The 144,179-nt window shown below is 46.3% G+C and overlaps 3 protein-coding genes and 1 non-coding gene across 4 annotated transcripts in view; 1 reads left to right on the top strand and 3 right to left on the bottom strand.

Annotated features, from left to right (window-relative positions):
* The window catches only part of OC90 (otoconin 90), a 36,125-nt gene extending 30,460 nt beyond the window's left edge, over positions 1-5,665 (bottom strand). The window contains exons 1-4 of the mRNA XM_060243111.1: positions 5,605-5,665; positions 3,355-3,414; positions 2,199-2,373; positions 607-719 (exon numbers count right to left, since the gene is read on the bottom strand). Of these exons, the coding sequence (XP_060099094.1) occupies positions 607-719; positions 2,199-2,373; positions 3,355-3,414; positions 5,605-5,638 (382 nt within the window). The 5' untranslated portion in view covers positions 5,639-5,665. The remainder of the gene's footprint in view (positions 1-606; positions 720-2,198; positions 2,374-3,354; positions 3,415-5,604) is intronic.
* A 10,190-nt stretch (positions 5,666-15,855) lies between these two features.
* TRNAA-GGC (transfer RNA alanine (anticodon GGC)) lies at positions 15,856-15,922 on the top strand. The gene has a single exon. It is a non-coding gene; the product is annotated as a tRNA-Ala (tRNA).
* A 12,084-nt stretch (positions 15,923-28,006) lies between these two features.
* HHLA1 (HHLA1 neighbor of OC90) lies at positions 28,007-85,534 on the bottom strand. Its single transcript, XM_060243110.1, has 15 exons — positions 85,462-85,534; positions 82,623-82,703; positions 80,522-80,605; positions 77,338-77,421; positions 75,187-75,270; positions 73,966-74,022; positions 68,935-69,021; positions 64,405-64,497; positions 62,845-63,093; positions 60,760-61,002; positions 58,001-58,066; positions 52,948-53,070; positions 35,715-35,871; positions 31,133-31,215; positions 28,007-28,227 (listed from the first exon to the last, which is right to left on the bottom strand). The coding sequence occupies exons 1-15, from the start codon at positions 85,532-85,534 to the stop codon at positions 28,184-28,186; spliced, it is 1,608 nt and encodes a 535-aa protein (XP_060099093.1). The 3' UTR covers positions 28,007-28,183.
* A 37,723-nt stretch (positions 85,535-123,257) lies between these two features.
* KCNQ3 (potassium voltage-gated channel subfamily Q member 3) overlaps positions 123,258-144,179 on the bottom strand; it is a 239,692-nt gene continuing 218,770 nt past the window's right edge. Inside the window, exons 10-15 of the mRNA XM_060243217.1 lie at positions 133,692-133,879; positions 131,256-131,358; positions 128,681-128,812; positions 127,578-127,679; positions 124,854-124,938; positions 123,258-124,528 (exon numbers count right to left, since the gene is read on the bottom strand). Of these exons, the coding sequence (XP_060099200.1) occupies positions 123,800-124,528; positions 124,854-124,938; positions 127,578-127,679; positions 128,681-128,812; positions 131,256-131,358; positions 133,692-133,879 (1,339 nt within the window). The 3' untranslated portion in view covers positions 123,258-123,799. The remainder of the gene's footprint in view (positions 124,529-124,853; positions 124,939-127,577; positions 127,680-128,680; positions 128,813-131,255; positions 131,359-133,691; positions 133,880-144,179) is intronic.

The raw sequence follows: 144,179 nt of genomic DNA, 5'->3' as shown, positions 1-144,179 counted from the left end.
AGCAGAAAACACCAGCAGCACGATAAAACGAAACGCCATGAAAAGCAGAAAACACCAGCAGCACAATAAAACGAAACACCATGAAAAGCAGAAAACACCAGCAGCACAATAAAACTAAACACCATTAAAAGCAGAAAACACCAGTAGCACATAAAACTAAATACCATTAGCACAATAAAACTAAACACCATTAAAAGCAGAAAACACCATCAGCACAATAAAACTAAACACCATTAAAAGCAGAAAACACCATCAGCACAATAAAACGAAACACCATTAAAAGCAGAAAACACCGTCCGCACAATAAAACTAAACACCATTAAAAGCAGAAAACACCACCACCACAATAAAACTAAACACTATTAACGGCAGAAAACACCAGTAGCACAATAAAACTAAATACCATTATCACAATAAAACTAAACACCATTAAAAGCAGAAAACACCATTAAAAAGCAATAAAATCAGCAAGAATCAAATGAGAGTTTTTAAAAAGGCATCAAATCCCAATAAAATCATACAAATAAGCCATTCTTCAGTCCTCTCCGGTTGTTCTACCATCAAAGAGTGGTAGAGTCCAGCACCCTTCTTTTTTCTCTATCTTACCACAAGTAAGGTTTTTGGTGAGACAGCTAACATCCACAGTGATCTTGGAAGGATCCCACACACAATCTTCATCCGTTGCCTCTTCATAACACTTGCGGTGTTGGAAGCAGCAGCTTATTTAGAGGGAAAAAGTCAACCAAACAATCAATGAATGAACATAGGAAGAATTTCAGAGCTTTGCATGAGCCTGGAATTAATTTCATAATCTATTTCCAGTGCCCAAAATGCAACCTCAGGGAAAACTGCTCAGAGTATATTCTCTTTCTCTCATAGGACCTGTTCCTGTATTTCAGTTTTGTGGTGAAAGAGTTCTTTCAGGTGGAATAAGGATGAAATATTTCCTGGTGGGGGGACTTCATGTGAATCTTTTCAGTCCCGTTCACATTCATGCGATGAATTATGTTCTTCTTTCTAGCTTCATCCCAGCCAATCAGCAATCATGAAATTTGTACGATGACATCATTGTGCTTTTTACAGCATCATATTTGTCTATGTGCTGCTGTCTCTGCAGGCAAACAAGTGGGCTTCTAGCAACTTTCCAAGGGCTTTTCCCTTGAGTTCTTCTAGCCAATCAGGAATCACACAAGAAACCTGAAGATGTACCATAGGCGTGTGAAGCTTATTCAGGGGAGTGCTTCCTGATTAGGCAAACACTTTGATCTTCCTTGGGAAGAATTCCTGAAAAACCACCTCAATTGGGGTGGGGGGGGACAGGGAAGGGATCTTTCAACTCAGTTCATCTAAAAATGACCCCCCCATCCCCGGTTTGACTCAAGCATATTTTTGTATCAGCGAATGATCGCAAGAAAACGAGAACGAGTGGTAAGGCCTTAAGAAATGAAGGCTGAAATTATCAAAGGCTTTAAATACAACATACAACATAATTCTAAACATCCAGTGCAGGAACTAGGTGGATTTCAATGCACAGGTGGATGTCAACGTATATATGGGAAGCATAACGGTTGCATATAACCATTAACAAGCCACCTGTTGTACATCCTGGTCGTGCAATAAGATCAGGTGCATAGGTGTATGAATCACTCACGTACTCCCAGTGGAATGTGCGAAAGGTAGGCTCTCCGCCTGAGATTAGCGCCAAGGCCGGATTAACATTTAGGCAAAGTAGACACTGGCCTAGGGGCCCCCATGCCTTTAGGGGCCCCGGGCCAGCTTTCCCCCCTGCTGCCCTGAGCCTGCTTCGGCGGGGAGGGCGGGATACAAATAAATTATTATTATTATTATTATTATTATTATTACAGCCCTCCCAGCCTGCACGTGCAGCCAGCAACTGAGCTGCTCTTTGCCCAACTCGCCCGGTGCAGCGGCTGCTGGCAGCATCGGCAAGTTTGCCTCTCTCTGCTTCTCCCCCACAGCTTTGTGAAAGGGGCTTTGGAGAAGGTGCAGCGGGGGCCGTGGGAGGCGGGGCAGGTTCTCCAACTCTGAGATAATTGTGAGGGGCCTCCAAGATTTTGACTGCCTAGGGGCCTCCACAGGGTTTAATCCAGCACTAATTTAGTGCTTCTGAACTGTGCTTCTTGAAAGGTTTCCCCATCGATAAAAGGGAAAGCACGTCAACGCCGCCTCCGACTCACCCATCCGCTTCATCCACAGGGAGGCCTTCCATCTCATATCGGCAGGTGCAGCCGTAATCTTCAAAATCTCTCGGACAGAGGCCGGTCACACATTTCAGTTTGCTCACGAAGGTGAGGAGGGCCGGGAAGTTGGTGAAGATGGACTGGAGCCAAGTGAAGTGGGAACCCAAACAGTCTACAGGGGCAAGAACACAGAACCGATGTCAAGCTTAATGAGATTTCGGGAGCTTCAAGGCCAGAGCTCCTAACCAGTCGGTTTGGTATAGTGGTTAAGAAAACGGGCTGATATCTGGGAAGTACTGGCTGCTGTCAGGCCCCATTGCAACTGGCTGTCATCAGCTTCCTTGTCCCTCTCTCTTGGTTTCTTCTGCATCACAGATTGCTTTGCAAGGCTTGCCCTATTGCACAAACACTACAGAGCAAAGCCTAAATTTTTTTCCATTGGCTGAGGCTCCTCCCTTGGGGAGGAAGGGGGAGAGGGAGAGCTTGCTTTGCTAGCTCTCAATTGCACAGCAGAGCTACTGAGCCAAGCTTCTCTTCCTTCTATTGGCTGAGGTTCCTCCCCCCATCCCCTGGGGAAGGAAGGAAAGAGCCAGAGCTTCCTTTGCCCAGTTCCCAGGATCCCATGGGAGAAATACAAAGAACGCACCTTTAAGTCCAATGAGTGCTAATGTTTTCAGCATGTTTTATTTTAAGGGTTTTGAAAAATCTTTAATGGTTTTTGTCTGTATCCTTTATAAAGTTTATATCTCTGTTACCTAATCTTAAATAGGAACATACGTGGCCTGGCCCGACATGACCCTGCCCGACAAGGTCATAAATGTCAGATCCAGCCCTCATAACAAATTACGACATCCCAGATCTAACCTACGAGAGGGTAGAACCAATTGTCAAGTGTACTCAGGTAAGAGAGAATTCTCTTAACCTTTCCCCTCCCCGATCTTCTTGCATGCAGAGTTACAATATCCAACAACCCAGGGCAGGAGGATGATGGGTCCCAGTGAGTGAAAGGCAGGGTGCAAATGAAGTATATAACTAAATAATGTCCACATTTTATAACAAGATCCGCACTCGCGCACACATACGAATCTCAAGATTTCACCCCTTCAAACAAAATAATGCGGGGGGGGGGGGGGGGGGGAATAAGTTCACTTACCAAAAAAGAATGCAACACCTTCCACATTCGCGAAGACCCCGTTGAAGAATGTCATATTATCTGAACGGATATATTTTAAAGGTTAAAATACATTTTATTTCATGAACCGATCGATCGCTAGGCTCTGTGGAGCGGGGCAGAGGAGAGACAGAAGCATGGCTCAGTGGCAGAGCGTGTGGCTCTCATGGAGAAGGTCCCTGAGAAAATCCTCTAGTTCAGGGGTGTCAAACATGCAGCCCAGGGGCCGAACCAAGCCCCCGAACAACTGGCTGTTGTCTGCTTCCTTCTCCCTCTCTCTTGCTTCCTTCTGCATCACAGCTTGCTTTGCCAGGCTTGCTCAATCGCACAGGAGCTACAGAGCGAAACCTTTGTTTTCTCCACTGGCAGAAACACTGGCAGAACCTTTGTTTTCTCCACTGTTTTCTCCACTCCTTGGAGAGGGGGAGGGAGAGCTTGCTTTGCCAGGCTCTCTCAATCACACAGCAGAGCTACTGAGCCAAGCCTCTCTTCCTTCTATCGGCTAAGGCTCCTCCCCCTCCTGGTCCCCTGGGGAAGGAAGGAAAGAGCCAGAGCTTCCTTTGCCCAGTTCCCTGGATCCCATGGGAGAAATACAAAGAAAGCACCTTTAAGACCAACGAGTGCTAATGTTTTAAGCATGTCTTATTTTAAGAGTCTGTGTCCTTTATAAAGTCTATATCTCTGCTACCTAATCTTAAATAGGTATACACATGGCCCAGCCCAACATGGCCCAGCACAACAAAGTCTCGATTATGTCAGATCCAGCCCGCATAACAAATGAGTTTGACACCCCTGCTCTAGTTAAATACTTCCAAGGTCACCTCTAGAAAGTCATCTATAGTTAAATAATTCCAAGAAGCCAGTGTTTGGAAAGACCCTTGTCTAACGAAGAGCTAGGGCGCAATTGCCAATCTAAATGGATGATACTGCGCTATGTGAACTACGGTTGCCAGGTTCCTCCCGGCAACCGTTGTGGAAGGGGCAAGGGGAAGGCCAGGCAGTGTCACCAGCAATGAGGCTACATCACTTCTGGCATGCACAGGAAGTGATGTCATCATGCGGTGACGTCATTGTGACGCTCTGCTATTTGGCTTCTACCAGAGGGTTTCCCCCAAATACGAGAGCGTCGCTGCAAAGGCACCAATATGCCTCCACTCACACAGGTAAGATTTTAATTAAATTTTGAGATGTATATCCCACCTATCTTGCCAAGGCAGGGTCAGGACGGGTAGCAACATGAAAACACATCAATCAGCTTCATTAAAACCATAATGAGCCTCCCTGAGTCTGCTTTGGCAGGGAGGGTGGGGGTATTAAATAAATAAATACATAAAATTCACCAATAAGGCAGCTTACAACTTACAATATAACAACAGCAAAACCAGATGGCTAAGTTCCTTATTAAACAACAGTAAAACCATAACAACAATAAAACCAGATTAAGCCTATTAATAATAATTAAAGTTATATTTTATTAAATCCTTGTTTTGTGGTGGCAGCTGCTGCTGAAGCCATGTCTTTTTTAAAAAAATAAATAAGCACCCTCAACCAGATCTGCATGGGCCAATCAGGAGCTACAATGGGCAAAAGCCCAGCTCCCATTCTAAAACTGTTTGGTGGGCACCCAGAAAGGTATTGGTGGGTGTCGTAGTTCCCATGCTGGAGATACCTGATTTAGATGGACCAGGGGTGGCTGAACTGTGGCTCAGGAGCCACGCATGGCTCTTCCACACATATCGTGCGGCTCTCAAAGCCTCTACTGCCCTGAAGGCCAGCTTGGAGGAGGTATTTCTCTCTTTAAATTGCTTCTTCCAGCCAAGCCAGCCAGTGGCTTAGCAGGGGTGGCCAACGGTAGCTCTCTAGATGTTTTTTGCCTACAACTCCCATCAGCCCCAGTCATTGGCTTAGAGAATGCATTTCCCTATCTCCTCCCTACCTTCTCCTTCCCCCCCCCCCTAATTTCTTTCTTTCTTTCTTTCCTTCCTTCCTTCCTTGCTTCCTTCCTTCCTTCCTTCCTTCCTTCCTTCCTTCCTTCCTTCCTTCCCTCCTTCGTTGTGGCTTTCAAACATCTGACACTCATGACTTACAGCTCTCAAACATCTGATGTTTATTCTATGAGGCTCTTCCGTTAAGCAAGTTTGGCCACCCCTGAGATAGACCAATGAGATGGCAGCTTCTTCTAGCTGTACATTTCACAAAGCTTGTCATGCTGGACAGATGTGAGAGTCTTACTTAGGTGTCCTTCCGGTGCATTGGGGAGATCCATCAGGATAGCCGGCAGCTCTGGTCCTTGCCCACCTTTCTCACCGGAAGAAAAACAAATTCAAAGAAACAAACAAGGAAATCAGGAGATTGCTTGAAGTCATCATAGAATGCAGCGAGCTGAGCAGTTCACGTAGGACAGAGGCCAAATCCAGGTTGGCCACCAAGTAAGTGTCAACGTCACAAAAAAGCTATACCCAAGGCCAGATTCCTGATATGTTCCATTCCGTTCCTGTATGGCTCATATCTTGGCAAACAAACACTTGTGGGCCACTCTGCGGAAGTATTCTTAGAAGTATCCGGGGGTGGAATTCTAGCAGGAGCTCCTTTGCATATTAGGCCACACACCCCTGATGTAGCCAATCCTCCAAGAGCTTACAAAAAAGAGCCTTGTAAGCTCCAGGAGGATTGGCTACTTCGGGGTGTGTGGCCTAATTTGCAAAGGAGCTCCTGCTAGAATTCCACCCCTGGAAGTATCTAATCATGAAACATGCAAAGACACCTTTGTGTATTTCGAGACTGCATTTGTAAGAGTTCTGCTCATTTTCTTCGAAGGTAACCATTTATTTATTATTTATTTATTATTCAAATTTATATTCTGCCCTCCCCGTGAGCGGGCTCAGGGCTGATCAGAACATAAAATAAGCATATAACATCAATTTAAATAACAATTCACTTCGTTAAAACAGTATACAGTCATTTAAGACAGAATATCATATGATAAGACCAAGGACCTGTTTACATAATCAGCCAAAGCTTTCTTGGGATTCCACCATCACAGATTTCTGGAGGTCACGAGGTCAGTTTCATTTTGCAGTTCTGCCCCCCCCCCACACACACACACACATGAGGAAAAAAATCATTGCTTTACATGGAAAATCACTATTAGCATGTTATAGAGCAAGGGTGGCCAATGGTAGATTTCCAGATGTTTTTTTGCCTACAACTTTCATCAGCCCCAGCCAGCATGGCCAATGGCTGGGGCTGATGGGAGTTGTAGGCAAAAAACATCTGGAGAGCTACCATTGGCCACCCCTGTTATAGAGAAACAGGGATGGTTTTCCAGTCAAGCCTCCCTCCCATAAGAACATAAGAGAAGCCATGTTGGATCAAGCCACTGGCCCATCCAGTCCAACACTCTGTGTCACACAGTGGCCAAAAAACCCAAGTGCCATCGGGAGGTCCATCAGTGGGGTCAGGACACGAGAAGTCCTCACACTGTTGTCCCTCCTAAGAAATTCTTTTTTTTTTTCACCAATTGCAGCCCGTCCCCCCCCCCCTCGGCTCCCTCCAAATGACCCTCCCACTCTCACCTCTGCAGCCTAATTGCTGGGGGGGGGGGCACAATGCACCCTATGGACTCAGCTTCGGGGGAGGGAAACACAATGCACTGCATTGGCTCAGCTTGCTTCCAGTCATTGTCAGCAAAGTAGGGGGCAAGAGTTGCCCCAACCATAGGCTGACAAAATGTCTTACACCACTCCTGCTGGCAAAGCAAAGCAAGACCTTTCTACCTGGTATGACACCTACTGTCTCTATGATTGTAACAGTTAGCATTCTCCCAAGTTCCCTCCAGAATTCTCTCTACCTTCCTAATTCATTTTACCGTCAAGTCACAGCTTGCTTATGTCGACCCCTAGTGGGGACTTCAGGGCAAGAGACGTTTCATAGGTGATTTTGCCATTGCCTGGCTCTGTGTCATGACCCTGGTAGTCCTTGGTGGTCTCCCCTACAAATACTTAATAAAGCCAATCCAGCTTAGCTTCCACCAGGGGTGGAATTCTAGCAGGAGCTCCTTTGCATATTAGACCACACACACCCCGATGTAGCCAATCCTCCAAGAGCTTACAAGGCTCTTTTTTTGTAAGCTCTTGGAGGATTGGCTACATCAGGGGTGCTTGGCCTAATATGCAAAGGAGCTCCTGCTAGAATTCCATGCCTGGTCTGTCTATTTTGTATCAAAACTAAGAATATGCCCCACACTAGGAGCCAGCACAATCCAGCTCTCATGGCCTGGTGAATGCAGAGCAATTATAATCCATATGTTTTTACTTTTCTGTGGTCGTTTTCGCACTCACCTTAATCAGCAGCGACGACCCTCTTCACCGCGCAGGATCTGCGCGGATTTCACACTAATTGCCGCGGAGCACCCAGAAGAGCCGGAAAGTCCTGGCACTTTTGCGGCGCAAACGGAAACTGGTTTTTGGCGGTTTCTGTTTGTGCCGCAAAAGCGCCGGGACTTTCCGGCTCTTCTGGGTGCTCCGCGGCAATTAGTGTGAAATCTGCGCAGATCCTGCGCGGTGAAGAGGGTCGTCGCTGCTGATTAAGGTGAGTGCAAAAACGACCTGTGAGAACCAACTGTCTTTGCAAAGGAGCGCTTTTAGTAGCTTAAATTCTGGCAGGACCCTGCAACAGTCCCAGATAAGGTATATAACCTGTGACACCTATAGCCAGAGGTGGAATTCTAGCAGGCGCTCCTTTGCATATTAGGCCCCACACCCCTGATAATAGCCAATCCTCCAAGAGCTTACAAAAAAGAGCCTTGTAAACTCTTGGAGGATTGGCTCCATCAGGGGTTCGTGGCCTAATATAAAAAGGAGCTCCTGCTAGAATTCCACCCCTGGCTTCCAAGATGATTGGTCTGACCTGGGCTATCCAGGTCATGGATCATCCAGAAATGGGTTCGACTGCAATCAAAAGCTTAGATTTGATTGAGGTTCAAGCATCTGTTTGGTGTGCAGAAAGTCCCAGATTCAGTTCTGGGCATCTACAATTAAAAACATTGGTTAGGAGGCAATGTTCCCTCTAAGCTGCAGAGTCTTGCGAGCAAAAAATCTGCTTTGTGAGCTACTAGGATTAAAGTTGTGAGCTACTGACATTAAAGTTGTGAGCTACTGCATAAATTAGTTTGCTCTGGGGCCATTTTTCCTGAGCTAAGACAAAAATGTGTGAGCTGGAGGCTAAAAATCTGTGAGCTAGCGCACACTAGCTCAGCTTAGAGGGAACACTGGTAGGAGGTGATGGGAAAGACCTCTAGCTGAGTGTGACCACTGTTGGCGAGAGTAGGCTGGCCTTGATGAATCAAGGGCTTGATTCCGTATAAGGCAGCTTCATGTGAGATCCAGCTGATCCTTTTGGCTAACAGAATAGGGATGCAATTTGTGGGGTGTAGTGAGAGAGTAACGGAGAGCCAATTTGTGGGGTGTAGCAGAGAGCCAGTTTGATGTAGTGATTAAGTGAGCAGACTCTTATCTGGGAGAACCGGCTTTGATTCCCCACTCCTCCACTTGCACCTGCTGGAATGGCCTTGGGTCAGCCATATCTGTCATTGGAATTGTCCTTGAAAGGGCAGCTGCTGCAAGAGCTTTCTCAGCCCCACCTACCTCACAGGGTGTCTGTTGCGGGGAAAGAAGATAAAAGAGATTGTGAGCTGCTCTGAGACTGATTCAGAGAGAGGGTGGGGTAAATATCTGCGGTCTTCTTCATTGCACTAATTCCCTCTCTTTGCTAGGCTTGCCATCTCCAAGTTGGGAAATTCCTGGAGGTTTGGGAGTGGAGCCTGTGGAGGGAGGGATCTGGGGAGGGGATTGTCCTCAGCAGGGTATAACACTTTCCAAAGCAGCCATTTTCCCCAGGGCAACTGGCATATATAGTCTGGACACCAGTTGTAATGCTGGAAGATTTCCAAGCCCCATATAGAAGTTGGCTACTCTATGATCTCCCCAGAACTCTGATTCACAGCTCATTCTGTCCAGGGGGAAGGATCACCTTTGGTAGCTGAACAACATTTCAATCAGTTCCAGCTATAGGGAGGGTTGTCAGGAAAGTGCCTTACATTAACAAGTATAATCCGCAAGATAAGAACATAAGAAAAGCCATGTTGGATCAGGCCAATGGCCCATCCAGTCCAACACTCTTTGTCATGTAAGAACGTAAGAGAAGCCATGTTGGATCAGGCCAATGGCCCATCCAGTCCAACACTCTGTGTCACACAAGAGAAGCCATGTTGGGTCAGGCCAATGGCCCATCCAGTCCGACACTCTGTGTCACATAAGAATTTAAGAGAAGCCATGTTGGATTAGGCCAATGGCCCCTCCAGTCCAACACTCTGTGTCACATAAGAGCATAAGAGAAGCCATGTTGAATCAGGCCAGTGGCCCATCCAGTCCAACACTCTGTGTCACATAAGAACATAAGAGAAGCCATGTTGGATCAGGCCAATGGCCCATCCAGCCCAACACTCTGTGTCACACACTGGCCAGAAAACCCAGGTGCGATCAGGGGGTCCATCAGTAGGGCCAGGACACTAGAAGATCCAACCCAAAGCCTTCTGCCATCCACACTAAGATCTAGGTCCGGATCCAGTGCAACCTCATATCATAGGGTTGCCAGCAGGGATTTGCGGGGGGCGGGGGGGGGGGGACTCACCAGGAGAAAGAAGACGACTCGGGCCACATTGCCAGCATTGCACAGGAAGTGATGTCATCATGCTGTGAGGTCTCTGTGACATTCTGCTATTTGGGCAAAAACTCAAAGCCTCGCTGGAGTGATGACATCACTTCCTGTGTGATATTGGCAATGTGGCCTGGGCCTTTCTCTTTTTCCTAGTAAGTTCCCCTTGCGAACCAGCTGATTGGCAGCTGGAGGGCACGGCCTGGTACCAGGAGACCCCCGTCTCCTACAGGGAGTCTGGCAACCCTACCATGTCACTGTGCTGGTACTTTCTGAGCAGGGCTTTTTTTGTAGCAGGAACTCCTTTGCATATTAGGCCACACACCCCTAATGTAGCCAATCCTCCAGGAGCTTACAGGGCTCTTAGTACAGGGCCTACTGTAAGCTCCAGGAGGACTGACTACATCAGGGGGGTGTAGCCTAACATGCAAAGGAGTTCCTGCTACACAAAAAGCCTTGATTCTGAAGCAGCATCAAGTTAGAAAGCTGAAAACCTACTTCCAATATCCCATTGAAATCAATACCCTTAGTAAATGTTTTCAGCCACTCTTTCTATGCATTTATTAATCCATGCTTTGGCCAACCTATCAGCTGTTTCATATTAGTGCTGTTATCACAGATATTCTACTCTTATTATATTTGATTAGAGATTAAAAAAAACATTCTAGGAACTTATTTCAATATCCTAGGAAGATAGGCATCCGCCAGTGAATATTAACACCCTAGAATCCTTCTCCCCCCCCCCCCCCCCATTCACTTCCAGGCGGGTTCCTTCTCTCTGAAATCAGTGGACTTTTGTCTCCATGCAAATGTGTTAAGGACCAGTCTGGCAGCCTCGAATTAAAAGCGACCCCCTTCTCTGAAACGCAAAGAGCAGAGAAAGCGCAAAGGCAGCCCAATGCTTTGTGCATGAATAGATATGAATATATCATATTTTTGTTCTGAATTCAGATGGGGATAAAATCCAGACTCGCCAAGCTTTGTGCGCGGTAAGATCTGAAGAGGAACGCTGAACAAAAGTCGAAGGAGAGAGAACTATCACGTGGCCAACTTTTAATAACATCCTTCCGATAAGCTTCATTGAACAGACGGAATTCGCTCAGTGGAAGAAAATATTAGGAGTGATTACAGGCAGCATGCCTAAACGTATACCTGAACAGCTCGGGGTTCAGTTCATGCATACCAAAATAGAAAAAAAAAAAAAAAGCCACACACATTGTTCAGTTCATATAAAATGGTTACTGTGTGTATCAAGAGCATCACAATCAGCACAGGCTCCTGTTCGCTGTCGTTGGGTGGCTAAAATTAAATATCTGAAAAGGGCAAAGGGGGATTTATTTTTAGATACGCTTACTAACGTTTATATATAACACAGTATATGTGCAGTCCACTCATAGTCTGCTTCATTTTTTTTTTTTTTGTACAGATCCTCTGGCTAGATGCCCACATCAAGTTGCAAAGGTTTTGTGGTTCCATCCCAAAAAGATCTATGTCTGCAGAACCAACACATGGGCACTTCGGTCGGTGCAAATGGGCTGAACGGGATTCTACGTTTCCCATCCATCTTAGTCCAGAGGAGAAAATGCACAGACCAGCTTCTCTTAAGGGCTATTTCACAGGGTTGTTGCCAAGAGATTGCTAGTCATACACAATATCCAGTTGCATGCAACTCACTGGATTGTGGCCAAGGCAAGTGAGGATCAACACACACGTATGTTAGAATCACCTTCTCCAGTACTGTTTCTTTACATTTCCACTGGAAACGTTATTCTGACATTTTAACATATAAACAGTGCAATCCTATGAGGATCAGCTGGATTCCAGTCCCGTAGCACCAGGGTAGGGGTTTCTGAAAGTCAAAGCCCTCTTCATCAGATACAGTAACTTGGACTCTCAAAAGCTCATATCCCAGACTTGTTGGCCTCTATGGTGCTACTGGACCATCATTGACTACCGACCAATATGACCAGGGCTTTTTTTGTAGAAAAAGCCCAGCAGGGACTCATTTGCATATTAGGCCACCCCCCCCCCGACATCACCATTGTTCCACACAGGGCTTTATTGTAGAAAAAGCACAGCAGGAACTCATTTGCACATTAGGCCACCCCCCCTGACATCACCATTGTTCCACATGGGGGTTTTTGTAGAAAAAGCACAGCAGGAACTCATTTGCATATTAGGCCACCCCCCTGACATCACCGTTGTTCCATGCGGGGCTTTTTTGTAGACAAAGTACAGCAGGAACTCATTTGCATATTAGGCCACACCCCCTGGCGCCGAGCCAGTCAGAACTACATTCTTGTGTGTTCCTGCTCGAAAAAAGCCCAGAACGTATCCTATGAAGAGTTAGTTCAATCTACGCTTATTGAGTCAAACAACTTATCCATGGGAAATTGCTGGTTAAGGAAACTGGAAGAGGTGTAAAATGTATTTCCACTTACCACCGTGCAATACCATCAACATATTCACCAGCAGAATTATCAGCATTGTTTTGAAGAAATTGTTGCCTAGTAAATCAAGTAAAATGTTAGGTAGAGTGTATGTTTCCTTTAAGAGAATCAAACAATGCTGACCCTTGAAGAAACTATTTATCTCTTCTGAATGAAGACTGAGTCCAGTGGCACATTTAAGATGGACAGTTTAATTCCGGGTAGAAGCTTTGGTGCGCATGCCCGCTTCTTCAGATACTTGGGAATAGACTTTGCCAACCATGACTGGACTCAAGCTTTATTCTTCTGGATGAAGTTCATTATAATACAATATGGGTGATGGGACAGATAGCATGACTCTGCAAACTTGGGTTTTAACACCCGAGTCTTTCAAATGCTGCCACAGCCAACTTGTCAAGAGAAATAAGGGCCGATTTTGCACTAGGGCTTGTTCCGGGTGGGGAGCCCCTTTTGCCTCCGGTGCTTCTCTTCATTTTCACACAAGCTGCCTTGGAGCTACGAGTTGGTTGCTTGAAGTGGAAAAGCGATGCAATGAAATGCAGCTCCGCGGCACCTTGTGCAAAAACCGAGAGAAGCACCGGGAGCAAAAGCGCTGTCCACCCGGAACAAGCCTAGTGTGAAATCAGTCAAGGTCTCACACTCAAGACATACTTTTTCATTGTAGCAGGATAGACAGCTAGAGGGGACAGGATGCTATAGCAGTTCGTAAAGTTGTAGAGCAGTTGTAAGAGCCCCATGGCGCAGAGTGGTAAAGCTGCAGTACTGTGATCTGAACTCTCTGCTCATGACCTGAGTTTGATCCCAGTGGAAGCTGGTTCAGGTAGCTGGCTCGAGGTTGACTCAGCCTTCCATCCTTCTGACGTCAGTAAAATGGGTACCCAGCTTGCTGGCGGGAAAGTGCAGATGACTGGGGAAGGCAATGGCAAACAACCCCGTAAAAAGTCTGCCGTGAAAACGTTGTGAAAGCAACGTCACCCCAGAGTCAGAAACGGCTGGTGCTTGCACAGGGGGACTACCTTTACCTTTAAAATTACAGACAGAGTTGGAGAGAAGATGTTCTTCCTCTCAGAGCTCTACTGGTTGTGCATGACCCAGTGAAACAGATTGGTAGCCAGTTTCAGACAGAAAAAAGGGACTGTTTCACAGAACAGATAAGCAGCTTGGTGAACTCACTACCACAGGATAAAAAAAAAAAAAGGATTTGGCAGGTTCACAGAGGAGATGTCTCAGAGGCTATCAGCCAGGACAAGCCGAATAAAGGCTGCTTATTCTCTGGGTTCTTTAGTACAGCTGAAATCTTAGCGAATGCAGCTCATGACAGGCACCTTTTATCCCAAAGAGGGCCTTTTATCCACAGAAATTATCATTGCCTGCTTCTTGACAATAATAGGATGTCCCTTTTATATAGCATTTGCAACAGAACTTCATGAATACTCATCCTTTCCAGATACTACAATTGCATGAACCAGCAGCCCGCCAAGCGAGCAGAATGGGAGCATGTTGTACCCTCAATCCTCTCAATATGGGCAGTCTTCATGTTGTGTGAACAGGGACAGAGTGTGCGTTTATCATGCATATATGAGCCAGTTTGGTGTAGTGGTTAAGTGCATGGACTCTTATCTGGGAGAACCGGGTTTGATTCCCCACTCATAGAATCATAGAGTTGGAAGGGACCTTTAGGGCAGGAGTAGGGAACAGTGGCTCTCCAGGGGCGTTTTCGCACTCACCTTCAGCCGGCGCGAGCCCCCTCTTCACCGCGCAGGATCTGCGCGGATTTCGCACTAAATGCCGCGGAGCAGCCAATAGAGCCGGAAACTCCCGGCGCAAAAGCCACTCAAACGGAAACCGCCAAAAAGCAGTTTCCGTTTGAGCGGCTTTTGCGCCGGGCGTTTCCGGCTCTTCTGGCTGCTCTGCGGCATTTAGTGCGAAATCCGCGCAGATCCTGTGCGGTGAAGTGGGGGCTCGCGCCGGCTGAAGGTGAGTGCGAAAACGCCCCAGATGTTTTTTGCCTACAACTCCCATTAGCCCCAGCCAGCATGGTCAATGGCTGGGGCTGATGGGAGTTGTAGGGTCATCTAGTCCAACCCCCTGTACAATGCAAGAAACTCACAAACACCTCCCCCTCTAAATTCACAGGATCTTCATTGCTGTCAGATGGCCATCTAGCCTCTGTTTAAAAACCTCCAAGGAAGGAGAAAACTCCTCCACTTGCAGCTGCTGGCATGGCCTTGGGTCAGCCATAGCTCTGGCAGAGGTTGTCCTTGAAAGGGCAGCTGCTGTGAGAGCCCTCTCAGCCCCACCTACCTCACAGGGTGTCTGTTGTGGGGGGAGAAGATATAGGAGATTGTAAGCCGCTCTGAGTCTCCGATTCAGAGAGAAGGGCGGGGTATAAATCTGCATTGCTTCTTCTTCTATTTTTTATTTATTTCAAATAGCTATTAGAACCAGAGGTTTGGGTTTTTTTGAGCCGGAGAGCACCAGAGCTCTGTTCCAGGTGGCTTGGCCAGAGCTCCAGCTCAAAAAAAAAAGGTCTCAGGCAGAGGAAGCCACATGCTCCCAGACTGGAAACGCCTGCCAGCCGGGCTCACGGGACCAAGTTGTGCTGCAGCAACGGCCTCCCGGGGCCCAGCTTGCTGGCTGGGCTTGGCAGCTGAGCTGTGATGCAGCGGCAACCTCCTCTATCTCTGTGTGTATTTGTGCCCCAATGCCTGGAAGTCATGGCAGCCTCTGGCAACTCATATTGGGGCACGGAGGACATTCCGAGAGGTGGCTGCAGAAAACTTGCTCCCACATCTCAACTGCTGGTATTCCAAGGAGGTCTCCCATCCGAGTACTTGCCCCAGTTGGCCCTGCTTCACTTCCAAGATTTGATGAGATCAGGCTCGCCTGGGCTAACCAGGTCAGGGCAAGGAGCATTGCCTCTTGACGAGTCAGTTGCTGTCTTGGATGAAGCAACCCATTAGAAGGGTATTGGAGAAGCAAATGGACTCTGCCCTGATTTCCAAAGCAAGTGTTTACTGCGAGTTGGCCCTCTGAAGGTCCCTTTGGGTAATATGAGAGTAGAGCAGGGATTTTTTGGACTTCCTTCCAATTGGCCAAGAAGGGAACCTTTGTTCCAACTTTTTAAACTGTTCTCGGGAGCAGTGGCTGGTCCCCAAAGGTCTCTATGGTTAATGTGAAGGTAGCTGATTATCTCTGAAGAGGCGGAGCAGAATTTTTTTGGACATCTTTCCAATTGGCCAGGAAGAGGACCTTTTTTCCACCACTTTTAAACTGTCCTTGGAAGCGATGATTTCCTCTAATTGCTTCAGGGAGGGACGGTGGCTCAGTGGTAGAGCATCTGCTTGGCAAGCAGAAGGTCCCAGGTTCAATCCCTGGCATCTCCAAAAAAGGGTCCAGGCAAATAGGTGTGAAAAACCTCAGCTTGTGACCCTGAAGAGCCGCTGCCAGTCTGAGAAGACAATACTGATGGACCAAGGGTCTGATTGAGTATAAGGCAGCTTCATATGTTCATATGTTCATGTTCAATGGTTAGGATCAATTTTCCCTCTAAGCTGCATTTTTCCTGAGCTAAGACAAAAAGGTGTGAGCTGGAGGCTAAAAATCTCTGAGCTAGCTCATGCTAATTCATCTTAGAGGGAACACTGGTTAGGACATGCCTCATATTGGCAGGAAGAAGAAGATATTGGATTTATATCCCGCCCTTCACTTTGAGTCTCAGAGCGGCTCACAATATCCTTTACCTTTCTCCCTACAACAACCACCCTGTGAGGTAGGTGGGGCTGAGAGAGCTCTTCCAGAAGCTGCCTTTTCAAAGACAACTCTGCAAGAGCTATGGCTGACCCAAGGCCATTCCAGCAGGTGCAAGTGGAGGAGTGGGGAATCAAACCCAGTTCTCCCAGATAAGAGTCCGCACACTTAACCACTACACCAAACTGGCTCTCTACACTACACCAAACTGGAACAGTGCAACTTGCTATAGAATAGGTGGGAAGAATTGGCGAGCCATCTAAGGATGCAGGAGGGTTGTTTTAAAATGAGCCCATCATTCACTCAAGAACACAGGCGGACTGTGGAAGAAAGGTCCTTGGTGGTTAACCAGCATCAACTGAACTCATAGTTTAGGGCTGCCATCTCTGTCCCAAGAAATTCCTGGAGATTTGCGGGTGGTGCCTGTGGAGGGGAGAACTTGTGGAGGGATTTTACCTAGAATCTACAATATACCATACAGCAGGGGTGGCCAACGGTAGCTCTCCAGATTTTTTTTTGCCTACAACTCCCATCAGCCCCAGCCATTGGCCATGCTGGCTGAGGCTGATGGGAGTTGTAGGCAAAAAAACATCTGGAGAGCTACCGTTGGCCACCCCTGCCATACAGTTTGCCCTCTGAAGTTGTCGTTTCCTCCAGGAGAATGAATCTCTATTGTCTGGAGCTCAGTTGTGCTTCCAGGAGAACTTCAGTTGGAGGTTGGTAACCCTACTTTAATTTCTGGAGTGGCACTTGGGATGAGTGAGATGAGACTTGATCAGAGCCGGATTAACAATTAGGCCAATTAGCCCATGCCTTTAGGGGCCTAGGCCGGCTTTCCCCCCTCGGTTTTCCTCCTGCTTGCAGCTCTCCCAGTCTGCCAGCAACTGCGCTATTCTTTGCTCAACTTGCCTGGTCATAGAATCATAGAGTTGGAAGGGACCTCCAGGGTCATCTAGTCCAACCCCCTGCACAATGCAGGAAACTCACAAACACCTCTCCCCAAATTCACAGGATCTTCATCGCTGTCAGATGGCCAGCTAGCCTCTGTTTTAAAACCTCCAAGGCAGGAGAGCCCACCACCTCCCGAGAAAGCCTGTTCCACTGAGGAATCGCTCTAACGGTCAGGAAGTTCTTCCTAATGTTCAGCCGGAAACTCTTTTGATTTAATTTCAACCCATTGGTTCTGATCCTACCTTCCGGGGCCACAGAAAACAATTCCACCCCATCCTCTATATGACAGCCCTTCAAGTACTTGAAGATGGTGATCATATCACCTCTCAGCCGCCTCCTCTCCAGGCTAAACGTGCCCAGCTCCTTCAACCTTTCCTCATAGGACTTGGTGAGGCTGCTGCTGACGTTGTTGCCAAGTTTGCCTCTCTCCTGAAGCTTAGTAAAAAGAGCTTTTAAGAAGGTGCCAGCAGGCTGCAGCAGGGGCTACAGGCAGCAAGGCAGACGCTCAGACCCTGAGATAATTTGCAAAGGGCCCCCCAAGATTTTGATTGCCTAGGAGCCTCCACAGGGTTTAATCCAGCACTGGACTTGACACTTCTTGGTCCTGTGGATTTTCCACAAATCTGGTAGTAACGCTGGCTAAATTTGGAGTCATGGTGGTTTTCCCCAGAACATTGGTTAGCCACGGTAGGCTTTCTGATAGCACCAACGTACACAAATTCAGGGATATTACCTGCTGTAGATCAGCCGTTAATAAACTAAGTAACACCCACACAGGCATTCTTTAGTACTGGTATAATGGACTTTTCAAGATTTCTATGTACCAAGGCAGTATATGTATGGTAAACATGTCGTCTGCACATATCAAGAGTATTGTCAGTGTTGCATGCTCCTGTTCCATGTAGATGGGCAGCCTCTGATATATGAACATATGAAGCTGCCTTATACTGAATCAGACCCTCGGTCCATCAAAGTCAGTATTGTCTACTCAGACTGGCAGCTGCTCTCCCGGGTCTCAAGCTGAGGTTTTTCACACCTATTTCCCTGGACCCTTTTTTGGAGATTGAACCTGGGACCTTCTGCTTCCCAAGCAGATGCTGTACCACTGAGCCACCATCCCTCCCCATATACACCTGCGGTCTCTGAACAAGTCTACCATCTTGTAATATTCAATTATTATAACATTCTATACCGCTTGTTTACCACAGGTAGCTCACATGTATGTAGATCAATATTACTATCCTTGTATTGTATACCAAGTCCGTTACAAGGTGCTGGTTATTACCTTTAAAGCCCTATATGGCTGAGGACCTGCCTACCTTAGGGACCGTCTCTCTCCATATGTTCCCCAGAGAGCACTGAGATCTAGTTCACAAAATCTACTGAAAATCCCCAGGCCAAAGGAGGCCAAACTGAAAGTAACAAGGGAGCGGGGCCTTCTCGCTAACAGCACCCCAATGGTGGAACCAGCTGCCAGAGGAGGTGCGGGCCCTGCGGGACCTTAATCAGTTCCAGAGGGCTTGCAAAACCGTCCTTTTCCAGCTGGCATATTAAGATGGAACCATCGCATCAATAAGCTATGTTTACATGTATACTAAGACTGTAGCACCACTAATTTATACCGTAATTTAAATTTTAAATTAATCTAATCGCTGTTTTTAGGAAACGTATTTTAATGGTTATGTTGTATTTATTGTTAGATCATGGTGTGACCCACCATGTCCTGTAAGACGCCCTGAGCCTGCTTCGGCGGGGAGGGCGGGGTATAAATAAAATTTATTATTATTATTATTGTATTGCAAGTGAACCCTAAGATTACCTAGCGGAGTTTGTGGCAGACATGAGATTTCTCCTTGAGAGCTCCTGATGTCTCATAGATGAGGGGAGGTGGAGGAAGAAGAAGAAGAGGAGGAGGAGGAAGAGGAAGAGGAGGAAGAAGAGTTGATTTTGTACCCTGCCTTCACTACCTGAAGACTGTAGATGGGCTGTATGTGGAGGAGTGGCTCCTGATGTCTCATAGATGAGGGGAGGTGGAGGAAGAGGAAGAAGAAGGAGGAGGTGGAGGAAGAAGAAGAAGAGGAGGAAGAAGAGTTGATTTTGTACCCTGCCTTCACTACCTGAAGACTGAAGACTGGCTGTATGTGGAGGAGTGGGGAATCAAACCCCGTTCTCCAGATTAGACTCCACTGCTCTTAACCAAACTGGCCAATCTCATAGCCCCACCAAGACCACATCATTCAATCTCTTTCAAATTCTGCATCCTACTCCCCATTCATGCACTTGCACCTTGGAAGCAAGCCCCATTCATACTAAACACATTTCCTTCCGAGTATTCAGCTTCCCACGCCTTCCCCCCCCCCCTTGAGAAAGGACTTAAACGGGTACACAGGGAGAGCCCCAGAAAAGCCAGGAACCATGTCATATCAGACACTGCTGCACCCTGCCACCCCCATTGCCTTTGAAAAGTGATGGGGGGAATGCTACATACCAAAGGGCATAGTGCCTGCAGCTGGAACAGATGGCAAGTGCTGAAAGGGCACATCCAATAGCTGTCATGAGCCTTCTTTGCATACCTTAAGACTTCAGTTCTACCAAAGACCTGCTCTACTACTCAGTGGGGCTTAGAAAGGTAAAGATAGTCCCCTATGCAAGCACCAGTCGTTTCCGACTCTGGGGTGACGTCGCATCACGACATTTTCACGGCAGACTTTTTACAGGGTGAACATACATATATGAACATATGAAGCTGCCTTATACTGAATCAGACCTTTGGTCCATCAAAGTCAGTATTGTCTTCTCAGACTGGCAGTGGCTCTCCAGGGTCTCAAGCGGAGGTTTTTCACACCTATTTGCCTGGACCCTTTTTTGGAGATGCCAGGGATTGAACCTGGGACCTTCTCCTTCCCAAGCAGATGCTCTACCACTGCCACCGTCCCTCCCCCAAACCATGGTGGTTTGCCATTGCCTTCCCCAGTCATCTACACTTTCCCCCCAGCAAGCTGGGTACTCATTTGACCGACCTCGGAAGGATGGAAGGCTGACTCAACCTTGAGCCGGCTACCTGAACCCAGCTTCCGCCAGGATCGAATTCAGGTCGTGAGCAGAGAGCTCGGACTGCAGTACTGCAGCTTTTGCACTCTGCGCCACGGTGCTGCTTAGCAGTGGGGCTTACTTCTGAATAAATACGCACCCAAGCCCCCTGCACACTTAGCGCCTTAGCCCAACAGAGCAAACCCACACATAAGTGCAAAACGATCCAATGGTGTTGCTTACGCAGGAGAAGGTCTCACTGCATTTGACGGGACTTACTCCTGAGTAAGCAGGCTTAGGACTGAAGCCTCACCCATTGCTTTCCCTGGCAATTGTTTCCACAATACTGAAGATGAAGGAGTCGGCCAGATGTTTCTCCTTCTTGCCACATGTTCCCCTTCTTTCCAGTCTAAAGCACAGGGAAGAGAACTTACCTTCAGGCCTATGCTTTGAAAGCAGAAGAAGAGGATGACAAAACGGGCATTAACAAGGTTCAGACTTTGTGATTTATACTCACTTCGCTGTCCTACCTCCCCCCCCCCCCCCAGCCCATGTGATTTCTTTCGTCCTCAACCCCTATTTCAACTTTTTCTCAATCCGCCCTTTCATAAAGTTTCGGCAGGGCACGATGCCCCCTCCGCGGGGGGTTGAACAATATAGATCATTTCTATACCTGGAGCTATATTAAATAGGCCTTTTTCTCCCGGGGACTGCGAGCAAACATAATAACACGGGCTCCGTTGTAATTAAGCAAACAATTGTCCCTCTGTTACCCATCTCCTGCGCAGTCATGTGACGCGTGCATTAAGAACTTAATAAGAGGCAACATTCCATGTTGAGAGACGGCTGGAAATCTAGACTGCAGAATGGCGGGGCGTTGAAAAGCTACCCAGTGCTGGGAAAGATTCAAAGAGTTGGGCAGCAAGATTTAGATTTAGACGTCTTTGTGTCATTGGGGCATGAGTCATACAGCGACCTGGCTTATAACTGTGGAGGGGCCAGAACTGTATGCATTTTGGATGTCCTCAGGGCTTTTTATGTAGCAGGAACTCCTTTGCATATTAGGCCATACACCCTTGAAGCAGCCAATCCTCCTGGAGCTTACGGTAGGCCCCATACTAAGAGCCTTGTAAGCTCTTGGAGGATTGGCTTCATCAGGGGTGTGTGGCCTAATATGCAAAGGAGTTCCTGCTACAAAAAAGCCCTGAATGTTCTGTTAGGGCTGCCAAACTCCCCGGCAGGGCAGGGGTTCTCCTGCCCTGGAGGTCCCCAACCTGCCAGTCTGCAGTGGGCCAGCGGGGGGCATCATTGTGCCGGTGATGCCACACACCAGCCGGTCTAGGAGCTTCCGGGGAAACTCTATGGTTTCCCCAGATGCTCTAGCAATTTGGGAGGCCACAGGGGACTTGGCAACCCTATGTTCTGCAAATCACATGACACAACGGCAGAAACATATGGAACTGCCTCTTCCTCCTTCATCAGTCTTATATTTATCAAGGAAACGAAGGCAGCTTGCACTATTCTCACCTCTTCCAGTTTCCCTTTGCAACAGCCCCGCGTCACAGGCTATGCAAAGAGAAAGGGACTAGCACAGACTTGGTGGAACAAGCTCCCATTGGAGATTAGGGCCCTGCAGGGACTACTGCAGTTCCACAGGGCCTATAAAACAGAGCTATTCCACCAGGCATTCAACGGAGGCAGTGGACGTTTTGTTATTCTGTGGCTTCCCTGCTGCAGGGACCCTGATGATCTAACTCTGCTGACCTATTTTTCTTATACCTGCTGCGGGATGTATGGAAGGAGTGGAGGTAACCAATAACACCAACTGCAGAATTGGAGTTGGTTTTTATACTGTTATACTGCTTTTAGATTGTATATTGTTTTATTGTATGTATCTAGGGTTGCCAAGATCAATTCCCCATTATACCCTATGAGAATCGATCTCCACATAGGGAATAATGAAGTGCTCAGCAGACGTTTCCCTCCCCCCACCCCCACCCCGTTTCTGGCGACTCAGAAGCGAGAGATTGGCCTCTCTACTCACGAGTTGCTGCCAAGTTCTCCAAAGTAACACAGACACACTAACCCAAGAGGAAGCCTTTCAATCGGAGACTGAAGCCTTTGGAGGGGGAAAGGCATATGATCCTCTGGAGGCGGGGCTTCCCCCTGCCGGCCAGCTGACTGGGGGCGGGAAGGATCCTGGGAAAGCAGAAGAACCCCTGCTGGGACCCGGGGATTGGCAAGCCTATGTGGGAGGATGAGGGCATCGTCTCATGGAAGGCCATGTGAAACGAGTGAGTGGACAAGACAGAGAGGAGAGGTCAGAGGGCAGCTCCCAGGTTAAGACAAAGAGAAACATCTCACTTGAGGAAACAACACCTATACACACTTAGAGTGATGTAGTGCCCTCTAACGAGTTGCTCATTCCAACAAATAAACCCAAGTTCTTGGCTTGCTGGTCTGACATGCTTTCCACTCTACCCCACCTAGAAGAAGGAGAAGACTGAAGAAATTTAAGACCTGTTTTGTCCCTAAGCCATACTATGATCCTTTTCAGACTAGGATTGATCTTTATAAAATGTTCAGACATCTGAAATTGAAAGACTTTTTTCGTTCAGAGGGGTCATCTGGTACTCAGGAGGCTCCCTTTAAAACTAAGTCTGCTTTTATACCACCTCCCTTTGACAATTTGATATCAGTCTTTGAGGAAGTTGTATTGAAAGGAATAGAACAGCCTTGTGGTCTAAATAGTGATTGGGATTTAGCATGTTTTTTATAAAATATATTGTTTATTAGATATACTGGCATGTGCCTTGGATATTGTTATAATAGGTTTTTAGCATTACTATAGCTGGGTACTCTGTAGCTTTAAGGAACATTTGGAATTGTTGCACCTGCTGCATATAAGCCATTTAGCATGACTCACTGAAGCACCTTTTAGGTGTTCCTTCAAATATGCTGGCTGTTTGGCCTAACATTTAAGAGAAATTGTTTTAAATATGCTGGCTGTTTGGCCTAACATTTAAGAGAAATTGCCAAGAGGTTTGCTGATTTTTTACTCTGGGTTCAAAATGTTTTTATGGCTTATGTGCATATGGTTTTGTTGTATTATTGTAAATTATTTATGTTATTTAGGGTTTTTTGCAGCTTGAAGAGGCTCTCTGCAGCTTGAAGAAGCTCACGCGAGACAAGGGTCCAGTACGACCTTGTCCTTGGAAATTTGGATTATTGGCTGCATCTGTGGACAGATATTAAACATCTGGAGGACTACACCAGGATTTCATGGAATGAATTGGGAAGTTTCACCATAGGATAAAGAAAGACTCTTGGTGCTAATGGTTCCTTTTCTATTAAGGACTAAAAGTTATGGTTGTTTTGTAATTTATGATGATGGAATTTGTACAGGAGTGTGTTTATTTTTGTTGACCTTGTATAATTTAATAATAGAAGCTGGTTTTCACGGTGGGTTATGTACCTTTGATTTTTTTTGTCCTTTTGCCGTGTTACTCTCTGTGTGTTGTATAATCCCCAGGTGGGAGCAGGCCCTCCCCCACTTCAGAGTCGGCAGAAACGGGGAGGGGGGGGGAGGGAAATGTCTCCTGGGCACTTCATTATTCCCTACGGCAGGGGTGGGGAACCTTTTTTCTGCCAAGGGCCATATGGATATTTATAACATCATTTGTGGGCCATAAAAAATTATCAACTTAAAAAACAGTGCTCCGCCGAGGGAGAATGATTCAGGCCAGCAAAATTAATGCAAATAATTGTTTTTCTATTTGAAGTCATGTGGGGAGAGCCTAATCTGGCACAGACACACACACCCAGCCTGCCACCATAGGCAAATGAATAGATCCAGGGCTTTTTTTTTGTAGAAAAAGTCCAGTGGGAACTCAGTAGCATATTAGACTACATCCTTTAATATTAGCATATTGGGTCACACACTCATTAGCATATTAGGCCACACCTTCTGGGATAATCAAGTGCAAAATGAACTGTGACATGAACTTTTCCAGGCCCTGTAGCAATTCTGGCCGGTCAGCCAGGTCCCAGGGAGGCTGCCACACAGTACACAATTCTATGGGCCCCAAAAGAAGGTGCCCCATCCTTATTTCTAATGCAGGGAAGGCATTCAAAAAGTGTGCGGTTCCTTTCAATGTGATGGCCAGATCTTCCTTTGGCGTTCAGTTGTGCTTGTCACAACTTTGCTTATGGCTCCACCCCCAATGTCTCCTGGCTCCATCTCCAAAGTCCCCAGATATTTCTTGAATTGGATTTGGCAACCCTAGTGTGACCTAATTTGCAAATGAGCTCCTGCTACAAAAAAAAGCTCTGGTTTTATTCCATACTCGGTCTGAAGATACCTGTGTGATCTTGTATGTATGTATTTTCCATTTTTAGCCTGCACTTTCCTGAATGGGCTCTGAGCGAGTAACAACAATCAATAATACAAGGTTAAAATCAGATACATATAGGCTTGCCAATCCCAGGTCCCAACGGGGGTTCTTCCCCAGTCTCCTTCCCGCCCCCAGTCAGCTGGCCGGCGGGGGAAAGCCCCGCTCCCAAAGCCACCCTGTGATTTATTTCCCCTCCGGAGGCTCCAATCTCTGATTGGAAAGGCTTCCTCTTGGGATGGGGTGTCTGTGTTACTTGGAAGAAGTTGGCCGCAACTCATGAGTAGAGAGGCCAATCCTCCCTTCAGAGTCGCCAGAAAAGGGGGGGGGGAACGTCTGCTGAGCACTTAATTATTCCCTATGTGGAGATCGATTCTCATAGGGTATAATGGAGAATTGATCTAAAGGTTTCGGGGGCTCTGGGGGAGCTGTTTTTTGAGGTAGAGGCACTGGATTTTCAGTATAGTATCTAGTGCCTCTCCCAAAAGTACGCCCCAAGTTTCAAAGCGATTGGACCAGGGGGTCCAATTCTATGAGACTCAAAAGAAGGTGCCCCTATCCTTCATTATTTCCTATGGGAGGAAGACATTTAAAAAGGTGTGCTGTCCCTTTAAACATGATGGCCAGAACTCCCTTGGAGTTCAATTATGCTTGTCACACCCTTGTTCCTGGCTCCGCCCCCAATGTCTCCTGGCTCCACCTCCAAAGTCCCCAGATATTTCTTGAATTGGACTTAGCAACCCTGATGCTAGACAAGCTGGCAATGTGTGCTAAGGAAAGTACTCTTTAGATTAAGCTTCTCTTTCTCTTCTTTTGACTGCAAGCTGAATTGTATTTGTTTGTTTCTATTTCTACCCCACCCTCCCATAAGGCTTAGGGCAGGTTACAACCATTTAAAACAGTTAAAACAAAATTAGAATACCCATGCAACCCGTGTTCCCTCTAGGCTGAGTTAGCATGAGCTCACAGATTTTTAGCCTCCAGCTCACACCTTTTTGTTTTAGCACAGGAAAAATGGCACCACAACACAATAATCTGTGCAGTAGCTCACAACCTTAATGCCGGCAGCTCACCACTTTCATGCCAGTAGTTCACAAAGTAGAATTTTCGCTCGCAAGACTCTGCAGCTTAGAGGGAACATTGCATGCAACCATTTCAGTACATGGCATAAACAACATGCTCCCGGTTTAAGACTCTGCCGAAGTAGCTAATTCAGTCCCCAGACTGAGGAAGCGGGAGTGGGGAGGCGAAACGAAGACAGCTGCCACCGCCTCCTCAACTAAAGGCCAGTTGGAACAGCTCTGTTTTGCAGGCCCTGCAGAACTGTAATAGATCACACAGGGCCCTGATCTCCAAGGGGAGCTCATTCCACCAGGTGGGGGCCAGGACCAAAAAAGCTGGATGTGTGCAGACTCTTATTTGGGAGAACTGAGTTTGATTCCCCGCTCCTCCATTTGCAACTGCTGGGATGGCCTTGGGTCAGCCATAGTTCTCACAGAGTTGTCCTTGAAAGGGCAGCTGCTGTGAGAGCCCTCTCGGTCCCACCACCTCACAGAGTGGCTGTTGTGGGGAGGGGAGGGGAAAGGAGATTGTAAGCTGCTCTGAAACTCTGGTGGGGTATAAATCTGTGGTCTTCTTCTGCTTCCTCTTCTTGTTCTTCTCCTCCAGGGCTGGGGGACCACCGGAAGATGTGTTGCAGATCGTAGAGACCGACGGGAGTCTCTGGATCTCTTTCAATAAATATACATTTACCTTTTTTTGCAATTTACTTCTTGGGAGATTTGTTTACTGCACTTAGTATCACGCATCTATAACTGGGCAAATTTATGCTATATTATTTGTCTTTTTTTAAAAAAAATATTATTTTTATTAACTTATGAGATTGACCATTCCAACATTTGTTTGTTTCATTTACAAAAAGCCTTCCACACACCCCCATCCCTCCCCATCTACTCTTAGTCTTTCCCCCTCAGCCACGGGCACAAAGTCTTGATCTTCCACTGGATGTCCTTCCTTCTTTGTTCCGACATCCATTCTAAATAGAGCTTCCCTCTAGACTCGATTTCCTTGGCTTTATCTTGCCACGTTGAATCCTTGTTGATTGACGCCACGATGTCAGACTGTATGAAATCAAACAAATAATTGTGCCAGATTTCTATTGACCATTTACTTTTTATCTTTCCAACCCATAGCAATGACCACCTTCCCTGCTAATATCATCGCCTTGGCAAGGTTTTGAGTGGGTCTATTTAGTACCGGACTTCCTATTGTACTTAACAACATCGGGTTAAAGCCGATGGTTAATGTTGCATTACAAACTTTTCTGATAATTTCAATAATTTCCCCCCAGAAGGGCTTAACCTCTTCGCATTCCCACCACATATGTGCGAACCAACCCTTAGTTTGTTTGCAATGCCAGCACTTGGGCTATATTATTTGTCTTTAAGATGCTTCTGGACTCTTGCTCTTTTCCACAACTTGTCTGTAGCTCATTCACATCCGCGAGTCAGCACTTAATTGCAGCACCATCAAGTAATTAAACATATGCGTGAACAATGTGGGACAGGAGATCAATGGGAATATATTTCAGATCAATCCAGCTACAGATCTCTCTGTGTGTAAAGTCCTGTTAAGTCACAGCTGACTTGCAGTGGCCCTAACAAAGGGCTTTCAAGACAAGTGAGAAACAGAGGTGGTTGGCCATCGCTTTCCTCTGCACAGCCTTCCTTGGTGGTCTCCCATCCAAGACTTACGGTGATCCCAGCATGGGGCTTTCAAGACAAGGGAGAAGCAGAGTCCGTTTGCCATCACCTTTCCTCTGCAGAGTCTTCCTTGGTGGTCTCCCATCCCAAGACTTATGGTGATCCCAGCAAGGGGCTTTCAAGGCAAGTGAGAAGCAGAGGGGGCTGGTCACTGCCTTCCTCTGCAGAGGCTTTCTTGGTGGCTGCCTATCCAAGTACTGACCACGCTTAGCTTCAGAGATCTGATGAGATCAGGCTATATCTGCCTGCCCTCCAAGTTACAAATATGTCACACTTAAAAAAAAACCTAAGGCACTATTGTCATATTCATTGAGATACTTCTTTTTATTCATCACTGTTTTGAACACAGTTGACAGTCCACAGTTTGCATTCATTAACAATGCTAACAAATACATCTCTGAAAGTACAACATACATATATTTATATAAACTGAAATTATTTCATTACTTTTAATTTCTTGTTGGATGTTCTAGTATTATACTGTTTAATCAGGCCTTGGGAAGGGAATATGTTCTACCCTACTCAGAAAGACTTCTTCTTTTCTTCTAAGAAAGAGGCAACCAGGATTTCTTGCAACAGCCAAGGGGTCTTTCTTTCTCTTTCTTTCTTTCTTTCTTTCTTTCTTTCTTTCTTTCTTTCTTTCTTTCTTTCTTTCTTTCTTTCTTTCTTTCTTTCTTTCTTTCTTTCTTTCTTTCTTTCTTTCTTTCTTTCTTTCTTTCTTTCTTTCTTTCTCCTCTTGTGAAGAACAATTCCATTTGGAGACTTAAATGGATTTGCAAATGCTTGTGAGACACTTTTGCTTTAACGCTGGAAAAACAAAGGGAGAAATGGTCTTAAGAAATTAGCACATGAATAGTTATTAGCACAGAGAGCCAGTTTGGTGTAGTGGTTAAGTGTGCAGACTCTTATCTGGGAGAACCGGGTTTGATTCCCCACTCCTCCACTTGCACCTGCTAGCATGGCCTTGGGTCAGCCATAGCTCTGGCAGAGGTTGTCCCTGAAAGGGCAGCTGCTGTGAGAGCCCTCTCCAGCCCCACCCACCTCACAGGGTGTCTGCTGTGGGGGAGGAAGGTAAAGGAGATTGTGAGCCGCTCTGAGACTCTTCGGAGTGGAGGGCAGGATATAAATCCAATATCATTATCATCATCATCAACAACAGTTAAGAAAAGTAAGTGATGTCTCACATGCCCCCCCAAAATGTTTGCTAGCTCCCTCCAACCCACCGTACCCTGCAGATATATACACTTTTCCAGGGCTTTTTTTTTTGTAGCTGGAGCTTCTTTGCATTTTAGGCCACACACCCCTGATGTAGCCAATCCTCCTGGAGCTTACAGTAGGCCCTGTACGAAGAGCCCTGGAAGCTCTTGGAGGATTGGCTACATCAAGGGGGGGAGGTGGCCTAATATGAAAAGGAGTTACTGCTACAAAAAAAGCCCTGGACTTTTCTACCTTTATCCATCCCTCTCCTCAGGCTCCACCCTATTTACCTCTGAGGGCCTTTGAGCATTTGCTGAATACAACATTTCTGGAACTGGGTCAGCTGGCCCAGAGCCAATCATCTGGATAGTTGAGGAGGGCCTAAGTGGCCCATTTACTCACATCTTGGGGCCAATAAGGTTGGAAGCTAGGGTTGCCAATCCCCAGTTGGGGGCAGGGGATCTCCTCCCCCCCACTTCAGGGTCAACAGAAAGCAGGGCAGGGAGGGAAATGTCTGCTGGGCACGCCATTATTCCCTATGGAGACCAATTCCTGTAGGGTATAATAAAGAATTGATCCACAGGTATCTGAGGCTCTGTGGGGGGGGGGGCTGTTTTTGAGGTAGAGGCACCAAATTTGCAGCATAGCATCCAGTGCCTCTCCTCAAAACACCCTCCAAGTTTCAAAATGATCAGAGCAGGGGGTCCAATCCTATGAGCCCCCAAAGAAGGTGCCCCTGTCCTTCATTATTTCCAATGGAGGGAAGGCATTTTAAAGGTGTGCGGTCCCTTTAAATGTGATGTGTTCAAATATGCTTGTCATAACTTTGCTCCTGGCTCCATCCCCAAAGTCTCCTGGCTCCATCCCCAAAGTCTGCAAACATTTCTTGAACTGGCAACCCTAAGCAGGAGATGGAGCATGGGAGCGGGCCAACTCTCCATGGCAACTCTGGGTTGGGCAATGCCTGAAGAGTTTGGGGAGAGCGAGATTTGGAGAGGAACTTCAGCAGGGTACAATCCCATAGAGTCCATCCATTTTTCTCCCCGGGCACTATGGTATGGAGATCTGTTGTAATACTAGGAGATATCCAGGTTGGCAACTCTGGAGCTGGAGGATGGGAAGATGATTCCTTCAGCCAGGTGGCAACGGTCTCCTCCAGGGGTAGAATTCTAGCAAGAGTTCCTTTGCATATTAGGCCACACTCCCCTGACGTAGCCAATCCTCCAAGAGCTTACAAGGCTCTTCTTTGTAAGCTCTCGGAGGATTGGCTCCATCAGGGGTATGTGGCCTAATTTGCAAAGGAGCTCCTGCTAGAATTCCACCCCTGGTCTCCTCTGCTCCTTGGGAAGGAAGTGTCATGGGAAATGAAATGGATCGTGGGCAGGGGTGGAATTCCACCAGGAGCTCCTTTACATATTAGGCCGCACTCCCCTGATGTAACCAATCCTCCAAGAGCTGACAAGGCTCTTTTTTGTAAGCTCCTGGAGGATTGGCTACATCAGGGGGTGTGGCCTAATATGCAAAGAGCTCCTGCTAGAATTCCACTCCTGAACATGGTGGGGAGGGGGGAGGCGGAATAATGTAGGTAGATATTGTGGATGTGAGGTCTGCAGCAATGATAGGGATGAAGGTGGGAAATTCAGGGACGGGCAGCCACCAGGTATTTGTAAAACACTATGCCTAGACCTGGTGTTCTCAGAAGTTAAACCAGTACACTTGTGGGGAAGGTAATGAGGAAGATCTTTCTGGCCTGCTGGTGTGAACAACCAGTAGATAAGTTCTATATGGGCTACAAGGGTGGAATTCTAGCAGGAGTTCCTTTGCATATTAGGCCACACACCCCTGATGTAGCCAATCCTCCAAGAGCTTACAAGGCTCTTTTTTGTAAGCTCTTGGAGGATTGGCTACATCAAGGGGGTGTGGCCTAATATGCAACGGAGTTCCTGCTAGAATTCAACCCCTGCTGGGCCGTCTTCCTCTTCTTGCAGGTCCCTAAAAGTGGGCCGAGCCAGGGCTCAAGCCCTTGGCTTACAGCATAGGTCCTGTGATAGGCAGCCTAATTCAACAGGACTAGCCTTGGATCTGTCTGCTTATTTTGTTTCCCAGTATTCAGCGGTTTGCAGTTTGGCATCTTTCTGTGGTTCGCTTCGGGTAGCAAAACTCTGCAGAGATTCAATCCGTCTATGGTTTGTCTCAGGCACTACCTCCTCAACTCTTTCTGGCCTGGTTTGCTCACGTGCAGGGCTTTTTTTGAATGAGAACGCACAGGAACGCACTTCCGGCTGGCTTGGTGCCAGGGGTGTGGCCTAGTAATGAGCTCCTGCTGGGCTTTTTCTCCAAAAAAAGCCCTTTGTGAGACAATGTTGATGTCAGGGGGTGTGGTCTAATATGCAAATGAGTTCCTGCTGGGCTTTTCCTACGAAAAGAAAGCCCTGCTCGTGCATGTCGATGAGATGAGAACGTGCCCTATTGTGTTAGCAGAGAAAAGACTGAAAAAGTACCAGCATCGACTTACTGTTGGAATAGGCCATCCGTTTGACTCGGCCACAGACATATGCTGCATTTTTCAAGAACCAGGAATAGTTTTCCATACAGTACCTAGAGATTTAATCAGAACCAGCAGGTCAATAGATTTTTTTGCTCATCCGTCTGTACCATAAGCCTTAATCTAATATATGCACAAGCCTACAGAAGATCCCAGTGCAAACGTCGCATCAGAAAGTGCAAAGCTGAGCAGTCATTTCAGTCTTAGCAAACGGGGGTACAACCATGTTTTGCGGAATTCTAGGGGAATAGCTCAGAGAAAACCAGGCTTGCTCAAATTCCACTGGTAATTAGGGTTGCCAGCAGGGCTTTTTTGGTAGAAAAAGCCCAGCGGGAACTCATTTGCATATTAGGCCACACACCCTGACACTGAGCCAACCAGAACTGCATTCCTGTGTGTTCCTGTTTTAAAAAAGCCCTAGTTGCCATCAGGACTGGCGCGTGGGGTTCTGCCACCTGAGGCAGAACCCCAACGCGTGCTCACCTCCTCTTCTACCGGGGGAAAGTTGCGTGCACGCGCAACATGATGACGTCACTCAGAGGTGACATCATCATGTCAGTCACTGAAGCGCCATTGTTTCTGGGTGCTGAGGGGCCGGGGGAGTTCCTTTGACCCCTCAGAGTCAGTTTGGGGTAGTGGTTAAGTGTGCGGACTCTTATCTGGGAGAACCGGGATTGATTCCCCACTCCTCCACTTGCAGCTGCTGGAATGGCCTTGGGTCAGCCATAGCTCTTGCAGAGGTTGTCCTTGAAAGGGCAGCTGTTGTGAGAGCCCTCTCCAGCCCCACCCACCTCACAGGGTGTCTGTTGTGGGGAGAAAAGCAAAGAAGATTGTGAGCCACCCTGAGACTCTTCGGAGTGGAGGGCGGGATATAAATCCAATATCATCTTCTTCTTCTGCCCAGAAAGAACATGCGGAGCTTTCAGTCCTCGGCGCTCTCCGAGGACTGGAAGCGCTGTTGTTTTCAGTATGATTTGTAAGCTGTCTTAAATCATAGGAAAAAGTGGGATATAAATATTTGAATAAATCAGTAGTTTGGGCAGGTTGATAAGATTTAAGCAATTTAAGGATTCTGGCAGCAATTGTTCCTCCTCTGTTATGCTAACTCTGTCCATCATCTTTCCTATCAAGTACATCCATTCCTAATAAACCTTTATCGACTCTGTAATCAGGTTATGCACTGTTGCTATGTTAATTACCAACACATACCAACATGGCTACCCTCTGAAACGACAACTTCAGATTTGCACCACCACAGACTGGCCACTGTTTCAGTCAAAGAAATCAAGGAGGTCTTGGCAGAAGAGATGGATATTCCCAGAACAGGCTTTTGCTCTTAAAGTTAAAATTATACAGTCTGGAAGTTAAAATTATACACTCTTCAAGTTTAAATTATACACCGGGACAAACTCATTGAGCAACGTCTATAGCTCCTCAGTCTTTCCTTGGATTCCCTTTATTCAGTTACCAGACAGGAAGCCATGAGAACGATCAAGAAACATCTGTTTAAGTACAATTATAACAGTACAATGTGCTTGTTCTACTCAATTGGCTGGTATTCTTCCACCTAGAGAGCTTTCCAGTTACTGCTCATATTTGACTGTTCCTTGTGATAAAGGTAAAGGTAGACCCCCTGCCCAAGCACTGGGTCGTTACCAACCCATGGGGTGATGTCACATCATGATGTTTTCATGGCAGACATTTTACACGGTAGTTGGCCATTGCGTTCCCCAGTCATCTACACTTGACCCCCAGCAAGCTGGGTACTCATTTGACTGACCTTGGAAGGCTGAGTCAACCTTGAGTCGGCTACCTGAACCTATTTTCTACCAGGATCGAACTCAGGTTGTGAGCAGAGCTTGGACTGCAGTACTGCAGCTTACCATTCTGTACCACGGGGCTCCTGTTCCTTGCCAGTTTGGTGTCGTGGTTAAGTGCGTGTTTGATTCCCCGCTCCTCCACTTGCACCTGCTGGAATGGCCTTGGGTCAGCCATAGCTCTCATAGACCTTCTTCCCCTGTAGTGGTTAAGTGCATGGACTCTTATCTGGGAGAACCGGGCTTGATTCCCCACTCCTCCACTTGCACCTGCTGGAATGGCCTTGGGTCAACCATAGCTCTCATAGACCTTCTTCCCCTGTAGTGGTTAAGTGCGTGGACTCTTATTTGGAAGAACCGGGTTCGATTTCCCACTCCTCCACTTGCACCTGCTGGAATGGCCTTGGGTCAGCCATTAACTCTGGCAGAGGTTGCCCTTGAAAGGGCAGCTGCTGTGAGAGCCCTCTCCAGCCCCACCCACCTCACAGGGTGTCTGTTGTGGGGGGAGAAGATATAGGAGATTGTAAGCTGCTCTGAGTCTCTGATTCAGAGAGATGAGCATGGTATAAAACTCCAATTCTTCTTCTTCTTCTTCTTCTATAGCTGTGCATTTACATTGTTGTGCCTTAACGCCCTACCATCTAGAGCAGGGGTGTCAAACATGCAACCCGGGGGCCAAATCAGGCCCTCAGAGGACTCCTATCAGGCCCCTGAGCAACTGGCCATTGTCTGCTTCTTTCTCCCTCTCTCTTGCTTCCTTCTTCATCTCAGCTTGCTTTACAAGGCTTGCTCAATCGCACAGGAGCTACAGAGCAAGTCCTCAATTTTCTCCATTGATTGAGGCTCCTCCCCCTCCTGGGCCCTTGAGGAAGGAAGGAAAGACCCAGAGCTTCCTTTGCTCAGTTCCCTGGATCACATGGGAGAAATACAAAGAACGAACCTTTAAGACCAACAAGTACTAATGTTTTAAGCATGTTTTATTTTAAGGAGGGGGGTTTTTTAGTCGTGTTTTGTCTGTGTCCTTTAAAAACTTTATATCTCTGCTACCTAATCTTAGCCGGTCAGGGGAGGGTGGGATATAAATCTGATAAAATAAATAAATAGGTACACATATGGCCTGACCCAACAAGGTCTCATTTATATCAGGATCCGGCCCTCATAACAAATGAGTTTGACACCCCTGATTAGAGTTTTGCAGGATGGCGGAGGGGGGAGTCTGTAAATTTTTTTTTGGGGGGGGTGCATGTGCATGCTTGGATGTTGACTTCTAGCGACCTCTACTGGGGCACGGAGGATGTTCAGAAAAGTGGTTTGATACAACCTGCCTCTGCCTCCCTGTCCTGGTATTCCGAGGAGATCTGCCATCCAAGTACTTGCCAAGACCAGCCCTGATTACCTTCTGAGATATGACAAAATCAGGCTTGGCTGGGCTATCCAGGTCAGGCCACAAGGGAGGTATCTTAAGATATCATAGTCTGATAGAGTATGCGACTGTAGCACAAGTAGTATAGAATCATAGAGTTGGAAGGGACCTCGAGGGTCATCTAGTCCAACCCCTTGCACAATGCAGGAAACTCATAAACACCCCCCCTAAATTCACAGAATCTTCATTGCTGTCAGATGGCCATCTAAAAAAGGTAAAGGTAGTCCCCTGTCAAGCACCAGTCATTTCCGACTGTTTAAAAGCCTCCAAGGAAGGAGAGCCTACCACCTCCCGAGGAAGCCTGTTCCACTGAGGAATCGCTCTAACGGTTAGGAAGTTCTTCCTAATGTTGAGCCGGAAACTCTTCTGATTTAATTTCAGCCCATTGGTTCTGGTCCTACCTTCCGGTGCCACAGAAAACAATTCCACCCCATCCTCTATAGGACAGCCCTTCAAGTACTTGAAGATGGTGATCCTATCACCTCTCAGCCACCTCCTGTCATGACTAAACATCCCCAGCTATAGATAACCCTGTATTGCCTGATATTTGAATGCAAAATTTTTTCTGAGCCCAGAATTCTTCCTTTGCTCCAAAATATAGATCACATGAAGACATTACCTCTCTTTTTAGATAATAGCAGACCTAATGCTTTTTAGCTGTAAAGATTTATGCATCTGTAAAGGACATTATTGTTGTTGTTGTTGTTATTATTACAGCAGAAACTCCTTTGCATATTAGGTTATACTCCCCTGATGTAGCCAATCCTCCAAGAGCTTACAGGGCTCTTCTTGCAGGGCTTACTGTAAGCTCTTGGAGGATTGATGCTTGAGGGGGGCACAGTGGGAGGACTTCTAGTGTCCTGACCCCACTGATGGACCTCCTGATGGTGCCTGATTTTTTTGGCCACTGTGTGACACAGAGTGTTGGACTGGATGGGCCATTGGCTTGATCCAACATGGCTTCTCTTATGTTCTTATGTGACACAGAGTGTTGGACTGGATGGGCCATTGGCCTGATCCAACATGGCGTCTCTTATGTTCTCATTGGCTACATCAGGAGGGTGTGGCCTAATATGCAAAGGAGTTCCTGCTACCAAAAAAAGCCCTGCATCTGTGATAGATTTTGGCAGCCATTCAAATGGGGTCTAGCTTTTTCTCTGTTTTAGTAATACTGAGAAGTTAAGAAGTAGTATGAGGTGGTAAGTGTGCCAAGCGAACCCCAGAGAACGTGTTCTAGAACCTACCCTGCCTCCCCGCCACCACCACTATATTCAGGTCCCTGAATGAAAACTAAGATGGTTCTACCTGTTACCTCATTGATTCTTCTCTCGAGTATCTTCTTTGCCTCATGCAGAGACACTGCTGAAAAAATTTACACAGCTCCATGACGCAAGGGTTTATCTTCGGAGACACGGCGGTAGCTGCCGGCAAGGTCACAGCGGTCTCTCTCTTGGGGGCCTTCGGACACCCTAGGGGGAAAAAATACAATCCCAAACTAGTGTTTGGAAACAGCCCATATGTTTGGCATACCCAACCCACAAGAAGGAGACACCTGCAGAGACATAATAGTTTATTGATGAAGATGAAACAGGTTCCGTCACAGAGAAGAAGGGCCTTCAAAGTTGATAGCAGAACAGTCCCAGAGGATTCTGAGAACTCATTTCTTCAGCCTATTGGTGTTGCTTCTATGAAAAACTGTGCAGATTTTGGTTGAAAGCACTGTATTATAAATCTCTTTGCGCCGAATGAGACCTGCTGTAGGGTTTTTGCTTTTTTAAAATGATTCCAAATGCCAGGGGTGGAATTCTAGCAGGAGCTCCTTTGCATATTAGGCCACACACCCCATGATGTAGCCAATCCTCCAAGAGCTTACAAGCCGCTTTTTTTGAAAGCTCTTGGAGGATTGGCTGCAACAGGGGGTGTGGCCTAATATGCAAAGGAGCTCCTGCTAGAATTCCACCCCTGTTGAATACTGTAATCTATTGGCAAGAAAACAGATGGCTATTTAGAGACAAAGGAAAGAGGTCTTCGTTCCAGGCTGTTCTGGAAGCGCCATTGCCACATTCCTTCCATGTGTGTGTTCTTGTCCACCATCAGGGTCTGAGAGGGGAAAAGAAACTGGCGCGTTTGAAACACAAACTGGTTATGCAAAATGCTGATTGGCTAGCACTTACACTGTCACCAACCCAGTCCTGGAGATACCGTACCTTCAAAGCACCACTTTTTTTCATTGATAAGATGACAAATGGATACACATAGGAATTTTCATACGGCATTTTTAAAACAAACACGATAGCTGAACTAAAGCACGGGATGCAGTGTCTGGTAGCTGGGCCAGCAACTGAGCGATATACACAGTTGTCATTAAGTTGCAGATCTTTCAAGAAGTCCGGCCAGCCCTGAAAATGAAGGGCATGCTAGTGAGACCTCTATTCAGGGGTGGAATTCTAGCAGGAGCTCCTTTGCATATTAGGCCACATGCCCCTGATGTAGCCAATCCTCCAAGAGCTTACAAAAAAGAGCTTTGTAAGCTCTTAGAGGATTGGCTACATCAGGGGTTGTGGCCTTATATGCAAAGGAGCTCCTGCTAGAATTCCACCCCTGACTGTATTCACTTATTTCATTTATACCCTGCCTTTCTCCTCAGAGGGGATCTAGTGAGGCTTACACTGCTTTGCTCTCTTCCATGTTATCCTCATCACCCAGCAAGTTTGCATGGTGGACTGGAGCCTCTCATATACCAGTACGACATTCAAACTCTACACTAAGAGTTTCTTAAAAAAATAAATTAGCAGCAGAATGTGTTTACCACCATCTTCCTGGACAGGTAAGAAGGCAGAGAGATGGGACTGGTTCTCAGGAATGATAGAGTTGGAAGGGACCTCTAGCGTCATCTAGTCCAACCCCCTGCATAATGCAGGGAATTCACAAACACTTCCCCCTAAATTCACAGGATCTTCATTGTTGTCAAATGGCCATCTAGTCTCTGTTTAAAAACCTCCAAGGAAGGAGAGCCCCCACCTCCCGAGGAAGCCTGTTCCACTGAGGAATCGTTCTAACAGTCAGGAAGTTCTTCCTAATGTTGAGCCAGAAATTCTTTTGGTTTAATTTCAACCCATTGGTTCTGATCCTACCTTCGGGGGCCACAGAAAACAATTCCACCCCATCCTCTATATGACAGCCCTTCAAGTACTTGAAGATGGTGATCATATCACCTCTCAGCTGCCTCCTCTCCAGGCTAACTCTTATCTGGGAGAGGAACACATCTCTGACAATACAAGGGAATGAAGTTATGTGGGTGGACTACGTCCTGGTTTAACTTACAATCACTTTCCTACTTAGGGTCATTTTGAGAGCCAATCTGGTGTAGTGGTTAAGAGCAGTGGACTCAAATCTGGAGAGCTGGGTTTGATTCTCCCCTCCTCCACATGCAGCCAGCTGGGAGACCTTGGGCCAGTTCCAGCTCTTGAAAGAGCTGCTCTCTCAAGAGCAGTCTTCCAAAGAGTTCTCCCAGCCCCACCTATCTCCCAGGGTGTCTGTTGTGGGGAGAGGACGGGAAGGTGATTGTAAGCTGCTCTGAGACTCTTTAAGGTAGAGAAAAAGCAGGGTGTAAAAACCAACTCTTCTTCATTTTCAGATGACACCAGGACTTTTTTGGTAGCAAAAGCCCAGCCAGAACTCATTTGCATTAGGCCACGCCCCTTGACATCACCATAGTTTCACACAGAGCTTTTTAGTAGAAAAAGCTTAGCAAGGGCTCATTTGCATATTAGGCCACACCCCTGACATCACCATAGTTTCACACAGAGCTTTTTAGTAGAAGCAGCTTAGCAAGGGCTCATTTGCATATTAGGCCACACCCCCTGACATCACCATAGTTTCACACAGAGCTTTTTAGTAGAAGCAGCTTAGCAATGGCTCATTTGCATATTAGGCCACACCCCCAGACACCTAGCCAGCCTGAACTGCGTCCCTGTGCATTCCTGCTCCAAAAAAGCCCTGGATGACACAAACAAGGCCTGCGGGCTGAACAACCATCCCACCTCTACATCTCTGTCACAATTGGATGCTCTTTCAGAGGATGGGCCCATGCAGTCGTTAGAGCTGCATCGGCTATGCATTTGAAACCAAAGCTCGACTGTACGATTTGCAAGATCTCTCTCCACTCTAATCTCTTTGGGAGAAGGTAATTGGTCTGAGGGGAGGCTCATGTTTCACATTCTTTATGGATTTGGTTATCTGACACGATAGGAGAGGTTAGGGAGGTGGCACTTAAGTAATGAAGCGCTGTTGAAATACACTCAAGCTGTCGGAGGCTGACGTGATTTTAATATAAAATGGCATCCGCCGATGGCAGAGGAATCAAGATGCTGTCATCTTCAAAGGGATGGGGATGAAGCTACTTCAAGAGACGGGAAGGTCTCTTACTGCCTTCCAACCCACACATCTTGCTGGCCAAATCAAAAAGCAGCGTAGTGGCTGCTAGGCTCGAACCTAGCCACTTCCAGGGCTATTTTTAAAGCAGGAATTCAAGAAATATCTGGGGACTTTGGGGGTGGAGCCAGGAGACATTGGGGGTGGAGCCAGGAACAAGGGTGTGACAAGCATAATTGAACTCCAAGGGAGTTCTGGCCATCACATTTAAAGGGACAGCACACCTTTTAAAATGTCTTCCTTCCATAGGAAATAATGAAGGATAGGGGCACCTTCTTTCGGGGCTCATAGAATTGGACCCCCTGGTTCAATCGTTTTGAAACTTGGGGGGTACTTTGGTGAGAGGAACTTTGGTGAGAGGAACTAGAGCCCCTGAAACCTCCAGATCAATTCCCCCTTATACCCTATGAGAATCGATCTCCACATTGGGAATAATGAACTGCTCAGCTGACGTTTCCCTCCCCCCCCGCCCCGTTTCTGGTGACTCTGAAGGAGGGATTGGCCTCTCTACTCACAAGTTGCTGCCAACTTCTTCAAAGTAACACAGACACACCATCCCAAGAGGAAGCCTTTCCAATCGGGGACTGAAGCCTCCGGAGGTGGAAAGGCACATTGTCCTCTGGGGGCGGGGCTTCCCCCCGCCGGCCAGCTGACTGGGGGCGGGAAGGAGCCTGGGAAAGCGGAAGAACCCCCGCTGGGACCTGGGGATTGGCAAGCCTAAATCTGGAAACAGGATAACCTGGAATATAGGCTGGTGCAGGGGTGGCCAAACTGTGGCTGGTGCAGGGGTGGCCAAACTGTAGCTGGTGCAGGGGTGGCCAAACTGTGGCTCGGGAGCCACATGTGGCTCTTTCATACATATTGTGCAGCTCTCAAAGTCCAATTCGCCACCTTGAAGAAGGCATGTCTCGTTAAATCACTTCTTCAAGCCAAGCCAGCTGGTGGCTTGAAGAGTTCATTTAAAGTTAAAGTTGCTTTCTTTTCACCTCTCTCTTCCTCTCCCCGTCTATTTTCCTTTGATGTAGCCAATCCTCCAAGAGCCTAGAGTGCTCTTCTTACAGGGTCTACTGTAAGCTTCAGGAGGATTGGCTGCATCAGGAGTGTGTGACCTAATATGCAAAGGAGTCCCTGCTTCAAAAAAAGCCCTGAGTATATTCAATCCAGATTTCCAGTAGTTTTTATGGTCCAATTATTTCAATTATGAATCAAAATACCCCCCCCAAAACCTGAACAAATGCCAATGGGATACCATTGCCAGCTCTTCACCTGTTTCAATATGAATCTTCTTCATCGTCCTGAGATATTCCACATGCCTCATCTCTTAATATGATGTCAAACCTCAGTTACATGAAATAACATTGTCTGTTTTGGTTTACCTGCCTGCATATATCGGTTTTTGAATTTTAGCTCAGAAGCTAATCCGCATCATCTACAACGAACACAAAAGCTGGTACCTCTCCAAGCTCTTACCGCGACCGCTGCCTTAATCAAAGGAAGAATCATTTGAAATAATGACGGGGAGGTTGATTTCATTTTGTTTTAATATTAAAGGCACTAAATGCTATAAATACAGTCTCATTACCTTCCCTTGGAAAATGAAAAAATCTCTCCCGGAATGATGTTTGAAGATGGGGTCATGTTCAGTCATAGCATCCAATTGACTTGGAGAGTCTTGTCTTGGAACCTATTTATGAGAACACTTAGGAGCTTCACCCAGCATCACTCAGGAAACTAAATGCCTGGTGACTTCCCTGCCCACCCCCCAATGCATCCCTTTAGAGCTGGGAATAAATAGACCATTTCAAAAGATGGAAGGAGGGAAAAGATGTTCCTGGAGGATGAGAAATGTCACGTACGCTTGTTTCTTCTTCCAAGGACAACAGCTTCACTCTTCTCAAATCCTCTGCTTCTTGTTCCCTGAAATACATATTTGTGAGCAAGGCAGGTCAACCAAGCCAACTGGAAAAAGAGAGAAGTTGGGATAGGGAAAGAATGCTTACCTGCTATCATTTTGAAGCACAAAGCTGTCTTAAATCCACAACTTTGTCTCTGGCAGTCCATTGCAGTGCCTTCAGATATGTGAGGCGGGAGTTCGCTCTGAGTGCCTAATATGGCATTCATCATTTTCTCTGTTGTCAGCCATTTTGTTTGGTATGAACTAAGGCTGGTTAAGGCCAGTACTATAGGTGTGAAAGATGGACAACGATGAACGCTGACAGGAAGAATGTTGATTTCATATGGTGTTTGAGGAGAGGGAGGGAGAGCTCTCCCTAGGAACTAAAACATTTAAACTGTGGCTATCGTAGTTTAGTTACATTCTGAGAAGACATGGCAATAATGCTAGGAAAAGCGAAAGGCAGCAGGAAAAGAAGACCCAACACAAGATGGATTGACTCAATCAAGGAAGCTACAATCCTCCATCTGCAAAACCTGAGAAAGACTATTAATGATTGGACATTTTGGAGGTCATTAATTCATAGGGTTACCATAAGTCAAAAGCAACTTGATAGTACATCACGCATACACACAAAAGACTGGTTTCATTACTTTTTTTTCCCCATTGGAATTAAGATACTTTCATTTTGAAGCCCAAGCCATACATTATCAAATGAATAGCCTTTGTTAACAATCTTTTTTGGCAAGTATACCACAAGAAACTCCTCACTCTATATTGACCTGCGTGCCAACTGGACACCTCATAACAATTTCTCCCCTCAGTGTCCATTCCTTGTGTGGACCACCTCTCCTCTGTCCATTCCTAAGCTCCTCCACCCCCCAAAAAAATCACTGTCTCTGTGTTGAAGAATGAATTACCAGAAACTATTTGGAAAGCTTCAACCTTGGTGGCCTTTTGTGAGGCCCGTAAAGACTGCTCCTTTTCAGCAGGCTCACTTAAGCTGAAGTAAATGAATTCTTTCTGGCACACACTCAACCTGGTGTTGTTTCTCTGGGTGAGCTTTGTAGAACTTGTTTGTACTGTAATTTTATACTGTGTCAACTACATTGCTTGGCCTGTGCTCATGTTGGTAAGCGGTAAGGTTGCCAACTTCAGGTTGGGAAATACCTGGAGAGTTTGGGGGTGGAGTCTGAGGAGGATGGGGTTTCAGGAGGGGAGGGACTTCAATGACATGGAGTCCACCTTCCAAAGCGACCATTTTTTCCTGGTGAACTGATCTCTGTTACCTGGAGATCAGTTATAACAGCGGGAGATCTCCAGCCATCACCTGGAGGATGGCAACCCTATTCAGCAAGAAGGGAGACTGAAACATCCTGTTCCCGAATTCCATTCTGGGAGCTCATCAGATACAAGCCAATATCATCTCTTTATTGATTATTCTGTAAATCAGTGTTACTAACCAGAGAAGGAGATGAGGAGGAGGAGGAGGAAGAGGAGATTGGATTTTTACCCTGTCCTGCACTCAGAGAGACTTACAATCACCTTTCCCTTCCCCTCTCCACAACATACACCCTGTGAGGTCGGTGCGGTGGAGCTAAGAGAGCTCTGAGAGAAACTGCTCTTGAGAGGAACAGCTCTGTAAGAACTTGTGACTGACGTAAGGTCACATCAGCAGGTGTATGTGGAGAAGTGGGGAATCAAACTGGCTCTTAGTACACAACATACCATACATTTGAATGGGTAGTCAGTGGGCATCACAACATACCATATAAATGAGCATTCATTCAGAGCAGCGGTCATTTTTGTAGAAAAACAGGTGGTGGAGCTCATCCAGGGGTTGTTATGCAGCTGCACATACTATTCAATGGACAAGGAGGTGGAACTCTCAGAAGGAGGAGGTGGAACTCTCAGAAAGGTTCAGGAGCTGCGCTCCTGTGAGCTCCCACTGAATCCGAGGCCTGATTCAGAGGCTTATTCTTTGGTTTATTTCGTGCTTAACTTTGGCTGGATAAATACTTTCCAGGCACCTGCCCTAATCTACCAGTTATAGTGATCCTTTAACAGGATCATTATTTTCATAAATGGAGTATCTGGCAGTCTTCCAGTATACAGGTTTAAGCATGCACCTCAAGACTTCATCTTTGAGGATTTAAAAACTGAAGGTTAAAACTCAACTTTTGATACTGAAGTTATTTTGACAAATCTGAAATACCAAAGTTTCCACAAGTATACCACAGGTCCTCACCAGACATAAGTCCTCTACATGCTCTACAAGTCCTGGCCCCACTGATGGACCTCCTGAGGGCACCTGGTTTTTTTGGCCACTGTGTGACCCAGAGTGTTGGACTTGATGGGCCATTGGCCTGATCCAACATGGCTTCTCTTATGTTCTTATGCACATTTTTTCAATGATTTATGTGCAGTAATTTCAATGATTTATGTTGCAAAAGAAAAGACCAGTTCTCAGAGGGTATGAGTTGAGATAATATGGAAGCCCTACAGGCACTGGAGAATAGCAAGAAGGGCAAAAACATGTTACTTCCCCCTCCTTCCCTCTCAAGCTAGAGTGGTGTAGTGGGTTCGAGTTCTGGACTCAGATCTGGGTGACCCAGGTTCAACTCCCACTCTGTTCTGGATGTTGGTCTAGTGATCTCTGGCCCATCACACATTCTCAGCCTAGTCTACCTCACAGGGTTGTTATTTGGAGGATAAAACAGAGAAGAGGAGCATATTGTGAACCCCTTTTACATCTCCAATGGGGAGGAAAGTAGGGTCACAAAATGGCTGCCAAGTGCCAAAAATGACTGCTGAGAAGGTGGAACCAGCCACAAAATGGCTGCTGCAGCTTCCCTTCAACCACACAATGAATGTCCTGTGTTGTGCTGGAAGTGACATCATTGTATTGGGGAGATCGCACAGCGATGTCCTTGTTTGACGGAGGAGGTTTTTCCCACTGGCCAAGCAGATAGCAACAGATCAAAGCTCCCCAAAGTGGGGGGACCCCGCTGGGGCCTGGCAACCCTAGCGAGACCAGGTGGGGCTTTTGCCCAGCAAGTCTTCCAATTGGACTTTAAAGATTTGATTGGCTGTGCAGATTTTTAAAAAGGTTGCCTTGGGAAAAACTGCCACCACAGCACAAGGACGTTCAATGTGTGCTTGAGGGTAACATGCGGCAGCTATTTTGTGGTTGGCGGCTCCACCTCCTCAGCAACCATTTTTGGGCAGCCATTTTGTGGCTGCACTCACCACCCTGTGTCAGAATCCCAAAGGGCCCACAGGCTGGAAATGTTTGGGGACCCCTTTCATATGCCCTAGGCACCTTGTTTGTCTTTAAAGAGCTACTGGATTCAGATCTTCCTTTTCTACAAACTGTCACAGAAATACATATTTTGGGGATAACTAGGTGCAACTACCTTTGTTTGGTTCAATCTTATTTAGAGTCAGCTTCTTAGATGCTTTGTCCTCTCTGAATTAGGGTTGCCAATCCCCAGGTGGGGCCAGGGGATCCCCCGGTTTGGAGACCCTCCCCCCGCTTCAGGGTCGTCAGAAAGCGGGGGGAGGGGAGGGAAATGTCTGCAGGGAACTCTATTATTCCCTATAGAGATTTATTCCCATAGAAAATAATGGAGAATTGATACGCGGGTATCTGAGGCTCTGGGGGGGCTGTTTTTTGAGGTAGAGGCACCAAATTTTCAGTACAGCATCTAGTGCCTCTCCCTAAAATATCCCCCAAGTTTCAAAAAGATTGGACCAGGTGGTCCAATTCTATGAGCCCCAAAAGAAGGTGCCCCTATCCTTCATTATTTCCTATGGAAGGAAGGCATTGAAAAGGTGTGCCGTCCCTTTAAATGTGATGGCCAGAACTCCCTTTGGAGTTCAATTATGCTTGTCACAGCCTTGATCTTGGCTCCACCCCAATGGCTCCTGGCTCCACCCCCAAAGTCCCCAGATATTTCTTAAATTGGACTTGGCAACCCTACTCTGAATGGATCCTAAAGTCCAACTCATCTGCTCATGAGGCCTGTGTAATGGATACCTGTTAGAAGATTTGGATTTGGACACAGTAAATACTGTCTGAAGGGCTTTATCTGTCGGAGGAGTCCCTCTGCCAACTGCTTAGTAAACTTTTCTTGCATAAGGTTAATCTTTCTGAGTCCTGAAACCCACACCTCCCTCTTTTGAGGAGAGCTTCAAAGCGGCCTTTCTGTCCGCCCTTCTGTGAGACCTGGAGAGCCTGCTCAGCCGCTCCTCAGAAGCAGTGTCTCCTTGCTGGGAGGGAAAGAGGCTGGCAATATTTTAACTAAGAACAGTTTGGTTGATTGAAATGGCCTTCAAATCAGTCAAGGCAGCAGGGGTTTTTTTTTCAGTTAAAAATGCAAGGACATCCACATTAAGAAGCAGGGCTGCCAAACTCCTGGTCTGCAAACACTGCAAACCGCTGCGTTGTTATGTTGCAAATAAATGCTTAAGCGATTTCTTTCATAACGATGCAATTATATCATCATCATCATCATCACAAAACCAAAATTCATTAAATGTCCATAGAAAAATCAAAAAAGTTATTTCACACCACTCTTGTAAGGTAGTACTTTCAAAATCAGAATGTGATGAGATACGGCGTACAGTGGTGTATGCTTATGAACATATGAAGCTGCCTTCTACTGAATCAGACCTCGGTCCATCAAAGTCAGTATTGTCTATTCAGACTGGCAGCGGCTCTCCAGGGTCTCAAGCTGAGGTTTTTTCACACCTATTTGCCTGGACCCTTTTTTGGAGATGCCAGGGATTGAACCTGGGACCTTCTGCTTCCCAAGCAGATGCTCTACCACTGAGCCACAGTCCCTCCCCTTAACATATGGTGCTGCTGTATACTAATCAGACCCTCGGTCCATCAAAGTCAGTATTGTCTTCTCAGACTGGCAGCGGCTCTCCAGGGTCTCAAGCGGAGGTTTTTCACACCTATTTGCCTGGACCCTTTTTTGGAGATGCCGGGGATTGAACCTGGGACCTTCTGCTTCCCAAGCAGATGCTCTACCACTGAGCCACTGTCCCTTCCCATATAAGGGGTTTATAAAGGGCATCGATATAATATAGACGCAGGGGTGGCCAACGGTAGCTCTCCAGATGTTTTTTGTCTACAAATCCCATCAGCCCCAGCCAGCATGGCCAATGGTTGGGGCTGATGGGAGTTGTAGGGGAAAAAAATCTGGAGAGCTACCGTTGGCCACCCCTGATATAAAGAATATTTCTAAAATCCTACTGCAAAAGGAAGCCTTCTTTATTCATAAATTCCAGACCATGTCCCCCCGGGGTCTGAATGCCTCACTGGATTTGTCTGGATTTGTTTAAAAATGGCATAAAAATATATGTGTGTATATCAGTTTAAGTGTAAATTGGATACAGCTGTATGGAACTATTTATGCTGCTTGAGAATCAGTTGTGTTTGAGAACCATTCCTGCAAGCTGCAAAGTAACATTGTATTGCAACGTGTGAGCAATTGCCTTTAGCACAGGGAAAGCATTGATTGGTTTGTATCAGAGAAATATTAGTTATGCTTTGTTATGATTTGTATGGTAACTGATTATTTTATTTATGTTAACGTTCCAAAACTAAAAGAAAAGCAGCCAGTGGAAGGTAAACAAAACACAGAAGTGAACCCAGGACCTGTGTAGCCGCCGCACCGGTCAGACTTTGGTCTGCTACCCGTAGGAGGAATCATACACAAGCGTGGTTCTGTCTACGTCTTTCAAGAAATGGAGAACTGAGACAATGGACTGTAAAGGACTACCTTACAAGAGTGGTGTGAAATAACTTTTTGATTTTTCTACGGACATTTAATGAATTTTGGTTTGTGATGATGGTAATATAATTGCATCATTATGAAAGAAATTACTTAAGCATTTATTTGCAACATAAAAACGCAGCGGTTTATTTATAGTGTTTGCTAATCAGTACACTGCAGTTTCCGGTTTGACCAAGCCCCTGGTCTGGGCAGGGATTCTCCTACCCGGGAGGTTCCCAACCCGCTGGCCCACATTGGGCTGGTGGGGGGAACCTCCCCTGACGTCGCCAGCATGATGACATCACCCGGAAGTGACGTCATTTTGCCGTCATGCAGCAGACACTCTAGGCGTTTCCAGGAAAACTCTTTGGTTTTCCCAGATGCTCTAGCCATTTGGGAGCGAAAACTCTATGGTACAATAGGGAGAACGCAGAGGACTTGGCAACCCTATTAAGAAGGCAGTGCTGCAGGTTAGAGAAGTGGAGAACAGCCTGAAGTGGTATAACCCTGAAAAGAAAGAACGTTCTTGCTCAATTTTGCTGATTGTTCTGTGGACCCTCAATGCACTATACATCCCCTGCTGCTTGAACCGGAAGAGTTAAGTTGTGAAAAACCACATACCCCTATTCCTTGCTGGTGTGTGAGTATTCCTAAAGAGCCAACCTATGCTGTACGGGTCTGCATAAATTATGTATACAAACTATGAACACAGACAACATCAAGGAGAACAATGACATGGAAGTGGGGCAGGATCATACCTCTTGGTTTCATCCTCAGCCTCTGTACTTCCACCCTCTGAGGATGACAGAAACAAATAGTTCAGATATTGCTTGCTAACCCCGATCTGTGAGGCGGCCAATACTGTTTCAAGTGGTCCAGTGAACTTTAACTGGGACCGATTTCGCACGAGGCTTGTTCCGGGTGGAGAGCCCTTTTGTTCCTGGGGCTTCTCTCTGTTTCCACACAAGTTGCCCTGGAGCTGCGAGGTGGCGCAGCACTCTTCCGCAGCAAGGGAGATCCTCTTCCAAGTGGTTTCTGCTTGCTGTGGGAGAACAGCGCACCAGCTCGCAGCTCCGGGCAACTTGTGCAAAAAATGGAGAGAAGTGCCGGGATCAAAAGGGCTCTCCACTAGGAACAAGCCCTAGTGCGAAATCAGCCTGGATCTTCTAACTAGTGTTGTCTTCTTGTTCTTTACATACATAACACTCCCCGCCCCCACAAAAAAAAGGCTTTCTGGAGGATCCAAGGCAAAATATAGAATGTGCAAAGAAGTAATACAAAGGCGGACTTCTTTGCCACTTGGTCTTAAGGCTCGACTCCTCTTGAGTCCCTGTAGCGATTGCAGTATCAGCTACTGCCTGAAATCAAGGAGTATAGTGCTGACTTGGAATGCTGCACAGCTGATGGAAATCTGACAATGTGACATGAAGGGTCTGCCAGAAATCACTGCTGGAAAAACCAGCAAGGTCTAAGACATCCAGCCTTCACTGCAGAGACTAGGCGTGTACAAGCTCTATGAACACTGTATCCCTGGATCCCTCTTTACTTGGGATAGTCCCTGATTTCTGCTAGTCCCTGGTCAGTAATGTTCCCTACTTTGTTAAAAGATGCAATGTCAATTAGTAGAATAATAGTATTATAACTGGATTACCAACCTCCAGGTGTAGCCTGGAGATCTCCCAGAATTACAATTGATCTCCAGGCTAAAGATCAGTTCCCCCCTGGGGGAAATGGCTGCTTTGGAGAGTGGACAGTATGAAAGAAGAAGAAGGAGGAGGAGATTGGATTTCTACCCTGCCCTTCACTATCCAAAGGAATCTCAGAGCAGCTTACAATCTCCTTTCCCTTTCTCTCCCGACAAAAGAGGTAGGTGGGGCTAAGAGAGCTCTCCGAGAACTGCTCTTGAGCAGAACAGCTTTGAGAGAACTTGTGGCTGACCCAAGGTCACGTCAGCAAGTGTATGTGAAGGAGTGGGGGAATCACACCTGGTTCTCCCAGATAAGAGTCTGGGCACTTAACCACTATAGCAGGGGTGGCCAACGGCAGCTCTCCAGATGTTTTTTGCCTACAACTCCCATCAGCCCCAGCCATTGGCCATGCTGGCTGGGGCTGATGGGAGTTGTAGGCAAAAAACATCTGGAGAGCTGCCGTTGGCCACCCCTGCACTGTAGCAAACTAACTCTCAGTTTGACTTTACACCAAACTGCCCCACTGAGGTCCCTCCCCCTCAAATCCTGCCCTCCCCAGTCTCCAGCCTCTAAATCCCCAGGTATTTCCCAACCCAGAACTGCCAACCCTACTTCTGAGTAAGGCTGTCAAACTCCAGGTTGAAAAACTCCTAGATATTTGGGGGCAGAGCGTGGGAAGGGCAGGGTTTGGGAAGAGGATGGACCTCCGTGCAGTATAATGCCAAAGACTTCACCCTCCATTCAAGCCATTTTCTCCAGGGGAACTGATCTCTGTAATCTGAAGATCGGTTGTAATTCTGGGAAATCTCCAGGGGTGGAATTCTAGCAGGAGCTCCTTTGCATATTAGCCCACACACCCCTGATGTAGCCAATCCTCCAAGAGCTTACAAAAAAAGAATCTTGTGAGCTCTTGGAGGATTGGCTGCATTAGGGGTGAGTGGCCTAATATGCAAAGGAGCTCCTGCTAGAATTCCACCCCTGGGGATCTTCAAGCCTGACCTGGAGAGTGGCAGCCCTGTTTATGAGATCCTTTTTTTAAAAAAAAACTGGCTTGCCATAGTTTGTCGTGGTTTTTCAGAGCTGGGTGACGGTCAGGCAGAAATCCAGCAGGGACAGATTCCTCCTGCCAGAAATGCTGACACCTGATGGATTCCTTTTAAAGGTGAAGGAACCTTGCCAGGTAAGAACAAGAAGACAATAGTAGTTAGAAGATCCAGTTAAAGTTCACCTGACCACTTGAAACAGTATCGGCCACCTTACAGATTGGGGTTAGCAAGCAATACTGGGTCTCCTTGTGCCTGAAAGAAGGCAAGTAAGGGAAGAAGTAAAACCACTTTAAAGAAAACACCTCGTAGATCCATTTCTAGGCAAAAGAAAGAACTGGCAATGCAAGAATGCAGCTGGTGAAGAATCTATGCAACTTTCTCGCCCACCAATTTAATTGGCCTTAGATTCTATAGTCTTGAAGCCCTAGATAGTCATGTTTTCACCTCTTCTCCCATTCTTCCTGGAAATACCTTGCTAGATTGATGATGATGATAATGATATTGGATTTATATCCCACCCTATACTCCGAATCTCAGAGCAGCTTACAATCTCCTTTATCTTCATCCCCCTCAACAGACACCCTGTGAGGTGGGAGGGGCTGAGAGAGCTCTCCCAGAAGCTGCCCTTTCAAGGACAACTCCTGCGAGAGCTATGACTGACCCAAGGCTATTCCAGCAGCTGCAAGTGGAGGAGTGGGGAAATCAAACCCGGTTCTCCCAGATAAGAGTCCACGCACTTAACCACTACACCAAAGTCCTTTGATCTACACCATGACTCTTTAAGCCATGTTGGATCAGGCCAGTGGCCCATCCAGTCGAACATTCTGTGTCACACAGCAGCCAAAACCCTGGTGCCAGGCAATAGCAAATCATCTGGAAGTCTCTTGCCTTGAAACCTCCACAGGGTTTCCATAAGTCAGCGGTGACTTAATGGCAAACATGAAAATTGCCCCAAACATAAGGTCACCAATCCCCAGGTAGGACTGGAGAACAAGCGTAAGCACCGTGTACCACGGACTTCTGTGATAGAATTAGTCCTTAACAAACCAATACAAAAAAATATATAGAAATAATATCCAAAATTTTTTGTTCAAAAATATTGTATTATTTATTAAGTGGTAAGTCACAACCCCAGGTAGCTGAACTGCTGGACTGTCTTGGTCTTGTCAGCCACCAGCGAGCCTGCAGCAAACGTGGACTACTGCACTCTTCTTAAATCTTCGTTCGCGAAGCCAAGCCGAGAGAGAGAGAGAGAGAAAGTCACAACCTCAAGGGTATGGAAATTTTCCAAAATCACTGATTAGTTCCCAGAAGGGGGGAAAAAGTTGACAGGCAAAACTGGTCTATTTCCCCCTGTTTTGCTGTAAGCTTTATCTAAGCCATTGCTTATTCACTTTTCAAATCAACTTCCACTCTCACAAAGCATATCCCTGCAGTACTTTCAAGAGAAATGATATGTTTCGTGAGAGTGGAAGTTGATTTGAAAAGTGAATAAGCAATGGCTTAGATAAAGCTTACAGCAAAACATGGGAAAATAGACTGGTTTTGCCTGTCAGCTTTTATTTTCCCCTTTTGAGAACTAATCTGTGATTTTGGAAAATTTTCATACCCTTGAGGTTATGATTTACCACTTAATAAATAATACAATATTTTTGGACAAAAATTGCCTTCCCCAGTCATCTACACTTCCCCCACTGGCAAAGGCAAACCGTGCATTTGGCCGACTGCACAAAAGAGTGTGGAGCAACAAGCACCTGAAAAAAGGCACAAAGATCAATGTTTACAAAGCGGTTGTGATGACAACCCTCATCTACGGCTCCGAATCGTGGGTTTTATACCGTCATCACCTGCGACTCCTTGAGCACTTTCATCAGCGCTGCCTTCGCACCATCCTCAACATCCACTGGAGTGACTTTGTGACCAAAACTGAAGTCCTCAAGAGGGCGGAGGTTACAAGCATCGAAGCACTGCTGTTGAAGACGCAGCTGCGCTGGGCAGGGCATATTTCTAGGATGGAAAACCACCGCCTTCCCAAGATTGCTCTGTATGGCAAACTTTCCACCGGCCATCGAAATAGAGGGGCACCAAAGAAGAGGTACAAGGACTCCTTGAAGAAATCCCTTGGCACCTGTCGCATCAACCATCACCAGTGGTCTGACCTAGCCTCAGATCGCAAAGCATGGAGGCACACCATCCACCAGGCTGTCTCTTCCTTTGAGAACGCACGCATAGCTGGTCTTGAGGACAAAAGGAGATTGAGGAAGAATCGCACTGCTACAGCACCAACCCCAAATCAGACTTTTCCCTGCAGCCACTGTGGCCGGTTCTGCCTGTCCCGCATTGGTCTTGTCAGCCACCAGCGAGCCTGCAGCAGACGTGGACTACTGCACCCTTCTTAAATCTTCGTTCGCGAAGTCAAGCCGAGAGAGAGACACTCCCCCCCCCCCCCCAGCAAGCTAGGTACTCATTTGACCAATCACGGAAAAATGGAAGACTGATTCAACCTCAAGCCAGCTACCTGAACACAGCTTCCACCGAGATTGAACTCAGGTTCTGAGCAGAGCTTGGACAGCAGTACTGCAGCTTACCACTCTGCGCCACAGGCCTCAGTTCCAAGAGCTTACAGGGCTCTTCGTACAGGGCCTACTGTAAGCTCCAGGAGGATTGGCTACATCACGGATGTGTGGCCTAATATGCAAAGGAGTGCCTGATACAAAAAAGCCTTGGATAAACATATGGAGGAGAGGTCTATCAGTAGCTATTAGCCATAAAGTATAGATGGAACTCTCTTTCTGGGACAGTGATGCTCTGTATTCATGGTGCTGGGGGGAGGGGCAACAATGGGAGGGCTTCTAGTGTCCTGACCCCACTGATGGACCTCCTGGGGGCACCTGGGTTTTTTTGTTGTTGTTTTTGACACTGCATGGCACAAAGTGTTGGACCGGATGGGCCAATGGCCTGATTCAACATGGCTTCTCTTATGTTCTTATGATTCCCCACAAGTCGTGCCACATTTTGACTCACCTGGGCCAGATTAACAATTAGGCCAAGTAGGCACTGGCCTTTGGGCCCCCATGCCTTTAGGGACCCCGGGCCGGCTCCCCCCTCCCCCCCCTTTCCTCCTGCTTGCAGCCCTCCCAGCCTGTAGTCCTCGCAGCCAGCAACTGAGCTGCTCTTTGCCCGGCTTGCCTGGTGTGGCTGATGCTGGTGTCGTCGCCAAGTTTGCCTCTCCCCCGCAGCTTTGTCAAAGGGGCTTTGAGAAGTTACCTGAGGGCTCAGCAGGGGCCATAGGTGGCGGGGCGGCCGCTCCAATTCTGAGATAATTTGTGAGGGGCCCCCGAGATTTTGACAGCATAGAGGCCTCCACAGGGTTTAATCCGGCCCTGTGACTCACAGCTCCCGTCAATTTCCCTCACAGCTGCTGGATCTCCAAAAAAACAAGACCAAATTGCTCCCGGGGAAAATTGGAGGGAGTCGTGAGTCAAAATGAGGCCGCACAGCAACTAGTGAGAAATTGGTTGCCTGCTCTGAGAAAAGCAGAAGTCCAGGGGCTGAACAACAGCTCGTGAGGAATTTTTCATTCCATAAACATCCAAGGAGAAGTAAATAAACGGGATTCAGCAGCAGCCACCTTTACCACGCATGGAGAAAAAAAATCAAACATGAGGCAATTGCTGTTCAAGAGATGGGTACTTACTGGAATACACCTTTGGTAACACAGTGGTCCTTTGTGGAGGTGTCGACACTGCAAGCAAAGCCACATTCCCTGCCCGTGAAAGAAGGAAAAGAACATAACAGCATGAGTAAGAATGGATCCTGCCTTATGCTAACTACACTTAAACAATGGAATTCACTCCTGCAGGAAGGAGAATTGGATAAGCATATGGAGCAGAGGTCCATTTGTAGCTATAAGTCAGAAGGTATAGATGGAACACTATGTCTGGGGTAGGGAGAGCCAGTTTGGTTGGTGTAGTGGTTAAGTGCGTGGACTCTTATTTGGGAGAACCGGTTTTGATTCCCCACTCCTCCACTTGCACCTGCTGGAATGGCCTTGGGTTAGCCATTAGCTCTGGCAGAGGTTGTCCTTGAAAGGGCAGCTGCTGTGAGAGCCCTCTCAGTCCCACCCACCTCACAGGGTGTCTGTTGTGGGGGGAGAAGATATAGGAGAGTGAAAGCCGCTCTGAGTCTCTGATTCAGGAAGAAGGGGTATAAATCTGCAGTTCTTCTTCTTCTCTGTATTCTTGGTGCTTGGGGGGCAACAGTGGGAGGGCTTCTGGAGTTCTGGCCCCACTAGTGGATCTCTTGGCGGCACCTGGGTTTTGGCTACTGTGTGACAAAGAGTTTTGGACTGGATGGGCTATTGGCCTGATCCAACACAGTTTCTCTTATGTTCTGGCCCTGGTGGTGGATCTCCTGATGGCACTTGGGTTTTTTTGCCACCGTGTGACACAGAGTGTTGGACTAGGTGGGCCATTGGCCTGATCCAACATAGCTTTATGTTCTGGCCCTGCTGGTGGACATCCCGATGTCCAGGAGTCATTTTGTAGAAAAATAGGTGGTGGAGCTCATCCAGGATTGTTATGCAGCTGCACCTACTATTCAATGAACAAGGTGAGAAGGAGGAGGTGGAACTCTCAGAAAGGTTCAGGAGCTGCGCTCCTGTGAGCTCCCGCTGAATCTGAGGCCTGCTGATGGCAGTTGGGTTTTGGCACTGTGTGACAGAGAGTGTTGGACTGAATGAGCCATTGGCTTAATCTAGAGCCAGGAGGCAACATTAGGGGAAGGTCTCAACCTCTATGCCCTATTGTTGGCCATTCAGAGGAACTGGTTTGTCAATGTGTGGGACAAGATGCTGGACCAGCTGGACTATTTGTCTGATCCAGTAGGGTTCTTCTTATGTTTTTAAGTACATCCAGAAAAGGAGCAGAAAATAATTGCAAGTAATTGGCACAGTCCTACAATGTATGGTGCTTATGTTTGCTGTTTGCAGACATACTATACTCATGCATATCCTGGGATGTTCCATGCCCTAGTGCATGGAGAATGATTCCCATAGGGAATAATGGGGAATTGATCCGCAGGTATTGGGCGCTCTGGGGGGGGGCTGTTTTTTGAGGTAGAGGCACCAAATTTTCAGTATAGCATCTAGTGCCTCTCCCCAAAATACCCCCCAAATTTCAAAACGATTGGACCAAGGGGTCCAATTCTATGAGCCCCAAAAGAAGGTGCCCCTATCCTTCATTATTTCCTATGGAAGAAAGGCATTTTAAAAGGTATGCTGTCCCTTTAAATGTGATGGCTAGAACTCCTTTGGAGTTCAATTATGCTTGTCACACCCTTGTTCCTGGCTCCACCCCCAATGTCTTTTGGCTCCACCCCAATGTCTCCTGGCTCCGCCCCCAAAGTCCCCAGATATTTCTTGAATTGGACTTGGCAACCCTAGGATGTAGTCTAATAGGCCAGTAAGTTCCTGCCAGGATTTTTCTACAAAAAAAAGCCCTGGACCCAGGCCTTTGCCTAAAGCGGCAGGTCAAGTGTGTGTGTGTGCGCCGAATTAGGCTCTCCCCACATGACTTCAAATAGAAAAACAATTATTTGCATTAATTTTGCCACCCTGAATCGTTCTCTCTCGGCAGAGCACTGTTTTTATTCATTCATTAATTAATTTTATTCCATTTGTATCCCGCCCTCCTCGCCTAGGCGGGCTCAGGGCGGCTCACATAGACATGCATGCGCATGAGTAAATGCAGCAATACATTAAACCACAGAATAATATAAAAACATAAAATGCGTCAAATATTTCGGCGCTATAATCTTAGTTTCCGGTTCTCTCTAAGCCGATCTTAAATTGTCTTCTCCGCAGCTGCTGTACAGCGGATTTCAAGGGATGGTTCATATGTTACCTGGGACTGTAGTGACCAGCAGCCTGGTTCACAAATGCCTGGCGGAAGAGTGCCGTCTTGCAGGCCCTGCGGAACTGTGTGAGCTCTCGCAGGGCCCTGACCTCTTCCAGCAACTCATTCCACCGGCATGGAGCCACTACAGAGAAGGCCCTGGCTCTAGTTGTCATGAGCCTGGCCTCCTTAGGGCCGGGGATTGCAAGTAGATTTTGAGATCCATACCGAAGTGCTCTCCGGGAAACACTGATCGTTTTGTATGGCCCGCAAATGATGTTATAAATGTCCAAATGGCCCTTGGCAGAAAAAAAGGTTCCCCACCCCTGCCCTAGTGGTAGGAACCAAGGCTGCCACCTGCACACTGGTGAGCAGGATTATGCCTAAACACACTGAACCGAAGTTCTCCTGTTTCTCCTGTACATCAGCCCAACCTTTGATTGGCGTTTTTCACAACTGTGGCAACATAATGAATCACACAAACAATCCTTTGGTCAATGTGGCCTTCACACCCTAGGCCAGGGGTCTCAAACATGCAGTTCAGAGGCCTAATCAGGCCCCCAGAGGGCTCCTATCAGGCCCCCGAGCAACTGGCTGTCATCTGCTTCCTTCTCCCTATATCTTGCTTCCTTCTGCATCACAGCTTGCTTTGCCAGGCTTGCTCAATCGCACAGCAGAGCTACAGAGCAAAACCTCAATTTTTTCCAATAGGTTGCTTTGTCAGGCTCTCTCAATTGCACAGCAGAGCTACTGAGCCAAGCCTCTCTTCCTTCTATTGGCTGAGGCTCCCCCCCAGTCCCCTGGGGAAGGAAGGAAAGAGCCAAAGCTTCCTTTGCCCAATTCCCTGGATCCCATGGGAGAAATACAAAGAAAGCATCTTTAAGACCAACAAGGTCTCATTTATGTCAGATCCAGCTCTCTTAACAAATGAGTTTGACACCCCTGCCCTAGGCATTAGCATAGAATGTTACAGGTATATGTTCTTTTCAGTGGGAAAGAGCTCACCTGTCAGAGGTGCTCTGGTTGTTCTTGAAAAAGTTGGCCATCTTGTGGTCACAGATGCTTCAGCTGCAGGAGAAAAACCAGAAGCACATCAACTTCTCTTGTTGATAATTATTTATCAGATACTCCAAGAACAAATCACAGAAACCACCACAGACTCTAAATTCTGGGCTTGTGGACTGCTTCTTTGGTATATGAAACATTAGCTCAGGGGTGCTGAACATGCGGCCCAGTGGCTGAATCAGGCACCCAGAGGGCTTCTATCAGGCCCCCCATCTGCTTCCTTCTCCCTCTCTTGTTTCCTTCTGCATATCAGCTTGCTTTGCAAGGCTTGCTCAGTTGCCCAGCAGAGCTACAGAGCAAAACCTCTATTTTCTCCATTGGCTGAGGCTCCTCCCTGGGAGAGGAAGGGGGGAAGAATAGCTTGCTTTGCCAGGCTCTCTCAATCACAGAGCAAAGCTACTGAGCCAAGCTCCCTTCTATTGAACAAGGCTTGTTCACTCACACAGAAGCTACGGAACAAAATCTCTATTTTCTTTGTTGGCTAAGGCTCCTCCCTTGGGGAGGAGGGGGGGAGGGATAGCTTGCTTTGCCGGGCTCTCTCAGTCACAGAGCAAAGCTACTGAGCCAAGCTCCCTTCTATTGAACAAGGCTTGTTCACTCACACAGAAGCTACGGAACAAAATCTCTATTTTCTTTGTTGGCTAAGGCTCCTCCCTTGGGGAGGAGGGGGGGGGAGGGATAGCTTGCCTTGCCAGGCTCTCTCAATCACACAACGGAGCTACTGAGCAAAGCCTCTCTTCCTTCTAATGGCTGAGGCTCCTCCCCCTTCTGGAAAGAGCCAGAGCTTCTTTGCCCAGTTCCCTGGATCCCATGGGAGAAATACAAAGAAAGCACCATTAAGACCAATAAGTACTAATGTTTTAAGTTATATATATTTGTATTTGTCTGTGTCCTTTATAAAGTTGTATCTCTGCTACCTAATCTTGTTGTTATTGTTGTTCAGTCGCACAGTCGAGTCCAATTCTTTGCGACCGCATGTACAGAGTCACACCAGGCCCTCCTGTCTTCTACCATCCTGCGAAGTAACGCTGTTCAGCCATCCCTTCTTTTGCTGTCCCCTTCTTCTTTTGCCTTCTGTCTTTCCCAGCATCAGGATCTTCTCCAGTGAGTGCTCCCTTCTCATTTGGTGGCCAAAGTATTTGAGCTTCAGCTTCAGCATCTGGCCTTCCAGGGAACAGTCTGGGTTCATTTCCCTTAGGACTGACTGATTTGATCTTCTTGCAGTCCAAGGGACTCCCAAGATTCTTCTCCAGCACCACAGCTCAAAAGCATCTGTTCTTCTGCGCTCAGCCTTCCTTATGTCCAGCTCTCACAGCCATACATTACTACTGGGAATACCATCGCTTTGACTATACGGACTTTTGTTGGCAGGGTGATGTCTCTACTTTTTATTATACTGCCCAGATTGGCCATAGCTGTCCTCCCAAGGAGCAAACGTCTTTTAATTTCATGGCTACAGTCACCATTTGCAATGAGCTTGGATTCCAGCAATGTGAAGTCTGTCACTACTTCCATATCTTCCCCTTCTATTTGTCAAGGTGTGATGGGGCCGGATGCCATGATCTTAGTTTTTTTGATGTTGAGTTTCAAGCCTACTTTTGTGCTCTCCTCTTTGTGCTAATCTTAAATAGGTACAAACATGGCCCAGCACGACGTGCCCCTCAAATTTTATACTATTTGTGCATCTTAAACATGTCACAGACATTTTCTGTAACAATGAGCAAGACTCATACATGCACATATGCACGTACCCTCTGGAATCTTACCAGCAAACAAACAATCTCAACTCACTTGTCTTCAATAAATCTGGTCCTTCTTCTGTAGAAGGAGAAGCCAGCGGCAAAGGAACTCCTGTTGCTGAAAAGATTGGAAAGGAATATTAAAACTACAAATAACCAGGGCTTTTTTTGTAGCAGGAACTCCTTTGCATGTTAGGCCACACCTCCCTGTTGTAGCCAATCCTCCAAGAGCTTACAGTAGGCCCTGTACAAAGAGCCCTGTAAGCTCTTGGAAAATTGGCTACATCAAGAGGGTGTGGCCTAATATGCAAAGGAGTTCCTGCTACAAAAAAGCCCTGCAGATAACTCTATGGACTAAATAGTATTTGGAGGTGTTAAGTTGAGGCACTTGAATCGGCCCTCAGATTCTTTGAACATTTCTAGAAAGGCAGCAAAATTAAATTACCCCTCTCCTTCTGAAAAAAATAATAACATATTCCAAATTTTCTTATATGTAAGCAGGGTTACCGGATGCCCTTTTTTTAGAGGACATGTCATATTTGTGTATGTCTGTCCTCCTTTGGTGCTCTTTAGAAAAACTGATGTATATGTCCTCTTTTGTGATGGGAGGGATAGGAATATTCCTAGCTAGTAGCAGAGCTTTTTTCATAGCAAGAGCTCCTTTGCATATTAGGCCACACACCTCTGATCTTCCACGAGCTTACAGTAGGCCCTGTAAGAAGAGCTCTGTAAGCTCTTGGAGGATTGGCTACATCAGTGAGGTGTGGCTCTTTCACACATTCACACATTCAAGTCCCCTCTTGCTGCTTTGGTTCTTAAGTGAAGAAGCTTCATTTGTGATCCAGACCAAGAGCCCAACACATTCATGAAATCTCCCTCCTTTTTAAATAATTGTATTGTTATATATTCCAACACCACTCCACCTTTGTGAGAGTCCCAGGCCATAGATACATTATAATATTCCATATATTTATTACTATTAACATTTCATCCAAATACAACTCCATCACTCTATTTAAACATCTTATCCATTCATTTTGTTATTAACCAACCAATCGTTTTAAATTGTTTAGACTTTTCCAAATACCTCACCATCTTTCTAAACCAACCCTCCTCCTGTTCCCTAACCTTTAATCTGTTCATCCTTCGTATCTTCATCGTTAAATACTCCAATATTATTATATTATTCATTTTATCCCTCCAATGATTAATTGTCAGTTCCTCAGCTTCTTTCCAATTCCTTGCTATCACTTGTCTTGCTGCTACTATCATCAAATTAATCCATTTACTATCCTCTTTTGATCTTAATCCCACACCATCCAAATTAATAATTGCCAGTGCTTTAGATATACTTATTTTTCTTCCCATAATCTTTGTCATCTCTATGCCAACCTGCACCCAGAATTTTTTCACTAAGGGACAATCCCACCACATGTGACTGAAAGTTCCAATTTCTCCACATTTCCTCCAACAACTTTTACTCCCTGATTTAGAAATATAATACATCTTAATGGGTGTATAATACCATTTCTGTATCATCTTCAATCCCTGCTCCTGCATTAACCTAGATGTTGTAACAAAGGGAGGTAATCTAAAAATCCTCTCCCAATCTTCATCTAAAATTTTGTCTTCAATATCTGTTTCCCAATATTCCTTCAAAAATTCTCTCGGGGATTTCCCTGTACCTAATAAAATCTTATACAATTTTGAGACTATTTTTGACTTATCTTCTCCATACTCTTTCACCAATTTTTCAAAGGGAGTATTAATTCTTTTACCAATATTTTTAAGTTCTTCCTCCTTCAACAATGAGGAGATTTGACTTTTTAACAACCAATTAATATTATTCAAAATATTATACTCCTCTTTCTTCACCCCATCAGTACCCCAAACCTCTTTCACTTCTCAAATCGTAATCCTCTTCAGTTTATCTCCTACTTCCTTTGACAGCGATCCCCTTAATGGAGCAAACTGGAATATATAACAATAAAATTATTTTTAAAAATTTTAAAAAAATGAAATCTTCCTCCACCATTCTCCACTAAGATGAGCTGAAAACTATTTACTGTCTTCTTCTTCTTCTTCTTCTTCTTCTTCTTCTTCTTCTGTACTATTCTTAATGGTTCTGGCCCTGACTAGGACAGCTCAGGCTAACCAAAGCTTATTAGATCTTGGAAGCTAAGCAGGGTCAGCTCTGGTTGGTATTTGGATGGGAGACCACCAGGGGCGGAATTCTAGCAGGAGCTCCTTTGCATATTAGGCCACACCCTCTTGATGCAGCCAATCCTCCAAGAGCTTACAAAAAAGAGCCTTGTAAGCTCTTGGAGGATTGGCTACATCAGGGAGGTGTGGCCAAAGGGAGCCACCATCCCTCCCCATCTCCCATCAAAGGTGGCCAGCTCAGGTTGCCTCTTTTAAGAGCTGGAGCTCCCTTTGCAATGAAGGGGCCAAAACCTGGTCTACGCTTCCACAAAAAGGACTAGCAATAGGACTTCAGCATAAGGCTAAAAAAAGGTAAAGGTAGTCCCCTGTGCCAGCACCAGTCGTTTCTGACTCTGGGGTGACGTTGCTTTCACGGCAGATGGGGTGGCTTGCCATTGCCTTCCCCAGTCATCTACATTTTCTCCCCAGCAAGCTGGGTACTCATTTTACCGACCTTGGAAGGATGGAAGGCTGAGTCAACCTGAGCCGGCTACCTGAAACCAGCTTTCACCAGGATCGAACTCAGGTCGTGAGCATAAGGCTACGTTTCTTCATATTCTCAAAGAGCCTCTATTCTTGTACTACCTCTTCACACCCCCAGGTACTCACTGGGAACTGGCTGTGTTCCAGGGGGGACATCAGAGCTCGTCACAGGTGCAAGTGAGAGCACCAATTTAGTTGGCGCAATCTCCCAGTCTTTCGAAGCACCAGCCTGCAGCCACGAGGACACCTGAAAAGAGGACGGCTCCGAGCCCTTCAAGCCCACGGTCTTCTGCCATGTGGTGAATCTGGGTGAGATGGTCCCATCACCTTTGGGGGCAATCGTCTCAAGCTGGACAGACAACTTTGGAGCTGAAGCATCAAAGTGAATAAAAGATATTTTCAGCTAAAATGCAGGTACAATATAGGAGGAGGAGAAGGGGAAGGAGAAGACCATAGATTTATACCCCACCCTTCTCTCTGAATCAGAGTCTCAGAGCAGCTTACAGTCTCCTTTATCTTCTTCCCCCACAACAAGCACCCTGTGAGGCGGGTAGGGCTGAGAGCTCTCACAGAAGCTGTCCTTTCAAGGACAACTCTGCGAGAGCTATAGCTGACCCAAGGCCATTCCAACAGCTGCAAGTGGAGGAGTGAGGAATCAAACCCGGTTCTCCCAGATTAGAGTCTTAACCACTACACCAAACTGGTTCTCTGAGGGCAGAATTCCATGGTGTGTAGAACACAGGGTTGTCACTGAAAACAGAATCCGTGTGTCACATTCTCTATTCCCCCCTCTCAAATATCACTTCCTCTGTACCACAAGAGACAAGATTTTCAGGATATGAGGCTTCATCATCTGCTCTTCATTCGCATTGATCTGGAACATCTAGAATTCTTACCTTCTCGGGATTCAGTCCCTTACTAGCACCCTGTGGAGTTTTCTGTTTTGAGCATAATTACTGTGATGATTCCCTGCCTAGTACCCAGAGAGTCTTCTTCTGAGCTCGGGCGTCAAGAAGCTTAAAACTTTCTCCATACATTTAGCACCAGGGATGACTTTGAGAACACAGGAAACTGCCTTATATCCAAGCAGACTCATGATGTCTCAAGGTCAGTGTTCCTTCATATTCTCAAAGAGCCTCTATTCTTGTGTTAGCTCTTCACGCTCCATGTACTCCCTGGGAACTGGTTGTGTTCCAGGTGGAAATTCATAGCTCATCACAGGTGCAGGTCATGGTGAGAGCACAAATTTGGTCTACCAAGGTCAGTGTTGTCTAATCCAAGTAGCAGCTGCTCCCCAGGATCTCAAGTGGAGGTCTTTCACATCACCTATTGCCTGGTCCTTCTAACTGGAGATGCTGGGCATCGAACCTGGGAGCTTCTGCATGCCGAGCAGATGCTCTGTCACTGAGCCTTAATTACACCATGTCAATGACAAAGGGCTTCTTAAAGACCAACAGGAGAGCTTTGACTCTCAAAAGCTCATATCCTGAAATTCATGTTGGCAGGGGTGGAATTCTAGCAGGAGCTCCTTTGCATATTATGCGGCACACCCTTGAGGTAGCCAGTCCTCCAAGAGCTTACAAGGCTCTTTTTGTAAGCTCTTGGAGGATTGGCTGCATCAGGGAGGTGTGGTCTAATAGGACCTAGGACCTCATGCATGCCAAGCAGATGCTCTATCACAGAAGAGGAGGAAGAGGACATTGGATTCCTACCCCACCCTTCGCTTGGAGTCTCAGAGCAGCTTACCATCTCTTTCCTTCCTCTTCCCACAACAGACACAATGTGAGGTAGGTGGGGCTGAGAACGTTCTGAGAGAACTGCTCTTGAGAGAACAGCTCTGAAAGGACTGTGACTGACCCAAGGTCACTCAGCAGCATGTAGAGAAGTGGGGAAATCAAACCCGGTTCTCCAGATTAGAGTCTGCTGCTCTTAACCACTACGTCAAACTGGTTCTTACCTCCATGCCACAGTGTGAGGACTTCTAGTGTCCAGGCCTTACTGATGGACCTCCTGATGGCACCTGGGGTTTTTGGGCACTGTGTGTACAGTGTTGGACTGGATGGGCCATTGGTCTGATCAAACATGGCTTCTCTTATGTTTTTATGGGGTAAGCAATGCCCAGAGAGATTAAACATTGACTGAAATTCCTTAATATTAATAGCCGGTGTGTCAAACCGCTTATTGTATATCCCTTGAACCACCAAGACTCACTTGGCACAGGTGGCGCTCCTGGTGAGATATCATAGCCTTCTACTGGGGTAGGAGGAGGAGGAAGCTCCACTGAAGTAGTTTTAGTTGACAAAACATCAGGTCCCTTCCAGATATCAGTCTGCAACCACAAAGGAGCAGGTACATATAGCCCTTGAGAACTTGTGGTCTTCAGCCATATGGGACGTTGTGTCACAAACATCTCCGCTCCTTTCGAGGATCCGGTCTGTGCCCGCATCGGCATCTTTGTAGCTTGAAAAGAGGAAGGGGGGAAATACATCATCTGCCACATACTTTGATTTGTGTCTCTGACATAATCAGGGCTTTTTTTGTAGCAGGAACTCCTTTGCATATTAGGCCACACACCCCTGCTGTAGCCAATCCTCCTGGAGCTTACAAAAAATAGCCCCGTAAGCTCTTGAAGGATTGGCTACATCAGGGGTGTGTGGCCTAATATGCAAAGGAGCTTCTGCCACAAAAAAGCCCTGGATATAGTAAAGCTGAAAACTGCTTGCCTGAGACCCTGGGACCTTAAGCAAAAAAAACACATGCTCCATTACTGAGCCACAGCCTCAACCTGATCCATGAGAGAAAGAGCAGAAGCCTGATGCTGGCGTGACCCAGCACATAGACAGGAAAGTAACAAAATAGTGTATCGTGTATTCATACCACCTTTATGTGGTGGTACAAAGTGCCATCAAGTCACAGCGGACATCAGGAGGGCTTTTTTGGGGGGAGGGCAGAAAAAGCCCAGCAGGAACTCATTTGCATATTAGGCCACACACCCCTGATTCCAAGTCAGCAGGAACTGGGAAGAAAAAGCCCTGCTTATGACAGTGTTTTCAAGGCAAGAAATACAGGTGGCTTGCCAATACCATCGACACACCTGGACTTCCTCAGCGGCCCCCTCCCATCCAAGTACTAACCAGGGCTAACCCGGCTTAGCTTCCGAGATCGGCTGAGATCAGGCTAGCCTGGGCCATCCCATAGGGTTTGGCGTCACCTGCCACTGTGTAGCAACTCTGGACTTGTTGGGTGGTTTCCCGTCCAAGTACTAACCAAGGCCAGGCCAGCTTAGCTTCCAAAATTTGATGAGATTGGGCTACCCAATAGGGTTTGGCATGACCTGCCTCTGCATAGCAACTCTGGACTTCTTGGGTGGTCTGACCCTGCTTAGCTTCCAAAATTTGATGAGATTGAGCTAGCCTGGGCTATGCGATATGGTTTGGCATCACCTCCCTCTACAAAGCAACTCTGGAATTCCTTGGTGCTCCCATCCAAGTACTAACTATGGCTGACCCTGCTTGGCTTCCAAGATCTGTTGAGATCTTGGAAGCTAAGGCCACCCAATAGCCTGGCCAATGGCTGGGGCTGATGGGAGTTGTAGGCCAAAAAACATCTGGAGAGCTACCGTTGGCCACCCCTGCTGTAAGAGGTTATAAAGTTTTTGACAATCTCCGTATTTTTAAAAAAAAACTAGATGAATCAACCAAAAAATCTCTCCCCATCAATAGCCCTGGTGAGAAGACAACAGCGTTTAGTGCTGACTATAACTTTGCTTACTTTTAAATGTCCATGCGCCTTGTGCGGTATAACTTAGGACCTTCTCAGCCTCTCCCCGCAATGGAATCAGATTGGGCAGGATGGAGTCCAAATCTACAAAGAGAAAAAAAACACCCCTATATCTCAGCTGGCCAAACTGTGCCTCAGGAGCCACATATGGCTTTTTCACATATCGTGTGGCTCTTGAAGCCCCCACCGCCCTGTTGGCCAGCCAGTGGCTTGGAGAATGCATTTAAAGTTAAAGTTGCTTTCTTTCCACCCTTTCTTTCTATCCATCCATCAGTCGTTTTGTAGAAAAATAGGTGGTGGAGCTCATCCAGGGATTGTTATGCAGCTGCACCTACTATTCAATGGACAAGGTGGGAAGGAGGAGGTGGAATTCTCAGAAAGGTTCAGGAGCTGTGCTCCTGTGAGCTCCCGCTGAATCCGAGGCCTGCATCCATCTATCTATCTATCTATCTATCTATCTATCTATCTATCTATCTATCTATCTATCTATCTATCTATCTATCTATCTATCTATCTATCTATCTATCTATCTTCTCCCTCCCTCCCTCCCTCCCTCCCTCCTTCTTCCTTCCTTCCTTCCTTCCTTCCTTCCTTCCTTCCTTCCTTCCTTCCTTCCTTCCTTCCCTGTCCTCCAGTTCTCAAACACCTGACAATTAGGTCTTGCAGCTCTCAAACATCTGATGTTTATTCTACGTGGCTCTTACGTTAAGCAAGTGTGACAATGGGTTCACAGTTACGTTAAGCAAGTGAGACAACGGGTTCGCAGGTAAAGTATTTCTTATTCCTTAAACTCTGGCTAGCACTGCTAGTTAATCTCTCCTGTCTTCATACTCCAACTAAACCCCTTTTGTGTTATCTCTATGCTAGCCCTGCACAAGTCTCTCGTTTCTTTCCTGACCCCTCTTCAGAGTATCGAAGCCAAATTAATCTCAAACATTAAACTATAAGGTGGCTCTTCCTGCCAACCATCAGGAACCCATTCCCACCTTTTGTGTCAAACGCAGCATCTATTCATCTCACCCTGGAAAGCCCATCTCTCCCGTTCTCTGAGCAAACTGAACATGACACTTCTTGTCTAACACCTGGGAGAACTCAGACTTTGCTTTTGTCAAGATCTCCAGAAACCATCAAGGTATTGTTGAAACCACTTTACACCCCCAGCCATGCCTCCCGGTTTATGTTTTTGCCTATTTAAAGAGGCACTCTGGACATGCCTTGTCTTGCCAGAGATTGCAACCCCAAACTCTGTTTGGGTCCTTCTATAGTCACATCCTCTGCTTCATGAATCCCTGGACCACACCTAAAAAGGTGGACCACACACCCCTCTGCAAGCATCAGTCATTTCCAACTCTAGGGTAACATTGCATCATGGCGTTTTCACAGCTGACTTTTATGGGGTGGTTTGCCATTGCCTTCCCCAGTCATCTACACTTTCCTCCCAGCAAGCTGGGGACTCATTTGACTGACCTCGGAAGGATGGGTCAACCTTGAGCTGGCTACCTGAACCCAGATTCCGCCGGGATCAAACTCAGGTCGTGAGTAGAGCTTAGAAGAAGAAGACGATATTGGATTTATATCCCGCCCTCCACTCCAAAGAGTCTCAGAGTAGCTCACAATCTCCTTTACCTTCCTCCCCCACAACAGACACCCTGTGAGGTGAGTGGGGCTGAGAGAACTCTCACAGCAGCTGCCCTTTCAAGGACAACCTCTGCCACAGCTATGGCTGACCCAAGGCCATTCCAGCAGGTGCAAGTGGAGGAGTGGGGAACTGCAGGACTGCAGCTTTACCACCCTGTGCCAGAGGACCACACCTAGATAGGTATATATCACCTCTGCAATAATTCCTAAAAGTCTCTATACCTCACCCCTGATTTCCTTAGCCTCTTGTGTGTGTGTGTGTGTGTGTGTCATTGCTTATGTGTGATTGTATTCCTACGTATTTTTCTAAGTAAACATTTTAAACTCTCCTGTCTTCATACTCCAGTAAACAGTAAACATTTTAAAATGTTTACTGTCTGGAGCCTTCTTTGTGATACTGGACCTTTATATTATTAGCGGAGGTAACCCTGCTCCAAAACAGCTCTACCTAAGTCTACCTTTTGCTAATTCCCCCATCAAGAAGAAGAGGCCCCAGCAATTCGGCTAACATAAAGTGTAGCCATAATTTGCGTATGTCAGAAAAATCAAGACAAGGATTCCAGAGGGTCAGTTCTCTTCAAATGTACAGTTCACCTTACAGATTAACAAAACGGGTGGCCAGGTATGAGCTTTCGTGAGTCAGTGCTCAAGGTGTGACTCAGTCATGAGCAGTGACTCATGAAATCTCATCTCCTGCCACAAATTTTGTTAGTCTTTAAGGTTCTACTGGACTCTTGCTCTTTTCTACACCTTTACTGCAGTCTTAAGCTCTGCTCACAACCTGAGTTCGATCCCTGGTGGAAGCTGGGTTTTCAGGTAGCCAGCTCGAGGTTGACTCAGCCTTCCATCCTTCCGAGGTGAGTAAAATGAGTACCCAGCTTCCTGGGGGGAAAGTGTAGATGACTGGGGAAGGCAATGGCAAACCACCCCATAAAAAGTCTGCCGTGAAAATGTTATGAAAGCAACGTCACCCCAGAGTCGGAAACGACTGGTACTTGCACAGGGGACTACCTTTACCTTCCTTTCCTGTAGCTGTCCTTTTAATATTGAAATTGCTGAGCAGTCAGGTTAAAATGGATAAAAGGAAGTACTTCTTCACCCAAAGGGTGATTAATATGTGGAATTCACTGTCACAGGAGGTGGTGGTGGCTACAAGCATGGCCAGCTTTAAGCGGGGATTGGATAAAAATATGGAGCAGAGGTCCATCAGTGGCTATTAGCCACAGTATATATATGTGTGTGTGTGTGTGTGTGTGTGTGCATACACACACACATATATTGGCCACTGTGTGACACAGAGTGTTGGACTGGATGGGCCATTGGCCTGATCCAACATGGCTTCTCTTATGTTCTTATTATTGTGGTCTGCAAGGCCTATTGAGTAATATTATTTCACTCCATGCCCTGAAGAGCTTTGTCTACCCTTTTCCTCATAGAAAACCTCTATTCAAGAGACAGGACATTTTCTTTCCTGGCCAGTTGTCCACCTTCCTTTAGAGGTCTTCGCTATCATCTCTGATACTGTCTTGGTGTATTCCCACACAAACTGAGAATCCACCCCAGAGGATTCTGGGTGATTCTCACTTTGGTTGCCAAGCTGGCAGCGGAAGAGAAAAAAATATACGATTGGGTGCTTTCCAGATTTCTTACAGGAAGCAGCAGAGGGTGGGTCTAGGAATCATCAGTTTCCAGTGACTCATAGAGCTACCGCTGGTCAATTCCAGTAAGAACATCTGGTAAGTACAGGAGGCTGAATTGTAAAAACATTATCCTGAAACACTTCCCTGCAACCCTCTTACCAGTTGCCCGGCCCTTCCTAGAGATCCAAGCCATACCCAACAATCTCCATACTTGGAAAGATGCAATTACAACCCTAATACGATCACAACCAACTAGAACGATTTCCATTAATGAAACTCTGCTTCTGTTTCCGCTGCTCAACAGCTTGATCCCATTCAGCGTTCCCTCTAAGCTGAGTTAGTATGAGCTAGCTCAGTTTTTTTCACCTACGGCTCACGGATTTGAGTCTGAGCTCAGGAAGGATGGCCCCAGAGCAAGCTAATTGACGCGGTAGCTCATAACTTTCATGCCGGTAGCTCACAAAGTAGAATTTTTGCTCACAAGACTCCACAGTTTAGAGGGACCACTGATTCCATTCACTATTCGATTCATAAGAACATAAGAGAAGCCATGTTGGATCAGGCCAATGGCCCATCCAGTCCAACACTCTGTGTCACACAGTGTCCAAATATATATATACACACACACACACACTGTGGCTAATAGCCACTGATGGACCTCTGCTCCATATTTTTATCCAATCCCCTCTTGAAGCTGCCACCACCTCCTGTGGCAGTGAGTTCCACATGTTAATCACCCTTTGGGTGAAGAAGTACTTCCTTTTATCCATTTTAACCTGACTGCTCAGCAATTTTATCAAATGCCCATGAGTTCTTGTATTGTGAGAAAGGAAGAAAAGGACTTCTTTACTTTCTCCATCTTGTGCATAATCTTGTAAACCTCTATCATGTTACCCCGCAGGCGACGTTTCTCCAAGCTAAGGAGCTTCAAGCGTTTCAACCTTTCTTCATAGGGAAAGTGTTCCAACCCTTTAATCATTCTAGTTGCCCTTTTCTGGACTTTCTCCAATGCTATAATATCCTTTTTGAGGTGCGGTGACCAGAACTGCACACAGTACTCCAAATGAGACCGCACCATCGATCTATACGGGGGCATTATGATACTGGCTGATTTGTTTTCAATTCCCTTCCTAATAATTCCCAGCATGGCGTCGGCCTTTTTTATTGCAATCGCACACTGTCTTGACATTTCCAGTGAGTTCTCTAGCACGACCTCAAGATCTCTCTCTCATGATATACTCACCCAGGAGATCGGACACGTTACCAGAAAACGTGTAATTAATAACCGGGAACTTCTCAACTGCTTCCCACAAATCGGACAGGTTTCTACCTAAAAGGAAAAACAAAAACAAAGATTCAGGAGGAAGTGATGCAAGAGAACCTTCTTTTGCTTCAAGGGCTGCCACCATGAGGATGCAGAGAACAATCTTGGGACCCCGAGATGAATACAGGCAGGGCATTCTTTGTAGCAGGAACTCCTTTGCATATTAGGCCACACACCCCCTGATGTAGCCAATCCTCCAAGAGCTTGCAGGGCTGTTAGTATAGGGCCTACTGTAAGTTCCGGGAGGATTGGCTACATCAGGGGTCGTGGCCTCAGGGCATTTTTTGTAGCAGGAACTCCTTTGCATATTAGGCCACACACCCCTGATGTAGCCAATCCTCCAAGAGCTTAAGGGCTCTTAGTATAGGGCCTACTGTAAGTTCCGGGAGGATTGGCTGCATCGGGGGGGGGCGTGGCCTCAGGGCTTTTTTGTAGCAGGAACTCCTTTGCCTATTAGGCCACACACCCCTGATGTAGCCAATCCTCCAGGAACTTACAGGGCTCTTTTTACAGGGCTTACCGTAAGCTCTTGTAGGTAGGCTTCCCAATCCCCCCGCTTTTCCGGGAGGCTCCTGGGTTCCCAGCTTCATCCCCCGGTCTCCAGAAATCAGGAAGCGGGGGGGTGGGGGGGGAGGGGGGGGAGAACATACCTGAAGCGTTCATGTTGGTGTAGAGCTCCTGAGTCCTGAGCAGTTTGTAAAATTTCTGCCCCTTTAAGGCTGGGCAGGAAGGAGGAAACAGGAAGGGCTTCGGAGAACGGCCCCGCCCTTTCTTTGCTTTCGTTTTTAGAGCAGGCAGAGGGAAGAAGACCAAGTGCGGTAAGTGTTTGTTTGTGTGTGTGAGAGAGGGAGGGGGCAGGGAGGGGGGAATTCCCTGGTATGGAGGCCCTCCCCCTTCCTTTAGAAAGCGTGGGGGGGGAGGGAAATGTCTACTAGGCACTCTATTATTCCCTATGGAGAACAATTCCCATAGGGAATAATAGGGAATTGATCCGTGGGTTTTGAGGGCTCTGGGGGGGCTATTTTTTGAGGTAGAGGCACCAAATTTTTAGTATAGCATCTAGTGCCTCTCCCCAAAATACCCCCCAAGTTTCAAAACGATTGGACCAGAGGGTCCAATTCTATGAGCCCCAAAAGATGGTGCCCCTATCCTTAATTATTTCCTATGGAAGAAAGGCATTTAAAAAGGTGAGCTGTCCCTTTAAATGTGATGGCCAGAACTCCCTTGGAGTTCAATTATGCTTGTCACATCCTTGTTCCTGGCTCCACCCCCAAGGTCTCCTGGCTCCACCCCCAAAGTCTCCTGGCTCCGCCCCCAAAGTCCCCAGATTTTTCTTTAATTGGACTTGGCAACCCTACTTGTAGGATTAGCTACATCAGGGGTGTGTGGCCTAATAGGCAAAGGAGCTCCTGCTACAAAAAAAAAAGCCCTGGTTGACAGATTAAGCACTGGACTGGGTTCGTGGGTGAATGAAGACCTAGTACTTGTGTACCTGGAGTACCTGGAGGCAAAAATTCAGCAAGCAGAAAACTGGATATTCATGCCAGGCTTGGCAACTGGAAATCTCCCACAATTACAACGGATCTCCAGATGGCCAAGAGCTGTTCCCATAGAGGAACTGCGTACTTTGGAGGGCTGGCTTGATGCCATTAAAGGCTGCCGAGGTCCCTCCGCTTTCCCAAACCCGACCTTCCCTAGGATCTGCCCCCCAAATCCCCAGGAGTTTCCCATCCCAAAGCTGGCAACCCTAGTCAGCAATGCTGTTTTCTCATGCATGAAGAAGTCTCCCAGGATTGACCACATGGTGGTCAGTACCTGCTTTGACTCTTGGAACTCCCAGGCTGGTTACAGACAGGCGATTTAAGGTGACCCAGGGACACCTTGGAAACTAACCAGAAAAGCACGTCCAAACGTGCACATCTGCCGCCCACCCCAGTCCCATACTCACCCCATCCTCCAGGATCCTCAAAGTGGCCCAAACAGCTACCACTTTTGAAGCGGTAGCAAATTTCTGAGCTGCACACCAGTCACCTCTTCGGCGTCTGGACGTGGAAACGTGCAAGTGAGGTGGGTTTGTGGTGTATGGGGGGGAAAAAACCCAAACTGTGCCAAGGGAATTGTGTGCTACAGCCATCTGACCGGGCCAAGGTGCCCTGTGGGAAGGATAGGGGCACCTTGTGCTGGAACGTGTGGATGGTTTAGAGGACGCTTATTTCTGAGCCCACACGCCTGATTTGGGATGCCTCCCATGCACCCCAAACAGCTGGACTCAGCCCCAGCGTTACTGTTAGATCCAGGGGTGGAATTCTATCAGGAGCTCCTTTGCATATTAGGCCACACACCTCTGATGTAGCCAGTCCTCCTGGAGCTTACAATAAAGAGCCTTGTAAGCTCTTGAAAGAATGGCTACATCAGGGGTGTGTGGCCTAATATGCAAAGGAGCTCCTGATAGATTTCCACCCCTGGTTAGAGCTGGATTATGGGCTGGAAGTCTGGGGACCTTGGTTATAGGATGGGGGAGACTTGTCTTAGCAGTAGTATGTGCGAAAAGGATCTAAGGGTCTTAGTGGATCATACCCTGAACATGAGTCAACGGTGTGATGCGGTGGCTAAAAAGGCAAATGCAATTTTGGGCTGTATCAACAGAAGTATAGTGTCCAGATCACGTGATGTGATAGCATCGCTTTACTGAATTGTTTTCTGTGGCCCCAGAAGGTGGGACCAGAACCAAATGGGTTGAAATTAAATCAAAAGACTTTCTGACTCAACCTTAGGAAGGACTTCCTGACCGTTAGAGCGATTCCTCAGTGGAACAGGCTTCCTCGGGAGGTGGTGGTGGGCTCTCCTTCCTTGGAGGTTTTTAAACAGCGGCTAGATGGCCATCTGACAGCAATGAAGAGCCTGTGAATTTGGAGTAGGTGTTTGTGGGTTTTCTGCATTGTGCAGGGGGTTGGACTAGATGACCCTGGAGGTCCCTTCCAGCTCTATGATTCTATGACCTGATCACTCTGGTTCTGTAGAAGAGGTCTCAGAACACAGGCTGTAGATTGAGATTGGTGAGTTCTGGCCAGCTCACCTCCATCTTTATTCCTCATAGGGTTGCCTGCCTCCAGGTGGGACTGGAGAAGAAGCACAAGGCTCCGTGTAGTAACTGCCTCTTTTATGTTTGTCAATTACTAGAACTGTATCTTCCAATAAAACGATGAACTCCACACCAATCGTTTCCAAATTTTTTACTAACAGCATAAAACTACAAGCGGGTATAGGCACATCTTCTGTTGTTATAGCTGTATGTTGGAATATACCTGCACACGGCTTTGAAAGAATTGTAAATTGCTATTTGGAAGGGAATGGACTGTTCTTGTATAAAGCCAGTGGATGAATCATACCTCGGATTGAGAAGATAACTGTGTCTATACCCGCCTGTAGCTTTATGCAATTAGTAAAAAATTGGAAACGATTGGCATGGACCTCAGCGCTTTATTGGAAGATACAGTTTTTGTAATTGAGAGACATAAAAGAGGCAGTTATTACATGGAGCCTTGTGCTTTTTCTCCAGTCACAATTTCCATGAGACTTTGTTGGTTGCACACCCTCCAGGTGGGGCCTGGAGCTATCCCATAATTACAGCTGTTCGCCAGACTAGAGAGACCAGTTCCCCTGGAGAGCCAGTTTGGTGTAGTGGTTAAGTGTGCGGACTCTTATCTGGGAGAACCAGGTTTGATTCCCCACTCCTCCACTGGCAGCTGCTGGAATGGCCTTGGGTTAGCCATAGCTCTCATAGACCTTCTTCCCCTGTAGTGGTGAAGTGTGCAGACTCTTATCTGGGAGAACCGGGTTTGATTCCCCACTCCTCCACTTGCAGCTGCTGGAATGGCCTTGGGTCAGCCATAGCTCTGGCAGAGGTTGTCCTTGAAAGGGCAGCTGCTGTGAGAGCCCTCTCCAGCCCCACCCACCTCACAGGGTGTCTGTTGTGGGGGAGGAAGGTAAAGGAGATTGTGAGCCGCTCTGAGACTCTTCAAAGTGGAGGGCGGGATATAAATCCAGTATCTTCTTCTTCTTCTAGAGGAAAATGGCAGCTCTGTAGAGTGGATTCCATGACATCACTTTCTTCTTCAGCTCCCTCCCCATCCCCAAATGCTACCCTTTCCTGGCTCAACCTGGAGTTGGCAGCACGAAAAATCATACAGCATTCATGGACTATACCACTTTAGATTCCCCGAGGGTGTGTTTGGGGGAATCCCATACTGGAAGACTTCGTCATGCCAATAAGTCCTCTGCACACAGAAAACTAAGCAGTCTTCAGGGCTACTCAAGAATCCCACGTCCTAGTAAGCTAGTTTTTCAGGAGCAGGGAGAGATTACCTTGGGCTATCATTTCAGGCTGCAGCGCCCCTTCCGAGATGGTACACTCCAAGAAGGGACAAGACAAAGGGCAAGGGTGGCCAAACCTAGGCTCGGGAGCCACATATGGCTCTTTCACAAATATTGTGTGGCTCTCAAGGCCCCCCCTGCCTTGGCAGCTGGGTTGGAGAAGGCATTTGTCTCTTTAAGTCTCTTCTCCAAGCCAAGCCAGCCAGCGACTTGGAGAATGCATTTAAAGTTGTTTTCTTTCCACCTCTCCCTCCCCCACCATCTATTTTCCTTCCTTCCTTCCTTCCTTCCTTCCTTCCTTCCTTCCTTCCTTCCTTCCTTCCTTCCTTCCTTCCTTCCTTCCTTCCTTCCTTCCTTCCTTCCTCCCTCCCTTCCTTCCTTCCTTCCTTCCTTCCTCCCTCCCTCCCTCCCTTCCTTCCTTCCTTCCTTCCTTCCTTCCTTCCTTGTGGCTCTCAAATATCTGATGTTTATCCCATGTGGCTCTTACGTTAATCAAATTTGGCCACCCCAGGCATTTCCGAATATGGCGTTTGATTTTTAGCTACCGGTTTGAGAAAGAAGACACTCCACGTTTACCTGTGCGGCCTGACATGACGCAAATATAGACACAGTCCGTGTCGTTGCTTTGGCTCACTGCAAAAGAAAACAGATGGCTGGTTTGCGTCACTGAGCTTCGTTCAGAGCAGAATGAACGCTATAATGCAGAAACTGGTCTTTCGTTCAGACAGACAGGGAGGCTGATGTCTCAGCCTGGGAGAAGGAATTAACAAGCTGTCGCTCCAAGAACTGCCAGGATGGAATTCTGAAAATGTTGCAGAGCGATGCCAAAGCCAGAGACCAATTATGCAGTACCTTCTCAGGTGCACCGGCTGTCTAAATATAATGCAAAAGACATTTTTCATAGCACATAAGCTGGAATGTGGTGCTGGAGGAGAGTTTTATGGATCCTGTGGATTGCCAAAAAAGACAAATAAGTGGGGTTTAGATCCAATCGAGCCTGAACGCTCCCTAGAAGCTGAAATGACTTAACTGAGTCTTTTGTACCTTGGTCACACGATGAAAAGACAAGACCTGCTGGAAAAGACAATAATGCTAGGAAAAGAGCCCTGGCCTAGATGGCCTAGCCAAGCCCCATATCATTAGATCTCAGTAGCTAAGCAGGGTCAATTCTGGCAAGTACTTGAATGGGAGACCTCCTTGGAATACCAGCAGTCAGGAGGCAGGGGCGGGCTTTATTCAGCCACCTCTCTGAATATCCTCCATGTCCCCATATGAAAGTGCCAAGTGTTGTCCCCTTCTAAGAACATAACAGGCGCCATGTTGGATCAGGCCAATGGTCCATCCAGTCCAACACTCTGTGTCACACAGTGGCCAAAAACCAGGTGCCATCAGGAGATCCACCAGTGGAGCCAGAACTTCAGAAGCCCTCCAGCTGTTGCCCCCCCAACACCAAGAATACAGACCATTATTGGCCCAGACAGAGTGTTCCATCTACAGCTTGTGGCTGATAGCCACGGATGGACCTCTGCTCCATTTATTTACCCAGTCCCCTCTTGAAGCCATCTATGCTTGTAGCTACCACCACTTCTGTGGTCGTGAATTCCGCATTATCATGGGCTCTTTGGTGAAGAAGTACTTCCTTTTATCAGTTCAAAAGCCTACTGCTGATTAATTACATTGAGTTACCCCAAGTTCTTTTATTAACCCTTTTATTAACCTCTCCTGTTCTGACCCCAAAGTGTCAGGTTTAATGAACAGGGCCTCCAGTTGCTGAATACTAACAACCACCATTCTTACCTGAGAGAATGGAAGTAGACTTGAAAATTTCGGTTAGAGAGCTGGTGGAGTTTCCAATGATATCAACTAGCAAAGCCGTAAAATCTAGATTAAAAACAAACAAACAGGTGTTTTCTAATCAGGGATAGGCTGGAGTGATTTCCCCAGGGCTCACTTTATAGCCGGAGCTCCTTTGCATATTAGGCCACACACCCCTGATGTAGCCAATCCTCCTGGAGCTTACATTAGGCCCTGTACTAAGAGCCCTGTAAGCTCTTGGAGAATTGGCTAAATCATGGGGGGGTGGCCTAATATGCAAAGGAGCTTCTGCTACACAGTGAGCTCTGGATTGCCCCATTGGTGCTCCAGTTACTGATGCAGCCCAGGGGTAATAGGTCTTCAACATGACAGCCTGCCCCACATTTGCCTGGCCCCTGGTCCCCCATCAGTGGGCATTCCACCTCCAAAATCAGCACAGCTTTTCTGAATTAAAAAAAAACAAACCCAAACCCAGCAACTGAATGTCATTCTAACAATCTATTACAAGTTCTTTGTATATTTGACTTTTTATGTAAATCTCTATCCCCTTTGATTGCACGGATGTTTACATCAAGTGACAGCTGACTTACGGCGACCTCATAAAGGTTTTCAAGATAAGAGACAATCAGAGGTGGTTTCCCATTGCCTGCCTCTTCATAGCTACCCTGGGTTTCCTTGAGGTTGGGTTGCCAACTCCTGTTAATATATTCCTGGGGATTGGGGGGGTGGGCAGGGTTGAGCCTAAGGATAGCAAGATATAATGGCATAGAGTCCTTCCTCTAAAGCAGCCATTTTCTCCAGGGGAACTGATATCTCTGTTATCTGGAGATCAGTTGTAATTCCTGGAGATCTCCAGGCTCTTCCTGGAGGTCACCAAGTAGTTACCAAGGCTGACATTGCTTAGTTTCTCTGACAAGATTGGGCTAGTCTGGACCATCCAGGTGATGCACCTTTCCACAACAAAAAGGGCTAAACACTTTTAAAAATTGAAATCCAGGAACACATTTATTTTTATGACAACATTCAAGTGCCTATTAAACAAACGTAAAACTCTCACAGAGCAGCTATCCAGTCTTTGCTACGATCTTTCCTAAGCCTTTGCAATAAAGGCAGGTTTGGGAAAGTGCCACAAGTAGTCAGGGAGAACTTGAGGTGTACAAATGTACCACAATGCTGTGGTATCCCATGGATTAATTGCTTCCCCGTGGATTAACCCAAGGACAAAATAAGTCATATGTAAGGGCTGTCAACTTTCAGGTGGGCCTGGAGATTTCCTGCTACTACAATGGATCTCCAGATGACAGAAATCAGTTCCTCTGGAGAAAATGGCTGCTTTGGAGGCAGGGTTGTTAGTTTCTACCTGGTTGCTAGTGGGGGGGGGGGGATCCAGGGTCCATCACATAGTGTGATGACATCACCCAGAAGTGATGTCATCGTGTTGCCAGCATCAGGGAGTTTTGAGCAAAACACTATGGTTTGTAGCTGATTTTACCATAGAGTTTTGCCCAGAAACTAGAGCATTGCTGTGCCACGTCGGCGATGTGATGATGTCACTTCTGGGCGACATCATCATGTTGCCTTTCAGGCCAGCTGAGGGGCGGGATTTCCTCTCGCTGGCCAGCTGGCCATCAGCAGGGAAGCAACCTGCAAAAGTGGGGTTAGGGGACTTCCTAGATTGCCATTCAATACCGTAAAGTGACATCATGTTGTTATACAACGCTGTTTCCTCCACTCTGTACTCCGAAAATGTTCTTGCCTCTCCAGCTGGCAGTCCCTACATGACCATTAATTGGAGTGCGAATATACACTCAATCAGGGGTGGAATTCTAGCAGGAGCTCCTTTGCATATTAGGTCACACCCCTCTGATGTAGCCAATCCTCCAACAGCTTAGAAGGCTCTTTTTTGTAAGCTCTTGGAGGATTGGCTACATTAGGGGGCGTGTGGCCTAATATGCAAAGGAGCTCCTGCTAGAATTCCACCCCTGCGCTCAATCATGTCATTTTCATTTCACTGTGGTTCCCCAAAACAGCAGAATGCCCATGTATAAGTAAAGATGAAACAAGTTGGGCCCTATCCATCCCCTCTGACATTGTCTCCCTGGCAACGGCTACCCAGCCTGTTTGTCCACTCACCTGTTAAATCATTTGTCCTGTTAGTTAAGCAGTAACAGTACCTGGTGGGGAACTTCGTGGGGTCAATATTTTTCAAGTTGGAAACTGCAAAGAAAGGAAGGGCGATGCCATGTCAAATTGGCTGCAAAGGTCCAGAAAAGTCTTTGCCCTCTCCCAAGGTCAGAAGAACCACCCGTTTCTTTATTATTGTTTTAAAAAACACATTATGCATTCTTTATTTTTTTTAAGAAATCATAACCCTGCTTTATTACAAAATTAAACAACCAAACACATAAAAGTATTCTTCAACCCAGAACTCCCCAATGTTTGCATTCAGGGTTCAAAGCACTGCAATCCCTATTAAAGTTCTGCAAGGTAAGACAGGATTCTTTTCGACAGGTGGGGAAATGAAGATGGGGCTGGGAGACTAAGGGCGTTTTTACAACTGACAGTTTGTGACTCTCTATCACCGCATTGGAAACTCACCTTTTACATTACCTAACATTCTCACAACTGTTTTGCATCGTTGCTGCCCGAAGCGTCCACATTTGTTTTGGAGCTGCTGCTGCAACGTTTTTCTCCACACTAGTTTTGATCTGATCTTTGCTCTACAGACGTTTCAAACTTGTATTGTAGAAGTTTTCATGCGTTTTAAAAGACTCCCCCAAAAGCCACAAGGGGCAGTAATTTGCATGAGAACTGACATTGCTTGACATTTTTACATATCTTTGCTTGCCTCATCTTGTAATCTAAATTTGTATTGTTTTTGCCGTGTTGACATGATTACCAAGCAATCGTATGCATTTAACTAAGCACTGGTATTCTGGCTGCCCTCTGATCAGAGACACTCCCAAACTGAAACGCTTAAATGTAAAAGGAAAATAATTAAAGCGGAACAGTGGCAGGCGATTTGAAGACTCTAAAACTCTGGCTCAAACTGAATGTAGAAACGCCCTAAAGTTCCTATCACCCTGCAATCATATCCATTAGTATCTTTTTCTGCCCGCTCTGTATTTTCTTTTTCTTTTGTATATTGTGACATGTGCATGCCTGAAAGTCATGGCTGACTTCTGGTAACCCCTAGTGGGACTGGGAGTCAAGGACGGTCAGAGATGTGGCTTGCTGCCTACCTCTGCATCCCAGCCCTGGTATTCCAAGGAAGAAGAAGAATTGCAGATTTATACTCCACCTTTCTCCCTGAATCAAAGACTCGGAGCGGCTTACAATCTCCTATGTCTTCTCCCCCCACAACAGACACCCTGTGAGGTGGGTGGGGCTGAGAGGGCTCTCACAGCAGCTGCCCTTTCAAGGACAACCTCTGCCAGAGCTATGGCTGACCCAAGGCCATTCCAGCAGATGCAAGTGGAGGAGTGGGGAATCAAACCCGGTTCTCCCAGATAAGAGTCCACACACTTTACCACTACAGCAAACTGGCTCTCACATCCAAGGACTTACCAGGGTCGGCCCCGTTTAGTTTCCAGGATCTGATGAGATCAGGCTTGCCTGGGCCATACTGGTCAGGGTTGCCCGCTCTGCAGGGCTTTTTTTTGTAGTGGGAACTCATTTGCATATTAGGCCATGCCCCTCTGATGTAGCCAATCCTCCTGCAGCTTACAGTAGGCCCTGTAAGAAGAGCCCTGTAAGCTTCTGGAGGGCTGGCTGCATCAAGGAGGTGTGGCCTAATATGCAAAGGAGCTCTGCTACAAAAAAGCTCCGCCCCTCTGTATTTAAAGTACTGCATCTGTTTCAGACAACGCCGCATGTTTCTGCTGCACTCGCCTTTTGTTTTGTTTGTTTTGTTAAAGCTCCATTGATATGCCAGTCTTTTAATGGGAAAGTTTCTACTCTGCATGCTGTTTCACATTGCTATCCCCGTACACTGTCACAATGTGGTTTAACCTCTGCGTTTTAAACATGGAGGAAACGCTCAGTTAAACAGAAAACCCATAGACCTGGGCAGAGAAGGGGATTCAATTAAAAGGGGACTGAATAGTACTGATGCTGGGAAAGACAGAAGGCAAAAGAAGAAGGGGAGGGCAAAAGATGAGATGGCTGAACAGCATCACTGATGTAACTAACATGAATTTGAGCAGACTTCAGAGGATGGTGGAAGACAGGAGGGCCTGGTGTGACTTGGTCCATGGGGTCGCAAAGAGTCAGACTCAACTGTGCGACTGAACACCACCACCAACAGACTAGTGATCATTGAATGCCAAACCATCAAAGGAATGAGTCTCAGGGATGCATCTGTCAAGGGAATGCATTTTAGGGATGGATCTCAGCATGAAGGATTATTCCTTAGGAGGGATCTGAAAGAGTCAGGATACTTAACCTTAATATGATCAGGGCTGTTTTTGTAGCAGGAGCTCCTTTGCATATTAAGCCACACACTCCTGATGTAGCCATTCCTCCAAGAGCTTTCAGGGCTCTTCATACGGGGCCTACTGTAAGCTCCAGGAGGATTGGCTACATTTTTTATTTATTTTATTTATTTATCTGGGATTTATATCCCGCCCTTCCCATCGAGTGGCTCAGGGCGGCTTACAACATATATAAAACTAACATAAAAGTATAAAATTACACTTTAAATTAACAATTCACAATATATAATTAAAATAAAACATTTGTTATAACTATACATAATTAAAACAGCCAGCAGTCGTAAAGCTACACTCCATTCAGCTTCAGGTAAAAATTCAGTATACAATATACAGCATTCAGTAGTCGGTATACAGGGCCGTTAGTTGTGGGCCAGCCGGAAGAGGACTGTCTTACAGGCCCTGCGGAATTGGGTGAGATCCCGCAGGGCCCTTACCTCCTCCGGCAGCTGGTTCCACCAAAATGGAGCCATTACAGAGAAGGCCCGGTCTCTGTAATGGCTCCATTTTGGGGTGCGTGGCCTAATATGCAAAGGAGTTCATGCTACACAAAAAGCCCTGAATATGATTCCCCCCGAAAATCCCTTCCAACTAAAATAGGAGCAGGAGTAGCAAATTTTTTTTAAAAAAAAACTGAAAACACAGAAGAGGCAATTATCTGCATCTGGTACCTACAAGATAAAAGAGAAGGCCTCTAGAAAGGTCTTCTACAATCAGGGAGCCAGAAGTCTTTGCCTTCATTCGCCGGCTACCAAACTTCTGAGGGTCTTGAACCAGAAAGAAGGCATCTGAGGATGATTTCTGCAAATGTTTAGCTTCATACTTACTGTTATACACGACGATGGAGACTTTGTGGAAGGCATATGAACTATAGGAGGTGATGCTCAACAACGAGAAGAACTTTTTGGTACCTGTGGACAGGCAGGTATAAGGTATCAGTATGCTAAACAGTATATGGATTGACAAAAGACAGACAACTGTTGCCGCACATCACCAAGGTCTTCAACCAAATTCAGATGTGGCTCTTAAACTGAGGAAGTTTTTCTCTAATACCTTCTGTCACAGGGGGGAGCCAAACCTGCATAACATCGGACGTTTGAGAGTTGCAGGACACGAACATCATAAGTTTGAGAGCCACAAGGAAGGAAGGAAGGAAGGAAGGAAGGAAGGAAGGAAGGAAGGAAGGAAGGAAGGAAGGAAGGAAGGAAATAGATGGGGGAAGGAGAGGTGGGAAAAAAGCAAATTTAACCTTAAACACATTCTCCAAGCTGCCAGCTGCCTTGGTTTGGAGAAGTAATTTAAAGAGAGAAAGGCATTCTTCAAGCTGGCCAATGGAGTGGTGGGGTCTTTGAGAGCCACAATATGCATGAAAGAGCTGTAGTTTGGCCACCCCTGTTCTGTCAGATACCTCCCCTCCCCCAATTCAAGTCTGCAGGAATTGACATGGGGACCTTCTGCATACAGAGCATGCCTATGACCTCTAAGCCATATCCCTAATATGAATATATGTAATAAGGGCTTGTTTTGTAGAAAAAGCCCAGCAGGGACTCCTTTTCATATTAGGCCATATCCCCTAACAACAAGCCATCCAGAACTGCATTATACTGGTTCAGAGCACTGGGCCATTTTGCTCTGCACTCTCTAGGATTTCTCAGCCTGTTTCACTGGGGATGCCAAGAATTAAACTTGGGATCTTCTCAAGGTGTTCTGCCTACTGAACTATCCCCCATACCCAGTGGGGTTTTTTGTAGCAGGAACTCCTTTGCATATTAGGCCACACACCCCTGTAATCTCTTGGCGGTTGGCTACATCAAGGATGTGTGGCCTAATATGCAAAGGAGTTCCTGCTACAATAAAAAAGCCCTGCCCATACAAATGGACTTCAATGTAATTAGAGGTAATTAACCTACCTAACGTGATCTGATGGTAGAGGAGGCGCTGACCTAGATGGTCCAGACTAGCTCATTCTTGTCAGATCATAGAAGCGAAACAGGGTTGGCCTTGAATAGTACCTGGATGGGAGACCACCAAGGAAGTCCAGGGTTGCTACGCAGAGGCAGGAAAGGGCAAACCACCTCTGTTCCTCCTCTCTCCTTGAAAAACCTATGGCGTCTCCATATGCCGGCTGTGACTTAACCACCACCACCACAGAGGGGAGGGTCCATGACTCATAAGAGCATAGGAGAACATAAGAGAAGCCATGTTGGATCAGGCCAATGGCCCATCCAGTCCAACACTCTGTGTTACACAGTGGCCAAAAAACCCAAGTGCCATCAGGAAGTCCACCAGTGGGGCCAGGGCACTAGAAGCCCTCCCACTGTGTCCCCCCAAGCACCAAGAATACAGACCATCACTGCCGCAGACTGAGAGTTCCAACAATACACAATGGCTGGACCTCTGCTCCATACTCAGAGATGGAGACCCAGCTTTGCATGCTGAGAATCTCCAGTTTCCCAAATCCTGAAATCTGAGAACCTTTAACTGGCAATGGGTGAGGCTGGATCTGTGACCTTCTTCACGAATGATATGCACTCTTCCACTGAGCCAGGGGCCTGCGCAAACCTTCTGTAAGCCTTAAAACCGCCTTAGACCAAATCTGTTAAGCTCAATATTTTTAGGAATGAATGGCAGCAGCCCTTTGCATTCTCAGGCTGAGGGACATCTTTCCCAACACCCATCTCAGATACTTTAACTGGAGATGTTGGAGGTTGAACCCGGGACTAGGAACAAAACTGGCGTTCCACCACTGAGCCACAGCTCTTTCCATCCCTGTCCTTGTTGCGGTGCTGTTATATAGTGCCAGCTAATTAAGTCTCAATCAGCTTAAGTGCCTGGATTGGAGACCTCCAGAAGCCCAACCACATAAATTGCTCAAGGGTAAGTTCAGTAAAATAAAACAGCAACAATAGCAGGAGGTGAAGCAACTACCTTTGAGAGCAGAATTTAGCATTCCATTTACCAGCTCGGTCAGATTAATCGCTGCCAGGTCAAGTGATTTTGCAGGCAACTCTGAAAAAAATAATGAGATATTGTCTGATTCATTCTTATGGTGACACCCAAGTCAATAACAAGTGTCTCAAAATGCAGACTTAAGTAGGGAGCTATCTTTGGTTGTGGTATGAAAATGCAACCTTGCTTCTTGGAGGTAATGTCCACTCTCTCCTTTGTCCTCTCGCTCTCTACGCATGGCCTGCCATGGAGACACATATCTCTGCAGGTCTCTCCTGCAGATCCAATGCCCTCATACTCCCACACACTTGATGTCAGACAAACTGGCCATTTGTTAAAGGGAAAGTACTATTTAGATTAGGCTCATTTCTCTCCTTTCGATTACGGTTTGAATGTGAACTGGATTTACTTGAGAAGTTTACCTTTTTTGCAATATACTTCTTGGGAGATTTATTTACTGCATTCAGTATCATGCCTCTATAACTAGCCAAAACTCTGCTATATTAATCAAATATCCCAATAGGCAGTGGTGGAATTCTAACAGGAGCTTCTTTGCATATTAGGCCACATACCCCTGATGTAGCCAATCCTCCAAGAGCTTACAAAAAAGAGCCTTGTAAACTCTTAGAGGACTGGCTACATCAGGGAGGTGTGGCCTAATATGCAAAAGCGCTCCTGCTAGAATTCCACTTCTGCCAATAGGGTTATGGGCCCAGCACACTTCTGCTGTGCAACTCTGCTATATTAATTAAATACCGCAATGCCATGTACAGGTTGAGCAGGTATTACAGACAGAGCAGAAGCAGCAGATTCCAGACCATGGGGTGCATATAACAAATGCACATTGTAACATGATTCTAAGCAGGGGTCATTTTGTAGAAAAATAGGTGGTGGAGCTCATCCAGGGATTGTTATGCAGCTGCACCTACTATTCAATGGACAAGGTAGAGAGAGAGGAAGAGGGGGGACCCTCAGAAAGAGCTGCAGTACTGTGAGCTCCTGCTGAATCTGAGGCCTAATTCTATGAAGCTTCACACATTTTTGCATGCAACTTTCCACCCACCTTTTTGTCAGATCCTATTCAGGGCCAGGCTAGGTATCAGATGGGGAGATCCATAAATACATTTCCTGCTGTTCTTAAGTGGCAGGGGGCATGCTAGGAAACTAAAATGGCTCAGAAACAAGGCATGCTCAGAGGTGCCTGCAGCAGTGGGAACCAGGACAGCAGGAGTGGTACAGCTCAGACCGAGCCTGAGACACCAAGAATGAGCGATGCTAAGTTGAGAACAGCATTTTGCCAAGGATCACCATTTGGGGCTGGAACAAGAGGAAAGAGGTAAATCAAACTTTCCTTCCATCCAAGAAACTGTTCCATCGGATCCAGGCAAGGACCTCCTCTCCCACAACTGCCAAATAGGGGGTGCTGACATGGGTCATCATGGCCACTAAAGAATCTGAGCCAAATACTCCCTGCAGTGCTGGCAGATTTCAAGGTCCTTGGTTAGGCTTGCTCCTAGCTGCAAGCAATACTCCCTCTAAGCTGTGGAGTCTTGTGAGCAAAAATTATACTTCGTGAGCGACTGGCATTGAAGTTGTGAGCTCCTGCATAAATCCGTTTGCTCTGCGGCCATTTTTCCTAAGACAAAAATGTGTGAGCCAGAGGCTAAAAAAAACCATGAGCTAGCTCACGCTATCTCAGTTAGAGGGAACACTGGCTGCAAGTGATCTTCTAGGGCAGCAGCAGAAACTTTCCCAGGAGGTTAATGGCTGGTCTGTCTCTCACCTTAGGGGAAATCCAGCTAAGAAGTGCCCTGAAAGCAGAAATGACCTGTAGAATTCTGTGTGTTTTGTCATCAGATGAGTAAACCGCAGGTGAGCATTGCAAATCATGGGCATATGTGAAATAAAGATGATGCCCTTCAGGTCATAATATGCACTGAATCATAGTTCAGGCCCTGCACTGAGTTCTTCCTCATAAAAAGGCAACTTCAAAATACCCTTCATTGGCCAACTGTGGCGGTTACCATGATAAAGTCCCGATGTTTTAGAGCCCCCTAGTGGTGAGAGTACTTAAAGTAACATTTGTCATGGGGAACTGAAATAAAGATGGCACCCAGTCCACATAAAGTATTAGCGTTGACAACGGCATCAAAATTAAGTACCGCAAAGATCCAGGATGGGTCACTTATGGATCTAAATCCTACTGAGTAAATCTTTAATTTTGTTTCTCATTGCGTCACTTTATCACTGAAAAAAGGTTTTCTGGCAACCTGCTGGGAGACTAAGAAATTGCTGTGCCAACTCTATGGTTTGTACTGGGACGACACTCTAGGATTCACTCTGGACTCTTCGGTTAAACCATAGAGTTTGGGGTGAATCCTAGAGTATCACCCCAATGCAGTGGTGCCACTTCCGGATTTTCACCAGAAGTGGCATTGCACATTGGTGAGACATGGGGAAAAAACCCTTTAATTCTTCCCCAACAAGACTGTTAAGCAGTGGTGGGGAACAGGGAGACCAAGTCCACCACCAGATAATCATGTTTCATTCTTCAAGAACTGAGTAATGGAAGAGAGGAATCTAATGTTTCAGTGCAAATGTGCCATTCTCAGATGTTCATCCAGATCATTCACATACTGGGAAGCAGAAAGAGAAGCTATCAAGGAAGACCAAATTCCCTGAAGTTTCACCAAAAACACAACTGAGATTCTCAGCTCCACCCCTTGCTGTCCTATAGTCGCCAATTGCAATGAAGCCAGTCAAACTGTGGGAGATCGTCTCTGGGAGACAAATCTGAACTCCGAGTGCAAAAGTTTACCTGCTGTAGCCAGCACTGCCACCCGTTCGTCTTTCTTGATTTCTCCTTTCGTACTTGCCGCTGAAAGAGACATCAGGAATAGGCTTTCTTGCATCCATCTATGCACGATGTTTTCAAATGACCATGACATAGGAGTTCTTCGGGATAAGCTTTGCACGTGTACAGTTATGTGGCTCATGGTAAATGCAGCTAGATCTTGGTTGCAGAAGAGGGCAACCAAGACGAATAGGGGGTGGGAGCACCTTCCTTATGAAGAAAGGCTGAAGAGTCTGGGATGTTTCAGCTTCGAAAAGAGATGACCCAGGGAGGACATGATAGAGGTTTATACAGGCTTGCCAATCCCCAGGTCCCACAGGAGGAGAAAGCCACACGGGCACTCACGTTAAATCAACCTCAAATGCTTAGAAATTCAATTATTTATATAGCAAATCATTCATAAAAAATACATTGCAAAGTGAAATCACAAAGTGCAAAGATAAACTTCTCCCAAAACAATCATTCCTATATTGATATCTGACAGTCTGTTCTTTGAAATTGGAGTCGGGAAGTAGCGTGCAATGCCGTGGAAACAGAGTCCAATGCTCCTATTCTGCTCTGTTAGCCAATATCTGGATGGAATGCAGCAAGGCAATAAGACGCAACAGGGATGCACTAAATGCCCCGTTTCACGCGAGGCTTCAACGAGCTGCATAAATAGAAGTTAAAAATCTCTAATACATAAACACTACAATTTCTGAAAATACAATATATAATGCTTGTAAATACCTTCGGAAATGACTAAAACAATTCATATTGGAGACCCAACGCTCCTACATTCGACAGACAAATGACAGCAATAGGAAATTGACCATAATGCACTTATAAATAACAGATGTTGGGAATTTCTTAAGGTCACAGACACAGAGTTTACAGTGGCATACTTAATACATAGTTAATACATAGTGAACTACAATTCTTTTGCAAAAAACATAGTGAACTACAATTTAATTACAAAAAACACGACAAGTCCCAGTCACTGTTAAGACCATTGGGCATCAGAGAATCCAGTTTAAAAATCCACCGCATTTCCTGCTTAAGCAACTAGTTGTTCATGTCAACTTTTCCCTGAAGCCAAACAGGAAATTTTGCCAGGACAAAGAATTTTAAATCATTGGGATCATGTTTTAATAAGCGGAAATGCTCAACAAGAGGGGCTTCAGAAACAAAAAATTTTACGCAAGATTTATGTTCCAAAATTCTAGTGCAGACTGCATGTCTTGTACTGCCGGAATAAATTTTTAAACAAGGACATAAAATAATATACACACAACTTTTGGTGGAACAAGTTGTAGTGTCTTTCAATTTTGTTTTAAAGCCTGTTGTAGGGTGTTGAAATTCTTTTAAGTCTAAGGATAATGGGCAAGTGGAGCAAGTCCCACATTTATGGTGCCCCCCCCCCCACATGCATTGGAGGTACAATTTTGTTAAAGCCAGACTTCACTAGATAATCCGATCAATTACTGGTTCTACGATATCCTATTTTTGGAAAGGTACTGCAACCAGGCAGGTCTTTAACCAAGAACCAAAAATTTTTGAGAATGTTTTGAACAGGATAAGCTAATGGGGAAAATCGGAAGGCACAAGTTAGTCTTGAATTAACAGACCCCCCCCCATAAGCTTTGCACGTGTACAGTTATGTGGCTCATGGTAAATGTAGCTAGATCTTGGTTGCAGAAGAGGGCAACCCAGATGAATAGGGGGTTAGAGCAACTTCCTTATGAAGAAAGGCTGAAGAGTCTGGGACATTTAAGCTTAGAAAAAAGATGACTCAGGGAGGATATGATAGAGGTTTATATAGACTTGCCAATCCCCAGGTCCCAGCAGGGGTTCTCCTGCTTTCCCAGGCTCCTTCCCACCCCCAGTCAGCTGGCCAGCAGGGGGAAGCTCCGCCCCCACAGCTGCCATGTGCCTTTCCCCTTCAGAACGCTAGGAGAAAGCTTGCAAAGGCTTCCTTCTTGGATGGTGTGTCTGTGTCTTTAAGGCTGAATGGGGGTGGGGGGAGCAGGCAGAACAACACAGCTGTTCCCAGTAGCTGTGAAAGCAGCCCAGACCCTCCTTTGTTGTACAAGCTTTTCAGAGGTCGTTTGCATAGTAAAGGGTAAACCTGAACCTTTGGTTTCCCTGTGTTATTGGAAGTTCAGCAACTCATGAGTAAATTGCCCCAGTGAGACCACACGAGTATGAGATTGCAAACTGTTTTATTTTTGCTTGTGTGTGTGTGTGTGTGAGAGAGAGAGAGAGAGAGAGAGAGAGAGAGGAAATGAAGACTGTATTCAGGGGAACTGCATTGCTGTGTTTTTATTTATTTATTTTAGGGAAAGTCTCCTGGCTCCACCCCCAACGTTTCCTGGCCCCACCCCCAGAGTCCCCAGATATTATCTGAGTTAGACTTGGCAACTCTAGGTTTATAAAACTATGCCTGGGGTGGAAAGAGTTGACAAATACAACTTTTTCTCCCTCTCTCCAAATACTGGAACTTGAGGGCATCCAACGAAGTCGAGAAGCAGTAGGTTCAGGATGGACAAAAGGAAATACTACTTTACACAGAAAGTGATTAAATTGTGGAATTCGTTGCCAGAGGAGATAGTGATGGCCACAGGAATATACACTCTTAAAAGGAGATTAGATGGATTCATGGAGGACAAGTCTATCAATAGCTACCAGCCATGGTGACCGAGGGGAACCTCCACGTTCAGAGGCAGTAATTCTCTGAATCCTAGAGCCAGGAGGCAACATCAGAAGAAGACCTTGGCCTCTTTGCTCTGCTCACTGTACCTGATTCCTCATCTGATGAAGTGTGCTTAGAACACACGAAAGCTTACATTCTGAATAAAACTTCCGGTGGATGAGCAAATGGCTGAGGCTCCCATTGTTACGCACTGGGGGGCTTTCAAGATGCGGAGGCTACAATTTGGGGTCAGCTTGTCTCTGGGAATTTTCCAAAACTTAATGGACTCTCTCCTTAAAGGGATTCCCAGAGTACAACCCTTTTTCGATGATGTTTTGATAGCGGCACCCAACGCTGAAGAGTTCTGCCGCCACCTTCAAGAGGTGCTCCGCCGCTTCCAGAATGTGGGTCCCAAGGTAAAGCGAGAGAAGTGCTCGCTTGGGGTGCCAAGGGGGAAGTTCCTGGGGTTTGCGGTGGATGCCACGGGAATTCACCCAACGGCCAACAAGACCAGGGCGATAGTACAGGCCCCGGCCCCCACTTGCAGGGCAGAGCTACAAAGTTTTTTGGGCCTCCTGAACTTTTACCACTCATTCTTGCCCCACAAAGCAGCCCTGGCCAAATCCCTACACAGACTCCTCGATAAGGGCACCCCTTTAGGTCTGGGGAAAAAAGCAGGCCGCGGCCTTCCAGGTGGTCAAGGACATCTTGGTTTCAAATGAGGTACTCCACCATTTTGACGAGTCCCTCCCCATGATTTTAGCATGTGATGCTTCCCCTTACGGAGTGAGCACCATCCTGGGCCACCAACTCCCGGATAGGAGAGAGGTCCCCGTGGCCTATTACTCTTGCACTTAACCTAGGTTGAGCGCAACTACGCCCAAATTAATAAGGAGGCATTGGCAATCGTGGCGGGTGTATACAAATTCAATGACTACCTGTATGGTAGGCGCTTCACAATTGCCACAGACCACAAGCTGTTGCTTGACCTACTCGCCCCAGACTGCCAGACACCAGAGCTCCTGTCGCAGCAGGTCCTGTGGTGGAACGAGTTCCTCAACTCATACACCTACAAGCTCGTCTACCGCCCCAGCAAGGCAGTGGGCCACGCAGACACCCTCAGCTGCCTTCCGCTGCCGCAGATGAACCCAGATCCAACCCCAACAGGGGTTGCCGGAGCGGCCCCTCCACACAGCGGAGGTAGCCAGGTCCACGGGCAGAGACTGCATCCTTGCACGCATTTTGGACTGGGTGGGGAGGGGTTGGTCCATGGGCAAATTGGATGCTGCATTCAGACCATTTGTTTCCCACTGGAGAGAACTCTCCTTACACAAAGGGTGTATTCTTTGGGGCAGCAGAGTGGTGGTCCCTTCCCTACTCCAGAAGTAAGGGCTTGAAACCTTGCACAAAGACGCACCCGGGGACAGTGCATATGAAAGCTCTGGTGTGGAGCTATGTATGGTGGTCGGGAATGGATAAAGAGATTGAGGGGTGGGTTAGGAGGTGCCCACCCTGCCAAGAGTCCCGGCCGAATCTGCCCAGTGCCCCCGTTCACCACTGGGAATCCAATTGGGTGCCATGGTTCCAGCTACACTTAGACTTTGTGGGGCCATACCAGGGGCAAATATTCTTTATTTTGGTGGATGCTTACATGAAGAGGCTGGAGGTAATCCCAGTCGCTTCCACCTCCACCGCGGCCGCAGTCAGAGCCTTACGGAGGGTTTTTTGCACCCATGGAATCACTGACACTGTCATGACGGACAAGGGCGCCGCGTTTACCTCCCAGGAGTTCCAGGAATTCCTGAATAGGTACCTCATCCACCACATACGGTCCACTCCCTTTCACCTGGCCACTAACGGCCAAGCGGAGCACATGGTTCGCACAACCAAGGAGGCCCTGGGTCGCATAGTCCAAGGGGATTGGGACAACTGGCTGTCCGCCTTCCTGTTTGGGAACAGGATCAACCCCAATCTGGCTACTGGTGTAAGCCCTGCCAAGTTACTCATGGGCAGGCATTTAACCACCCTGCTAGATAGGTTACACCCCGACCGGGCCCCGGACCTCTGCAACTCCCCCGAGACCAGGGAGGTCACGAGGGGGTTCTTTCCAAGGGATCCAGTCTATGCCAAGAACTTTGTGAGTGGGCTGGAGTGGATACCAGCTTGGGTGCTGCGGCTCACCGGGTCCCGCTCTTACAAGGTCTCGTCGGAAGGGGGGCAGCTCCTCTGCAGACATATAGACCAACTCCACCACCACACCCTGCTGGAGGAACTGGCAGGGCCAGGGGGAGTGGGAAATGGGGAGAGCCCGGGACCGCCTCAAGAAGCAACCCTACCGAGCTCGCCGGGGTCGCTAGTGCAGGAGCCTTACAGGGCAGGGGAGATACCTCTGCAGGATCGAGACAACGCTCTGCCGACCACGGCCCAAAGCAAGGAACCAGCGGTTACAGAACCCCAGGCAGCAGCCCCAGCTCCCCAGATTGAACCTCAGCAGTTGCTCAGAGAGCAGTGGCTGCCGGCTCATTTGAAAGACTATGTATCTTGAACTAGGGGGGGAGGACTGTTGTGTCTGGCGTTCGTCCTGGAAAATACAGCATAGCGCACCTGTGGGCGGTGCCTGGAAGGGACGAACGCAGCCCGCCTATGACGATCAGCGGCGGGAAGTTTAACTGGCCAGGATTGGACCCGACCAGGAAGAAGGTTGTTCTGGGAAAGGTATATAACAGGGGACCCGGCCCTGCCATGTTGTCTTTGTGATGTACTCACTAATAAAGCATGTTGCTATCTGAACATCTCCGACTTCAGTACATTACAATAAAGGTCGTCCCCCATGCAAGCACCAAGTCGTTACCGACCCATGGGGTGACGTCAGATCCCGACATTTTGTCTGAAGACTTTTTATGGGGTGGTTTGCCATTGCCTTCCCCAGTCATCTACACGTGACCCCCAGCAAGCTGAGCACTCAGAAGGACGGAGGGCTGAGTCAACCTTGAGCTGCCTACCTGAAGCCAGCTTCCACCAGGATCAAACTCAGGTCGTGAGCAAAGGTTGGGCTGCAGTACTGCAGCTTACCACTGAATGTAAGTTTTAAAATTCCTTTCAGCTCTGAAAATATTCAAGCCCACAATTAAAAAGAAGAGTTTTTTTTTTAAATGTCACATTGAACTTAGAAATAATCTATTGAGGAAGTGAAGATATACTTACACTGTTCCTTCCCCAAGTTTGAAACGAAGAGGAGGCATAGAAAGCCCAGAGATAAGTTAACAGCTCCATGCAGAGGGAAGCATGGCATTTTGCAACCGGACTTCCTTTGATGGGAACAGCCTGGAGAAAAAGAAAGAGGAAAGATAAGAACTTCAGCAGATTCCCTGGGAATGACTTTATCAAGTGGGAGCTGCATGGTGAAGGACACTTTCTTGGGAGTAAGTCCCACTCAACAACAAGGGACTTACTTCTGAGTAGTAATGGATGAGTTTTTTTTGTGAGTCACTGGTCATACCCTGTGGTCATCCCCTGCCACAAATTTTGTTAGTCTTTAAGGTTCTGCTGGATTCTTACTCTTTTGAACTGCTACAGATAAAGATAAAGGCAGTCCCCTGTGCAAGCACCAGTTGTTTCCAATTCTGGGGGTGATGTTGCATCAAGATGTTTTCATGGCAGACTTTTTTACGGAGTGGTCTGCCATTGCCTTCCCCAGTCATCTACACTTCCCCTCCCCTCACAGCAAGCTGGGTGCTCATTTTACCGACCTTGGAAGGATGGAAGGTTGAGTCAACCTTGAACCAGCTACCTGAACCAGCTTCCACTGGGATCGAACTCAGGTCATGAGCAGAGCTTGGACTGCAGTACTGCAGCTTTACCGCTCTGTCCTACAGGGCTCTTACTGCTACAGATAAGCATATTTTAATTACACCAATGTGTTGGACTACCTGACCTCCAAGGAGGTTGCCTGCATGAGTCACTCTTCCGGCTTTGTCTTTTCCTCAAGAGGTATGCCCCAGGGGTCATTTCATAGAAAAAAAGATGCCGGAACTCCTTAGCACAACTCATTTGCATAGCCTGGCAGAGACTGACCAAGAGAAAGATCTTGGGGTTGTGGTAGAGAACTCACTGAAAATGTCAAGACATTGTGCGATTGCAACAAAAAGGGCCAACGCCATGCTGGGAATTATTAGGAAGGGAATTGATAACAAATCAGCCAGTATCATAATGCCCCTGTATAAATCGATGGTGCAGTCTCATTGGGAATACTGTGTGCAATTCTGGTCACCGCACTTCAAAAAGGATATTATAGCATTGGAAAAAGTGCAGAAAAGGGCAACTAGAATGATTACAGGCTTGGAACACTTTCCCTATGAAGAAAGGTTAAAACGCTTGGGGCTCTTTAGCTTGGAGAAATGTCGACTGCGGGGTGACATGATAGAGGCTTATAAGATTATGCATGGGATGGAGAAGGTAGTGAAAGAAGTACTTTTCTCCCTTTCGCACAATACAACTCGTGGGCATTCAATGAAATTGCTGAGCAGTCGGGTTACAACGGATAAAAGGAGGTACTTCTTCAACCAAAGGGTGATTAACATGTGGAATTCACTGCCACAGGAGGTGGTGGCGGCTACAGGCATAGCCAGCTTCAAGAGGGGGTTAGATAAAAATATGGAGCAGAGGTCCATCAGTGGCTATTAGCCACAGTGTGTGTGTGTGTGTGTGTGTGTGTATATATATATATATATATGGAGCAGAGGTCCATCAGTGGCTATTAGCCACAGTGTATGTGTGTGTGTGTGTGTGTGTGTGTGTGTGTATATATATATATATATATATATATGGAGCAGAGGTCCATCAGTGGCTATTAGCCACAGTGTATGTGTGTGTGTGTGTGTATATATATATATATATATATATATATATATATATATATATATATATGGAGCAGAGGTCCATCAGTGGCTATTAGCCACAGTGTGTGTGTGTGTGTGTGTGTGTGTATATATATATATATATATATATAAATTATTGGCCACTGTGTGATACAGAGTGTTGGACTGGATGGGCCGTTGGCCTGATCCAACATGGCTTCTCTTATGTTCTTATAGCCACACACCCCTGACATCAACGGAGGGTGGACTAAATTATATCAGCTCAGCATCTCCATTCAAATGCTTCTTGAATTATAATTGTCATCATCAAACCTTACTCCCATCATACTTTTCATATCCTTTCTCCTATGTGGCCACAGTGGCATGATGAAGATTTCCATCTGTCTGCTTTATATGTTTTGATTATTTTCCCATTTTTTTTGTGGGAATGTATTAGAAAGTTTGTCAGATCTTAGGAGTTCAGCAAAATTCTCACAGGGGGTTTGAACAGTGGAGCCCAGAAGCAAGTATTTGGGGGAAGGGGTTAAGAAAGAAAGAGAACAATCAAATTATGGGTTCAGGAGCTCCACTCCTGTGAGCTCCTGCCCAAAATGAGACCTGGACACACCTAGAACAGCAATTTATGCAGGCAAGCAAGGGAGAGATTCTTTGCTTATAGATAAAGAACCGATTTCCCACTCCTCTTATGCCGCTCTCATGCTCCTCTTTTCAGCGGGGTTTACATTCAATTTCACACTATCTGCCCCAGGGCTGCAACTAGCATTGCCTTTTTCATGTGGCACACAGAAACCTCTAAAAACCAGCTTCTGCTTGCTGCAGGAAAAAGGCGACACTAGTTGCAGCTCCGGGGGAGATAGTGTGAAATCGGACAGAAGCCCCGCTGAGAAGAGGAGTGTAAGAGCAGCGTAAGGCGAGTGGGAAATCGGTCACAGTCTCTACAACTAAAGCTTTGAGAGCATAAATGTAAGAACATAAGAGAAGTCATGTTGGAACACGCCAGTGGCCCATCCAATCCAACACTCTGCGTCACACAGTGGCCCCAAAAAAACCCCAAGTGCCATCAGGAGGTTCACAAGTGGGTCTAGAAGCACTTCCACTTTGCCCCCCCCCCACCACCACCACCAAGCACCAAGAATACAGAGCATCACTGCCCCAGACAGTTCTATAATATGGCTAATAGCCACTGATGGACCATATGTTTATCCATATGTTGATCCGATCCCCTCTTGAAGCTGGCTATGCTTGTAGCCGCCGCCACCTGTGGCAGTAAATTCCACATGTTAATCCCCCTTTGGGTGAAGAAGTACTTTCTTTTATCCATTCTACCCTGACTGCTCAGCAATTTCATTGAATGCCCACGAGTTCTTGTATTGTGAGAAAGGGAGAAAAGTACTTCTTTCTCTGCTTTCTCTATCCCATGCATAATCTTGTACACCTCTATCATGTCACCCCGTAAATGTAAAGTGTGTCTCTAATTATAACTCATGGGGGGCGTGTATGAGGGATGTGAACATTTCCAATCAGTGAACTTTCCAAGAAACTGTTTGAGAATCTTAATTCTATATCCATCATCTGTGGTCACCCATGCCTAGTTGCTGAGTGGATCTTGATTCATCACAGGCCAAAAAGTTTCATAGAAAGCGGGACTCCAATTAAATCCCACATTGGGTTGGCTTTGTAACGTGTGCAAAATAGGTTCTCTGTTTGGTTGGACAATTACCCTGAGCCTCCATGTGGTTCCGACATTACAGAGAGAATGAAGGGATAAAAGGAAGACAAATGCCTTTGATGTCTACGAATTTTGTACAGAAGAATGAACAGGTCTGTCAGTCTGATGGCTGTTATTAGGGGCGTGATTAAACCATGGTCATGGAAAAAGAGATAGTTTTGCCAGACTTAGGAGTAATTTTCTAGTTTGGGAAACTTCTGATCGCCTATGAAAACTCATGGAAAGGGCTGAGTGAACAGAAAAGAGAAAGGAACTCACTGAGTACCTGGATGAAAAGGAGCTTATATGCCTGTTTGGGGTATGAATTTCCACAAAATGAGTGTTTTAAATTGAGAATTTAATACATGTCACGAGGGGGGGGATATCTCAAAAATAATGGACTGTGCAGTCCAGTTTTTCCCAGAATGGGAATGTCCCTGTTCTTATGAATAATATTTAGCATTGCTGTTAGGGAGAGCATAACATTAATATTAATATAACATTAACAAGAGCCCGTCTGGGTCAGACCAGTGGACTATCAGTTCCAGCATTCTGGATCACACCATGGTCGACCAGTTGTCCCGAAGGGCCAATGAACCTGGCGCACAGGCCATAACCTTTCTTTGACATTGCCTCTCAACATTGGTATTCAGAGGTTTCCTTCCTATGAACACGGGGGGTTACTTTTAGTCACTATGGCTAGCAGCCATTGATGAAAGAAGAAGACCATAGATTTATACCCTGCCCTTCTCTCTGAATCAGAGACTCAGAGCAGCTACAATCACCTTTATCTTCTCCCAAAACAGACATCCTGTGCGGTGGGAGGGGCTGAGAGAGCTCTGACAGAAGCTGCCCTTTCAAGGACAGCTCCGAAAGAGCTATGGCTGACCAAAGGCCATTCCAACAGCTGCAAGTGGAGGAGTGGGGAATCAAACCGAGTTCTCCCAGGTTCTCCCACACACTTAACCACTACTGATCTTTCATGGATCTGTTCTAACCCCCACCCCCTTTCAATGCCATCTGTGCTTGTGGCCACCACTATGGCCACTGACAGTGAATTCCAGTATTTAATCACTCATGGAATAAAGTAATTCCTTTTGCCCACTCTGAATTTATTGCTCTTCAACTTCACTGAGTGCCCCCGTTACTAGTATTATAGAATCATAGAATCATAGAGTTGGAAGGGATCTCTAGGGTAATCTAGTCCAACCCCCTTGCACAATGCAGGAAACTCACAAACACTTCCCCCTAGGATCTTCATTGCTGTCAGATGGCCATCTAGCCTCTGTTTAAAAACCTCCAAGGAAGGAGAGCCCCCCCCCCCCGAGGAAGCCTGTTCCACTGAGGAACCACTCTGTCAGGAAGTTCTTCCTAATGTTGAGTCAGAAACTCTTTTGATTTAATTTCAACCCATTGGTTCTGGTCCTACCTTCCGGGGCCACAGAAAACAATTCCACACCATCCTCTCGATGACAGCCCTTCAAGTACTTGAAGATGGTGATCCTATCACCTCTCAGCCGCCTCTTCTCCAGGCTAAACATTCCCAGCTCCTTCAACCTTTCCTCATAGGACTTGGTCTCCAGACCCCTCGCCATCTTCGTGGCCCTCCTCTGGACCCGTTCCAGCTTGTCTATATCCTTCTTACAATTTGGTGCCCAAAACTGAAGACAATACTCCAGGTGAGGTCTTACCAGAACAGAGTAAAGCGATACCATCACATGATCAGAGTAAAGCGATACCATCATGTGATCTGGACACTATACTTCTGTTGATACAGCCCAAAATTGCATTTGCCTTTTTAGCCACTGCATCACACTGTTGACTCATGTTCAGCGTATGATCCACTAAGACCCCTAGATCCTTTTCGCACATGCTACTGCTAAGACAAGTCTCCCCCATCCTATAACCATCCATTGGATTTTTCCTACCTAAATGCAGAACTTTACGTTTATCCCTGTTAAAATTTATTTTATTGATTTTAGCCCAGTTTTCCAGCCTGTCAAGGTCATCCTGTATCCTGTTTCTGTCTTCTTCTGTGTTTGCAACCCCTCCCAATGTAGTATCATCTGCAAATTTAATAAGCATTTCCTCTATTCCTTCATCCAAATCATTGATAAAGATGTTGAACAATATAGGTCCCAGGACAGATCCTTGAGGCACTCCACTTGTCACTCCTCTCCAAGAGGATGAGGAACCATTCACAAGCACTCTTTGGGTGTGATCTGTCAGCCAGTTACAGATCCACCTAATGGTAAAAGGATCCAAACCACACTTTACCAACTTGTCAACAAGGATAGTATGTGGAACTTTATCAAAAGCCTTACTGAAATCAAGATAAACAATGTCTACAGCATTCCCCTGATCCAGCAAGATAGTCACTTTCTCAAAAAAAAAAAAGATCAGGTTAGTCTGACATGACTTGTTCTTGAGAAAACCATGCTGGCTCTTAGTAATCACATCCATTCTTTCTAAATGTTCCAGGACCGAATGTTTGATGATTTGTTCTAAAACTTTTCCAGGTATAGACTGGTTGGTAGTTACCCGGATCCTCTTTTTTCCCCTTCTTAAAGATGGGGACAACACTCGCCCACCTCCAGTCTTCCGGCACCTTTCCTGTTCTCCAAGAATTCTCAAAAATAATAGCCAGAGGCTCAGAAATTACATCCGTAAGCTCTTTTAGAACCCTTGGATGCAATTCATCTGGCCCTGAGGACTTAGTTTCATTTAAAGAAACTTGGTGTTTATGTACTACCCCTATGCTGATCCGAGGTTGGAACTTCATACCCTCCTTATATGTTGTTTTTGCCATGTTGAGCACCGTTTCCCTCAGAAGAGAAGACTGAGGAAAAGTAGGAATTGAGCAGTTCCGCCCTCATTACCTGTTACAATTTCACTTTCTTGCCCTCACAATGGGCCTACTGTGTCCTTACTCTTTTTCTTACTCTGAATATAAGGGGAAAAAACCCTTTTTTGTTGTTTTTAGCATCTTTCATACCGAGCTTTAGCTTTCCTAACTTTTTCTCTGCAAGCACTGGTGATTTATTTAGATTCTTCCTTGGTTATAAGGCCCTCCTTCCAATTCCTAAAGGAGTCTTTTTTATTTCTCAAGTCTTTAGAGAGCCTTTATGGGAAAGGGAGGGGGAAAATGCTTCTGTTTTCTCCAGCTCATGCATCACCAATAACTTTCAACATTACTCCATCTATGGATACTTAAATTCAGAGATTGGGGCCATGTACAGACACGACAAATCTTTCCACAAGCCTGAAAAAACCCCACAACAGCCAATGAAACAAAATGCCCTGTGAAATGCGCTTATAAAAACAGCTGCGTCGAAATGACTTCTCTGTTGATGTTCTATATAGCTTAAAAAAAAAAAAAGATAATTTGACAAATCAATAATTATTCTTGAAAAAATCAACAATAGTTTATTTTTTTAAATTGATCTCCAACAGGTAGACTTGGGGAAAGGTTATCAATCAGTTGATGGCACTGCCATTGTGTGTGATGATTCTGTTCCAAATATGTCACATATCTAGAAATGCAGTTACTTTTGTGCTGGGCTTTGATCGTAATGAATAAGCAGTTCAATGCAATTCCAAATATTGGGGGAAGCCAGTTTAGCCAGAGTGGCGCAGAGTGGTAAAGCTGCAGTACTGCAGTCAGAGCCCTCTGCTCACGACATGAGTTCGATCCCAGCAGAAGCTGGGTTCAGGTAGCTGGCTCCGGGTTGACTCAGCCTTCCATCCTTCTGAGGTCGGTAAAATGAGTCCCCAGCTTGCTGGGGGGGAAGTGTAGATGATTTGGGACGGCAATGGCAAACCACCCCATAAAAAGTCTGCCGTGAAAAAGCAGACATCACCCCAGAGTCGAAAACGACTGGTCTTGCACAGGGGACTACCTTTACCTTTTTAATTTAGCCAGAACAGTTTTGAAAAGGGAAAAGAAGCAACCATTGCTATCATAATAGATGGTTGGTTTGATTTTTTTTTAATTAAAAAAAGTTTTAATTGTAGTACATTTTACAGTTGACCGGCAGTGGGAAGGGGAGGGGTGTGCAGCGATGCTCTTAAAGTTCAATACCTACCCTCAACCTTTTATCATTAAGGTTTAAAACAGATTTACTAAATATGCACCTTAAGAAGAGACAGGATCTTTGGAGAACACAGGTTAGATTTTGTGAGTTTTTAACCTCAAGTCTGAATTCAACTAAAATACATTCGATCAGAGCTAATGTGTTTAAAGGTTGGGACATCAGTCCTATTAATTTCAACAGGAACAAATCATCTTAAATGCCAGCTATATCAAACCAAGTTAACCTTTTGCAAGACAGTAACGGGACTTGCGTTCAGAGGGGATTAAATTCCACTGGATTATTGTAACTCAGCAGGTATCTTAGGTTCAAAACGGCATAAACTGACAACGAATGCCTTAAAATATTCTCCCTGTCTGTATCAGATCAGACACCAAGTGTGTCCCCTCCACCGCCCCTTATCTTTACACCCAGATACACCCAAAGGGGCTCCACTGAATGTAAGAGACATAGGAATATTTTACATAGGACCATCTGACCTTTGAATATCTACTTCCTTGTTTGAGTTCAGATTCAAACAGTAAAGGCCACTGTTTGAACATATTTATAAAAACTTGTTGAGAGAAACAGGAAGAGGGGAGGGGGAATAATATATATATATTTAATGCATCATTATTATTTTTTTTCTTGCACACGCAACCTCTGACTTTTGAACAACCCTGATTTTAAAAAATCACAGCCTTTTACCACTTATCATTCAGTCTGGCCTCTTGGAAGGGAAGAAAACCCAGGGGACGTTTCCGAAAGGATTGCAGTTTTACTTTCTGAAGTGATGCCAACTTCTGCCCCCGCTGCCCGCTTATCTATGTATCTTTTAGTATCTGCTTACCTGGCTTTTGCGGATGGGGCCTTGATACCCTTCAGCAAGCGTCAGTCAGCCAAGGAGGTTATCGCACGCTTTTTTGGCGACAGCTCGATAACCTCAGAGATGTTTAAGACCAAAGAAAGAGCTCAAAGCCCATGCAGAACAGAAAATGTCGATCCCAAAGGGATGAAGGGTGAGCACAAGGCGTTTGCTCAAACCCAAAATGCCGGTGGCACAACTTGGAGGGATTTCCTTCGTGGGATGACTGAGGAGGATGGGACAGGGAGGACGACATTTGGCAGCTATTCCTTTCCCTGAAAAATAGAATTGACCCGATTCCCCACCCCACCCCCTTCTTTTAAAGAGACAGGTTCTTTCCGTCTCATTAGAGAAATGCCACTTCTGAAAGTGAGAGCTGACCTTGGGAAACGCCTACGCCGCCACAAGTGTTTTGTTGTGCTCTGAATCACCTGAGGGCCTCCGGCCAGCTACGTATTATGGCTTGCCTGATACTTGATCACTCAGGTAGGGTTGCTAACCCCCAGGTGGGGGCAGGAGATCCCCTGGTTTGGAGGCCCTCCCCCTGCTTCAGAGGGGAAAGCAGTGCGGGGGGGGGGATGTCTGCTGGGCACTCCATTATTCCCTATGGAGACTGATTAAGAACATAAGAGAAGCCATGTTGGATCAGGCCAATGGCCCATCCAGTCCAACACTCTGTGTCACACAATGGCCAAAAATTTATATAGATAGATAGATGATAGATAGATAGATAGATAGATAGATAGATAGATAGATAGATAGATAGATAGATAGATAGATAGATAGATAGATAGATAGATAGATAGATAGATATAGACACACACTGTGGCTAATAGCCACTGATGGACCTCTGCTCCATATTTTTATCTAAACCCATCTTGAAGGTGGCCATGCTTGTGGCCGCCAGCACCTCCTGTGGCAGTGAATTCCACATGTTAATCACCCTTTGGGTGAAGAAGTACTTCCTTTTATCCGTTTTAAACTGTCTGCTCAGCAATTTCATCGAATGCCCACGAGTTCTTGTATTGTGAGAAAGGGAGAAAAGTACCTCTTTCTCTACTTTCTCCATCCCATGCATCATCTTGTAAACCTCTATCATGTCACCCCGCAGTCGACGTCCCATAGGGTATAATGAAAAATTGATTTGCAGTTATCTGGGGCTCTGGGGGGGGGGGACTGTTTTTGGAGGCGGAGGCATCAAATTTGCAGCATAGCATCCAACGCCTCTCCTCAAAACACCCTCCAAGTTTCAAAAAGATTGGACCAGGGGCCCAATTGTATGAGCCCCCCAAAAATGTGCCCCTATCCTTCATTATTTCCAATGGAGGGAAGGCATTTAAAAGGTGTGGCGTCCCTTTCAATGTGATGGCCAGAGCGCCCTTTGGAGTTCAATTATGCTTGTCACAACCTTGCTCCTGACTCCACCCCCAAAGTCTCCTGATATTTCTTGAATTGGACTTGGCAATCCTACATCCAGGCCAGTAGAAAACACGCTTACAGTACCCTTGTCCACAGAGTTACACCATTCTAAATTCAGTGAAATCAGTTTTGGGGACGGGCCGTGGTAGTGATGCCAGTTCTGGGTTGAGAAATCCCTGGATATTTGGGGGTGGAGCCTGCAGAGGGTGGGGTTAAGAGGAAGGAAGGCCCTCGGCCTGCCATAAAGTCCACCATCCAGAGCAGCCATTTTCTCTAAGGGAACTAACGGATCTCTGTCTTCTGGAGATAGTTGTAATTCTGAGAGAACTTTAGGCCCCACCTGAAGGCTGGCAACCCTAGGCTGAGGCTCTGAGGTAAGGCATCTCCTTGGCATGTAGAAGGTACCAGTTGCAACCTCTTCGTCTCCAGTTAAAAGAATCAGGTAGTTGGTGTGGTGAAAGTTCTCCCTCCCTTCACACCCTAGAGAGCCTCTGCCAGTTTGAATAGACAATACTATGGACCAAGGGTCTGATTCAGCATATATTTTAAAAAAGGTATAATACTGCTTAGAGTGGCAATTTTAAAAGACTGACATACATTTAAGGTCCTCCTGTCCAATAAATATTGTAGACTTGTAGTGAAAGTAAGGAGAATTCTCAAAGCCTAAATGTATAACAAAGCTTCCTTGTGAGGTGTGAGTCATCTAATGAAGAAGATGACATTGGATTTGTATCCCTCCCTCCACTCTCAGAGTCTCAGAGAGCCAGAAATACAATCTCCTTTACCTTCCTCCCCCACAACAGACACCCTGTGAGGTAGGTGGGGATGAGAGAGCTCTTACAGCAGCTGCCCTTTCAAGGACAACTCTGCAAGAGCTATACCTGACCCATGGCCATTCCAGCAGGTGCAAGTGGAAGAGTGGGGAATCAAACCTGGTTCTCCCAGATAAGAGTCCACACACTTAACCACTGCACCAAATCTGGTCAAAATGGGTAGGATAATATTTCTATAGATGTCAAACAATAATCAAGGCCAGCTGGAGAAATTCTATTCTAGTTGGTCTTGAATTTTTTTCACGCCTATACAAATATCATACTTTTGATGCCTGTAGAAGAAGAAGAAGAATTGCAGATTTATATCCCGCCCTTCTCCCTGAATCAGAGACTCAGAGTGGCTTACAATCTCCTGTGTCTTCTCCCCCCACAACAGACACCCTGTGAGGTGGGTGGGGCTGAGAGGGCCCTCACATTAGCTGCCCTTTCAAGGACAGGTCCTGCGATAGCTCTGGCTAACCCAAGGCTATTTCAGCAGGTGCAAGTGGAAGAGTGGGGAATCAAACCCGGTTCTCCCAGATAAGAGTCCGCACACTTAACCACTACACCAAACTGGCTCTCTGTACATATATTATTATATTATGGCAAGATTTCAAATAAGCCTTGTTTTAAATGCAGACTCTAAGAATTCTCCTTACTTCAAATGCATTTAGGGTTGCCAGCTCCCACTTGGAAAATCTGGGGAGATTTGGGGGCAATACCTGTGGAGGGTGACGTCTGGGGGCCAAAGCTGAGTGGTCATGTGATGCCATAGGTCAGAGGTTCCCAGTGTGGTTTCTGTGAGTGCCAGGGTGCCCACCACCACCTTTTCTGATGCCCACCCACCAAACAATTTTAGAAAGAGAGCGAGACCAGGCAAGGGAGGCTAGATTGAAATCAACGAGGGAGCAAGCCTTCTCAACAATGGCTCCCCAATGGTGGAATCAACTACCAGAGGAGGTGCGAGCCTTAAACCAGTTTCGCAGGGCTTGCAAAACCGCCCTCTTTCAGCTCGCTTTTGGATGAAGCCCGAGATATGACAGCTAGCCATTCTATACAGACTCTGAATGTAGCACCTTAAATGATAAATCAGAATGGTTTCCTCTTGTATTTAAGTTCTAGTTTAATTTATGAATGTAACTTAATTTATTTAACTGCCTATAGTAATGATTGTATTTTATTGTACCATGGTACTTACCATGCCTGTTAGCCGCCCTGAGCCTGCCTTTGACGGGGGAGGGCGGGATACAAAAATAAATTTTTATTATTATTATTATTATTATTATTATTATTATTATTATTATTATTATTATTATTATTATTATTATTATTATTAAGGTTTTTGCCCTATAGAGCTTCTGATTGGCTGTGCAGATGAAAAGCCGTCCTATCAAACAAAGCTCTTCCTAACGTGTTGAGGAGTTACTACTAAAGTCCAGCTATTTGGAAGCAGGGCTTTTTTTGTAGGAAAAGTCCAGTAGGAACTCCTTTGCATATTAGGCCACACCCCAACATCACAAGTGGTTCACACAGCATGAACTAATTTGCATATTAGGCCATACCTCTGACACCACCATTGGTTTGCAGATGACTTTTTGTGGGGGGAAGCCCAGCAGGAACTCATTTGCATATTAGGCCACACACCCCTGACACAAAGCTAGCTGGAACTGCATTCCTGCTAAAAAAAAAAAAAAAAGCCCTGATTGGAAGCAAATGGTGAGGAGTATATCAGCCGGGTTGGGAAAACCAATTCCCCACAAACCAGAGGTATTACTGCTGAATTATGTACTCTATAGCTGTAAAGATCTTCAAAAAGTAGCCTTACATATTATTAACACCAGGGATGATTTTGTAGAAAAATAGGTGGTGGAGCTCATTAGCATAACTCATTAACATATGTCCCCCAGCCAAAAGCAACCCAATGCAAGAAAGGCCTCACTCACCTGGGGCTCTCCTTGCCAAAAAACCAGCAAGCCACCCGCTGCCCAAAATCACATAAGAAGTGGGAAAAGGGTGGTGTGGGTTTCTCTAAGGGTTAATGAGGGCTGCCGGGGGTGTGGCAAAGCTCCTGGTGGTTGGCTGGCTGCTCTCCTAATCCAGGGGTTGTTATGCAGCTGCACCTACTATTCAAAGGACAAGGTAGGTAGGAAGGAAAAAGGGGAACCATCAAAAAGGTTCAGGAGATGTGCTCCTGTGAGCTCCTGTGAATCTGAGGCCTGATTAATGCTGTCAGATTGGTCTTTGCTAGGAAATAGCAGCGAAGAATATGCCCAAAATCAAAATTTGCTGTTAAAAGTAAAACGCAACCTCTCTGCCTTGTTGGCCATCCAGAAGAATGAGTTGGCCATTGTGTGAGACAAGATGCTGGACTAGATGGACCACTGGTTTGATCCAGCAGGACTCTTCTTCTGTTCTTATTAAGGCGTTGGCCTCTATGTCTTGATTTTGCTCCTCCAGAAGAACTGGTTGGTCACTGTGTGAGACAGGATGCTGGACTAGATAGACCACTGGTCTGACCCAGCAGGGCTCTTCTTATGTTCTTATGTAATGGGTAATGTAAGAGTCCCATGGCGCAGAGTGGTAGAGCTGCAGTACTGCAGTCTGAACTCTCTGCTCACGACCTGAGTTCGATCCTGGCAGAAGCTGGTTGCAGGTAACCGGCTCAGGTTGACTCAGTCTTCCATCTTTCTGAGGTCGGTAAAATGAGTCCCCAGCTTGCTGAGGGGAAAGCATAGATGACTGGGGAAGGCAATGGCAAACCACCCTGTAAAAAGTCTGCCGTGAAAACATTGTGAAAGCAACGTCACCCCAGAGTTGGAAACAACCGGTGCTTGCACAGGGGACTACCTCTACTTCTAATGGGTAAGGTACTCATTTGTACTAATTTGGTATGTTTTTGTTCCTTCTCTTTTTCTCTGGTGCTGTTGTAACTTGATAAAATTTATTTTTTAAAAAAAAGCTATGGGTTGGATTGGCTGCTCTCAGCTGCTAGGACATTGTATGCGCAGCTGTGGAAACCGGGAAAAATACCAGAGAAATGGGACTGGATTGTGAAAGTTTTATCGTGGAGTGAGATGGACAAATTAACTAAAACTTTAAAAGACTATGATCTAGATATATTCAAAAAGGAGTGGAAGAAATTTAAAAGATATATGGAGAAAGAATGGAATATAAAAAGTCATTGGACAATTTTTTAGTAGTCTCTCTCGGCTTGGCTTCGCGAACGAAGATTTAAGAAGGGTGCAATAGTCCACGTTTGCTGCAGGCTCGCTGGTGGCTGACAAGACCAATGTGGGACAGGCAGGTCCGGCCACAGCGGCTGCAGGGAAAAGTCTGATTTAGGGTTGGTCCTGTAGCAGTGCGATTCTTCCTCAATCTCCTTTTGTCCTCAAGACCAGCTATGCGTGTGTTCTCAAAGGAAGAGACAGCCTGGTGGATGGTGTGCCTCCATGCTTTGCGATCTGAGGCTAGGTCAGACCACTGGTGATGGTTGATGTGACAGGTGCTAAGGGATTTCTTCAAGGAGTCCTTGTACCTCTTCTTTGGTGCCCCTCTATTTCGATGGCCGGTGGAGAGTTCGCCATACAGGGCAATCTTGGGAAGGCGGTGGTTTTCCATCCTAGAAATATGCCCTGCCCAGCGCAGCTGCGTCTTCAAAAGCAGTGCCTCGATGCTGGTAACCTCTGCCCGCTTGAGGACTTCAGTGTTGGTCACAAAGTCACTCCAGTGGATGTTGAGGATGGTGCGAAGGCAGCGCTGATGAAAGCGCTCAAGGAGTCGCAGGTGATGACGGTATAAAACCCACAATTCGGAGCCATAGATGAGGGTTGTCATCACAACCGCTTTGTAAACATTGATCTTTGTGCCTTTTTTCAGATGCTTGTTGCTCCACACTCTTTTGTGCAGTCGGCCAAATGCACGGTTTGCCTTTGCCAGCCTGTTGTCAATCTCCTTGTCGATCTTGGCATCTGAGGAGATGATGCACCCCAGGTAGCTGAACTGCTGGACTGTCTTCAGAACTGATTCACCCACAGTGATGCAGGGAGGGTGATAATCTTCCTGGGGTGCAGGCTGGTGGAGAACTTCTGTCTTCTTCAGACTAACTTCTAGGCCGAATAGCTTGGCAGCCTCTGCAAAGCAGGACGTCATATGCTGCAGAGCTGATACCGAGTGGGAGACGAGTGCAGCATCATCAGCAAACAGTAGCTCTCGGATGAGTTTTTCCATTGTCTTGGAGTGTGCCTTTAGTCGCCTCAGGTTGAACAGGCTGCCATCGGTGCGATAGCGGATGTAGACACCATCGTCCTCATCTAGATCTACTGCGGCTCTTTGAAGCATCATGCTAAAGAAGATCGTAAAGAGAGTTGGCGCGAGAACGCAGCCTTGCTTTACACCTGTGCCTATTGGGAAGGGCTCCGAGAGGTCGTTGCAGTGTCTGACTTGGCCTCGCTGGTCTTCGTGTAGCTGGATGATCATGCTGAGGAACCTTGGGGGACATCCTAAACGTTCCAAGATTTGCCACAGGCCTTTCCTGCTAACGGTATCGAAAGCTTTGGTAAGGTCGACAAAAGTCACATACAGACCCTTGTTCTGTTCCCTGCATTTCTCTTGGAGCTGCCTGAGAACAAATACCATGTCGGTGGTGCTCCTGTTAGCTCTGAAGCCACACTGGCTCTCTGGGAGGAGTTCTTCTGCAATGGTGGGCACCAGTCTGTTCAGGAGTATTCTGGCAAGGATTTTGCCTGCGATGGAGAGCAGGGTTATCCCCCGGTAGTTGGAGCAGTCTGACTTTTCCCCTTTGTTCTTGTATAGGGTGATGATGATTGCATCGCGAAAGTCCTGTGGTAATTTGCCTTGTTCCCAGCAGGTGACAAGTACTTTGTGAAGTGAGCTATGTAGTACTGTGCCCCCATGCTTCCAGATCTCTGGTGGAATTCCATCAACTCCTGCTGCCTTGCCACTTTTCAGTTGCTTGATGGCTTTAACAATCTCTTCTAGGGTGGGGATCTCATCCAACTCTGTTTTCACCGGTTGAAGTGGGGTGAGGTGGATTGCTGAATCTTGAACTACGCGGTTGGCACTGAAGAGAACCTGAAAATACTCCGACCACCGGTTCAGTATGGATGCCTTGTCTGTGAGGAGCACTTGGCCGTCTGCACTATGCAAGGGACTCTGAGCCTGATATGATGGACCATATACTGCCTTCAGGGCTTCGTAGAACCCTCTTAAATCACCAGTGTCTGCACACAGCTGGGTTCTCTCTGCAAGCTTGGTCCACCACTCGTTCTGAATGTCTCGAAGCTTGCGCTGGAGGTTGCTACATGCAGCGCGAAAGGTTGCTTTTTTCCCAGGACTGGAGGGCTGAGCAAGATGTGCTTGGTAGGCAGATCTCTTTTTTGCCAGTAATTCTTGGATCTCTTGATTGTTCTCATCAAACCAGTCCTTGTTCTTCCTTGTGGAGAACCCGAGGACTTCTTCAGAGATCTGCAGGACGGTAGTTTTTAGGTGTTCCCAGAGTGCTTCTGGAGAAGGGTCTGTGGGGCAACTGAGGTCCTCAATTCTTGACTGGAGTTTTGCCTGGAAGGCGGCTTTAACTTTGGCTGACTGGAGGCTGCCAACCTGAAACTTCCTCCGAGGGATACCTCCTCTCCTGGGTGTGGGTTTAAAGTGAAGACGGAGATTGCAGCGTACAAGACGATGATCCGTATGACATTCTGCGCTGGGCATTACTCGGGTGTGTAAGACATCTCGAAGGTCTCTCTGGCGCACCAGAATGTAGTCGATAAGGTGCCAATGCTTGGACCGTGGGTGCATCCAGGTTGTCTTCAGACTGTTCTTCTGCTGGAAGATAGTGTTGGTGATGGTGAGCTGGTGCTCCATGCAGAATTCTAGCAGGAGGCGCCCGTTGTCATTGCAGTTGCCAATGCCGTGTTTGCCAAGTACTCCTTTCCAGGCTTCCGAGTCTTTACCTACTCTGGCATTGAAGTCGCCAAGGATGATCACCTTGTCCTCTGTAGGGGTCTTCCGTACGAGGTTGCGTAGATCAGCATAGAACTTGTTCTTTTCTGCAGGATCTGCTTGAAGGGTTGGGGCATACACACTGAAGAGTGTTGCATGCTGCTTGTTTTGAAGTGGGAGGCGCATGGACATGATGCGATCTGAGTGACCTGTTGGAAGGTTTTCGAGTTTGGAGGCAATGGAGTTCCTGACCATGAAGCCAATGCCAGAAAGGCGGCTCTCAGCCTTTGACTTACCCGACCAGTAGAGGGTATAGCCAGCACCGTGTTCTTGAAGACTACCTTCCTCAGGGAAACGGACCTCACTAAGAGCTGCTATGTCGATATTCAACCTGAGAAGTTCGTGGGCAACTAGAGCAGAGCGTCGTTCAGGGCGACCACTGCCTACTGTGTCAAGCATGGTTCTGATGTTCCAACACGCAAGCTTTAGTCTTTGCACACTTTGTGAGGCAGGTGCATGCCTTTTCTTTGTTGTTATTTTTCGACCGCAAGTAAGGATGCCCGTTGACCGCGGCTAGCCAACTGGGGTGGGGGAGACGAGCTTTGTTTAGGCCACCTTTTCTAGGCCCCTCTCCGTGTGGAGCAAGCAGTGCTGTCCCTAGATAAGGCTGCTTGGTCGTTCAGGGTGCTGCCGAAAGATGCTTTCGTCTCCGGGTTAGCATCAGGCGACCAATATCCTGAACCGCCTACATGCAGGATCGGGACTGCGGCTTCCAGTGGCACCTTCCACCTGCCGTTTCGCCCCTTGCCTATCGCTGCAGGACTTGATGCGTTGTGGGTTGTGTGTGTGGATATGCCCTTCAGGCCTGCGCAGAGGAATTTTTTAGGTGAAGCGCAGTGTGCGCGGTACTGGCTCCACCCTTTCACCTGGGGGTCATCTGCCATGGCCCAGTAAGCCGGGACGCCGGCAGTGAGTCCTCCAGGTGGTAGGTGTTACATTAACGAGCTCTATCTGCCCGGGTTTGATGTTAGCGTTTTCCTTCTCTTAGGCTGACGAAGTTGGTGGGCCCAGCCTGCCCATCCGGTTATACCGCCGGACAATTCGGTCGCACCATGACGTAGCAAACTCTGTGAAAACGGGGGGGACCAGCGAGAAGGTGTTGCTACGGATGCAGTAATGCAGGAGAGGCCATTGCAGTGACCATCTGCCAGGCATAGCCAGACAGTGACCACGCGGCGTTCACTACACCAGGAGAGGAGAGGCTATGTATTGCGCATGCACTTTCCCTGGGGGGGTAGGATTCCCAGAGGAAGCCCACCCCCCACCACCACCCCATTAGTAGTAATGAGAGAAGCCCACCCCCCACCACCACCACCATTAGTAGTAATGAGAGAAGAAAAATATTGAACTTTGATTGGTTAGTGGTACCTTTATAATTGAATTTAAATTTACAACTTCGGGGAAGTCAAATATAGGAGGGAGGGGGGGTTGAAATATCATATGGGTTAGTATAGAAAAGAGACAATTAATTACTATAACCATATGTTATTAATAAATTGTTAAAACACAAAAAAGCTATGGGTTTAGCATTATGCTTAATGGAAGAACCATCAGGTGTGAAGTCCATTTTTCCCAACTTACCTGCTTCCTTCTGTATGGCAGGATCCGTTCCTCATCTCCTTGACAATGAGGACTACTCAAATGGCCTTTTTCACAGCCTGTATCTGCTGGACAGGATGAAGAGGGGAAAAAGATTCTTTAATGCAGGCAGATTTTCATGAATTTTGGCTTTGGAGAAGTGTCCTTTGCTGAGCGGTCTAATCGTACCCCCTTGGAGTTTTTTGTTCCCATTGACCCTCACTTAATATTTCATCAATTGGGCTAGAATGAAAGCATTCAGGATAATGATCTATCACAAGCCCTCTCCATCTGAGGAATAAAGGTGTTCCCCGGGATCCCGTCCAAATTGTTTGATGTTCAGATAGGAAGGCAATTTTACTTTCAGCGGGATGTACATAACACATTTGGGGCTAGGCAATTTCAGCTACACCAAAGTGAGTTTTTTTCCCTGCTAAATTGTGAGATTGTTCCGCTCCAACCGAGAATACGAGAAACTTTATAAGGGACAATAATATTTTTTTTTCAGTGGAAACAAGGTTCAGATGAATTGGGTGAGGCATTTTCTCAGGGATATAGACTTTTGGCTTTTCTGTGGCTTGGATCAGGACTGGTTCAGTCAGAACTGAACTGCCAAAGGGAAAATGAAGACAATAGTAACATGGAACCTCCAGGTTCAGGGACTCGCAAATCATTATTTATTTTTGTACTGTTTCCCTTGAGAAAATTCAAGAGAGTTGCCTGGATCTGGAATACTATTAAAAGCAAGCACTTCAGGACTGAAACCAAATGTATACCCAGTGTGGCGTAGTGGTTAATGTATACCCATTTAGGTGTAGAGCCAGTTTGGTGCAGTGGTTAAGTGCGTGGACTCTTATCTGGGAGAACCGGGTTCGATTCCCCACTCCTCCACTTGCACCTGCTGGAATGCCCATGGGTCAGCCATAGCTCTCATAGACCTTCTTCCCCTGTAGTGGTTAAGTGCATGGATTCTTAACTGGGAGAACCGGGTTCGATTCCCCACTCCTCCACTTGCACCTGCTGGAATGGCCTTGGGTTAGCCATGGCTCTCATAGACCTTCTTCCCCTGTAGTGGTGAAGTGTGAAGACTCTTATCTGGGAGAACCGGGTTCGATTCCCCACTCCTCCACTTGCACCTGCTGGAATGGCCTTGGGTCAGCCATAGCTCTCATAGACCTTCTTCCCCTGTAGTGGTTAAGTGTGCAGACTCTTATCTGGGAGAACCAAGTTCGATTCCCCACTCCTCCATTTGCACCTGCTGGAATGGCCTTGGGTCAGCCATAGCTCTCACAGAGCTGTCCTTGAAAGGGCTTCTGAGGAGCTCTCTCAGCCCCACCTACCTCACAGGGCGTCTGTTGTAGGGGAGGGAGGTAAAGGAGATTGTGACCGCTCTGAGACTCTGATTGAGAGAGAAGGGTGGGGTGTAAATCTACGGGTCTTCTTCTTCTAATGCAGTGATGCCCTGACCTGGATAGCTCAGGCTAGAACGATCTCATCAGATCTTGGAAGCTAAGCAGGGTTGGCCCTTGCTAGTATTTGGATGGAAGCCCACCGAAGAAGTCCAAGGTCTCTATCCAAAGCCAGGCAATGGCAAACCACCTCTGAATGTGTCTTGCCTTGAAAATCCAACAGGGGCTACTGTAAGTCTGCTGCAATCAAGGGTTGGCAGCCTAGTATTGCCAACCAATGGGGACCTTTTGGGAGTGTGCTGTGACATATAACAGTGCAACGTCACTTTCGGTATGTACCTGGAAGTGATGTCACGGCACTCTAGAAATTCTCTTTTCTGTGTTTTTTTTTTTACCATAGAGATGTGTGCATTCCTAGAGCCTATCGATGCCACTTCTGGGTGCAAACAGGAAGTGATGTCGTTTCGTTGTGTGACATCATTCCCAACCCTCACCCATTTCTGCTGGAGAAGAAATGCCTTGCAGGGGCCTGGAGTACAGGGACAAGAGTTGACTCAATACCTCGCAAGAATGGCAAGCCTAAACCAACATTAAAATATCAAATCACTAAAAATGCTTGCTGTAACAGCTATAGCATATGATGGTATGTTAGGAGCAAAAAATAGTCTTAAAATAAAGTGAAAATACATCCTCACCAAACGCTGGTATAATATTGCAAACGACATCAAAACACAGGAAACCAAGTGGAAGGACTTTTTGAAAAAAAAGGGAAGGAAAAAGTCTATGTAAAATTTTTTTTCTTAACCTCATGATAAAAACAATGGTGATATTGTACCAATACCAAGCCCCCCCCCCTTTTAATGTGGCAAATGTTGCTCTGTTGCAATGCCCAGCAATTGCAGAGAAGATGAGAAAACATGTGCATTACAAAACAATAGCTCAAAGACCATTCACATGCCACAGAGATTGTGTTTCTATTCATCAGAAGCAGCAAAGGCTGTCAGGAATTAGTTACTATCCTACTTACCGCTGCCAGATGCCTCATTGCTCAGAATTAGAAAAAAAAACGACTTTTTTCCATCTGTAGATCATTGGTATTCAAAAGTCTGGAGATTTTTTTTTTTAATGGACAAAACTGCAGAATTGATTTCTCGATCAGAACCTCACCTTCGTCTTTCTCAATTAACAGAAAAATGGTTTCCTTTTCTGGAATTCACAGCACAGGACTTGAGGGTCAAAGAATTATAGTGTGGAACATCGGCACCACGACATTTTGACTTTTTGAAGGAATTTGGTTAGGATTATTGTATTTATGTATCGTGTGACTATCAGCACATACTCTTAAGAACATACTTTAATTTATTCAGATATATTTTAATTTGGTCGTTACACTATTTATCTGGCAACATGCGTAATTCCTTTATGTACCCACGGTTCAGTATTTGTTATACTAAAGTGTTTTTGGGATAACACTATGCTATTATCACAATTCTATTATTGTGATATCTGTTATTCTTCTACAACTTTCAATAAAGATTTAGGAAGGAGGAGGAGGAGGAGGAGGAGGAGGAGGAGGAGGAGGAGGAGGAGGAGGAGAAGGAGGAGGAGAAGGAGAAGGAGAAGGAGAAGAAGAAGAAGAAGAAGAAGAAGAAGAAGAAGAAGAAGAAGAAGAGTGCCACAAACCTGGAAAAAATGGGCTTGAACAAGACTATGTCATCTCAAACCATCATGTACAAATAATGGTAGAATCACGCCTAGATGTCTTCTATACATGCACAGTGATGCCACCAATATTTCTTTCCTAGAGATGTGGCATTAGATGTTACTTTGGAAGGTCCTTTTGGGGCATGAAATGCTAGTGTGAGAAGAGGGTTCCTAAAAAAAACCTTTGTTGGAGTCTGCCTATCATCGTTATTTCTCATTGTATCATTGAGCTGACTGTGAGAATTGAAAATGAAATTCACGACACTGGGAGTAATTGAAATTTCTATTTTATTTCTTAATAAGTGGTGCAGGTTTTCTTTTTTAAGACAGAACATAAAAAACAGGTAAGAAGTATTATTTGCATAATATATATATATATATTGAAATCAACATATTAAAATTGTTCAAATGTTAGACAAGTGCTGGAATATAAATTACACATACCGTTTAAAAATTGCAATAAATAATATTAGAAAGAGCACTAAAGGCCACTTGTATAAAAATTGTGTTCCCTTGTCAGCCGGAATCTGAAAAGCATCTTGGTAGCATGGAGAATTTACTTGAGTGAGCAAGGCACAAACAAGTTATAAAGAACGATAGGCTCTAAGCTAGAAAACAAAACACCAGTTGATCGTCGGGCGTGAAGACTTGGCTTGTTCAAAATAAATGGATTACACTTCACTGCAAGACTCTGGAGTTATCAGCAAGAATTCTGGCCTCGGAACTTGCCCTGGTCAGCACTTAATTCTTAAAATAGGTCCTTAAACTTTGGATCTAGCAGGGTCTGAAAGGTCAACAAAACTAGCTCCACCCACTGGATGACATCCACCAACACAGACAAAGGACTCGTTAACCCCCTCCACTCCAGGGTGAATAGCAGTTGATTTAGAATGTAAGCCTGCTGGAAAGGCCTGCCATCTTTTTGGTTTAAGAACATAAGAGAAGCCATGTTGGATCAGCCCAATGGCCCATCCAGTCCAACACTCTGTGTCACACAGTGGCCATAAGAACATAGAAGAAGCCATGTTGGATCAGCCCAATGGCCCATTCAGTCTAACACTCTGTGTCACACAGTGGCCAAAATTTACACACACACACACACACACACACACACACTGGGCTAACAGAACTTTGCCTTGTAGTTTTAGGTGGTCTTTAAATCAGGGATGTCAAATGGGACCCAACTTGGACATAGCTCAAGTTAGGTCCCAGGTACTGTAAATTATCACAAGGGAAGGAAGGAAGGAAGGAAGGAAGGAAGGAAGGAAGGGAGGGAGGGAGGGAGGGAGGGAGGGAGGGAGGGAGGGAGGGAGGGAGGGAGGGAGGGAGGAAGGAAGGAAGGAAGGAAGGAAGGAAGGAAGGAAGGAAGGAAGGAAGGAAGGAAGGAAGGAAGGAAGGAAGGAAGGAAGGAAGGAAGGAAGGAAGGAAGGAAGGCTATCAAATAGCAAATAATTGCTCGATTTATTAATACTAACTAAATTACCATTAATAACTTAGTATTTAATGAGTTTAACATCCCTCATATAAAGAATACATTAATTAATATATATTCCAGATACATGGGTTTTTTACCTCCTGGGAATGTTTCACCTGCCTAACAGCCCCATGGCAACACAGAGCCTATTCGCAAGCTAGGTTCAATTTGCTACCATCTGCGATACTTCTTGGAAGATTCCATAAAACTCCTTATGCTAACAAGACTGTGCGCTTGTGCCTGTCCAGAGATAGAAACTTTAGAACGTGTGTTCTTAAACTGTACTTTTTAATCTGACCTGCGCTCCATACTAACTGACCCGTTTGAGTGAGCAAACAGCGAAGCCCGACAAATATAAAATTGTCTTCTTGTTGTCAACTTGGAACCCATTGGTAATTGAAATTGTTGGGGTTTTTTTATATCTAACATCTAGGAGGCGCTTAATGTATTTGCCAATTGCCATTGGATGGATGGATGGATGGATGGATGGATGGATGGATGGATTATTGTATTGTATTGAACAAAAGCCTGTTGATGCTGCCCCTCTCAACCCTCCTGCTGGTTGGCAGGTGCTAACAGGTAACCCTGGTTAAAATTCAGCCCCACCTGGGTCCAAAGTGAGCATTCTGGAGCCAGCTGTGGGCCTCTGGAGCAAGACCTCTGCTGTGGAGCCACGCAGTAGCAGATAACAGAAGTAGCTTTCTTGGTGGGACAAAATACCTATAAGTAGCTGTGGTCATCGTCTCAAAATCTAAGCATGTTTCTTCAGGCTGCACCCAGACGTCATTGAATAGGGCACTCTGTTGCACTATAGCCAGCATTCACAACTGGATTATCCTGTGCAGACGAGATAGTCAAGCTCCGAATGGTTGTGACAGCAGTGCAACATCTTGCAATGTGTGTGTGCAGCCCCAGAAAGGTGTCTTATTGCAATCTATTGGACTTAATCTCCAGTACGTTGGCAGAGGCTTAGAATCCTATCCTCTGTGCAGGTGGCTTATCTTTAAGGTGCTCTTGTTAGAACATGGGTTGAAAATTCTCTTCATTAGATTTGAAGTTTGCCTGATCTGAACATGGAAGCTAATTGGGAGAGTCTCACGTGCACGCAAGTAGGAAGCTGAAATAATTTTGGTAAGAGTCACAGAATTGCTCAAGAGAAGCCAGGTGTTTTTCGATGGCCAGGTTGCCTGCTATCATCCAATAGGGTGTCAGGGGGGAAATGGGGAGGCTGAAACAGTATCCTGAGATTCTGTGACAATCCTTCCAGCTCCCTAACTGGAAGACACATCGGCACATTCTTACTATAGAATTGCAGGGAAATCCTAGAGCATCCCATGATGCAGTGACATCACTTCTGGTTATCCGTCTAGAGGTGATGTTGCAGCATCACCATTTTGGTACATCTCTGCCCCCTAGTCTCCTGGGGGTTGCCCGCTGAGGGCTAGCAACCCTAGGGTCATTCAACACATCTTTTGCCATCACTGTATTCTGGAATAGCCCCAAATCAAAGGGATGTGTGAGATCCTTACACATAGAAAACTGGATGCCCGCTAGAAAGGGCTCAATTTAGAACCTCTTTCCTGATGTGATTACTTTCTACATGTAGAGATTTTCTTGCAGTAAAAGAGCATGTATTCAAATATGGATTCCTGACAAAGGGAGGGACGGTGGCTCAGTGATAGAGCATCTGCTTGGTAAGCAGAAGGTCCCAGGTTCAATCCCCGGCATCTCCAACTAAAAGGGTCCAGGCAAATAGGTGTGAAAAACCTCAGCTTGAGACCCTGGAGAGCCGCTGCCAGTCTGAGTAGACAATACTGACTTCGATGGGCCAAGGGTCTGGTTCAGTATAAGGCAGCTTCATATGTTCATTTGCCATTTAGAGGTGGTTGAGTCTGTGCATGTTGCTTCAGATCTGGGAAACCACCTTGTCTTAACATAGCTCTGACTGGAAACTGTCAGGAGCTTTGGGGGAAGGAACATGGAGAGTGGAGGAAACCCGGAAGTGAGAACTGGTAACTCTAGGAATTGCCAGAAACTTTATGATACAACCACAGAGTTTCTGACAATTCCCATCATCAGGTCCGGATTTTCCCTTGAACTAACATCCCAGTGCACACAACATCACTGTTTTTTTTTTTTTTTTAAAGAAAAATGTCTCCCACTGTTACTTGGAGCAGCAGCAGGAAACAGGAGGCCACCTGCCATAGCAGGAGACCTGGTGGCCCTAGTCAGCTAGCTTGGTTCTTCTGAGTGGTGTGTAAGGTCGAATCTTCTAGTGCGGGGTTTCCCAAACCTTTCCCTCCTGTGGGCCAGTTCTTTCCCCGTGGTCCAGGCGGAGGACGCTCAGGGAGCAATACAGAGACTGCGAGCCGGCCAGGAGCTTTCCCCTCCCTCTCTGATGTTTCCGAACATCAGCGAGGGACAGGGGACGGCTTCTGGTCTGCGCACAGTCTCAGTATCACTATCTGATTGTCCTCTGGGCGGAAGACGATCAGGGAGCGATACTGATACTGAGCGCTAGCCAGGAGCTTTCCCTGCCCTCACTGATGTTTCTGAGCATCAGAGAGGGACGAGGGAGGGCTTCTGGTCAGTTTGTAGTGTCTGTAGCGCTCTCTGAGTGCTAAAGGCGGCGTGGGGGGCAAGGGCTGGAGCGTGGCATGGCATGAAGTGCCAAAGATAAATAGAGAGTGGAGGAAGCGGGGCTGTTGGGCTGCCCCTGGTGACCCGGTATTGAGGCTTGTGTGGCCTGGTACCGGGTCATGACCCTGCAAATGGGAAATGCTGTTCTAGTGTGCCAACATTAAAGAGTTAAACAACCCCCAATATATCAGGCCATCTTAGATATAATTTTTAACAGCATCCTTTTAGTGCAAGGGAAGAGAACAGGGAGCAAATCTGGTGGACATTCCTCTGTGTAAGAAGCTCAGACTAAATCTTGCATCTTATGCTGTGGCAACAATGGCAACTCTCTAGAGTTGTTGTTGTTTTAACTGTGTATTGATTCAGATACAGTGTCGAACCGGGGTTCAACTCCACTTTAAGGAGACTTGGAAGTCCCGGAGCTATGTGGTAACTTCCTGGTTTCCAGAAAGCACAATTAGCCATCTAACAAAGTACAGCTTCCGCTTACCGTGTGAATCAGAACATCAATTCATTTGCTGTTCTTGGTTTGAAATCATGATTTTTCTGGGCAAGCACAAACGATACTTTGAAGGTTTAGATTTACCAATGAGTTGAAAACAAAGATTTAGATTGCTGCTAGAGCAAAGGAAGCAGCATGAACCGAACCAATTTCTGTTCCATAAAGGGAATGCCCAAAATCTCAAGTCAGCTTGGAAAACGCCTTGACACAGCTCATTCTAATACTAAAATTGCCTCTCCTAGAAAAACTCCTGATCTATGCCTTGGGTGGAAAGCCCAAAGTAGTTGCATTAAAGGGGAATGTCCACATGACATTCTTTTCATTCTGAGCATGACTCATGGTGTACCCAAGGCTTTAGCTTTTAATCAGGAGGGAGCACTCCAATCCAAGATCGAGTCCTAAGGCAACGTTCCCAGTCTCTGGGCTGACAAGTTACAAGATGCTCCAACGTTTTGCATTAGGAAGGAAAGAGAAGCAATTCGGAGTTGGAAGAGAGATTCCCCATAGTGCTGTACCAATGGAGAAGGGGGTGGGGGTGAGGATTGGTTTTTGATAAGGCTGCTGTTTCGGATGCCAGAGTGAAAGACTTTAAAGTCTCCTCTTTTCAGAAATTTCCCCCCACTCACAGCCATGATGTTCTTTCTGCTCTTTTATTCTTACTCGAAAGGGTATCTGTTCAGGATCCCAGCTAGCTGGAGATCACAAAGTAGCACATTCAGACCAGACTGTGTGACAGTGTGTCACTAAAGGCAAAAGAAGCTGCTCCCATCTACTACTCTTATCTTGAGCGGGAGACAAGAAGAGACACATCCTCATTGACTAGGCCATCTGCAGGGGCGGAATCCTAGCAGGAGCTCCTTTGCATATTAGGCCACACACCCCTGATGTAGCCAGTCCTCCAAGAGCTTACAAGGCCCTTTTTTGTAAGCTCTTGGAGGATTGGCTACATCAGGGGTGTGTGGCTTAATATGCAAAGGAGCTCCTGCTAGAATTTCACCCCTTGCCATCTGGCTGGTTTTCCTACCTTGCCGAGGGGGGTGGGGGTTGTGCTGGCAGTTTCATTGCCTACCAGTGCTATCAAGGGCTATTGCCAATCAAGCCTTCTACTCCAGTCAAGCTGCGGCTGTGCACAATCATCCATGTACATTCCAACCCACATTGTGCCCCCAACTGCTCAAGGCATAGGAGCAAAGACCCAGGCATCTTAGCAACAGAGATGTGCTTCCTTTCCCACTGCATATCAAACCCCCTTTCCAAAGACCTTTGCCCCCTTTCACAAAGGGGTCTGGGAAACTCATCACAAAGTACACAGATTGTTCAGTAGACACACACACACACAAAAAAGCTCTGCGCTAAGCCCCCACCTGAACATTTTGCTCACAGCGAACCAGAAAATGGTATGCCTGCGTGACGAAATTCCTATCCAGATTCCTGGGCAACAGAAAAGGAGTCTAGTTTGGCTGTTTCTGTGCGAAAGAATGCTCCCCCTTTCAGGTCATGATACCGAATTTATGCTGCCCTTGCAAGTGTCCCTGGTTTCTAAAGTGGCAGTGCAATTTAGCTGACGTGTCGCTGTATTTACAAAGCTTAGCCCAAGATTGATAGTGCTTAAAGCCCATTGGTGTTGGTTCGGCTGCTCTTTGAGCAGAGCCGAACTCCATGCTGAGAGGATCAGGGAGGCCATTTTGTCCCAATAACGGCATCCACAGACCAATATTTCAAGCAGACTCTGTGTGAAAGCCATACCTCATAAAACCGGCTCTCAGTCAATGCACAGAATAGTTTTATCGTGTATTTTTGGTCATGGACAGAAAACAAATGGAATCAGCCTATAATTGCTGCCTCAGAAGAGAAGAACACCCTTAGTGGTTGGCACAGGGGAAATAGAATTGCATGCTCCTTGTGCTGCCCAAATCAATTTATGCATGTGCTGTATACATCTGCAATTCAAATGTCAAACCAGAACATCTTTTAAATCTGACAATGGTACTTTTCTGCTTGCTGTTCCAAATGGACAATATGCACAACTGACAAATCCTAGATTAAAAAGGGATTTGGGTGCCACTTGGTTCCTTGCCCATAGACCATGGACAAATATATTCCAATCAGAACGGGAGATAAAGGAGGACATCTATCCTGTTGTCATAGTCACACAAATTGATTTTTTTCCCATTTCTGGTTTTCTTCACAATAATATTATATTATCTCTCATCAGACAAGTTCCCACACTAGCATTTTTAATGTATTGAGGCATGAGAAAGGCAATGTCCCCAAGATAAAAGCCAAGATGTAACATTCTTCTTTGACCAAAAAGGCGATTGCTGGCCAAGATCATGGATCATGTCCGTATCTGTTCAGGGGAGCAGAAATCTGGGTCAATAAAGTAAGTCACATTTCTAAAAGGTTGGATCCCATTGGCTTTTCCACTCAGATCTCACCTACGTAATTCCCCTCCGTTCTACAGTTTCCCTCCCACATTGGTCTGTGCAGATCCCACAATCCCCAGCAGAATCTTAACGAGTGGTCAAAGGGGACCATTCCCCTTTTTGCAGAAAAGCTGTTTGGATCCAACCAAGAATTTGGACTTCATGTGGTAGCTTCTTGCATCATGTAACATGACACCCATAATCACAAGGTCAACAAATATCCTACCCATGCTATATATATATTTTCTTTCCATCTCTTGTGAACAGTTTTAATACATGAAACCATTTGCGGACAACCATTACGATGTTAGTAGTATAACACCAGATGATAGCATGTTACCAGTCCTGTAGACAAAATCGGTTAATACCCAGAATTCTTTGTATGGCCAAACCTCACAAATAATTGTTAGCAGCTGTGGTAACAGTTCGGGACCAAGAGAGCCCTTTGCCAGTGACCATGGATGGAACAGAAGCGGCATCACATACACAACCAATGACCCTGCTGTGATTCCCATGTCTGTCAACAGAGATATCTGTATGGCTGGGTAGTCAATCCTCCTTGATTTAGGCCCAGTTCAAACACTTATTGACAATCCAATTATCAATGAGACAACCTCCTTCATAAATATAAGCCCTTTAAAGATTACATCTCGTGCACTGAGATCAACGCACAAAGAGAGGGAGAGGGTACAAGAATACTGGCCTTTCATCACACCTCTTCATGATCGCTAGCTTGTGAGCATGGAATTTGTGCAAATACAATGGACTGCATCCTACCGAATTTTCCCTTGATTGTGTCCAGTCCCCCTCTTTGTTTCAGTCTCTATCCTGCATGGATTTTGTCTACAGGAATCCCACAAACTGCAAGTTTAACTTATTTGTGGTCAAAAAGGGACTCATCCCACGTCTTTTACCAGCAGAAAATCGGTCGGGGCCAAACTGCAGGCTCCATCTCTATGATCAGAAATGGGTTTGGATACAGCCAGTTTCACCAGTGGTGAAAAGGGGAGGAGGAAGGGTACCCTTTGAACAGCAAAAAGGCTGTCCTTGGTTTATTGGGGATCATGGGAGCTGCAGGCATAAAAAACACAGTGATTGGGGGGGGGTGTATTAAGGAGGCGAATCGGTAAGATTGAGCAAAAAAGCTGATGGATCCAACCCAGTGCTCTTCAAACATTCCCAGTTATGGGGAGGGAGTCTATGCAAACGAACTTTGACAGGTGTAGACTCTCCTCTTCTATGCACAATGATTTACAAACTTGTAACACTGGGCCTTACTCCTCTGCAAGCATGTACATGACTCCCGAGTAAAGAATAAACAAACACCAATGCTATCCCCTCACAACAGTCACGTAAGTGAGCTCCAAAAGGTACAGGCCGTGGATGTAGAAGAAAGGTTACGTGCCTTTCCTTGGAGGATTTCAAAATGCTTTACAGTCACACTCAAATTGAGCCTCAACGCAACCCCATTCAGTGAGGTATAATTAGCCCCATTTTACAGATGGGAAAACTGAGGCACAGGGAAATTAAGCCATTCATTTCTGCATATCATCCCTTAGAAACAGTCAAAACTGGTTCCTAGGAGGTACCTGGGCTGTTATTCCTTTTGCACAACGCACTAGTTGAAATCCTGGCATCATGGAAACCTAGAACAAAACGACTGCTGATCACAGCCAGGGGAGGGCACCACCGTTGCTGGATCGAAGCGAACAACAGTTTAGGTTTGTTTTCGGTTTTTTGTAGTAACAGGAGTCGTCAAAGGCTCCATTGCAGTTGGCAAATGTTTTCCAGCCATGTCCCACAGGAATCCCATTTTAAGAACTGAAATGAGAGATTATTCGGCCTACTCCTTAAAATTCGTTCACGAATCCATTCCAGGAAACATCATTGTAAAGGATGGCCAAAAACTACCGTGAACTGCAGGGCACATAAAAAGGAGGAAAATGCTATAGACTTGGGACAGAATGCACTCCAATACATGCTTAATTTGGGCAGCAAACAATTGGTGTTATCCGTTGATCATATAGAACAGATAGGGGTGGAATTCTAGCAGTTCCTTTGCATATCAGGCCGCACACCCCTGATGTAGTCAATCCTTCAAGAGCTTACAAAAAAGAGCCCTATAAGCTCTTGGAGAATTGGCTACATCAGGGGTGTGCGGCCTAATATGCAAAGGAGCTCCTGCTAGAATTCCACCCCTGATAACAGATATGCTGCTGGCCCATCTGTGGCCTTTGTTTCCTGAAATGTTGCTCCTGAAAGCCAAAAGACCCTCAGGAATAACATAAGTGGCAACACGGAGTCTGCAGTAGGATAAGGTAATCCGTGGGGATTGCCAACCACTTTTTCTGAAGACTTAAGTGCCCTTAAGTCTTTTGAAACTGTGCGGTTGGGATGCATGCCACCATGTGCCTGAAAATCCCATTGACATCAATGGCCCATAAGACCCCAGTCATGTGTTCAATCATCCTAGAATACAATGAGATCTAGGGCCAATTCGCACAAGGGTTCCTGATTAGCCACCCAGGAAATGTGAAGCAGAGAAAGAGGAGTCCAAATATGCTGCAGAAGAAGAAGACTGCAGATTTATACCCCGCCCTTCTCTCTGAATCAGAGACTCAGAGCGGCTTACAATCTTCTATATCTTCTCCCCCCACAGCAGACACCCTGTGAGCTGGGTGGGGCTGAGAGAGCTCTCACTGCAGCTGCCCTTTCAAGGACAACTCCTGCGGTAGCTATGGCTGACCCAAGGCCATTCCAGCAGCTGCCATTCCAGTAGTAGGCACAAGGCAGGTGGTCTCTCAGTCAACGGCAGCTCACTCGTGCGCGACCATGGCGTCTCCTTTAGCATCTGGAGAGTCCTATCTCTGCATCACGCTTGACATGTCCCCAACCTAAAACATAGGTGTAGATGCATCAAACATGTCTATTCCCATGTCTTCGGCCACACGACAGCGGATTCTCACAATCCAGAGAACGTTACGTGCATAAAACACTATGTAAATCAATGGAACTTAAAAATGAGGATAAAAACGCCTCACACCCACAGAAGTCAGTGAGATTGAAGCTCACATGTGATGGAAGCATTGGCACAATCCAGAGAGCATCAGGAACGTATAAGTCCCCTTGAAATACATAAAAGTGCTTAAATCCTATTGAATCCAATGGGATTTCAGGGCACCCATACTCTATGGCTTTACACATACAAGTAACGTCAGGTATCAGAAGGGCACAAGGAACATCCAAAATAGTCAAACAAATGAAGGTTTAGGTCAGGGGTGGCTGAACCGCAGCTCAGGATCCACGTGTGGCTCTTTCACACATCTTGTGTGGCTCTTGAAGCCTCTACTGCCCCGTCAGCTGGCTTGGAGAAGTCATTTCTCCTTTAAATCACTTCTCCAAGCCAAGCCAGCCAGTAGCTTGGAGAATGCATTTAAAAGTTGCTTTCTTTCCACCTCTCTCTCTCTCTCCCTCCCCCTCCTTTACAGCTCTCAAACATCTGTCCTTCCTGTCTCGTGGCTCTCAAACATCTGATGTTTATTCTGTGTGGCTCTTACGTTAAGCAAGTTTGGCCACCCCTGGTTTCGGTGAAGAGAATTAATACACATGATTAGAACAGCAAGGGCGGAATGTATAACCAAGGTTTTAGATTAAGGGGGGGCATTTTGTAAACATACATATATATTCTGCAAAGGGTATCTGCTCTGGAAACAAGTCTTTGATTTTTGCTCTGCTTACAAAAACGTAGCATGTACCACTCTTACGTCTTTGTCCGGCATCGACCCAACCGTCGGTTATGCCGAAGAATATCATTTTTAGCCATTTTCAAAACCACCGAAGAAATTATCTGTACCGTTTAATAGTGTAAAGTCATGCAAAACTGTGCTCAAAACTAAGCTGCTTAGTTTTGGCAGCATGAACAAAACCGCATTTAATCAGCCGTATGAAATGGTGCAGAATGACTACCACTAATACCAGCATGCAGTGCAGCCATTGGTGTGTGGGGTTTTTTTGTTTTTTGAGCTAGGAAGCTTTGGGCGTATAGTGAGATATACAAAGTTTATGTTTACATTATGAGAAGAAGCCAGCTAGTGACTCCCCACCCCTAGCCTACCCCACCCGGAGAATTTTAAACTGGCTTGTTCGAAGGGGTCCATACTGAATCAGAAATCCCATCCCCTGTTGAAGACAGAGGCATAGAGCCACTGGGTGTAAATGGGTCAGTATCGGTGTCCGTTTCACCCTCTGCTAAATACCTCTTCTCTTTCATCCAACTTGACCCACCGTTTGGCCCAAAAGGGAAATCTTCTTTGTCTTGGGAGATGCTGAATCCACTTGGTGAACGTTCGAGTTCCTCGTGGTTGACAGAGAGAAGGGACAATGGGGTATCGCTGTCTCTCGTTAGGCTATGTTTTTGCCTTGAAGAGATTCTCTCTGCATGGGGACTCCGGAGGTCTCCTTGAGGTGACTGGTAGGAAACGTGACGGTCAATGAAGGTAAGTATAGGCAAAACGGTCGGCCTCTCAGGGTATGACGTTGAGAATGGTGTGGCCGGCAACCTACCAGAGTTTTGATTAGATAAGGACAATGAAAATGGACCGCTACCACGGTCCCGTGTGGAGAAGCCAAAAGGAGGAACCTTGTTCACTGGAACCTGGTGGAAGCTTGGAGGCAATTCATGAATGGAAGGCTCAGAGTATTTGTAAATGATGGATTTCAGTTCAGAATATCTGTTATCCTCAGCTAGGGATGCAAGATCTTTAGATGGGCACACCTCCGTGACCTGGACCTGCAGCTGCTCTGCATGTTGCATGTGCATATCGACTAAAAAATCCAGTTTCTTTCCCATGTCGTAAACCTGGAAGAGAACGAATGTCAGAATAAAGAATGACGAATCTTCATTAGGTAGGTATTATCCCAGCTTTTTTGAATACTCTGGAGTCCTACTGCCTGCAGTTCATCTTTCCTAGACAGAAAGGATCCTTTGTAATTTTCTGTCCAGTATGTTCCAATACGGATGTTCTCTAAATCACTGAAGCCAATGGACTTAGAAGGACGTAACTCTATTTAGGATCGCACTGTAAGCAGCCAGTCACAACTGAAACAGATTCTCGGTACAAAAACGATACAAAACTCCAAAGGGGAGGGGGGGAAAAATAACACCAAAAGCTAACAATGTGTACCTGTCTTTCGACTCTGACGAATTTTCCCATCATGCTTTGGTCTTCAGGATCTACTGTGGATGCTTTGGCTATGTACGGCTCATTCCTGAAAGTGAAGAATTGTCCAGTTTAGGGTATGCAAAACCTTCCCTATTCCTCCCATGAATATTTCCACCTCACCGAGAACGGATGCCGCAGGTTAGAGACATCTATTTGCAAAAGGAGATATGAGATGCTGATATTGGTACATCCATTCGGACCCCACAGTTATTGCAGTTCCTAATCCAGCAATCCAATGGCATAGACACCTAAGGCTAGTGCATTTCATGTCCAATGGAACTGCAAAGAGGCCAGCTACAGTTGCGGGTGCATCAGTCAGGCCTAACCAGATCTCTTTTTGTAGCAGAAGCTCCTTTGCATATTAGGCCACACCTCCTTGATGTAGCCAATCCTCCTGGAACTTACAGTAGGCCCTATAAGAAGAGTCCTGCAAGCTCTTTGGAGGGCTGGCTACATCAAGGAGGTGTGGCCTAATGTGCAAAGGAGCTCCTGCTACAAAAAGAGACCTGGGCCTAACTAAAATTTATCCTCTCTCCCACTGAAAACACAAACTAGTCAGTTCAGTTCATTCCTACGTTGAGCTAGGGCAAACTTTCATGCAGTGAAAGACTCGCTAGTTCCCAGAAGGAACATAAGAGAAGACATGTTAGATCAGGCCAATGGCCCATCCAGTCCAACACTCTGTGTCACATAAGAATGTAAGAGAAGCCATGCTGGATCAGGCCAATGGCCCATCCAGTCCAACACTCTGTGTCACATAAGAACATAAAAGAAGCCATGTGGATCAGGCCAATCGCCCATCCAGTCCAACACTCTGTGTCATATAAGAACATAAAAGAAGCCATGTTGGATCAGGCCAATGGCCTATCCAGTCCAACACTCTGTGTCACATAAGAACTTAAGAGAAGCCATGTTGGATCAGGCCAATGGCCCATCCAGTCGAACACTCTGTGTCACATAAGAACATAAAAGAAGCCATGTTGGATCAGGCCAATGGCCCATCCAGTCCAACACTCTGTGTCACACAATGGCAATTTTTTTTTTACATACACACACTGTGGCTAATATGAATTATTGAAATAAACCAAAGAATCCCATAAACCAAAGAATTTGTTCAGATAGCACGATTCACTCTTCAGGCTTGGGATGGCGATGGAAAGTCACAGTCAACTGATGGTGTCTCTGCAGGGTTTCCAATGCGAGAGAGGTGATTTGCCATTGCTTGCCTCTGTGTAGCAACCTTGGATTTCCCTGGTGGTCTTCCATCTAAGAACTAACCAGGGCTGATCTTGCTTAGCTTCCAAGGCCTGATAAGGTTGAGTTAGCCTGAGCTATCCAGGTCAGGGCCAGCCTCCAGTGGAAGTGAGCAATTTGGAAACACCTCTGTAACCCATGAAACTGAATTGTCCAATAGCTCTTGAATACAGAGATGACAGAGTGGCATGACCAGGGGCAGAATTCTAGCAGGAGCTCCTTTGCATATTAGGCCACACACCCCTGATGTAGCCAATCCTCCAAGAGCTTACAAGGCTCTTTTTTGGTAAGCTCTTGGAGGATTGGCTACATCAGGGGTGTGTGGCCTAATATGCAAAGGAGCTCCTGCTAGAATTCCACCCCTGGGCATGACCCATCCAAGATCACCTTCGGAAAACAGAAAACACCTTACCTACTGGAAAAGCAAACTTTTTCACGTGCAAGAGCCGAATTTGCTTCCAACACTAATGCACCAAAGAAGTCTGCTTCAGCTCGACAAAATAAGGAAGACACTGGACTAGCTAGTTGGCTTCCTTCCTGACCTGTCAGAAGGTTGTCAGAATTTTGCACTTAAACCACAGACTGGCTTGCAATTGTGCATCCATCTACTGTAATAACTACTCATTACAGTCCTCCACTCAATCTCTGACGGTTTGGTTATTACCCATGATGCTAGACTACAGCTTTTGAAGACCAAGGAGCATCCTTTATCTGGGGAGTTGTTGGCTTAAACTTCCTTTGCTATGCGAGAGTTATCAAGTCTCCAGAGCTGGCTTGGCACAGATGTGTTCCCCCCCCCCCAAGCTAAACAGCAGCAGAATCCCATAGTCTGGGGTGTCAAACATGCGGCCCGGGGTCCGAATCAGGCCCGCAGACAACTTCTATCAGCCCCTCGAGCAACTGGCTCTTATCTGCTTCCTTCTCCCTCTCTCTTGCTGCCTTCTGCATCATAGCTTGCTTTGCCAGGCTTGCTCAATCACCCAGGAGCTACAGAGCAAAACCTCAGTTTTTGCCATCGTTTGAGGCTCCTCCCCTTCCTAGTCCCCTGGGGAGGGAGGGAAAGAGCCAGAGCTTCCTTTGCCCAGTTCCCTCAATCCCATGGGAGAGATACAAAGAAAGCACCTTTAAGACCAACGACTGCTAACGTTTTAAGTTTTTTTTTAAAAAAAACCTTTAACTGTGTTTGTCTGTGTGCTTTATAAAGTTTATGTCTCTGCTACCTAAACTTAAATTACGGCCCGGCCCAACAGAGCCCGGCCTGGCCTGACAAGGTCTCATTTATGTCAGATCCATCCCTCATAACAAATGAGTTCAACACCCCTGCCGTAGTCAGTACCTGTTGCCTTCATCTTGTTGGCATTGACTGGGTGAAAGGAAAGGACAGAAACTTTGGTGTCTGTTACCAATGCACTACAAGCAGAATAACTTCACCTTGGAGACTGTTGCTGCGAAGGGTAAGAGAATGCCCCTCCCTTTTGAGATTTCTTATGTTTGGGAGTAGATGGTGGTCCAGGTGCAAAAATCATATCTATTCTGAAAGAAAAGAAAATGGACCAGATGAAAGAACCATCATTCGTTCATTGTTCTTTCTTGTGCTCATTCATTCACCTAAGATCTGCTTGACAGAGAATTAATAAATCTGAAACTTAAGATCATAGCACCAAAATGTTAATTATTCTATGCATTTTATGTTTTTATACTACTCTATGTTTTTATGGTTTTAACATCACACCACTACGTCTACTCATGCATATGCATGTTTATGTAAGCCGCCCTGAGCCCGCTCCGCCGGGGAAGGCGGGATATAAATGGAATAAAATAAATATAAATAAATAAATTAGTTTGTTCATTCATTTCATGTATAGCCTGCCCCAAACTCAAAGGTAAATGAGGGAAGAGAACATAAGAACATAAGAGAAGCCATGCTGGATCAGGCCAACGGCCCATCCAGTCCAACACTCTGTGTCACACAGTGGCAAAAAAAAATTATATATACACACACACTGTGGCTAATAGCCACTGATGGACCTGTGCTCCATAGTTTTATCTAAACCTCTCTTGAAGGTGGCTAAACTTGTGGCCGCCACCACCTCCTGTGGCAGTGAATTCCACATGTTAATCACCCTTTGGGTGAAGAAGTACCTCCTTTTATCCGTTTTAACCTGTCTGCTCAGCAATTTCATCGAATGCCCACAAGTTCTTGTATTGTGAGAAAGGGAGAAAAGTACTTCTTTCTCTACTTTCCCCATCCCATGCATTGTCTTGTAAACCTCTATCGTGTCACCCCGCAGTCGACGTTTCTCCAAGCTAAAGAGCCCCAAGCGTTTCAACCTTTCTTCATAGGGAAAGTGCTCCATCCCTTTAATCATTCTAGTTGCCCTTTTCTGGACTTTCTCCAATGCTATAATAAAAAATGTTGTAAGCCACATTGGGTCCCTATTGGGTCCACCAGTGGCCGGCTGAAATACAAGCTAGCCTCATACGTTTGAAAGCTCAGTGCAATTTTAGTCCGCAATATACAGCAAGCCTTTTACCTTGCTTGAAGGTATTTGATTCTGGTAAGCATGTCTAGATGCCCAGCTGAATACTGCTCTATCACATCCTTTACGTCATAAGGCCTCAAGGTCTCCTTGAATCTTTTCTTATAGAGGCGGAACTGTAGTATCCTGGCAAAAGAAGACAACAAATGTCATTAATAATAATAACAATAATAACAACAACAATAATAATATTTAATTTGTATCCCGCCCTCCCTGCCAAAGCAGGTTCAGGGCGGCTCACATAGCATAACATAATGTAAGACACTTCAGCAGTTAAAACAAACATCAGAAATCATACATACATATTATAAATCATACGTTTAAAAACCATATACATTAAAACCATCCAAGTTCATTTCGGTGCTAAAATCTTGATGTTACGTATCTTTCAGTTTTTTCCATGGCGGCGTTATTCCTTCTACAGTAGATTCCACATTAAGTAAAAGCCAGCTGGAAGAGGGTAGTCTTGCAGGCCCTGCGGAACTGGGCAAGGCTCCGCAAGGCCCACGCCTCCTCTGGCAATTGGTTCCATCAGTGGGGGGCTACAACTGAGAAGGCCCTTTCTCTGGTGACTTTCAGTTTGGCCTCCTTCGGCCCAGGGATTACCAATAGGTTTTGAGAACCAGATCGTAGTACCCTCTGGAGAATATATGGGGAGAGACGGTCCCTAAGGTAGGCAGGTCCTCAGCTATATAGGGCTTTAAAGGTAATAACCAGCACCTTGTAACGAATCCGGTACACTATTGGCAGCCAGTGCAGTTCCCGCAGCCCCGGCTGTATGTGCTCCCACCTAGGGAGCCCCAATAACAGCCTGGCTGTAGCGTTCTGCACTAGCTGTAGTTTTTGGGTTTGGCACAGGGGCAGTCCCATGTAGAGGGCATTACATTAGTCCAACCTCGAGGTGACTGTTGCATGGATTGCTATTGCCAGGTTGCCGCACTCCAGGAAGGGGACCAACTGCCTCGCCCGCCTAAGATGAAAAAGGCGGATTTAGCAGTGGCTGCTATCTGGGCCTCCATTGACAGGGCAGGTTCCAGCAGCACCCCCAAGCTCTTGACCTTGCGCACCATTTTCAATGGCACACCGTCAAATGCTGGTAGGGGGATTTCCCCTCCCAGACTGCCCCAACTCAGGCAAAGGACCTCTGTCTTCGCTGGATTCAACTTCAACCTACTCAGCCTGAGCCGTCCTGCCACAGCTTGCAATGCCAGGTCCAGATTTTCTGGGACACCGTCAGGCTGGCTGTCCATCAGTAGATAGAGTAGGATGTCATCAACATACTGGTGACATCTAAGTCCAACCCATACCTCCGGGCAATCTGGACAAGGGGACGCATATAGATGTTAAATAATATCAGGGAGAGCACCGCCCGTGGCACCCCACAATTAAGCGGGTGCCTCCAGGACAGTTCACCCCCAATTGTTACCCTTTGTCCCCGACCATCAAGGAAAGAGGAAAGCCATTGCAAGGCCAGCCCCTGGTTCCCAGCGTCGTCAAGGTGGTGGGTCAGTAGCTGATGGTCGACCATGTTGAATGCAGCCGATAGATCTAACAACATCAGCACCGCCGAGCCGCCTCGATCCAGATGCCACTGGAGGTCATCTACCAGGGCGACCAGCACTGTCTCCGTCCCATGTCCTGGGCGAAAGCCGGACTGGTGGGGATCTAAAACAGAAGCGTCATCCAGAAAACTCTGTAGCTGTAACGCTACTGCCCTCTCAATAATTTTGCCCCAAAAGGGTAAATTTGAGACCGGTCAATAATGTGCCAATTCAGCCGGATCTGATGTAGCTTTTTTCAAGAGAGGGCGGACCACAGCCTCTTTAAGAGGTGTTGGAAAAAGCCCTTGCCCAAGAGGGATCTATTTACGATGTCCCGTATAGGACATCTAAGCTCCCTCTGGCAAGCTTTAATTAGCCAGGAGGGGCACGGGTCCAGATCACAAGTTGTTGGGCGTACAGTGGAGAGGATTCTGTCAACTTCCTCAAGGCTGAGCATGCTGAAGCAACCCAAAACTGGTCCAGAAGACAGGCACAGGGATTAGGGATTCCTTGGATGTTTTGGTGAAGAAAAGGGGCTGGGTCAGGACAAAATTTTCTTTTTTTATTATTTTTAATTTTAGTTTATTATAACAACCATAGATATTACATGACAATGTAATGCCAGGACTAAATTTTCCAGTGGCAGAATAGAACTTTCCTGCCTCCTTCTTCCCTAGGGCCTTTTCTGTAGAAAAAGCCCAGCAAGAACTCATTTGTGTATTAGGCCACACCCCCTCACATCACCATTGTTTCACACAGTTTTTTTGTAGAAAAAGCCCATCAGGAACTCATCTGCATATTAGGCCACACCCCCTGACATCACCATTGTTTCACACAGGGGTTTTTTGAGGAAATTTCTGTCTCTTTGCATTTTTTTTTAAAATATATAACTTTTCCAGACTGGCAAGTCCAACCTCCGTGGTGCCATCATCTGTTATGAACACCCTAATCTCGACAAGACCTAACTTCCTGAAGGTCGAAGCTCTTTGAAGAATGCCACCTGAAAGGACGACATGCACAAAATTTACCTGACAGCTCGGATGACCGCCTTCAGTGTGGGGATCATGTCTTCAGTGAGGAGCTCACCACTGTACCCCCTGTCTTCTGCCAGAGGATCCCCAGCCCCAGCATCTAAACAAGTGGGGGGAAGCACCCGGAATCAGAGGTGAACAATGTCAATGTGTGCTAAATGCTCTTGGTATTAGATTCAAGGGCTCTTGGTATTAGATTCAACAGGCTTGGCACGGTGAGTACAAGGGGGGAAATTACACCCACAGGCAATATACACCCACTGCCTCTCCCCATATAGGCCCCGGAGGTTGCTTCATTCGGCCTCCCAAGATCTTTTGACTGTCCACGGCCCAAGAGATGCCCACCTTGCCTCTACCAGGGCCAGGACCTTTTTGGTCCTGGCCCTGACTTGGTGGAATCAGCTCCCTATGGATATCCAGGTCCTACCTGGCTTGTTAGCCTTTCGTAGGGCCCGTAAAACAGAGCTGTTCCACCAGGCCTTTGGATGAGATGGTGGTCATCTATCTGTTATATCGGTTGGCCTTCCCTGCTGTACCATCTTGCTATACCATCCTGCTGGACCATCACTTAAATACTGTAATTGATTTTATTGTGATTCTACTGTGATGTTATTATTATATTGATGTACTCCACCCTGAGCCCCCAATGGAGGAATGGGCATAATAATAATAATAATAATAATAATAATAATAATAATAATAATAATAATAATAATAATAATAATAATAATAATATGTCTATGGGAACTGTCTGGGGCAGTGATGCTCTGTATTCTTGGTGCTTGGGGGAGGGGCAAAGTGGAAGGACCTCCTTTATTTTTTTTGGCCACTGTGTGACACAGAGTGTTGGACTGGATGGGCCATTGGCCTGATCCAACAAGGCTTCTCTTGTGTTCTTATGTCTGTGCAGAAGTTCTGAAGAATGCCTAGAGGTCTAGGTGGAGCCAGTGAGTATGATCATGAATCCTGAGCCCCTCTTCAGGTCCTCATTGTACACCCCATGGTACAAGATCAGAGCTTTTGTCATCTCAACATTCTTCAGTCTTAGGGTCACCAGAAGCAAAGACTGAAACGGGAGGGAGGGGCACAACCTTCTGTTCTTACTAGAAGTTCTTTCCAGAAGTAACGAACAGTAACTCTAGGAATTGCCAGAAACCATGGAGTTCCTGGCAATTCCTAGAACTACCTCTCGTCACTTTTGGTAAGAAGAAGATTATATTGGATTTATATCCCGCCCTCCACTCCGAAGAGTCTCAGAGCTCACAATCTCCTTTACCTTCCTCCTTCACAACAGACACCCTGTGAGGTGGGTGGGGCTGAGAGGGCTCTCACAGCAGCTGCCCTTTCAAGGACAACCTCTGCCAGAGCTATGGCTGACCCAAGGCCATTCCAGCAGGTGCAAGTGGAGGAGTGAGGAATCAAACCCGGTTCTCCCAGATAAGAGTCCGCACACTTCACCACTACACCAAACTGGCTCTCTTAAGAATTTCTCTCCTAAAAATTTCTGAGCAGGACATGAGCCTGTATTTAAAAAAAAAAAAAGAAATTCTCCCACTACTGCTTCAAGTAGTAGATAATGCGACCTGGAAGAAGGGGACCCCCTACCCCTAGCTCAGCAGCCCTATTTAGCCCACAAATGTAGAAGCCACCAGCCACTTAACCACATATCCCATCGCACTGTTTTTTGTATTTTCCTTCCCCCTTTGAAAACAGTGGGATACAACCAGGTTTTTTATTGGTGAAAAATGAAGGAGAGGGTCCTTTGATCATCAAAGGGTAGCTTTGGTCATCAAAAAAGCTATGCTGGGGATCACGGGCCCTGTGTGGCCCAAAGCCATGAATGATAGGGAGGGAAGGTGTAATAAGGAGGGGAGCTGGATGAGCAGGGCTCTTTTTCTAGGAGGAGCTCCTCTGCATATTAGGCCACGCCCCCCTGATGTAGCCAATCCTCCCGGAGCTTACGGTAGGCCCTGTACTAAAAGTCCTCTAAGCTCTTGAAGGATTGGATACATCAGGGGGCTTGGCCTAATATGTAGAGGAGCTCCTGCTAGAAAAAGAGCCCTGTGAATGAGACAATCTGGCCGGATCTAACCCGGTATTTGGGGGTCAAGAGGGTATTCAAAGGTGGGACACAGAGCTCTGCCTGGGCATCCATGCCCCACATTTTGCTCCAATATTTCAAAACAGCATTTCTGTTACAAGCAATTGAGTGCCAGATGGGCTGAGACTTCAGCCAAATACCTGATTTTTTCCCCCACCGTCCCTCAGAAACCACATTTTAAAATTAGAAGATGAAAAACCTAGTATTCAAAATCCCAAGTGAACGTATCAGAGCTTTTTCTCAATTTAAAAATCATGCCATGCTTCATCTCGACTTTAGTCTGCAGGAGACTCAGGAAAAAGAGAAGGAAAGACAAACGGAAGAGCACTGACCTTCAGAAGTTTGCCAGAATGCGTATGCTTTCATTCGGAATGCGGTACGAAAACGGTCCCTATTATTCAAGGCAACAGTCTTAGGCTCTTTAGAAGGGCTTTCTTCAATTGCATCTACATTCAGAGGGGTAAATAGCTTTCCTTTAGTATTGGTACCACGAACCCGATCCAAGAGACCCAGCTTTTGGCTAAAAAAATAAGGAAAAGGATCATTTTCCCCCCTTGTTGAATGTAGACTTAATGCCAAGCTGTATTTCAACAGTTCCCTATGATATACCCCCAAGTATAAAATGTACATCAAGAATACTACAAGGGAGGATACAACAGTGGGCAGGGGTGGAATTCTAACAGGAACTCCTTTGCATATTAGGCCACACACCCCTGATGTAACCAATCCCCCAAGAGCTTACAAAAAAGAGCCTTGTAAGCTCTTGGAGGATTGGCTACATCAGGGGTGCGTGGCCTAATATGCAAAGGAGCTCCTGCTAGAGTTCCACCCCTGACAGTGGGCAATGTTTCTGAAGCTTCCAGCACAAAGTCTCCTCACTATCCCCGGGCCAAAAGAAGCCCGTCTGAAAGCCACCAGGGAAAGGGCTTTCTCCGTTATGGCCCCCGTATGGTGGAATCAGCTGCCGGAAGAGGTGAGGGCCCTGCGGGACTTGGCGCAGTTCCGCAGGGCCTGTAAGACGACCCTCTTCCGGCTAGCCTATACCTAGCCTATGTTTAGCTAGGATGACAACTTGAGGTAACTGGCCAGCCATCTGTTTACAGGAAACTGAATTACTCTGTTTTTAATGTTTTTAACTGTTTAAATATTTAACTGTTTTATACTTGAAATTGTTTAAATTTTATGTTTGATTAATTGTTGGAAGCCGCCCTGAGCCATTCGTGGGAAGGGCGGGATATAAATCCCAAATAAATAAATAAATAAAGTCCCATAATCACCGATTGTGGGTAGCTTCAGACTGTCCCCAGTAAGATACCAACGGCAGGCAAGATAACATCAAGTTCATCTACTGAGCATCCCAATAATAGCATCAGTGGTTCGACAGCAGATCCACGCCACGGAAGATTAAGGCTCAGAAACAAGGCTATGCAATCTCTAATTCAGTAGTCCCCAAAAGGGCCACATCTGGGGGGGGGGCAGAGGGGGCCCCCACCCCGGCCGCTGTCTGGGGGGTGCCAAATTGGCCACCCACAGAGGGTAGGTGGAGGGAGCAATAAAGGCACCGTCAATCAGTGGGCCCTTGGGTGCCCTAGCCCTCCTTCCCACCCCCACTGCTCTTCTCCTTCCCAGGTCTGCGCACAATTCCTGTAATATGAACATATATAAGAACATATGAAGCTGCCTTATACTGAATCAGACCCTCAGTCCATCAAAGTCAGTATTGTCTACTCAGACTGGCAGTGGCTCTCCAGGGTCTCAAGCTGAGGTTTTTCACGCCTATTTGCCTTGACCCTTTTTCATTGGAGATGCCGGGGATTGAACCTGGGACCTTCTGCTTCCCAAGCAGATGCTCTACCACTGAGCCACCATCCCTGAATATGAACTTCAATTTCAGGTTGTAGTTTTTTCAAGTTCCATGTGGGGCCTGGAGATAACCTGGAATTATAACCGGCCTCCAAATTGCAGAGATCAGTTCTCCCGGAGAAAATGGATGCTTTGGAAGGTGGACTCCACGGCATTGCATCCGCTGTGGTCCCTTCCTTCCTTGGACCCTCCTCCTCCCAGGCTCCAACCCCTAAACCGCCAGGAATTTCCCAACCCGGAACGGGAAAACCTAATGAGGAACCACCAATTACAGATTATCTGTCAGATTTTGATAATCAACCAAAAAGGAAACACAATTTTTTAGGTTTCGTGGTTAACAAATTGAGGGTAGAGAACCCCCACCACCACCACCACCTGTGTAACTTACGCAACTAAGATCCCAAATATCAAGGCTGCTATATAAGTAAGACTACTGGTCTATCTAGGAGCCCGGTGGTGTAGAATGGTAAAGCTGCAGTACTGCAGTCCTAAGCTCTGCTCATGACCTGAGTTCGATCCCCGGCAGAAGCTGGGTTTTCAGGTAGCTGGTTCGAGGTTGACTCAGCCTTCCATCCTTCCGAGGTTGGTCAAATGAGGACCCAGCTTGCTGGGGGGGGGGGGGGCGGGGAGTGTAGATGATTGGAAAAGACAATGGCAAACCATGCCATTAAAGTCTGCCGTGAAAACATTGTGAAAGCAACATCACCCCAGAGTCGGAAACGACTGGTGCTTGCACAGGGGACTACTTTTACTTTTTTACTGGTCTATCTATCAGAGTGCACTCCATTCCAATGGTCACCATAGTTCAACAGAAACATTTCAAAACCAAAATCCAATGAGAAGCTGCTAAATTGGAATTCATATGTAAATTTGACTCAGTCGGACTTGGATTGAATAGAGACGTCGAATGGTATCTCTGGGGGTAAAATTCTAGCAGGAGCTCCTTTGCATATTAGGCCACACACCCCTGATGTAGCCAATCCTCCAAGAGCTTACGAGGCTCTTTTTTGTAAGCTCTTGGAGGACTGACGACATCAGGGGTGTGTGGCCTAATATGCAAAGGAGCTCCTGCTAGAATCCCACCCCTGGGCTAGACAAATATTTTGTTAGGGCTTTGAACAAGTATGTTGCCTTGAACTCTTCGGGATGGATTGCTATAAGCAATTATGCCCTGGAGTAAACTATCCAACAGGCTAATCCCAACAGGGTTAATGAATCCATTAGCTCACCTTTGTTTCAGCTATCCAAAAAGTAATTCCAGTCTTCTTCTATCAATTAACTTGGACGCCCCACACCCCCTGCTGGTGGTAAAGAGGTACTTTCACTAATAGGCTAAATGCGAATAAGCAGGGCTTTTTTTTTGGAGCAAGAGCTCCTTTGCATATTAGGCCACACACCCCAGCTGTAGCCAGTCCTCCAGAGCTTACAGGGCTCTTCTTGCAGGCCTGCTGTAAGATCCAGGAGGATTGGCTACATCAGGGAGGTGTGGCCTAATATGCAAAGGAGTTCCTGCTACAAAAAAAAAGCCCTGCCAGTAAAGACCAAAAGACATGATGGAACAGAGCCCCAAACTGTCACGGGAAACGTATCAGCACAAGGGAGCCTCTTGAATCATGCCCCAACAGGACTTTGTAGCAGGATGTGCAGTTCTTCTAAGACAGGGTCCCCCCCCCACACCCTCCGCAATTTTTCCTATTTTTTTAATAGGTGAAATAGTCAAACTTTTAGGGAGCAGTGAAAAAACCCATCCTATTCAATATGTTCTCTTGTGGAAAGAGCTTTTTAAGAAAGCGTTTTTTTCAGCAAGCGCAGCACGAAGATTTTTATGTAAAACTACAGTATCAGGATATGGTCATTCCACTATATATTGTAGTGCGCACACAGTATTTACAAGGATATTATTCATATGTAACTAACTTGTCCACAGCAAGTGATAATTTGCATGAAGATACACTAATATAGCTAATTTTTTGTTTTTTTAAAAAAACTTTAACTCCGTATCCAATGACGGTAGGAGGCTTTCTATCCAAGTAATACACTTTTTCTTGTCGACTGCAAGACTTGTGCTTCTTGTTCTCAATTATTACACACTCTCATGTGGAAAAAAAAAATACATGTGCTCGGTCAGAAGCCCGGGGCAGAGCGACAGCGACTGCGAAATCAGTCTCAGAAACTGAACTATTCCTGAATTACCCAGTAAGTGTTTCCAATCACTGTATGGCAGGGGTGGCCAACGGTAGCTCTCTGGATGTTTTTTGCCTACAACTCCCATCAGCCCCAGCCAGCATGGCTGGGGCTGATGGGAGTTGTAAGCAAAAAACATCTGGAGAGCTACCGTTGGCCACCCCTGCTGTATGGCGATTCTTCTGTCATGGAGGCTTCGATATGCCCAGGGCTCTTTTTCTAGCAGGAGCGCCTCTGCATGCCTCCCTGATGTAGCCAATTCTCCAAGAGCTTAGAGGGCCTGCAGTAAGCTCCATGGGGATTGGCTACATCAGGAAGCGTGGCCTAATATGCAGAGGAGCTCCTGCTAGAAAGGGTTCCCTGGATATGCCTTAAGAAGCTGTGTTCTGCTGATTCAGAGCATTGGTCTGTTCTCAATACTGTCTTCTCCAGGGCCCAAGGGCCGAATCAGGACCCTGGAGAGCTCCTATCAGGCTTGCAGGAACTCATTGTAATCTGTTTCCTTCTGCATCATGACTTGCTTTGCCAGGCTTGCTCAATCGCACAGGAGCTACAGAGCAAAACCTCTATTTTATTCATTGGCTGACCAGCACACGAAGCAGTTTAGCTACAAAAGCTTATGTATGTACCAGCCACTTCATGTTTCCCCCTGGGTCTTAGGCTCAAAGCGTGGACCATGAGATTTTCTGTAGTGAATGTCAAGAAATCAAAAGTAGGTTTGCAGTTTAACAGTTACACACCTGAATAACACTTGAACAGCATACTCAAGATTGTTACAGCACAGAAATTGTCTCCAGATTTTGAGGCAATAATCCAGGGCTAGAGGTGTCAGTTATCACAGATTGTTAAATAAACAAAATATTGCAAGACTTCTAATCTTTTAAACATGTTTTAAGGTTGTTGTTTTTTTAAAAAAAAAATCTTTAATTGTGATTGTCTGTCTTTATATAGTTTATATCTTCGATACTTGGAATTACTTGTGGCGTGGCCTTACAAGGTCCCAATTATGTCAGATCTGGACCTCGTAACAAATGAGGTCTACTCTGACTGGCCTGTTAAAAGTTTTTCACATCAGCAGAGGTGGAGTTCTAGCAGGCGCTCCTTTGCATATTAGACCACACCTCCCTGTTGTAGCCAAAAAGAAGATGATGATATTGGATTTATATCCTGCCCTCCACTCTGAAGAGTCTCAGAGCGGCTCACAATCTCCTTTACCTTCCTCCCCCACAACAGACACCCTGTGAGGTGGGTGGGGCTGGAGAGGGCTCTCACAGCAGCTGCCCTTTCAAGGACAACCTCTGCCAGAGCTATGGCTGACCCAAGACCATGCCAGCAGGTGCAAGTGGAGGACTGGGAAATCAAACCCGGTTCTCCCAGATAAGAGTCCGCACACTTAACCACTACACCAAACTGGCTCTCCTTGTAAGCTCTTGGAGGATTGGCTACATCAGGGCTGTATGACCTAATATGCAAAGGAGCTCCTGCCAGAATCCCACCCTTGCACATCAGCTACAACCTGACCATTTTAACTGGAGATGTTGGGGACTGAACCTTGGTTCTTTCTGCTTGCAAAGCAGGCACTCTAACTCCAAGCTAGGGTCCCACCCCTTAAAGAAGTCAGTCTCATTGTGGCTTAGAATGCGTCCAAGATGTCTACAGCTTGTCAATACTGGAGCGGGCTGGCCTTCTAGGGAACTCGGTTTGGAACAACTGAGACCTTGGAAGCTCTGAAAGAGGAAGAGACCCTGGCTTCATCTATCTAATGAGGGGGCGGAAGGGTCTATACCGCTTTAGCAGGCAGGTGGCCGATACATTTGCTGAATGCTTTGCTGCATGAAACCCGCCTACAAGCACAAAACCAGCACAATACAGAGGGGGCGAGAGTAATTTTTTGACTCATGGAAACGTACCTGGAGGTGAGGAACCAAAGTGTGCAAAACCCAGACAGGCATGGGAGAGAGAGAACCAAGTAAAATTGTGGGGCTTCATTAGTAACACCCAGCAGAATTTTTCTGGGGAGTGGGGTCAAAAGCGATCGCTGAGGGAAGGACAGCGTGGAGTTTGTTGCACATTATTAATGGTCTATCTTAACAACTTTAACTTTTAAAATATATTTAATATTTACATTGTGCTCACTTACATTCTCTCAGCAACCCTCTAAACAGTACTGTATGAAAGGGTGGTATTATTACTCTTACGTTGCTTAAAAAATGGCAGCTCTTTCAACTTCTCACCCTCTATGTATAATCCTACAGATTCGTATCCTGATATCCTGCTTTTCTTTCTTTGCCTCCCTCAGCCATAAAGAGAGAAATATGCTGCACGATATCATCAGAGTTACTGGAAGGGGGAGGGCAAAGTTAACATGGGACTAGTGTTCCCTCTAAGCTGAGTTAGCATGAGCAGCTCACAGTTTCTTAGCCTCTGGCTCACACATTTTTTTGTTTTCGCTCAGGAAAAATGGCCCCAGAACAAACTAATTGATGCAGTAGCTCACAATTGTAATGCCAGTAGCTCGCAAAGTAGAATTTTTGCTCACAAGACTCCACAGCGTAGAGGGAGTATTGCACAAGACTGCCATTTTTAGTAGCAACCTTGTGTTTAGTATATCTTCTAGTCCTGCATTTAGCAAAGACATTACCCAATTCTCAATTGTTTCTCAAGGGATACTTCTCTGCCGTTTTTGAATATTGCTGAGCTACTTCAGAGTAAGATATAGAACGGGGTAGTGGAGATCTTACTTTTGCTTCCGGGGTATACAAGTTATCTCAGGGGAAGATACCGAGAGGGGTAGTGGAGATTTTACTTCTGCCCCCAAGGTACGCACAACTGAATTGGAAGCAGCTTTCTGGAACCATTCATGCAACAGCCAAATGCAATTCTGCCTCCGCATGCAATCCGGACATTCTCCTCTTTGTGATCGAATTCAGAAAATTCATAACCAAATAAGAGTTGGGTGTAGGAGAAGGGAAATAAAAAACAAAATGGCAGCATTAAGCCAAATGGCAGAGCACAGCATGCCTCCCCCCCCCCTATTTCTAGAGCATCTGGCTTTCAGGGGGCAGGGCAGAGGGAAGCCATAATCATCGAACAAAAATAGAGCGGCCATATTTGCAGATTTATGTTTTGCAGCCTTTGAACTGGAAACACAAGACAACCATGCTTGCTCAGATTTTTACTACATTAGCGAAACAGACATTTCCACATGGAAGAGACCAGCTCCCAGTGAACTGTCCAATTTAAAAAAAAAAAATCAGGTCGGTATAATCAATATATATGACGGACTAATGCGATATTCTACCTACTGTTAACAGGATGACCCAAGCTAGCCTGATCATGTCAAGTCTCAGAAGTTAAACAGGATTGGCCTTGGTTCGTATCTGGATAGGAGACCACCAAGACTTCCCAGGGTCACTATCCAGAGAAAGGCAATGGCAAACCACTTTCTGAATGTCTCGTGTCTTGAAAACCCTTCAGGATCGCCATAAGTTGGCTACAACGTGTTGGTATTTCACACACACACACACACACAACACAATACTCTGGGTGCCAGGACAACCTCAAAACAGATCTGACCGAAAAAGCACACAACTTACAATGCTATCCCATATAGACTTACTCCAGTCAAAACCTACTGTTTCAATGGGCTCAGACTAGAGTACTCTATATAGGATTGCAGTGTTAATGTCTGCCTGCTTCCAAGACTGAGAGGGAAGAATGGACCATACCACTTCAGAATGCAGGTAGAAAAACACATTTTGGAATGTTCCGCTGTGCTGAAAAATCTCTGAAAACGGCGACATCAAGAAAAGGGGGTAGGCAGTACGTGTTTCCTCTTCATTGTGCTCATTTTTAGTTTGCAAGTAGGGGGTTTTCTTCTTTTTATATATATTTAAAGGAACATTTGAAGCTAAAATCCTGTAAACTGAAGCATCACAAGCCATTTTAACATCTCAGGGTCTTCTACATAATTCCTGGCATGGATAAACCAGGGCTCAATTCCAATAAGAGGAAAATTAGGCCAGGGGGGGAAAATGGAAAAGGGAAATGAATGAGGGAAAGGAGAATGGTAGATGAAGTAGGGACATAATAGAACAGGGACAGCAAAGGTAGGCGGGGGGGGGAGGGCAGACAAGGGCTTTTTTTGTAGCAGGCCACAAAATTAGGCCACACAGCCTGCATATTAGGCCACACAGCCCTGATGTAGCCAATCCTCCTGGAGCTTGCAGTAGGCCCTGTAAGAAGAGCCCTGTAAGCTCTTAGGGGATTGGCTATATCAGGGAGGTGTGGCCTAATATGCAAAGGAGTTCCTGCTACAACAAAGACCTGGGGGCAGGGAAAGAAGATTGGAGGAAATTGGGACAGCAGGAAAGGGGGATGGGTCATAGGGAGTTGGGAACTGTCATCCTCTATGCCATTCCCACTGGGCAGGCATTGGACTTGTTATCCTAACAGTCTTCCCATGTCAAGATATACGAGCATTACCTGCATCAGCACCACTCACAATCCACTGCAGGAAGGTGTGCACGCTGTTCCCTTTGCATGTTGCAAAACACACAGGAAAAACAGGAATCCGTTCTGCTTCCTCCATTAGTACTCATCCATGACACATAAAGCCCCAGGAACACTCATAAGAGATCAACAGCATCTCCTGCTGAATCCCACAACTGCTTCACCAGACATCATGTGAAGCAAATGCCATTCACACACAAAACCAACATGACATCGATGTGCGAACACATGTGAGGCTGCCTTGTACTGAATCAGACCCTTGGTCCATCAAGGGTAATATTGTCTACTCAGAGTGGTAGCAGCTCTCCAGGAAGAAGAAGATACTGGATTTATATCCTGCCCTCCACTCCGAATCTCAGTGGCTCACAATCTCCTTTATCTTCCTCCCCCACAACAGACACCTTGTGAGGTGGGTGAGGCTGAGAGAGCTCTTACAGAAGCTGCCCTTTCAAGGATAACTCTGACAAGAGCTATGGTTGACCCAAGGCCATTCCAGCAGGTGCAAGTGGAGGAGTGGGGAATCAAACCCGATTCTCCCAGATAAGAGAGCTATGGCTGACCCAAGGCCATTCCAGCAGGTGCAAGTGGAGGAGTGGGGAATCAAACCCGATTCTCCCAGATAAGAGCCCGCACACTTAATCACTACACCAAACTGGCTCTCTGAAACAGGGTCTCAGGCAGAGAGGTCTTTCTCGTCACCTGCTGCTCAGCCTTTGAACTGGAGATGCCCAGGATTGAACCTGGGGCCTTCTGCATGCCAAGTGGAGGCTCTTCCACTGAGCCATAGACACATTCTTCAGTAGAAGTCAGGAGTCACACATGTCTTGGTCCAGGGGGTGAACCAGCTTAGAAAGGTACCCAACAAAAGGGAGTTGGGAAGAAAGAATATCGGGGGGGGGGGGGGGGAACCTAGATAAAGCAGTATTATTGAAGGGTTAGGAAAACTCTCTATATCAGGGGTGGCCAACGGCAGCTCTCCAGATGTTTTTTTTGCCTACAACTCCCATCCGCCCCAGCCATTGGCCATGCTGGCTGGGGCTGATGGGAGTTGTAGGCAAAAAACATCTGGAGAGCTACCGTTGGCCACCCCTGCTCTATATGGAGAGAGGAAAGGAACAATTTGCGAAGTGATGTATTTGAGAAAGAACTCTTCATTGGGTATTTGGCAGATCACTGGTCATTGACTGTCCCTGGGATTCCAGGGGCAGGAAAAATACATGCTCTCCAATCAGAATGAAAGTGATTTAACCTTATATGATATAAATTACATCCAGTAAAAGCCCTGGATAGCTCAGGCTAGCCTGATCTAGTCAAATCTCAGAAGCTAAGCGGGGTCAGCCCTGGCTAGTATTTGGATGGGAGACGTCCAAGGAATGCCAGGGCTGTGATGTGGAGGCTATGGCCAACCGCATCTGAATGTCTCTTTGCCTTGAAAACACCACCAGGGGTCACCGTAAGTCAGCTGTGAGGTGACAACACTTTAGATCACCAATAAAATTGGTAGAGCCAACAAAAAGGAACAACCCCAAACCATCCAAATCTGGTCTGCAGACGAAAAAATGGTGGGAGATGAGGGTGGGAGACAAAAGCATCCTGGCTCGGGGATGCCTGGGATGTTCTTATAGTTGGGCGTAACTCTATGGTTTTGTCCAAACGGCAGAGCGTCCCTGGCAATGAGCTGATGTCATTTCCAGGTGAGTCTTCCATTGGTTGCCAGGACGACCCAGCAACCCTAAGAACAAACATTACTACATCAGGGCGTCTGTGGTTTTATGCTGTAGTACAGAAGATAAACCTACCCTGGTTATTTCACTCAGCACCTTCAAAATGCCCCGCCTCCACAAACATGGTGGCTATTTATCAGTCCTGAAAAGGGAGGGGGTGTCTAAAAGGCAGTCTAGTGGCTTGCCAATAAGTTTTGCTTGTAATGCCACCCTCTTGCACAGTCTCAGGAAGGCAAGGGGGTGGGGATGAGTTCTCCTGTGTCCCTGATAGGCCACCATACATCACTGGCTCAGTAGGTCCAAACCTACCTGATAATGTAGCTGACATCTTACATTACTATAGGGGGGGAATTAAATTTCAAAGTCAATTGCCACATTTTGCACTAGGTAATTTTTTTTTTTTTGCCTTAAGGTTTTTGTGGTAGTAGTGAACTACTGTAGTAAAAATTACCAAAATGAAAAAAAAGGAGTAGAATTGCAGGCAAAAGACAGCATGCAGCATAGAGGAAAGAGTCAGCTGTTACTCAGATGCATGTA

This window comes from Heteronotia binoei, chromosome 7 (genome assembly GCF_032191835.1).
Source record: "Heteronotia binoei isolate CCM8104 ecotype False Entrance Well chromosome 7, APGP_CSIRO_Hbin_v1, whole genome shotgun sequence".
NCBI lineage: Eukaryota > Metazoa > Chordata > Lepidosauria > Squamata > Gekkonidae > Heteronotia > Heteronotia binoei.
Note: the sequence above shows the minus strand (reverse complement) of the source record. Positions and strands in the feature narration are given on the sequence as shown.

Excerpts from the sequence above, each read along its gene's own strand:
- HHLA1 (XM_060243110.1), bottom strand. The coding sequence starts at position 85,534 with ATGTCTCTTTCAGCGGCAAGTACGAAAGGAGAAATCAAGAAAGACGAA. Across the intron at positions 74,023-75,186 it reads GTCTACTTCCATTCTCTCAG|TGAGCCAAAGCAACGACACG; the intron begins GTAAGAATGGTG and ends TTTCTTTTGCAG. Across the intron at positions 69,022-73,965 it reads CGTCATGTCAGGCCGCACAG|GTAGAAACCTGTCCGATTTG; the intron begins GTAAACGTGGAG and ends TTTTCCTTTTAG.